Here is a 120,205-nt window from a genome sequence, read left to right as displayed (position 1 = left end):
GAGATGCTAAACACATCGTTTTAAATCATATCAATGTCCATTTTAAAATTAGTAGCAGGCCTGGGGGCAATTTTAATTGGGATTGCTGCTGCAGGCAAGCAGGTAGGGGAGGTTTTATCATACTGTCCTGCTGTGATCTGAAGATCCCATTCCACACCCTGCAGTTGCTATTACCCTTGAAAGGGAAGTTAATTGTGCCTAACAGTGATTTTCAGAGGTTACCTTCATGAGAACATTAGAAGAGCTGTGCTGGATCAGGCCAAAGTCCAATCCAGTCCGGCATCCTGTTCTCACAGTGGCCAACCAAATGGCACTCAGACAAGTAGAACATGAGAGCAACAGCGCACTCCCGACGTGATTCCCAGCAACTGCATTTCAGAGGCATACTGCCTCTGACAGAGGAGGTAGAACAAGGACATATTGCCTAGTAGCCAAAGTCTTCCACAAATTTGAGCTTGACATTGATACCAGAAAATGTCCTAGAGAAGATAATTCAACAGTCAGTCTGTGGGCACTTAGAAAAGGATGCTGTGATTACTAAGACCCAGCATGGGTTTCTCAAAAACAAGTCATGCCAGACGACTCTCATATCTTTTTTTTTTGACAGAGTTACAAGCATGGTGGATCAGGGGAATGCTGTGGACATAGTGTATCTTGATTTCAGTAAGGCTTTTGACAAAATCCCTCATGATATTCTTGCGAGGCAGCTTGTAAAATGTGGGTTGAACTGTTAAGTGGATTTGTAGCTGGTTGACTGGCCGAACCCAAAGACTGCTCATTAATGCTTCCTTGTCATCCTGGAAAAAAGTGACAAGTGGGGTGCTGTCCTGGGCCCGTCATTGTTCAATGTCTTTATAAATGTGTTTATTATCGCATCTAGTTTGCCCATGAAATACACGGATATTTAAGGCTTGGCAAAAGAATCATCAGAACTTTCCGCTGTTAAGGAGATCACAGATCCTCTGATGACAGCAGAAGGTGATGGTCCACAGCACCTGGGATAACTCAGAAAGGCCTGTGAAGAGATGAAGTTGGAGAGTTTAGGGTGGAGCAGGATTCTTGTATGACAGCTGTTGCAGAGAGAAAAGGAGCAAGGTTCATAGGATACTAGTGGGCAGAAGTTAGAGGCAAAAGGATTGGGGCGGCTCTATCAAAAGCTGGGGCAACCCAGACACCCAGGGAGCCTTTTCCCTCCTCCTCCTGAAAGTAGTTACAGGCATTTTGGGAATAGCAGTACGGAAGGGCAGCCAAGTTCCCTCCAGGAAATTTCACATGTTTTGGACTCAGCTCTTTCAAAGTAGAACTTACCTGAGGATGGAGTACAGTTGTTGGGAATAATACTGTATCCAAGGCAAGAAATACCACGGTGGCCAAAAGTATTCTTCATTCTGTTGGTGAGCCACAAATGTTCTCCAGCAATATAAATAATCTGAGGAAATCAATAGGTTGTCAGTCTAGAGGCTTGTCTGCCCTTCTGCTTGTCCTGTGTCTAGAAAGCATGGGTCCAAGTGGTTTTGCCTTTGTCCCACAATCCCCCCTGAAAAACACATTATATATTGCCAGGGATGTAGCATGCGAGGGGAGGGGCAAGAGGGGCCGTGGCCCTGGGCACACAATTTTGAGGGGGCACAAACCAGGCACCCCCATGCAGGGATGCCTGTCGGGCCTGCCTGCTGCTGGAGGTCCCTGGGCCTCACCACCATGTCCCTGGCCCCCTTACAGAATGGCTGCCTGGCTAGCACTCGCTCATTCCTCCCTTGGATGGTGAGTGGCCACAGGTACAGGTGTAGGGAAGCAGGCAAGGGGTGACCTCTGCATGGCCCGGCCCAGTGTTCCTCCCCATGGGCATCAGTGGATTCGCTTGCCAAGGGCCACGTCAGCTGGCTGGGTTCCCCCCTGCACAGGTGGGCAAGAGGCACAGCACAGCCCTGCTTGGTTCTGGTGGAGAGGACTGGGCTGGCATGGCGGGCTCCATTCACCCTCTGTGCCCCACCTGATGCCTGAAATCCCCGGGCACCAGCAAACGATGCTATGCTGCTGTTTTACTGCTGAATCAGTCAACCCATTGAAAACCTGATTCCCCATAATTTTCCTTCTTGCAAAATGTCAGGCATGGAGAATCCTCTCCTCCACTGATAGCATCAAAGGCAAGAAGAACAATTTATGGTTTTTATTCAGTCCTCTGGGTGCAAGACAAAGAATCCATGTATCCACGCAAAGGAGACATTGCCTGCTCTGAGTCCCTCCTCTTCCGTCCCCAACAACATCCTGAGTACCTATGGAAATTCCCAGGAGTCACACTCATCTGCATTCTCTGCTCTTGAATACAGAGTGATCAAAGAGCCCTTGGAGAAGGGGGTTCCCCCAGACTCTCCAGGGAGGTCTCTCCTGGCTACTCTCCCACTCCCTCCACCTCCTCCTCCACCACCTCGTAACTAGGCAACTCTTCATTCAGCTGTAATTCAGCCCTGTCTCCTTCTCCACTTGAAACTGCTGGACACAAGGGGGGTGAACCTTCCCACTACCCCTCCTCTTCCAAGAGGAGCTGAGCAGACACTTCCCAGCCTTCCTGTTCAGTCCAGTCCCCGACACAAAAGGTATGAACTTTGGGGGAAATGGGTTTACCGTACGAGACGTATTGTTTTCCAACCCCCTGCCTAGTCTTTTGTCCACCATCCATTTGCTAATTATAAATTAAGCTTGCAACCTACCAGGCAGCTGCATGATACATATCCGGACTCCAAAATGAGCCAGGTCCCTGAGGCCTTTCCGATTGAACTTGGAATTCTGACTGAATAATTGTGCGGCACGTATCTCCAGGGTCACATTTGGGTGTTCCTGCAAGAACTGCTTTATACGGTCACTACATTTACCACACGGACTCCATGATAGAAACCAAGTGACAGTGCATGGGGTGGTTGCCCGCCGGTCTATCTCCTCACAGGCATTCTCCAAAAAGTTGATTTCAGCATGGTGGGTGCTGTTGCTTGTACACCAGTTTCTCCAGCACTTGTGACTTTGTCCCCAGCGGATTTCATACAGGAGATGAGTACGCTTCGGTCGTCCCATAGGGGTGTAATTCCGCCAAAACACACCTGGTTCGAGTTGCCACCTTTAGGGCAAATGAGACAACAGACAGGCAACATTTCATCACTCATCAATATCCGGATCACATGAGGCCATGCATTTTCCGAACCAGTGTCTGGATGCAATAATGGACAATTAGCTGAAACTGGATCCTGGGAAGTCTGGTTCCTATGGCTGGGTGGTTCCCAGGCCTAGGAGTAGAGTAATGTGCCCAAACTGCCTGGATTTGAATCCCACCTAAATGGATTAGTATGCAGCCTGGGAGTGTTCCTTGATTCATTTCTGCCCTCGGAAGCCCAAGCAGCTATTAGTGACCAGAAGTGTCTTCCACCTTTGGCTGCTATTCCAGCTGCAACCATTCCTGGACCAGGCTTGCCTGGCCACTGTGACTCTTGCACTGGTAATCTCTCTGAATTGTCGTACTTAATCTACATAGGGCTTCCCATAGGGCTTATCCAGAAGCTGTCACTGGTGCAGGATGTTGTAGTGAGGTTACTCAGTGGAGTGATCTATTGCACAGATGATAATATAATAATAATGATAATAATAATAATTTTATTATTTATACCTGCTATGCAACTCCTGACTAAAGAACTCCAATACCAGTCAGACACGACTCAGACTCTTGGAATAATGGTGTTCCCCTGAGTGAATCTCCACCCCCTCCGTCTCTCCCACTTCCTCATGCATCACTTCTACGGGTGCTGCTACATGCCCTCTGCCTTTGAGCTCTTTGCTCTCCTACTTTGAAGGCTTGCCGGGTTCTGGGAGATGGAGGGTCTGGAATGCTTTCTAAAGACACTGTATCCGTCAGTTGTTGCCCTCCTGGTGCTTCCTCTTCCTCCTCTCCCCCCATTATTTCCCAGCTTCCCCCCTCATCTGCCTCTGAGCTGTGACCTCCCTCAAACCCCTGTTGTAATTCAGAACTGTCTTCTTCTTCTCTGGAGGGTGTCAGGCAGGGGAGGTCTCCACCATTCCTCCTCTGCCCAGTCCTCGACACTGACGCGACTCAGAAGCAGAAAAGGCAAAAATGCAACGAAAAGGCAAAAGCAAAAACTGACACAAAAAGGAACAGAACTACTGTACTATACAGAAGTGGACATTTGCAAAGAGAAATATCTGATACTTTTGGTTACCACATAATTTGTTTGAAGCTGGTTCTTAGTGCTTCTGCCTCCTCAGTGTAGATTATTATTATTATTATTATTATTTGTACCCCACCCATCTGACTGGGTTCCCCCAGCCACTCTGGGCAGCTTCCAGCATATACAGAAACATAATAAAACATTTAAAACTTTCCTATGTCTTCTAAAGGTTGTATAGTTATTTATCTCCTTGACATCTGGTGGGAGGGCGTACCACAGGGCAAGCGCCACTCTGCCCTCTGCCTGGTTCCCTGTAACTTCTCTTCTCGCAGTGAGACAACCACCAGAAGGACCTTGGAGCTGGACCTCAGTGTCTGGGCTGAACGAGTGAGCTGCTTTACATGTTTCGAGTGCAATATACAAAATTGCCTTTCTTACCTATGGTTGTTGCTTCTGACTAATGCACCTGTTGGAAGTAAATGACACAATTAAGCAACACGGCTTTTCAAACCTCCTAATGAATTGTCACTTTAAAAATAATGGTCACAAGGCAATGCACAGTTATGCACACATATTGAAATCAATGAAATTTAAGTGTGTACAACCCCATTATGACATGTTTTCTGTTTGGCTTCCCTTTTCCTGTATGATTTGTACTGAATGTTGGAAGCCAATGACCACACAGAGGGAATTTTGAAATGGCTGGAAATCAGAATGTAGGGCAATACAGCTGCGAAACTGAAGAACCACAAAACATTTCAAGGACTACAGAATGGTGCTGATGCTGTCATAGGTGACAACCAGCAAAATACTTCGTATTGCACTATGATCTGCTCATGGGTTATATATACATGTAGACATACAGCTAGACAAACAATATATATTGATGAAGATGCATATATATGGGCTTGTCAACACTTCTCCTTGTCTAGGAAGCATGGGTCCAAGTGGTTTGCTGTTTGCCCTGCGATTCAGCAGTAAAGACTGGGATTACCCAGGAGAAAGTGGCAGGACAAGTGGAAGTCTGATTGAGCCTTAAGCCAAACAGCTTTATCTGCAATAGCATACACATATATGCATACACGATGCAATTTCACAGGAGGATCTGACTGTAAGGCAACCTCTTCCAGAAGAAGAAGAAGAGGAGTTTGGATTTGATACCCTGCTTTATCACTACCCGAAGGAGTCTCAAAGCTGCTAACATTCTCCTTTCCCTTCCTCCCCCACAACAAACACTCTGTGAGGTGAGTGGGGCTGAGAGACTTCAGAGAAGTGTGACTAGCCCAAGGTCACCCAGCAGCTGCATGTGGAGGAGCGGAAAAGCGAACCCGATTCACCAGATTACGAGTCTACCGCTCTCAACCACTATATCTTCCTATTACAAATCTGACCGAACTACAGCCTCTAAGTCTCATGCGTGAAAATACCCTATGGACTGCCAGGATGTTATCATATAGCAGGCATGTTCAACCGGTAGATCCTTGTCGATCACGGGATCCTTAGTGATTGCTGGCCAAAAAACTCCCCCCCCCAAAAGCTCAACAACTCTGGCCACTCCCCTCTAAAAAAAGCTCAATGACAATGGGTAGATCACTGTCAGTTTTTTTAAAATATATATATTGGGAGTAGATCGCAGTCTCTTGGGAGTTGGACTTGCCTGTCATATGGAAAAGGTAAAGGCAAAGGACCCCTGGACGGTTAAGTCCAGTCAAAGGTGACTATGGGGTTGCGGCGCTCATCTCGCTTTTAGGCCAAGGGAGCCAGCGTTTGTCCACAGATAGCTTTCCAGGTCACATGGCCAGCATGACTAAACCACTTCTGGCACAACGGAACACCATAATGGAAACCAGAATGCACGGAAACGGCATTTACCTTCCTGCCACAGCAGTACAAATTTATCTGCTTGCACTGGCGTGCTTTCGAACTGCTAGGTTGGCAGGAGCTGGGACAGAGCAATGGGAGCTCACGCCGTCACGGGGAATCGAATCGCTGACCTTCCGATCAGCAAGCCTAAGAGGCTCAGTGGTTTAGACCACAGCGCTACCTGCATATAATATGTTCATCACATGCTGTATTTCAACTACTGAGGGACTGCAAAAATGATAATTGTGCAATGGGGGGCGGTGGTAGGTGAGAATTCATTGAGAATTCATGAGAAAAAAGCGTGCCCTCATTGAATCCACCCACAGAACTGGAATTAAACAGGACATTAAACTTTTCCAATACGCAGTGACTGCAGCTAGGATTTTGCTAGCACAAAGGTGGAAACAAGAAGAATTACTGACGAAAGAAGAATGGACAGTGAAATTGATGGAATATGCAGAATTGGATAAAATGACGGGAAGAATCCGGGAACAGCGGGACCAGAAATTCATCAAAGACTGGTTAAAGTTTACGAACTATTTGAAAGACAATTTGCAATTAAATACACTAATAGGACTTCAAGAAGTTTTATAGTTAATGTGTAGAAATATTATTGTAAGTATGGTAGTTAGTATGCATGAGATTTATGATAATGTAAGCAATGGTTGATCAAAGAAGTATATTACTAAGATATATTTTGAAAGCCATGTGGAAGGTCTGAGGGAAGTCATGGCTATGTTAGCCAAAACTGGAATATGTATGTGAATGTATGTTTGATCTTTTTGTTGTAGTATAGTATAAAATAATAAAAATCATTTTTTTTTTAAAAAAAGGAATTTTACCTCTCCCTGTCGGCAGCTGTTGATCCATCTTGCTGTGCTTTCAGCATTTGGACTTGTTGCTTCTTTTGTACGAAGCATTGCTTCTTTCACTTTCTATTCCCCAGAAAGGGCTCATGGTAACAAACGAAACTCCAGCATTTATTTATTTATTTATTTATTTGCTTATTTATTTATTTAATGTCACATCCTCCAGCAGAAAGTCCCAGGGCGAGTTACAAAAGCACCACAATTAAGGAGAAATACAAATTACATTCACACCACAAACAGTGGCAAACAACAGCAATTCCTAACAATTCTCACATTTTTGCAATGCATTTCCCCCCAATAAATATTGCATCTGTGTATACGATGTTTTCACAGATATCTGCATTTTTTTGCAGACATTTGTGAAATATTTGCATTTCCCAAATATACCCATTGTGGGGTTGGATTGCTGCACTTCAAAAACCAAATGTTTCAAAGGACAAGCTGTGTTTTGGTCACCCAAGGGAGAACTAGATAGATTCGCATTAAGATAGGAACTGAATTCTCCCTGCCATACAATAATCCCTTTCCAACTCCTCAACCCTTTTCCTTGCTGAACACTCTCCCCTCCACACCCCCCAAGGAGCACCCACTGATTCCATCCACTCGCAGCTGACTCTCCACTGTTAACCCTTTCAAAACCTTTTCACAGACCTGGGGCTGGGTCCACCACCCAGTGGTGGAGCTTCATGCTCCGGCACGTGGGGGGGGGGGGGCGGGAAGCAGGTGGGGGCGGGGCTGGCGCGCGTTCTGGGGGCATGGCGCTCTGAGATGGAACCCTTTTGGGATCCTGCTGCCCGGGGCACCACGCCCCCTACACCCTAACCTTCCTACGCCAGTGCCACCACTCCTTTCCCCCTAGGGTGGCCACCTGAAAAAGAGGAGCCAGCTCTTTAGAAAAGATCTTCTAAATTTGGGTATTTGGTCCTTTGTTCCTTTCCTCCTGCCTAACCAAGCGATCCTTCTGTTCTTTGACCAACTCACAAACAAGCTTCAGGTATAAAGGCCTTGGGGCGCTGCCACTCACATGTGTGCAAGCCCTGAAGAGATAATTTCCTCCTGCCCTGTGGAACACCCTCCCATCAGATGTCAAAGAAATAAACAACTACTGGTATCTGATGTTTAGAAGGCATCTGAAGGCAGCCCTGTTTAGGGAAGTTTTTAATATATGACGTTTTAATGTATTTTTAATCTTTTGTTGGAAGCCACCTGCAGGTTGAAGAACGAGTCATTGTATGCTGAACATATCTGTGTTTTCAGGGGATGATGCCCCTGCCCTGTCCCCAAGTAATGATTCCCTCTCAAAACAATCCTGTTCTCTCTGCGTGGAACTCCCTCCTTCTGCCACATGGCAAAACCTTGACAAGGGATTATAAAGCCAGGGGTGATTGCAGGGCTGAGTCATCCCTTTAGCTTCCCAGGTCTGACTGAGAGTAAGAGACCCATTGCCAAACCATACAAGCCCTGCTCTTGTTCCTGGGACTGGCCCTGGTCAGCACATTTGCCTTTCACAGGCCCTTGATTCATGATAGTAAACCGATCTATGATGAAAAGGTAAGAGATTTTCAAAAGTATGTGTGAAAATACCCTATGGACTGCCAGGATGTTATCATATAATGCTCATAGCCAGCAGAATCATAGAATGTAACTAAGCTGCATAAAGAGTGTAAAAACACACCATCAAAACCTCTGCAGGATTTGGAATTTGATTCCCCTGTAGCTTCTTACTGCAAACTGAATAAATCCTCTTATTCCCCCCCCCCCCGGTGTGGTTTATTGGGCTTGCCACCACAGCATTGGACCTTCTGTCTCGCAACATTTCTGGCAATGTGGGGTGGGTCTTTTGTTCACCCTTAGTATCCAGAAGTGGCTGGAGTGAAGAGCTTGCGGCCACCATCACTCAGTGCACACCATACTGAGTATTTGGAAGATCTGCCATGAGATGATGATAATAATAATAATAATAATAATAATAATAATAATAATAATAATAATATTCTTTATACCTGCCCATCTGGCTGGGTTTCTCCAGCCACTCAAGACGGCTCCCAACAGAACACTAAAAATAGAATAAAACTTCAAACATAAAAACTTCCCTAAACAGGGCTACCTTAAGATGTCTTCTAAAAGTCAGATAGTTGTTTATTTCCTTGACATTTGATGGGAGGGCGTTCCACAGGGTGGGAGCCACTACCGAGAAGGCCCTCTCAAACTTTTCACCCTCTGGGCCACTGATGAACTCAAGAGCAGGAGGGAACCTACTAGCTGGAGCCAAAGAGACCTGTGCAGACTGAGGGAAGATTATGAAGCTAAGTCCTGAAATGACAGAGCTTTTATGTGTCCCACGTTCTCACATTCAGGAGGTGGGGATGTAGCTAGCTCTGGGTGGGTTTGCACTCCCCTGGAAGGAAGTTAGGGGCTGTGTTGCTTAAAGGAAGGGTATATTCTCTGCTCTGCCCATCCAACCCATCCCCACTCACGTGCTATTGCCATTACTCCAAAGCTAGCCCTCCTCAGAGCAAACCCAGTCAAACTTATGGACATGACTAACTTAGGTCCATTAATTTCACTGGGTCTTCTCTTATTGAATTCTACCCTAATCCTTGACCCCAAGGCTGCAGGCACAATTGGCCAAGACTCCAAGGAGGTGCCATGCCCCAATTTGGTGTGCCCACCTCATGTTCTCTCACATAGTGGAACAGGTATTCACATGCACATACACACAGATCCATCAAGCAATGCCACTAAATGCTTCTGAATACCAATTGCTGGAAATCAAAGGAGGGGGAAGGGCTCTTGTGCTCAAATCCTGCTCCCTGGTTAACCACAGGCACCTGTTTGGCCACTGTGAGAGCAGGATAGATGGGAATCCCCTCACGCAAACTTTCCTCAAACTGTCAAACATCGCTGAAATTCTGATGTCAAATCTGGGTGTGGTGAGAAGTTGCTCTGAGGTAAAATTCCAGTTCTGTGGGTGGATTCAATGAGGGCACGCTTTTTTCATATCATGCCACCCACACCCAAATTGCACAATTATCACTTTTGCAGTCCCTCATTAGTTGACATACACTGCATGTGATGAACATACTATATTGTAAGCGATCCCCTTTTCTGAAGTGGCCGTCTTTGACTCCTTCCGATTTGGCAGAGAACCAGACACTTCTGTTGGCAACTCATTCCATTCCAAACTTTCCTCCAGAATGGCAAGGCGAAGCATTGTTGAGCTTGTCCTGCTACTGTCTGTTCCATAAACTGTTTATAAACTAGCACTTTCCTGTTTTTCAGATATCAGCATTCAAATGACAAGTGTTCCTCCAATTCCCACGACGGTGCCCAGGGTGGATCGTTCGTCCCACCCAACACCGATTTGGTGTGTGTGTCCCTCCTGCATTATTGCAATACCTTATCCAGTGTCCAGCACTTCCTGTCCTCTGCTTGTACCCATTGTTCGAGGGAAGCAAACCTGTGTTGAATCTTCCTGCAGTGACAGGGTCTAGTCTATTTCATTAGCAGAGCCAGGGCATCCAGAATCCAAAACAGGATTCTGAAGGAAAGGTAAAAAATATGAATGGAAAGATCCTCCAGCACCAAGCTAGTTCTGAAATGAGAAAGATGTGCCGTTCTGTCTGCCTTGAGGCAAGTCTCTGTCTCCTGTGATTTGTGGCAGTGCCTCTTCACTTGAGATTTCTGGATTTGATTTTCTAAATGTCATTCCCACTAAATACCTAGATGGATCTTATCACTAAAACAATCCTCAGATATTTCAGGCAGTTTGCATTTCTTAGTATTGATCTGATGTGTAGAGATCTCTCCTATTCTAATTAATTCAAGAGGCTTCCAGAAGCTTCTCTTTGTGAAAGAAACAAGCAGAAGGTTCGATCTTTGGGTTTTTCCTTCAGAGATGCTGAGTACAGCTGGCTTAAACTGGTTTTGTTATCTCTTTCTGTCAAGGAGCCTGGGTTTCACTTTCTCTTTCTATCTTTTTTCCTTCTGGTGTGGTGTTCTGTACGTAGTAGGCTTAGTGTTAAGGTTTAGACTTATTATAAGTTATTGTAAATTTAAGTCAAGTCTGCTGCAACTGGATTTCTTATGGACAGTGCCAGTCCTGAATGTATTGGATTTGTGAACATTATGCTCATTTGCCTTCAGTAGCAGTAAAGCTCTGCTGGATGAAATATTAATTGCCTCTGGTCTATTTTTTAGGAATCCTGCAAAGCTTTTACTCTGCTAACCATACAGTGGTACCTTGGGTTACAAACACTTCAGGTTACAAATACTTCGGGTTACAGACTCCGCTAACCCGGAAGTAGTACCTCGGGTTAAGAACTTTACCTCAGGATGAGAACAGAAATCGTGCACCAGCGACGCAGTGGCAGCGGGAGGCCCCATTAGCTAAAGTGGTACCTCAGGTTAAGAATGGTTTCAAGTTAAGAACGGACCTCCGAACGAATTAAGTTCGTAACCAAAGGTACCACTGTACGCAGGAAACTGCTCTGGATCAATATTGAGTAGAATTCCATGCTCTACCATTTAGTGCTTTTGTGATAAAAATAAGCAGTCCAGCCCCACCCCCACCCCCACCCAAAAAATGACACACAACGAGAACAGTCTTTTCTAACAATTTCTGTGTTCACATGGGGGCAGGGTTCAGCTACAGTGGTCGATTGTCTCAGTGGTTATCTTTCTTTGTGGTTTCTGTGGAAAGAAATACAAATTTATTTTTAAAGCATGCATACATACATCAGTCTACAGTACAATACCTCAGCTTTATACCATGCATTTTCATGGACTTGTGGTGCTTCCAGCTGGAAGCCTTTAACACTACCACTGAAAGCTATAAGAAAAATTGCAATTGACTTTCTACACTTCCAAGGCTTTAGAGCAGGGCTGGGGAACCTGTGTCCCTCGAGACATTTCTGGACTACAACTCCCATCATCCCTGACTATCGGCCATGCTGTCCGGGCTGGTGGAAGTTGGAGTCCAACAACATCTGGAGGGTCACAAGTTCACCACCTCTGCATAGGCTGCTGTGCTCTGTCCACTCTAGTAGACAGAACATGGTGTTACACAAGGGGGTGTCCCCCTAAACACTGGAATTAATAAATGCTAAGATTTGGAGTTCTTTTTTTTAAGATTTGGAGTTCTGAAGGAAATCAGCCCTTAGTGCTCACTGGAAGGACAGATCCTGAAGCCGAGGCTCCAATATTTTGGACACCTCATGAGAAGAGAAGACTACCTGGAAAAGAACTTGATGTTGGGAAAGATTGAGGGCACAAGGAGAAGGGGATGACAGAGGATGAGATGGTTGGAGTGTGTCCTCAAAGCTACCAACATGAGCCTGACCAAACTGCAGGAGGCAATGGAAGACAGGAGTGCCTGGCATGCTCTGGTCCATGGGGTCATGAAGAGTCAGACATGACTAAACGACTGAACAGCAACAACAACAAGATTTGGGGTTATTTGCGATCTGAGGGGAGAATATAAACTGCAAAGGAATTCCTGGGTAGCCAGTCGTTAAGAGAGCCATTGTGGGTCATTAACAAGACAATGGTACTTCCAGCCCTCAGGTGAGACACCAGGACTGGGGATTTGGAAGGCTGCCAGGTAACTGCTCTGGGGGAGGGCAAGGGGCTTCTGGGAAGAAGAAAGGGGGAGCAACATCTTGGCGAGAGAGATGGAAGGACTGCCCACAATGCTTTGGGCCATGCTGTAAGATCTGGACCTACTCAATGCAGACCGAGGGTGTAAATAGGTGTTTGTGTGGGGGATCTATTACTTAAAGCACAACAGCCACCACAGTGTCTTCTATTCTCAAAACGGACACAGACCCTATGTAGGCACCTGAGATCCTGTTATGCGCTCTTGTCACAGCTTGGCAGAGAGAGGGACAGGTGCCAGACTTTTATAACAATAGTTATATGAGCGAGGAAGGGGCCATTCTTCCTCACCCTGCTTTCCTTTCTAAAGCACTTGCACATACAAACCAGCAAGTCACAAGAGCTTCTCTGTCCCATACCTGCGCTGCAGGGGGCATTATATTCGACAGCTGCATGGTCATCTGAGAAAGAGAGAAGAATTGCCTGTGAGATGTTACGTTCTCCTTTATTTCTATGCCCCCTTGCAGCCCAAAATTCCAGTGCAATGAAATAAAATTTGCAGCGACGTTTAAGAGGGCAAAATATCAGTAACATATTGAAAGCAATAAAAAAACAACCCCCCAAAATTAGAACCCAAATAGGTCAAGCTCAAGGTCAAGGAACCCTGGACAGTTAAGTCCAGTCAAAGGCGACTATGGGGTTGCGGCGCTCATCTTGCTTTCAGGCCGGGGAGCAGGCATTTGTCCACAGCCAGGTTCCTGGGTCATGTGGCCAGCATGTCTAAACTGCTTCTGGTGCAACGGGACGGAAACCAGAGCGCACGGAAACGCTGTTTACCTTCCCGCCGCAGCGGTACCTATTTATCTACTCGCACTGGCATGCTTTCAAATTGCTGGGTTGGCAGGAGCTGGGACAGAGCAATGGGAGCTCATGCCATCACGGGGATTCAAACCGCTGACCTTCTGATCAGCAAGCCCAAGAGGCTCAGTGGTTTAGACCACAGCGCCACCTGCGTCCCTAGAACTCAAATATATCCTTCCTTGCAAGAAAACCCCAAAGTCAGTATCCCACAAAATGTCAAGAGAGGTCAGAAGTAAGACCCTAGCAGAAAGGGAGCCAAACTCCAGGCACCAGCTTGTAATACAGTATATGAAAGCTTGAGGCAAGGCAGGTAGAAGGAAGCTTTTTCATACTTGGTGGTTCTCCTCCTCCTCCTCTTTCCCTCACAGATGAAGCCCCCAGCACCCTCCCCCATGGCAGCCGCATTCTCAGGATACTAATGGAGTAAAGCAGGAATGTTGTCACAAAAGAGGACCAAAAACACTTGGAACTGAGGTGAGAATTCTGGAAATATGCGGGTTTTTAAATCTTATTTTCAAGATTAAAGATCTTACAGCAGATTCTTTGTACACTCACTACAGTGAGCTACCTTACAGGATTCTTGTAAGCAGTGCTTCCCCCCCCCCCAAACTTTTTTAGTGGTACTCTCATTTTGACTCAAGAAAATCACCATTTTATAGTTCAAATCGGGGGAAATAAATACAGGAAATGGACAAAAGTACAAAGATTCACAAAATGTTTAGGGGTATGTGTACCCCTGCATCCCCCCAGAAAAAAGCACTGCTTGTAAGGATACTGCAAGGATTATTGATAATGTATGTAAAGCATGCTAAATATCAAAAAGCTGATTATTTTTTTAAAAAATAATTATAATTTATAAATGGACATGCATGTCACCTCACAGTTTGGGCATCAGTGCATAATGAAAATATACTACTTTGAAATGTTAAGCACACATCTGAATCTACCCATGCAAAACATACACGTTCCTCAAATCTAGGGCTAAAATGAAGCTGTTACTTTAAAAAATCATTAAATCATTATTACTGTTAACATTTACAGGAGGCCACAGGGAATGAGAAAAGCAATAATAATAATAATAATAATAATAATAATAATAATAATAATAATAAAAATACTGGGGAAAGAGGCAGTAGATTTGTGAGGCTAGTCTTAGTGCAAGCCTGAGCAGATCTGGCTCCAGGACTGAAGGGGTTTCTCTTGGGCAACTCTGGTGCCCTCCACCTCTAGTGGCGGACCGTGGCAGGTTTTCCTGGCAGCAGCAGTGGCAGGAAACAGCACGCCAAGCAGTGCCAAGTGGTTACGGCCTACTAATTACATTTCTTGCAATGTCCTGGAATGACACAACATTGGCAGCATGGTGGGAAATTAAAATGGCAGCTTAGAACCCAGCCATCTTGGGCTACGTAGAGCCCAGGGTAAATGTCAGCTGCAGTGGACCCTGTCCAGCTGTGGAGAGCCCTGGCAGCTGCCCATGGATGCCAAGTACTGGGGAAGAACAACTTTTAAAAAACCACCACAGAATCAGAGCAGCTGAGAGACTGAAGTGTCCTGGCAAAGTTCTGTGGGCACAAAAAGGCAGGACTGTGGAGTCATAATGCAGTTGCATATTAACGGGGAGTAACCAGTCAGATGCTTACCTGGATGGTAATAGTCATATACTTTCACTATTGCTGGCTTAAGATCCAGCACGTCAATTTCCTGCTCCACAGAGAAAGCATAGGTTTGAACAGTGCTATCCAACTAAAAAGAAACAAGGTGGGGCAAAATATCAAATATCAGATCGAGCTCTTGCAACCACTCCTACAGACAACAACCCTATCATACATACATGCGTTTCCACATTCCTAGACTTCTGGAATGAAACAAAATAGGAAATTCTTTCCAGTAGCACCTTAGAGACCAACTGAGTTTGTTCTTGGTATGAGCTTTCGTGTGCATGCACACTTCTTCAGAATGAAGTCTCTTAAGCCACCCCCTCCCAAGTACTCCTGGTCCAAGTTTCATACCATAGTTCTCACCTGATCCAGGTAGATGCTGATCTTGTCGGGGTCAAATTCCACCTTCTTTACATTGGCTTTCCCTTCCAGCTGTCAGAATATAGAGCAACAGCAGGACACAGTTAAGGAACATCTCGATTGTGATTTTTGTTTATACCAGCCTTGCGCTGCAGCCACTGATGAGATCTGTGCAGTCATGCAAAAGGTGAGGTGTGGGCTGCTCGACCTACAGATTTGCATGTCTGTTTTAATACTAGGGATGGCCGAGTTGTGGCCTGTAGGTTGTTTCCACCCCTTGTTACTTTACTGCTTCCTTGGCTGGATCTTTTTGCTAGCCAGACCTGAGCCTCCAACCATTCCACCTGGCAGAAACCCTTATTTGTTCAAAGGAGGAGAATGCCCCAAGACCTTTGCCCCTGGGAGGGCTGCTTGCCATCAGAAATTGCACACTGTTTTTGGCCTAGACAGGACATAAGAGAGCAATTCCAAGCAAGTGCCTCTCCATCTTATCTTGCACTGGAAAGGACGCCTAATGGGTTGTATAAGCAACACTTCGGACATGTGTTGTTTCTTCCAGGTAAGGGGATGCAGAGGCTGCTGGGGAGTCCTCTCCTTTTTCTTTTGCCAGGGGAAAATTTCAGATTCTTCAGTGGGTGGATGCTTCCCTCAAGCCAGACATGGTGCCAATCTGAGAGGATTTGAGGTAAATGGCCATAATTGGTTTTTCACAACAAGCCTAAAGCAGCATCTCCCAACAGATCATTAAAGGTAAAGGTAAAAGACCCCTGACCATTAGGTCCAGTCGCGGACGACTCTGGGGTTGCGGCACTCATCTCGCTTTATTGGCTGAGGGAGCCGGCGTACAGCTTCCTGATGACTAAGCCGCTTCTGGTGAACTGCATGGAAACGCCGTTTACCTTCCCGCTGGAGTGGTACCTATTTATCTACTTGCACTTTGACATGCTTTCGAACTGCTAGGTTGGCAGGAGCAGGGACCGAACAATGGGAGCTCACCCCGTTGCGGGGATTCGAACCACCGACCTTCTGTTTGGCAAGCCCTAGGCTCTGTGGTTTAGACCACAGCACCACCCGCATCCCAGATCATTACAAGTGTACAATTTATATGGCCACTGACAAACTTTTAGGAATGCATCTTGCATACAGTGAGGAAGGGCAGAAGATAAAGGTTCAGAAGACTTTCTCACCTCCTTCACAGACTTCTTGAGAGGTATGAATCCTGATACCAAGTTCACTTCTATCAGGGCCATGTTGCTTGTCTTGCGTTGACCTGTGTAGCTATCAGAGGAAATGAGTCACGTTTCAGTAAAGAAAGAAACCCAGGGAGAGATGAGGCTCAACGGCTAGCATTTCTTAACAGCTTCCCAGAGGAGCTGGGTGCAATTCTTCATGCCACTAAAGCCTTACAGGCTGTTTCTCCCTCTGTTTATCTGAGCTGAGGAAGGAACAGAGGTAAAATTCCATACCTCACTTGTAGATGGATGTCGAAAAATTTCCTGGAAACCTGGTTGCATTCCTTTGGGGATGTCTCCACACTCAAAGCAAAAACATTGGGCTGCTCAGGTGAGTAGTTATATCGAAGGGTAGTCTAGGTGGAGAAAAAAGAATGCTGTATTCCCAGCTCCTGTTACCTTGTGGCAACAATATCAAGCAAGTACTGCACTACATTGTGGAGAAAAAACTTTTCATCCTTACAATCTTAAAAAAGCACAGTGGACAGAACTAGGGGTGGTATATTTGCATAGAGCTGTGGGGCTTGTATGCACACATGAAACATACATATCCTTGTCAGTTTGCATTTCTTAGTACAGAAAGTATTGATCTGTTGTGTAGAGATCTTTCCTACTCTAATTAATTCAAGAGGGTTCTGGAAGCTTCTCTGTATGTATGTATGAAAGAAACAAGCAGAAGGTTCATGATGTTTGGGCTATTCTTTCAGAGACACTGAGTACAGTAGGCTTAAACTGGTCCTGTTATCTCTTCTGTCAAGGTCATGCTGACTATAATAGTGAGGCCAGAAGGAGCCTGGGTTTCACTTTCGATCTCTCTTCCTTCTGGTGTGGTGTTCTGTATATAGTGTTAAGTTTTGGTCTTATTATAAGTTACTATTGGTTTAAACCCGTTAAAATAACGGGCTCTAGAACGTATGTGGCGCTGTTGCTGGGGAGGGGGAGGCGACGGTGACGCTCTCAGCCAGGTCTCTTCGGTGCGCGCGCCCAGCCTTCCTCCCACCGCTTCCCCTCAGCAACCCCAGGGGCTGACCAGGTCCAAGGGGGGCAGGGAGAGACGGGCCCGCCTGCCTCTGCCTGCATGCCTCAGTTGTGGTGTGTTTGCCCGAGCGAGCGAGCGATGGACGGACCAACGTGCCAGCTGTCTGGGGCGGCCTCTGTGGAGGCGACGGCGTGCTCCTCTTGCCGGGCTAGAGCCAGCCGGCTAGCGCTCGCCCCTCCTAGTTCAAGCCGACCCCGCCGCTGCTGGGGGCCTTCCCGTCCTCTCAGCGGCGGCGCCTCGCGTCCCTCGTCCGGGGGCTGGGAGGGGGCTGGGGGAGGAAGGGGGCGAGGGGGAGGGGAGCAGCTGCCGCCGCTCCTGAGGAGATTCTGAGGTGGTGGCGGGCGACGTGTGGCGGAAGAGGAGGGGTCCGGCCAGCCCGTGTTTCTCTCTCTCTCTCTCTCTCTCTCTCACGGAAACCTTCCCCTCAGCTTCTGCCACTTTTTCTCTTCTTTCCCTCTTCCTTTTTTTTAAAATAGGCGTTCCTATTTGGCCTCTGGAGCGTTGGCACTCTGCGGTGCGGGCTGTTCTGCGCCACTCCCGGGCCGCTAGTCCTCGGGGCCCCGAGTCAGACGGCGGCTGCAGCAGCTGTGGCAGCGTGGCCTCCCTTCTCGGCCTCCCCTCGTCCTCTGGAGCGCCGACGTTCTGATTCAACCGCCCCGCTTCAACTGCCGCTGCTGCTCCCGGCCCAATGTCTCTCCATCCAATCCCTGTGTCCATGGGGCACATGCACAGTAGCGCAAACCCAGAGACACACGGAATGGACGCAGAGACACTTGGGTTTTATATATATAGATTGTAAGTTTAAGTGAAGTCTGCTGCAGCTGGATTTCTTATGGACAGTGCCAATCCTGGATGTATTGGATTTGTGACCATTATGCTCATTCGCCTTCAGTGGCAGTAAAAGCTCTGCTGGATGAAATACAAGTGCCTCTGGTCTATTTTTTTTGTGGGGGGAACCCACAACGTGTTTAATTTTTTACTCTGCTAACTATACGTTGGAGTTCTGCTCTGGATCAATATTGAGTAGAATTTGAATGAAACACCTTTATTTTCATAGCTACTCATCCCCTGTGATTTCCATATGGTTACCTGCACATAGGCACAGCCGTCCCCCGACACCTCCACTTTGTATTGACCAGGAACCTCTGCGAGAGGGGCCTGTTGCAACAGCAGCCGGTTCTTCTTGTCCACATGGAATTCATGCTGGAAACCCCCACTTGATTTCACCAGCACCTTCACATCACCTGTTTCACGATAGGTCAAGGCTGCATACTTGGGTAAAGCCTGCAGGGCAACCACTGTGTCCTGGGGGAAAGCAAACAGTCATCTTGGGTGTGGCAGGTGCAAGATTCTTCTTTAAAACCATCAGATAAATTACCCATTACTGGGAATTTTGGCAACGTGTAGCAATCGTTCTCATGGATATGCAAGGATAGCTGTCTGCAATGAATGAACGTGCAGGAAGATTATAAACAGGCATGGTTATTGATTACCGGTATTTAAATATGTACTGCACATCCTCACATGCATACCTGCATGGAACAGTCCTGTGCTGAATTATGCAACATGCCTCACTTAAATATTACACCACCCTTTTCCAAAGTGTTCCAAATGCTATCTTTCTACATTATATTTTTATGGGTCTTCATTCCACGCCATTATTTTGTGGCCCAATTTGACATGAGGCATATAATAGTGTGATTTGCCGAAAGATTAACATTTAATCAGTTTCCTTATTCATTTATTGCATCCCATGACACTTTACTTTGTGTGGTCCATTTAGTATCATGATCAATAATTTCAACAAATAAATATTTTGAGCCAGCTTAGCCCAGCGGTTCCATCGACCAACGCATTGCTTGGATCCCCCAAACGCTTCCAGCGGTTTGAGACCCGCGGGCGCTGCCTGGCTTAAAAAAAAACAAAAACAAATAAATATTTTAAAACAAAAATTGTCACCAATACTGATTGCATTAAAAAGGTAAAGGTACCCCTGACCGTTAGGTCCAGTCGTGGACGACTCTGTGGTTGCACGCTCATCTTGCTTTACTGGCTGAGGGAGCCGGCATTTATCCGCAGACAGCTTCTGGGTCATGTGGCCAGCATGACTAAGCCACTTCTGGCGAAACCCGAGCAGCACACGGAAACGGCGTTTACCTTCCTTCCAGAGCAGTACCTATTTATCTACTTGCACTTTGACATGCTTTCAAACTGCTAGGTGGGCAGGAGCTGGGACTGAACAATGGGAGCTCACCCCGTCACGGGGATTTGAACCGCTGACCTACTGATCGGCAAGCCCTAGGCTCAGTGACCACAGCGCCATCTGCATTCTACTGATTGCATTAGCCGAGGCAAATTCAAGTCCTTCAATTTAGTGCGACAAGCCTCCACTGCCAAAATACAGTGGTACCCGGTGTTACGTACGCGATCCGTTCCGGGTCGCACTACGTAACACGGGCGTACGTAACGCGAACGCACACACACAAAAAGAAAAAACCCAGAAGTTCGCAGATTTTTCTGCTTCTGCGCATGCGTGAAGTGCGCAGAACACTTCTGCGCACCTGTGTGTTGCGTGCGCTCCATGGAGGACTTCCGGGTCCGCGGAGGTCGGTAACCTGAACGTACGCAACATGGAGCATACGCAACATGAGGTATGACTGTATATTTATGTCATTCACATGGAAACACCAAAATGTACTCAACAAAGAGGAGCTCTCCTTGTCTGAGATGCCTCCCCTTTCTACAGAGGAAAGAACTTGTCTGTTACCTGTGTGGAAGAAAAGCCTCCATATGGATTCTGTGCTTTGGTAAGGGAACGCACAATCTGGGAGGCATATTGGATGTCATCGGTGGACACCTCTGGTTTGGAGAGGTAACTCAAGAGAAAGTAGGCTGTTGTCTCTACATCTGAGAGGGATATGACCCCATCTACAAAGGAGGAGGAGGAAAGAATGAAGTAGAACATCATTAAGTAACAGAACATAAAAGTAAGCCAGCTGTACGGCTCCATTATAACCCAAATCCTTCTCCATTATTCCTGAGAATCCAAAGACCGTGATAATTATGGAGGGTTTATTTTCTTATTTCACAGAAAATTGAAAAAGACATGAATTGACATACAGGTATGTATATGTTTAGAGGGGAAAGGCAGCAAGTGAAGTGCTCATAATATAGGAACTCAAGAGTGGCTTGTGATAGCCATGCAGTTGAGTTGGAGCAATCAGCTGAAACCTCTTAACAAGCTGAGCTTCTCAGATAGACTGGAGTGAAAAGGCTTGATTACCTATTTCCTCCCAAGGTAAGGGAAAGTGGCCTCACTAAGCCTGGCAGGACAGCTTACTCTATGGTATTAACCCCTTCATGCATTAATTAGACTGAAGCATGTTGTTTATATGAGGCTGGTTATCCCATAGCACCTCCAGAGCAAAGGGCTAATATTCTGCATGGGGCATCGGAAAAGGAAGCCTGGAAACCAGGCTTGCAAAACAGCAACCTCCAGAACGAAGATTGTACTGAATGAAACAATTCCTCTTACCTGTTTTTTCAGCTTGTTCATCTAAGTCTGTTAGGAGCTGATGCCGTATCTCTGTGTCTCCAGCCAAAGTGAAGACATAAGCTAACAAAGCCTTGGAATAGCTGCTTTCTGCAGAACTTAAGTTCTTCTTAAGGCAGGCTAAGGCGTTCTCTACCATGGTATCCTTTAAAGCAATTAAAAAAAAAATATATGACTCAATTAGCTTGCAGCTTGGATATGATTTCATAATATGAGGGGGGCAGGCTTTATATTACCATATCTTATGTAAATGAATTGCATAAAATATAGGGAAATAAATTGCTTTTAGTCGCCCCAAGACATTATGATGATATGGCAGCACAAAAATCCACACAATGCTATATTATATTATATTATATTATATTATTATATTATATTATATTATATTATATTGCCACAGTTTATAGTTAAAAAATTGTTCAACAGGCTGATTGAGAGTTGGCAGGGTTGGAGAGGTAAGCCTCAGGATGCTGAGCAAGAAATTGCTTAAACCCAACAAGGTGACAAGTGGTGCACATTTTTCTTTCATAAACTTTGCTATTGACCTTTCCAACTGACCTGAAAATTTCCAGTCAGGCATGCTCCTGCAGCTTTAACATTCATACGAAGCAGAGAAATAAGCTGGGGTGATTGTAGAGCATGAGGACCAAATGACCTCTTGCTTAAGGTCACCCAACAAACCAGCTTCTAATTTTCAAGTTCTCAGCCTAGCCAACTCAAAATGTAATCAAATTCAGTTAATAAAATAAACATGGTTTAGCACAGGGGTCAGCAAACTTTTTCAGCAGGAGGCTGGTCCACTGTCCCTCAGACCTTGTCGGGGGCCGGACTATATTTTGAAAAATATATATGAATGAATTCCTATGCCCCACAAATAACCCAGTGATGCATTTTAAATAAAAGGACACACTCCACTCATGTAAAAACACACTGATTCCCGGACAGTCTGTGGGTCGGATTTAGAAGGTGATTGGACTGGATCCAGCCCCTGGGCCTTAGTTTGCCTACCCATGGTTTAGCAAAGGCTTCCTCAACCTTGACCAATTCCTTTGCCCGGGTAATGGCTTTGGCTGAGCAGCTAAGTACCATGAGGAGCATAACAAAAGAAGTTGCTCTGTGGCATAGAACGAATGAGTGGGCCCTTCCCTGCCCCTCACCTAACTGCTAAGTAGGATGATGAAAACCAGAGAGTTCTGTGCAAGCTGCTGGTAACGGATACACACAGACATGCTTGCTCTGTGCTGGTTCCAAAGCTGACACTAATGTAGAAGAAATAGATTTTGGGGTATTAATGCTCCTCCATTCTATGCCCAGGTTGTATATATAGGTAAATAGAACTGTATACCCTAAAGACACCACAGTCCCCGCTGACCTTCATTCCAAGGAATCTGACCTCTGGGCAAGTGCTTGAACCCCAGGAATCTCTTGCCGCTTGGAGTGGCATGTATAAATATATTTAAAACACATTAAAACACATTCTTTTCCTTGAAGAAATCTGGGCACTATCCCTCAGAGAGTCAGAATTCCCAGCAACCCTTAACAAACTACAGGGCCCAGAATTCTTTGAGGTGGGAAACGTCCTTTGAATGTGCCCATGTGTCTATTCCAGTAAACACGTCTATTCCTTGTTTATAAAGTTCATCCTTTGGATCCTTGTTTAATACCAGACTAATGAGGAAGCCCCAGAACTCTGTGGGAAAGCCTGAGGGACTTACTGTTTTGCCCAGTTCCAGCAGTGAGGCAGCAATGTAAGCTGTTAGTGAGAAGTCATCATCCACACCGCCCTAAGAATGGAAGAGAGAAGCCAAGCCAGAGGGCGATGAGAGCCATTTCCTCACAGTTTGGAAAACAATGATCAGGCCTCGAGTGTATGACTATTTTAAGCATCTCTTATAAGCACCAACATGATTCACTCCTGTCTGTGTGAAACTCCCACTTTAAATGTCAGGAAAGGTAACTGCAAGGTATCGCTCACGCCCCAAGGACATTTATACAAGGAGTGGCCAAAACATTCTTTAGTCAGGAGGAATGGGTCACTTGGTGTGTGTGGGCAATGCAGCACAGGAAGCAGAAGAGATAGCTTGTAAAACTACATTCATTAGAATTTGTTTTCTCTGTGTTAATCGAGATTTTCTGCCAAAGGCACCAGAACATATTGGGCCTCGGTTGTTCATCAGCTACTGCTGTTTCACAAGAAGGAAACAGCAAGCTGCCTTCTTTTGCACCAGAGATTTTGCCTGATGGAGAAACACAATTGCAGGGTGGGAGTGACCAGGGCCGTCTTAGGGAGATCGGCCGCCATGGTGCGGCAATCCCTCCGGCACCCCCGGTGTGCCGCCTCTCTGCTGCCTCCCTCCCGCGCTTGCCGCCCCTCGGGGGGGGGTGAGCGGGGGATGAGGGGTGTGGTGCTGGAGCGGCGCGAGGCTCTGCATGCCCTTCCAGTGCTTCCGGGACAGGAGGCGAGGGCGGCCGGCTCGCAGCCAAAGCCTGGGACCGGCATGGGCGGCAGCGGTTGCGCTGCTGGCGCGCGAGCGCCCAGCCGACAGCCAGCCCGTGGGAGCGGGGGCGGGTTGGGGAGGGGGGCGCCCGGTATGCCAGTGGGCTCGCGGGGGCGCCCTTGGGGGGGGCTGCGCCCTGGCGCGGCATGCCACTAGCCCCTATGGATGAGACGGCCCTGGGAGTGACCCTCAGCCTCCACTGCTGACCTTGCAAGGATGCTGAGAGAGGACAGGCAGCTCCCTTCTTGCACTTCTCAAGACAGGAGCATTGCTAACGACTGGTCCTTTGGACCCCTTTACTAAGAGAGCACCAGCATAGTCTAACCTGGGGATGGATTTATGGGCTTATATCAGCTTCCTGTTTCAGGTATACAGAGATTTTTACTCCAAGTTTCTGTGAATGGATGTCTACATTAACAGCACGAAAAGAGGCAGAGGTTACTGAGGTGAGCATGTTTTTTGGACAAGTGCCAATGCAGGTGTTCTGACAGACACTGTTTATTTTATTATACATGTCGTGCTGCTTGCTACCACCATGAATAAGCATGGGTGGTGCTGTGGTCTAAACCACTGAGCCTCTTGGGCTTGCCGATCAAAAGGTCAGCAGTTCGAATCCCCATGATGGATGAGTTCCCGTTGCTCTGCCCCAGCTCCTGCCAACCTAGCAGTTTGAAAGCACGCCAGTGCAAGTAGATAAATAGGTACCGCTGTGGCGGGAAGGTAAACAGCGTTTCTGTGCGCTCTGGTTTCCATCACGGTTTCCCGTTGTGCCAGAAGCGGTTTAGTCATGCTGGCCACATGACTCGGAAAGCTGTCTGTGGACAAACACCGGCTCCCTCGGCCTGAAAATGAGATGGGTGCCGCAACCCGATAGTCGCCTTTGACTGGACTTAACTGTCCTGGGGTCCTTTACCTTTTACCTTTTTACCATGAATATCTGTCATGGCTTTAGCAGCTTGTTCAAGAAGCTTCATACACAGGGCATCAGAGGAATTCCTGAGCTAGCTTGTGCAGACCAAGCCAGGGCCATTAAAAAACAGATCAGGACCACTGAGAGCCATTGGCAATGCAAGAGAACTGCCCCCCTCTTGCCCTGAGGTGTGAACAGAGACTGGGGGTTTGGAAGGTTGCTAGCAGGGATGTATTTATCATTGGGCGTAGTGGCGCGGTGAGACAGGGCGCCAAGCAGTGGAAGGCCCCGGGAGGAGAGTCTGGGGAGGGGAAAGCGGGGAGGTAAGCAAGGCAGAGCAGGGGCTTGGTGCCTGCAGGCCTCCAGCGCCTATCGGAGGTGTGAAGGCTCCGGATGCTTTCCCGCAGTCCGGAGCTCTTTCTGCTGGCTCTGCGACACAACACTTCCTCGGCTGCATGGTGTGTGCTTGCATCCCAAGCTCTGCGCATAATAAACGTGACTCTACTACCACTCCCCCCACCCACTCTACCTCAAAAGATCCCTGCGCTCGAGGCTACATGCTGCAACTGCTGCCCCAGTACCCCTCCCTCCTTCCCCACTGCCTTGCACAGAGCCTGCCTCCTCCCACTGCCCCCACCACCTCTACACTCCTTCACACAAACCGTGTTTCCTCCCCCTGCCCTATCCCCTCCCAGTCATGCTCTCTCCTCCCCCCACCTTCCTCCCCAAGCAAGGACAGTGAGACTGCGGCTGAGTGAGCGCGCTTCTCTGCTGCGGCAACACAGACGGCTCAGCTCGCTTCGCCTGTCCCTGCCCAGATGAGACCCCCGCCTGCCTCCCGTGCCGCCCACATCGCGCCCAGCTGCCCAGCCCCACACCATGATTCCACCGTGGGAGCCGGTGCCCGGCTGTGCGCGAGCAGCACTGGGCAGCAACACGAGGGCAGTAGCAGCCTTTCGTAAAAAAGGCAACAACAACTTGGGGGGGGGTCTCTCCCCCTTAAAAAAGGTTGACAATTCTGGGAAACAGGGGGGGGGGGGCGCCGCAGGAGGGATCTTTGCACCACGGTGCCGGATATGCTTAAGACGGCCCTGGTTGCTAGGGTAACTGGGTGTGAGGTGACAGTAAAAGAGTTTTTAGCAGGATGTTCTGGGAAGAAGAAGGAAGAAGAGTGGGATCCATATTGGGAAGGCTGGCTTGGGGAGATGTCTTGGACTCCATGGCTGCACTGCTGTGGGGGACAAGTCCCTCTTGAAGTGACCATACTGTAAGATCTGCTCTCCTTCCATGCAGACAAAAAGTGGAAGTAGGTGGATAAACCATATTTCTTAATGCTATGAGAGTCTTTGACATGTCTCAGTTCTCCAAAGGAACACAGGCCCTGGAACCCCCTGTAAGTTTGCTACTGCTCAGCAGAGAGAGGGGGGAGGCACCAAACTTTTGTAACAGCATTATGCTGTTATCATAATTCACAGTGCTCTTACCTTCAGGGCATTGTTGAAGAGCCTCCCCACACTTTCAAAGCAGCCGCTGGGAAGTTGGTGCTGCCCCAGCCAGCCTACAGCGTCCTGAATGTGCTTCTCATCAACATAGATATAGGCATTTGCTTGGCCCAAAGCCTTAACCACAAAAGCTGTCAGCCTGCAGGGCGGGGATGGGGGCGGAGCGGGAGAGAAAGTGGAGGAGGAGAATCAGCTCCAGTCTCAGTCCCACTCAAGGCAACAGCCACAGCTTTGCCCGACTGGCACCAGCTCACCTTACTCACCAGGTATTGCCTTGAGCATCACTCTTCCCAAAGGCACTGTAGGAGCCATCGTCATGTTTGTAGAGCAGCTCACGTTGGTACCCTACAAGAAACAGGGAAGAACCAGTACTATCAGTTTGGGAATGTGCAATTTAATGAGGCTGTAACAACACCAACAACAACAACAACAATTTTATTATTTCAATCCCACCCATCTTGCTGTGTTTTCCCAGCCACTCTGGGCAGCTCCCAACAGAATATTAAAAACACAATAAATCAAATATTAAAAACTTCCCTAAACAGGGCTGCCTACAAATGTCTCCTAAAAGTCAGATACAGTGGTACCTTGGTATTCGAATGGCTTGGCTCCGGAACGTCGCAAACCCAGAAGTGAGTGTTCCAGTTTGCGAACGTTTTTCGTAAGCTGAATATCCGACGCAGCTTCCAATTGAGTACAGGAAGCTCCTTCAGCCAATCGGAAGCCATGCCTTGGTTTTTGAACCATTTCGGGAGTCCAATTCCCAGAACAGATTAAGTTAGAGAACCAAGGTACCACTGTAGTTGTTTATTTCCCTGACATCTGATGGGGGGCATTCCACAGGGTGGGTGCCACTACCGAGAAGGCCCTCTGCCTGGTTCCCTGTAGCCTCACTTCTCACAGTGAGGGAACTGCCAGAAGGCACCGTAAACAGAGACAGGCACATAGCCCAGCACTCTAACCGCTACACCACAGTGGCTCTCATTTGTATCCTATCCTTGCAATTAACAGCTGGTGTACATGGGGCTTTTTCTAGAAAAATAGCACCGCTATTCCATCCATTTGCTATCTGCACAGTCCATGCCAGCCTTCTCCTCATTTTTGTGACAGAGAAATGCTCTACTTACCACTCTTCATGTATTCTATTGCTTTCTCTTTGATCTCAGGAGTCACTTGGTTCGTTTTCTCCAGGTATTGGAGGACAAAGATGTTGGGAACAAATTTTACCATGTTCTGCTCACCACAGCCATAGGGCATTTGAAGCAGCTTGTCTATATTTTCTAGTGCAGCACCCATAATGTCTCCTGGATGTTGACAAAACGATGGAAGAAAATGTTGTGAGCACTTTCCCCAAACTCCTGAAGAGAATCTAGGAAAAATCTCCTCTCTGCTAGCGACCTGCAACCTAAAATTCAGAGAACTATGTCCAATAAAATCTGCTCAGATAAGTCCAGCATCTGTACGGCCGGACTTGTCCAGAAGTCCCCATGCTTCCAAGGCCTTGTCAGGCATCAACATGGGTGTATACTTTAACTCTGGGCTATCCTTTAGGGGGCAAATTTCCTCACCAATGCAAGAGACGGTGGCTCGGCCAGAGCCCTCCACAACAGCTCCAGGCAGCTTTAGAGAAACGTCATCGTGAACTGGGTCCCCTGAAAGGAGATGAAGAACAGGAATTAATGCAGTTGAATACTCTAACCAAGTTGTCATAATCTGCAGCTGGATTTGCACACAGCGAAGATGGGACTAGGAGCTTGCTAGCTCAGTGAGTCTGTTTTTAGCCACTCTGTTCTCTCAGGTGTCTTTCCATCCCCTCTCCTTCCCATCCCTACTCCCCTTAGCAAGCAGAGAGACAGAGTGTGTGTCTTTGACCTCTTTTGCATCCCACTACTGCCCTAGGGAAGAGACATGTCTCCAGCCCAATGACAGCCAGAGCAACACTGCATCTTCTCTCCAACTTGCGTTCTCTGGGGGCCCATACAAGCCAAGCTCCCCTGAGTAAGGGATGCAACCTAAGCACACCTGAAGAGCAAAGGAAGACATTGTGGGTCTCTTCTTCAAGGACGCCTTCTGGCTGTGGGAGGAAAAGAGAGTCAGGATGGTGAGTGGGGCTGCACTCTCAGGGGAATACTCTCCTTCTACCTTCTCTGCCTTTCCCCTGCTCCATGTAAGAGTTCTCGCAATTGCCAGGCCTTCCAACTGAACACAGCCCTTGGCTACCATCACCTTAGACCTGCAAACAGGGAGGTTGTACAAAAATCCAAAGGCCCTCTCCTGCCCAGAACCCAACAAATACAAGTCCTCCCCCCCCCCAACAAAAAAACAACAACCCTGTTTAGGGAGAACAAGAGTTCTGAATCAGTTGCTAGCACTTGATAGCTGTGAGCCAAAACTGGACACAGGGGCTGAAGGCCACATAGACACTGACCTTGACCAGCAGGGCTTTGACCACTGTGTCTGACCGGCCTCGCGCAGGCGTGGTGGAGATCTTATTGCCACACAGCTCATGCGTCTCCTCTGCCTCGGCGGTGACCGAGAGATTGACGTGCCCTAGAGGAAGGCAAAATTGGCATAGACCCATGATGAGTGCCAGGAGCTCAGGGAGGGGAAGAGGTTTCTTGGGGGTCAGAGCCCCAGTCCAGCCCCACATCCGCCAATGCCCACTGTGCCTTCAGTCTGGAGACAGATGTAAGGGACAGAGGTCGGAGCATAGGGGGTTCATGGAGATGGACTCCCTACCTCTCCTTCATAGCCAAGTCCTCAAATCTGCCCTGATGCACAGCTGCCATTAGCAGAAATTGGGGAGGGACACCATCTTGGCCAGGGAGGAAATAAAGCCGTAGCACATGCAGCAGGGGGCATTGCCATTATTTTCCATATACCACTTAATGCCCGGTTGGCTTCCAAACAGAAGAATCCATTGGTTCTGCCAAGTGTCCTTGGATGACAAGGTCTTTGGGGAAGCAAGAGAGGTGCCCTTGGCAGCCTCAACACCGCAAGCCTCCTCCCACCCACTCAGGCGCCTCAACCTCACCCAGCTGAGTCGCCGTCACGTTCCAGAAGAAGGTGTGGGACTCCTCAGCGCAGAGGCAGGTGCTGAACTGGCAGGCTGGGCATGGCTTCACGTCCACCTCTTGCGACTCCAGCAGCTTCACTCTCACCTGGGAGATGCAGCAAAATGACCCTCGTGAAGCAGGCAGCGCAGCAATTCCAAGGCAGGGGGCAAGCATTCAGGGAAGAGGCATGGGCAGGGCAGGAGGTGGGCCTAGGCCAGGAGCGAGAGCCAGACACCCATGCCTAGGGGTGACCCACAGCGGGAAGTTGAGTAGGTGAGTGGGGTCTCCTTGTGCTGTTGGGGCACCATATTAGCATCTGTGAGGAATGCCACCCCAGGTCAGACTGGCGAGATTTATTCACTCAGCAAAGTTTATAGGAAGACCTCTAAGCCAGTTACAAAAACTATTGGGACTACGAGTGGGTGGCTTGGCTTCCTCACACAAACCCCTCATGGCAGTTGCTCTGTGAGCCCCTCATGAAGCTCTTCAGCTGGTGGCCTGAATTGCGGCTGTGGGGAAAAGGAAGGGGGCAGCAGATGGGCATTCCTAGGCCTTGGCAGCAGATTGGATTGGGTGGCTTTCTGGCATCTTCTGGCCTCTTGCAGCAATAAGGCTGTGTTACATATGGGGCTGTGCACACACCACACATTTAAAGCACACTCAGGGGTTGCTGTGGGAGGAAAACTGCAGGTTCCTAGGACTGGGGGGCGGGGAGGGAATGTGCTCTATGGTCCTCTTCTGCCATGAAAGGGATGGAGCTGCCTTGCGCTTCCTGTTGTCCACACTTCTGTGGCACATCCAAAGTGGAGCTTCTGCTTCTTCATCCACGGCAAGAAGTGCAAGCTGAGTGGTTGTGGGGAGGCAAAAGTACTGACCTGTCCCTTGGGAGAGACAGGTGAGTGCAGGTGTAGGAAGGGTAAGGCCCTGGTGAGGTCCAGCCCCCCCTGCCTCCATCTCTATCTTGTGGGGTTCCCCCACCACTTTCTTTCTGGATACACATATAAGGGAAGCCTGTTTGCTTGTTCTAAATGGACACTAACCTGGATACATTCCTTCATGTAATTGAAGACAGTGGATTTTAGCACCAAAGTCTCCCCACGGACCACAGAATACGGGAGGCTCAGATCCACAAAAAATGGCTGGAAGACCCGGAACTTGGCTTGACGGGCGAGTCCGAAGCCAATGTCGGCCACACAGAAGGCATCAGCGTTCCACTCGGTGATCGTGTCTGGAGCGGTGACCGAGTGAGTTGCTTTTCCCTCCTCGCTGAAGAACAGGAAGAGAGGTCACTCCTCAAGAAAATTGAGTTGTTTACTGCTAAGGCAAAACCAATACCGCCAGAATATAAGTTTGTTTGGTCAAAGGTGCACACCTCCAAGTATGAGTTCAACCAAGCCTCTAGTTCTGTGCTAGGTCTCAGTCAGAACATAGGAATTTGGAGATGGCAGAATAGGAGTTTATTCTCTCTGTCATTGGTGTTCATGAAAATGTTGTGGGCCTCAACAAAAGAGAAACCTCCTTCAGGATGTATTACAGAGAGGTCTGCGCTTCTGCTGTTGTGTACAAACTTGCAATCAGTGGGAAAAACAGAACAGTTGCCTATTTTTGTGGCATTTTTCACTAGAGCCCACTCCACACCCGCTCCCATAATGTAGAGCAGGGACGTCCAACTCACAGAATAAAAAACTGGCAGTGACCTACCCTTTTTGGGGGGGGGGGCGTCAGGTCAAAGTTGCTTAGAGGGGCAGCAGGTCTAAAATGTTGAGCTTTCTTTAGGGGGAAAAGGGAAAAAGTTGCTCACCAACAGATTGCTCAGGAAACAATCAGCCTTACAGCAAAAACACCGTCTTCCGTTCTAGCGATCATGTGCGAACGGAGGGCAGGATGAGGGGGTGGGGGCAGGTGCTCTCTCCCCCCCCCCCGCAAAGGAAATAGAGCCCTCAATCGACCGAAACCTCCCGGGGATTGACCAGTCAATTGCGGTTGACCAGTTGGACATCCCTGATGTAGAGCATGTATGTACTGGGCCATTCCATGAAAAATGAGCCTGATAAGAATGCTAGATGAGTGCTGGACTTTGGTGAGGAAGATTCCAAACGTGCAGTCTAACCATTTTTTTTAAAGCTAAAGACAAAAGAAGTTTATTTTATGGACCTTCTTTTCAAAAGTCCACCCACGTAGTCTTCACAGAAGTGTTCAAGTTAAAAGTTTTCTGATGATTGTCCCACCCGTGACAGCATTTTCCCCTCAATTTTGTATCGTTAAATTTCTTAAACTTAATTCCTGATTGCATAGTTGTAACCAATAAACATTGATTTAAATAGATATGCTGAGTTTATCATTGATTCACCTCCCAACTCACAGAGTTTTTCCATAAATCAAACTTATCTCAAGCTCCATGTCCTTTTCTTGTCCCACCCGTGACAACACTTTTAACATTTAATAAAATTGTCAAAAATATCCATAAAAATAATAAAAAAATTAGTAAAATGTTCAGCATCTTATTAAGAACATAGTTTAAATTTTGGTTGTTGATTTTTATGTATATTTACATTGTTACACATGTGTGAATACCAAAAAACATGGTCAAAGTGTCCCACCCGTGACAATGGAATGGCCCTACTGCATGATAATGAACATTCGGGGGGGGGGGTGCAGGTGCCTTTTTGGGGTGCCGTGCACACGGCACCATCCCAGCCCCACAAAATTACAAATGCACACCTCTGGTTCATAAGTGATATACAGTGGTACCTTGGGTTAAGAACTTAATTCGTTCTGGAGGTCCGTTCTTAACCTGAAACTGTTCTTAACCTGAGGTACCACTTTAGCTAATGGGGTCTCCTGCTGCTGCCGCGCCACCACCGCACGATTTCTGTTCTCATCCTGAAGCAAAGTTCTTAACCCGAGGTACTATTTCTGGGTTAGAGGAATCTGTAACCTGAAGCGTCTGTAACCCGAGGTATCACTGTAAGCATAAACTTCTGGCACTGGGCAGGCTTTGGTGAAACTTCAGAGAAACATTAGACAGATGCATTTTTGAAATTATTATATAAAACGCCAATGTACAGTACAAAATACCGCCTGAAGATAATGCAAGCTGAGTGGAGGAGGAAGAAGAAGAAGAAGAGCAAAAGTAAAACTGGAGGAAACGTCAACCCTCGGAAAACCCAAATAGATGTTTGTTGCGCTTCAACTTTAAAGAGCATGTTTTTAGTGGAAAAAGCTCCAGAGCAGGGGTCAGCAACCTTTTTCAGCCATGGGCCGGTCCACTGTCCCTCAGACCATGTGGTGGGCCAGACTATATTTAGGGGGGTGGGGTGGGGGAAATAATGAAAGAATTCCTATGCCCCACAAATAACCCAGAGATGCATTTTAAATAAAAGGACACATTCTACTCATGTAAAAACACGCTGATTCCCGGACCATCCACGGGCCGGATTTAGAAGGTGATTGGGCTGGATCCGGCCCCTGGGCCTTAGGTTGCCTACCCCTGCTCCAGAGCAACAAAACCAAATAAAAGCAAAGGCTTGTACAAGAAGCTTTAACTTGTGGGCCTTTTGCATGGGAAGCATGGAGCAAAAGGTTAGCCCTAAATGAGTGATGGCCAAGCAAGATACTTCCTGTTCCTACATGGCATTTGGTTCCCTCCCCAGCAGAGATTTACTTACTTGACAGGGACCAGAGCCCAAACCCAGGTCTCTGGAAAGTACGTCCTGGGTTTGGCTTCTTCCTCTGCTTTCTTGGGGACAGAATCAAAAGCCATAGGCACCGCTTCGCTCCTAGAACCAACATTGGGCGTAGCCGGTACACCAGCAGCTCCTTCGGGAGGAAACAGAAATATAGGTCTACTGACAAATATGGTTTACCAACAGCATACTTAGATAAGGGTGGGGTGATGACAAAAAGAGTAGTTAGAGAACCTAAACTTGTCGCCGGCAAATTTAAATGTGCAGCGATCACTGAGATGGTTCCAGGCAAGAGTTAGCAACAGGGGAACAGCCTCTGGCCTGGTTCTGATGCATAAAGGTACCCCTGACAGTTAGGTCCAGTCGCGGACAACTCTGGGGTTGTGGCGCTCATCTCGCTCTATAGGCCGAGGGAGCCAGCGTTTGTCCGCAGACAGTTTCAGGGTCATGTGGCCAGCATGACTAAGCCGCTTCTGGCGAACCAGAGCAGTGCACGGAAACGCCATTTACCTTCCTTCCAGAGCGGTACCTATTTATCTACTTGCACTTTGATGTGCTTTCGAACTGCTAGGTGGGCAAGAGCTGGGACTGAACAATGGGAGCTCACCCTGTCGTGGGGATTTGAACCACTGACCTTCTGATCGGCAAGCCCTAGGCTCTGTGGTTTAGACCACAGTGCCACCCGTGTTCCGATGCATAGTTTGCATTAAACTAAAGCACTATTTCAGGCTTCCTCAACCTTGGCCCTTCAGATGTTTTTGGCTTACAACACCCATGATCCCTAGCTAGCAGGACCAGTGGTCAGGGGATGTAGTCTCAAAACATCTGGAGGGCCGAGGTTGAGGAACCCTGCACTATTTGAATGAGTCAGCTTGAGAGCTCCACTCTTCGCTTTCCTCCTCTGGCGCTGCCACAAGAAGAAGAATGAAAGCGACTGTTTCCCGATAGACTTCCGGCGAGGTCGCCATTATCGGCGGTCGGGGGTTGTCTCAGCTGCGAGACGACACCGGCTTCCCCGGGGGCTAGGAGCGCCGCTACCGCACAGTGGGCTCCAGTAAGCCGCGGGAAGAGCGTCCCACGGTTTGGGCTCTCCAGCAGGCCCCATCGCGCTGACCCATTCTCAGGTTTCCCTTGTAAAAGGGACGCCCGAGTGAATGGGCAACGGCGCGGGGCTGTGGAGGTTGCCCCAGCCGGGAAAGCCAAGTGGCGGCTGCCGCCGATGTATGAGCGCCTCGTTCTTTCTTAATTGGAGTAATCAAAAGAAGAACCCCGTAAGCTGTAAGTACGGAGTTTAATTGGCTGTAAAAATTGAATTAATTGGCTTTGGGGAGAAACGTTAAAAAGGAAGTCCGTTTCCCTCCCTATCGACAAAGGAAAGTAACAGTGTATCTGGCTGTTGCTACGTTTGGCTGACACAATGTTTCTGTTGATGTTTTTTTTTTCCGATCTGTGAAGAAACCCCTGTTAGGGGAGGATTGAGACTTTCAAGGTATTTCCTCTCAAAGTTTGTGGAATATAAAGAGACAATTTTTTGCACTCTGATCAGGGGGAAATGGCGGCTGCAACTTGAGACTTGAAGATGGAAAAGTACTGAACTTTGTTATTTCCTGCCTACTTCTGCCTTTTCTGGTTTCGCTTTTAAAATGCTCTTAGACCCAGGAATGACTCATGGACAAAGGACAATCCTTCTGAAGTTAGAACTGTTGAATCAGAATGTCACCGAAAGATTTTCTGAGATTGGAAATGCTTTTAAGAACTTTGCTAAGGAACTTAAAGAAACAATTAGAGAGCAATGCACAGGGATTCTATCCGAGAATATGCAACTCCAAGAAGAAGAAAAACCCTGCCGACGTGAGAGGTCCAGGGTTGGACACAGTGACGTCATAACGGCTTTCTGGGGTGGGAGCCCAGAAATGCAGGAACAACAACTTTGGGAATTACTATCAAAATCTGATTTAAAGACTGAAATGGAGATGCCTGGTGGTGAAGTATCGCTTTCCTTGGAAAGTTCTGTAAGGACGCTTTGGGACAAGGTTTTGATTTTTAGACACAAAGAAAAAGATGATGTTCTGGACAATGGTTTTGAAAAGGGATGGGGGGAAGTCCGGTGGGCGACTGTGTGGGGAGGAGAGAAAATGGTAAGAAGAGGGGTAGGGTGAAAAATCATATATGTTCAATCAGGACGGCTTATCATGGTACCCCGACGTCAGAGAGTAAAAATTGATTTGGAATAGAGAAGAGATACTTGGACTGTTTTTATGAATGGTATTAGTTTAATATTTTATAAGGTATGAACTAGAAATAGTAGCGGCAGTTTTATTGGAATAAGAGATAGATAAGGATATAAGAAGTTAAGATTTGTATTAAGATGTTGAATTTTGATATTTGAATGTTAAATGATATAAGATGTTGAGATGAAGACTGAATTTAGGTGAAAAAATTGTTAAAATAGATAGAAAAGTTACTAAAGTAAATTAGAACTGAAAGCAGAGGAGAGAACGGGGGAAGTCCCCTTAACTAGATTCGAAATAAGATTATAACTAAATTGATGGAGTGTTGGTGTTCCTGTGTGTGAGGTATGTATTTGTTTTCTTTTATTTTGTTGATGTAGTCTGTAGGCCATGTTTTTTCTTTGAATTATTTGCTGTTTTTTTCTTTTTTGTTGTATCTGTTGTTTTTCTGTTGCATTTGTTGTCTTTTGATGTGGAAAACCAATAAATTCTTGTTAAAAAAAAGAAAAAAAGAAAGCGTCTGTTTCCCACTTCCTGGTTCAAACCAGCCAACTTTGTTGTTAATCCAAACCATGACCTGTGTGGTTGGTGGAAACAGGCCAGAATCGGAAGCTCTGATCTTTCTTGTTTCAATAAACCGTAGTCGAAACTAACACCAGTAAGCCTAGTCTGGATGCAGTCATTAAACCTGGTTAATTTAAAATAGGAAGTGGGTGCTGCATCTCCAAAGGAAAACAGAGGAGGAGTGCTGGGCCAGTCCAAATTTATTCCCCCAGAGGCAGACCCAAGCAATGCCCATTGGCCAGTTGGGTCCGCCCCTTGGGGAATTTCCGGATCCAGGAATCTACCAGCAGGCCTGCAGTCCTCCCTAGCCTGCATCTGGATCGCTGACATGGGGCTGCGACCAGACTGCAAAGCCACTTGACCATTTAAGATACGTGGACTTATCATATTGGCTTCCCTGGATTTGACTATCACCCACGCCCTCTGTTTGTGAACTCCATACCCTCCAACATTTCTCCGATGAAAATATGGACGTCCCATTCCGTAATGGTAATTTTACAATATATACCCACACATCTGACTGGGTTGCGCCAGCCGCTCTGGGCAGCTTCCAGCATATATAAAAACATAATAAAACATTTTTTTTTAAAAAAATGTCCCTATACAGGATTGCCTTCAGACAGCTCAGGGGTCAGATAACTGCATACCCTCCAACATTTCTCAAATGAAAATAGGGACATCCTAAGGAAAAGTGGGACATTCCAGGATCAAATCAGAAACCGGAACGGCTTCTCTAAATCAGGGGCGTCCCTGGAAAATAGGGACACTTGGAGGGTCTGGGAGCCTGGATTTCCCAGGACTTTAGAGCCCCAACCAAATTTGAAGCAGGACGAGTGGAAAGAGGTGGCGGATGCTGATGCAAAAGGATTCTTGCAATGCCAAGCTAAGACTGCAAGCGGCCATCCTCTGGCAAGAGCATTGTGGCAGTTTGTTGGAAGGCAGCCAGGACACACTTTGAACAGCAGAACCCAAAGGAGGCTCATGCTCAAGGCAGCAACAGGCTGCGGATTAGGTAACCAAAGATGGAGAATCAGCAGTAAGGAAATCAAAGATGGTCAAGCAGGAGAGAAATCCACCCCCATCCTGGAATTTGAAGGTAATATAATAGGGCAATCATTTCCCATGATAAATATTTGCAAATTCCTCCCATAATTATTTCTCTTCACAGATTTTGCATGCTTGCGCTTTTGCAGTGCTTCAAAAACCTATCCAGCTCTTTAAAAGCATTATCTGCCTCTAGCCAAGGGTTCAATAAAAGGAAATGTAAATACAAAGCATGAGTCTTGTTATATCCCACCCTGCCAAAGGGAGGCTCCAGCTGAGAAACTGTCAAATTATGATTGTGATTCTCACCGGGTAAGCCATAGAGAATAAATGGTACTATTGGAATTCTACAGGACACCGGCTTCTTCGCTTTGGTGTTGGTTATAACTTTCATATTTAATTTCTGTAAAAATCAAAGAGGAAAGTAAGGGATGGTATATGAGAGCAACATGAAATGAAAGAAAAATTCTATGAGGCAAGGTCATTTGAATTTCTGGCAGGGAAATCGTTGCAAAAGGCTCTGCATTCCAATAATGGTTTGACCCACAATTCCACAGAAATGATTTCAGACTCACACGCTGCATATTACATTGTGTTACAACATTAATCTCTGCTCAGGTGTCAATCAAGGGAAATAGAGGAGGAGATGAGGTTTATCTGAAAGTTCATTTGGCTCTCATCAAAATCAGCTAGGCAATATTTTTTTTGGGCCCTGATGGCAGGAGGTGCAACCACTTTTTCAGGTGCTTCATATCTTTGCCTCAAGGAAAACAATTTCTCTGAAGACTCTGAAACTGGCATTTTTAGGTCACTGCTTTATATTCCCACATTACAAGAATTCACATACAGACCACAAAACAGAAGCCCGCTCCTCTTTTAAGATTACAAAATGTAGCTCCAGATTTATAGGCACACACATTTCACAGAAACACGCTTGTGTGTTATGCTTCCCACCCCATGTGCATTGTAACATGTCCCCCCCCCTTGTTCTTTGTGGAGCACAATTTATTTATTTTTATTTGAATGGCCTATAGACCACTTTTCAGGCAAGCTGCCTCTCAAATTCATAAAATCCAACAGGAAAGGCAGTTGAAAAATTAAAACATCCAATTCTATCCTGGGAACATACAAACCAACAAAATAGCTCATCTACAGGTAGGTCTAAAAAAAAATCACCATCACCACAACAGCCACCTCTGTTAATCCAGATTAGTTTCCCAAATTTATGATAAAAAGGGTCATTAAGGCCCATAAAAAATAAGCAAGTGGGAATACTTGCCTGATCTCACTTAGAACCATATTCCATAATTGTGGGGCCACTTCTGAAAAGGCCCTGTTGTGTGTGTCCACCAGCCTAATTATTTGCACCGACTGGCAACTCAAGAAATCTCCAGATAGGATCTTAAGGTATGGGTAGATTGAAACAGGTTCAGGCAGTCCTTAAGAGAACCTGGTCCCCAACCATTAATGGGTTTTAAGGCTATAACCAGGACTTTGAACTCGTCCTGGAAATGCCTTAGTGGCGCAATATTGGTGTAACGTTTTCCAACCACTCAGCCTTAATTAGTAGTCAGGTAGTTGCATTCTACCATAGCTGAGGTTTCTAAACCATCTTCAAAATAAGAGTGCACTGCACTTGTCTAGCCTGGAAGTCACTAGTGCATGGACAACCATTGTAAATTTGGTGCTCTCCAAATAGGGTTAAAGCTAGCATAACAGATGAGGCTGGTAATAAGGCATTCCTGGCCAACACCGTCATATGAGCTTTCTCAAGTAGCACCAACAGCCCTTAGTCTTGTCAAGATTAAGTTCCAATTGCTTACCCTTTTCCAACCCTGTACAGTCTCCAAAAACTGATTCATAATTTCAACAGCCCTCCTGGGACAAGCAGGTAGAAAAGTGAGGTATAAACTGGGTTCCATCTGCATATTAATGACACTTCAGCCCAAACCTCCAAATGACTTTTCATGTAGATATTGATAAGTTTGGGGAATAGAACAGAACCCCAAGAAATCCCATTCGCCAAGGCATTGGAATGGAAATCCCCCAACGCCATTTTCTGAGACCAATTCTCCAAGAAGAACTGGAGCTGCTGTAAACTGGACAAGTGGTCCAGAAGGATACCATGGTTGATAGTACTGAAAGCTGCTGAAAGATCCAAGAGAACCAGAAAAAGTCTTTTTCAGATCCAAAACTGGGCCTGAAGTCAGACTGGAAATAAGTCTTCAAGAGGACTTCTGAGGTCCATATCCCTGCCCAGGTCTGGCAGATTTCACTAGCCAGGAAGGGAAAGGATCAACTGGTAGGCTTGATCCCTTCAAAGAAGCTATCTACATTCTCAGCATGCACAAGCTGAAAGCATGCCAAACATGCTTTCAAGCAACATGACTAGATGATGCATAGCCTCAACCATCTCCGTCTCTGTTACAATTATATGGCATCCAAAGCTGGCATGGCTTCAAGAGACATACCTGCAAAATGCAAACTTTAGAGAGTTCCAGAGCCTGACTCACTATGTTCTCTTTGCTCCTCATTTGTTGCTGCGCTGAGCTTATCTATAGATTGGCTTAGTCAGGGGCGTAGCTAGCTGCTGGGCTGCCGGGGGCGGCAAGCCCAGCGGCACCCATGGGGGCGGGGCGTCGCTCCATGCGCATGACGTCATGATGCATGCGCACGGAACAACGCCTCCGCGCGGGCCAGTTGGCCCGTCCGTGCAACACTGCTGCTCCCGGGGTGACGGAGGGAGCGGCGGCGCGTGGGAGTGGTGGGAGGGGCCGCCGCTTGTCACCCCACGTGCCGCCGTTCGTTCCGTTGCCCTGGGAGCAGCAGCACCACACACACTGTGCGCTGCTGCTCCCACGGCGACGGAGCGAGCAGCGGTGCGTGGGGGTGACAAGCGGCGGCCCCTCCCACCACTCCCCACGCAACACCGGTCACCCCGTCCGTGCAGCGCTGCTACTCCCGGGGTGACGGAGGGAGCGGCGGCGCGTGGGAGTGGCGGGAGGGGCCCCCGCTTGTCACCCCCACCCGCCGCTTGTCACCCTGTTACTGGGGGCGTACCGCCCCTACCGCCCCTCCCCAGCGACACCCCTGGGCTTAGTGTGTCATCTGAATCTGGGCTCGTAGTTTAACAGTCCCAGAAAAACCATGAGCTGTAAATCACAGGACAAACCTTGGAACCTCCTCCTTATTTAATGATCCTGGGAACCACCAGAACGTATGCCACTGACAATCCCAAACAAAGCAGGTTTCAGAGAAGGCCGGATTAGGAACAAATGGTACTCACTTTGAACAGGCTGTAGGCATCAGCCTGGGTTTCGAACCAGGGGGCCGCAATGGACCGTTTTGTCCTTGGACCCTCAGAAGGTAGACAAGGATATGGCTCAAAGTCTTCCAGGTCAGAGTAAAACCCTCTGGAGCCAATCAGTTGATAATCAAGTTTCTGATACACCTGAAAGCAGAGATTTCTGGATTGAGTTTGAGGTGACCGGTTAACAAGTCCCACAGTTGATATGAACATTTTTTATCTCAAAATGCATAACCTTGAATTTCATTCCATCTTACTCCAGGTCACACCCATTTAATTTCATCCTTGGGATTAAGATGTGGTATCTGCTTTGCTTATATTCATTTTGGTACAGAGGAGCTTATCTCCACAAAATTGTATTTGAGTTAACAAGCGTTCTTCCTGTACAATAGTGTAGCCTGCCTCTTTTTTCAGGTCAATGTTAGAGGAGGAATAATACTGGAATTAATAATAGTAGAATTATTATTATTATTATTATTATTATTATTATTATTATTATTATTATTATTATTATTATATTTCTGTTTTACAATTTATTCCATTCATCAAAACTTATCAGGCCTTATCAGAGGCAATAATAGTGGAATTAATTGAGCCTAAGTGGGAAGGATGAGCTCTCTTACTTCCTCTGGGGTCAGCGTTGCATTTTCCTTCAGCGCGACACTTTTGTCCACAGCACGGAGAGAGCACAGTGCGCCAGGGGCAGCTTCGATCTGCAGGTTGACCTTTGAACCTGGAAGTTCCTCTGCCTCAGAGAAGCCCAGAGTCACCTGTAGATGGAGATGGATTTTCAGATGGAAAACCTGAACTGAAAACCAATAATTAAGAACACCAAAGGAAGAAAAGACGCAGAGGGAAGACTACTATTTTTCTCTACTCATTCACTCAGTTTTTATGTAGAATCTAGATCAGCCTGGTGTCCTCTTTCCAGATGTTTTTGACTACAGCTCACAGCAGCCCTAGGCATTTGGAGGGCAGCAGGTTGCACTGACAGATCTAGATGATGTTTACTGTGAATACTGCATTCCCTTTGCATTTATGTTTTCCCACTATTGTCACGTCATCTAGGTTTTTTGTTACTTTTACTTTTTAAATTTTTCACCACAATTACAGTGCTACTTAGTCAGGTGTGAAACACACTATTATTTCAGAGGGGTGAACTGTAATGTTGCTGGTGATTATGTGTTACCCTGCTTCTTCAACTCCAGTGAAACCCAGCCTAACCACGGTCAACAGCATTACAGTCGTATCTTGGAAGTCAAATGGAAGCTCCTTCAGCCAATTGGAAGTCGCGGAAGCCCCATTGGGTGTTCAGCTTCCAAAAATAAGTTTGCAAACCGGAACAGTCACTTCCAGGTTTGCGACGTTCGGGAGGCAAAACGTTCGAGAACTAAGCTGTTCGAAAACCAAGGTACGGCTGTACTTAATTTAGGGAGAGAGAGAGAGAGAGAGAGAGAGAGAGATAGGTTAATATTTGCAGCAATCCAGAGACTGTAAGTTTTACCATATCTGGGAACAGAAGTGCGGAACAATCCTTGTTTCATTTTGTCAGTGCTTAAAATATATAAAGAGGGACACATGTGGCGCTGTGGGTTAAACCACAGAGCCTAGGGCTTGCTGATCAGAAGGTCGGCGGTTTGAATCCCCGCGACGGGGTGACCTCCTGTTGCTCAGTCCCAGCTCCTGCCAACCTAGCAGTTTGAAAGCACGCCAGAGTGCAAGTAGATAAATAGGTACCACTCTGGCGGGAAGGTAAACGGCGTTTCCGTGCGCTGCTCTGGTTCACCAGAAGCGGCTTAGTCATGCTGGCCACATGACCTGGAAGCTGTACACCGGCTCCCTCGGCCATTAATGCGAGATGAGCGCCGCAACCCCAGAGTCAGACATGACTGGACCTAATGGTCAGGGGCCCCTTTACCTTTTTAAAATATATAAAACAACGCTCCAGTTTACTGCAGGATTGTTCCACATACACTGCTTTATTTTTAAACGCTGCATCCCATAGAGCTCTGTGTATTTCCTACTTGGAATCCACCTTGCAAACACCACCCCAGTGTATTCCTTTCCTCCTTTCTTAGAGCGGCAAAGCAGTAGCTGGATGCTCAGAGAATGATCTAACAATAGAGGCAGAGCAACAGAAGTAGCCAATTGCTGGCCAGAATGGAGCTGGTCAAGGATAGGAGTGGACTGGAGAGAAGGTTTCAGTGATTGCAGCTCCTGGGACCCTCCTGCCCTTTCCCTCATCTTATGCTGGACAATGCTCAGGTCATGCTGAGCTGGACTAGCACTACAATATAGCCACGCCCCCCAGCCCCCCATGCTATACCACACTATTTTAATGCTTGCCAATATGTGTGTGTGATTTACATCACCCTAGTGAGAAAGCAAAATGGGTGCAAATATGGATAGTGATGGCTCTATCATAGAAGTTTCAGCCCATCTGCCTCGAGCCACACATATGCACAATATGTGGTCCCTTCTTGCCCTGTGCGCCACTTTGCTGTCCCGGGAACTAGATGTACTAACCTTGTGTTTGAAGCACTTCTCTATTCTGAAATCATCCACGTCAGCCACCACCTCGCCATCCAGAAACACAGCGTACAGCAGTAGCTTGGCTCCGGGTGCCAGGTCAGAGCTCATAGACAAGGTGAGGGAGAAGGTGCCTTTCAGAGCTGGGTCAGGGGAAAGGGAGAATGGCGGGAAAGGAGAGAGAAGGAGAGCAATCATGTCTTACAGCATGTGAAAAAACATCCCTGTGGATCTCACTTCTGCCAGATGGTTGTAAAGCTAAGAAAATCAAGGAGACCCACCCCAAACGCAGCCAGCCCACCTGCACATTGCAGGAGTATTCCAACCCTCATGTCTTCAACCTAATAACTGGTTTATTGCCAAGAAGAAATTCCATTCTGCACCACATGGTGAGTTCTAAAATAAACCAGTTTTCATCTGTCCGCCTAGCAGTCCACTTTGGTAATTCACCTTACCTGAAGACACTGACCGTGGATCTGATACCAACTGCTTAAAAACAAACCCTTTAGAATGAGATCTTTGCCAAGTGAAAAACCTCAGGTATCGCTCCTAAGGTTTAATTCTGTTCAGTGTCAGGAAGTTATGTCTAGCACTCTAATGCTCTCCAAGCTGGGGCTGCACCCCTGCTTGTGTCGCTTCACTCACCAACTCTGCACCAAACCCCAACCCTCTCACCAAACCTACTGCCTCTTACACCTTGCCAAACACACTTCCAAAACTACCAACCCCTCCTCCATACCTTGCAAAATCCATTCACCTCCTCTCCTTAGAGCTCACAAAACCACCACTTCCTATTACCTTTAGAGCTGTTCCTCTGCAGCGCCCCTGGAATGCCCACTTCTGTCTCCCTCCTCTATTTCTCTTCTCATACTCCAAAGCTGCTAAGATCGCTCAACAGCTCTCAGAAGGCTGTGATCACACTGCAGTTTGCAATGCCACCTACTGGAAGCCAAGCAAACTGCTGCATGATGACGACCTTACCTTTTTATGATATGTAAACACACACACACACACACACACACGGAGGGACAATTAAAATAGGGAAATTACTTGGGATATTTCATGTCAGTTCAGATCTTCTGCTGTAAAATTGTAATGGGCCAAAGAAGAAAGCAGAACATTAGGACTCAGTTCAGACACAAACTCTTAGGCACCGTGTTTTAATGACTGATGTTTTAATGTATTTTTAACCTTCTGTTGGAAGCTGCCCAGAGTGGCTGGGGAAACCCAGCCAGATGGGCAGGGTGTGTGTGTGTGTGTGTGTGTGTGTGTGTGTGTGTGTGTATCTGTGCTATTGTTTTACTAGATCTCATGCTGCTGGCAATGTTTGTTTCTGATATGATGCCTTAATTTGAAATTTTATAGTATTTTTAGCACAGCGTTGTTATTTTATTCTGTTCTTATCGTAGGTTGCCTTGCAGAACTGAAATGGCCTATTTGAAAGGTGGATTTGAAATTGAACAAATAATAACTGAAAGAAACACCAGACCAGGCAGATCATGTCCACCAGGCATGTTCATCTTGCTAAAGCATGGTGCTTCCCATGAGACTTATTTGATGGAACAGCATAGTTCTCCCACTTACTCTCATCCTGGCCAATTGGCACCCGCTTCTGTCCACTGAAGGCAATCTTCCCTTTGGACACAACCTGCAGGGAGACAATATGTTAGGCCAGGGACAAAAGCAAGAGCCTGCCCTCACCTCTTTGGCACTAGAGATACAGAAAAAGGGAGAGGGGAGTGAGACAGGGAAAGACTAGAGTCATGGATTTTGCTGTAGGAAGACCCTAGGCTAGCAGTGAGATTTTGAGATATCTTGAGTTTCGATGGAGAGAAAGACGTGGTCACAGTACAGATACCATGGCAGTTGCTGATATAGGTGTCTGAAAACACATTTGTCTTATTCACACAATGCATTTTTAGAGAGAACACCCGAGGGCCAAATTACTTGTAGCCCAGGAAATATGGGATCAGGATCTCCCAATTTTTAAAGAAGAGGAGGAGGAGGAGAGGGAGGAGGAGAGCACTGGATCAGAGAGGTAGGGAGTACTAATAACTATATGTTTTCACCAGTATGGCAAATGCAGCTGTGGAAGAAGAAAAATGCTAATTAGGAAAACAGTGCACTAAATTGGGGAAACCTCTGTCCTTAGTCCTGACACACACCCTTTCCACACCATGAATGGCGTTCATTCTATTTTATTGCTTTCAGCGCATACACAGTGTTATTTCTGAAGCTCCCCTGCAGAGCTTAGATGGAAGTGAGGTGGTCCAGGAAGAAGTAAGAGAGTTGTAGCAAGACCCAGAGGACAGAAGATGAATGCTGACAGGAATCAACTGGGGCTGGAGGAGAGAGCAGAGCTGACCTGGGATGGTCACACGAGGTTTTTCCTCGGCAGCACCTCTGTGTCTGGCCAGCTCCCTGTTTCTTGTTTTTGTGCCGTACAAGGTTTAAAAAAGTAACTACAACAAATACTCTTAGTCAGAGGTCGGCAAGGTTTACAGCACCTGGGCCGGTTCACTCCCGCAGACAGATTGTGTCTGTGAAGACGCGATTTCTGGCATCTGCGCAGACGCGATTTCCAGCATCTGTGGAGGTGTGATTTCCAGCGCCGCGGAAGCGAGTCCCTGCTCCACGCTATGATGGTTTAGCGCAGCACGTGGGGACTTGCTGAGCGGGTGGCTTGGTTCAGGGGTGGCTCGTGGGCCATTTAAATGATCCCTGTGGGCCGCTTGTGGCCCATGGGCCGCAGGTTTCCGACCCCTGCTCTTAGATCTCTCTTTTACCATTTAATTTTACCTCAGGTTAGTGGCATCAAACCTTGCCCACTTCCCCTAAATCTTACCTGTCCGCCCCTCCCCAACACACACACACGGCACTTGACACGTTCATATTTGGATGTTCTAGAGAATATATGCAGGTTTGAACCGCACACATGATATTGAACCTGCTGCAAACCAAGGGCCACTCCAGCCCAGCAGTATTTTATTGGGGGTATATTCCACAGTGTGTTCTTGACACAGTCATGGTGTGTTAAGGGTGGTGGATTTATTCTGCTTTAGTTTGTTCTGCAACGCTTCCACATCATTGCTGTCTGGAGGAGCTACAGCACAACGAAAAAACAAACATAAACCCAAACACTGGTGGTATATAAAGTTACGTGGTTTCAGCAGGAAGTTACAGCATATGCACTGATTGGAAGTGAAGTGGTGTGACTACCCCAAAACATTCGCAAGTGCAAACAGTATTGGAAATGGGATTGCTTGTAGCTGCCCAATAGCATCATGAGCACAAATTGTCATGAATGTGCAATAAAGAGGATTACTTATTTCTGCCCCTCCGCAAGTTTTCTACTTCTTTCAGGTCAGTATTAGTCAGTGGCAAAGTGCCCCATCAACCAACATAAGTCTGAGAAAAATCTCTGCTTGAGGAAAAGCTCTTTTTTTGGCAGTTTTCGTAGGGTGTGAAACACAGAGCAGTCAAGTACAACATCCCTAGAGTGGAGATAAAAAGGGGGTGTCTGGACCAGCCAGTCGGAACTTCCTGTTTCCTCCTAGGCTGGGACAGACTTCCTCTACATGTGCCCAGAGGTGGGCATGACCTCACCTATGCAGGTAACAAAATACCTCAGCAGAGACCGCCATGTCTCTCTCTGACTACATTCGTCAAAGAAGCAACATCTGCTTAGCCTAAGGAGCCAAGAGAGGACAAAGAAGCTGTCTCTTTATGGGATAGACTCCAGGTATATTACTTTTGTAACTTAAGTCTGCCTTCTGGGATCCATCTGTGAACAGAATGAGTGAGTGAGTAAACTCTTTTTATACTTTTATAGAAGACTGTGCCGTGTCTATCTTTTAATGAGGGACTAAAGGGGAAATTACCAAGGAAACTTATTTTAGAGGCTTTAGCAAGCCTGAGCAAATGCATCCGCTGTGCAAGTTTAAAAAGGGGGATGTTACTCTGCTAAATTGTAGAACTTGTTAACACAAGTTAGAAAGGATTTAATCAAACAATATATCCTCTCCTGTATCCCTCAACATTCCCCCAGTTTTCCTGTTAGTCTTCTGTTTTCTCTCTCTCTGCTGAGATTCTTTTCCACCTTCTTTAATATTGTCTCTCCTTTAAGCTTGCATTTTTCTTCTTGCTTTGTTTTCTTTCCCTTTCCCCCATGTACAGGGTTTGCTTCTCTTTCTCATATTGCTCTAGGCGTTTCCACCAATTGCTAGACACTCACCAAGTAATAGAAATCTACGTGGTCAGCTTCCGGGCCCAGTTCTTTCCGATCAAGGATGTAATCCACCAGGACTTCCTGATCCTTTCCACAGGGCAGCTCTTCCTCCACATGCCGGATCTCGAGGAAACTGTTGCTTTCCGAGTAGAAGGGCATCAGCCATACGAAAGCTTCATTCTGTATTGTCTCCAGGAGGTCAGAAGTCATGTCCTCAGTCGGGTTAAAAATAGCGTACCTGCCCTAGAAAGCAAAAAGGGTCAGGAGGCGTCAGAAACAAACAATAGGCCAAAGGTTTTTTGGTTGGTGACTGAAAGAACCAGATGCACGTCAGAGGTTAAAATACAAAAGAAACTGGAAAGTTAATTGCACTGATGAGTTGTCAACAATGACATACGTTAATGATAAAAGGAAGGTGTATTAAGGCTCATTTGCAAAAGTTCCAGAAGGCACTTGCATAGGATAAATAAGCAAAATGGAAAAGGAAATACACACACACACACACAGAGAGAGAGAGACACACACACACACACAAAAATAAGGTAACAGAGCTCGGATACAAACCAACCATGATAACACCCCAATCCATGCTAAACATCTTAAGAAAACCCTAAAGTTACAAATTTAGAAGGGGTGCAGCTGTGAAAGGGTGTGGCTCTGTGCTTCTGAATTTGCCGCTACAATGCTACTCCTTTGCCAATATGCTCATGACTCACCCGTAGAGAAACCTTGGCATCATTCCATTCTGTTGTGTCCAAGGAGAAAGCAACTTCGCCATTCTCATCTGTGCGGTAAGAACGGGCTATCGTCACGCCCTTGACATCGACAAAGAGATTGACTATCCCATTCTTGAGGGGTGCTTCGTTGATGGTGCATTTCATCTGCAAGAACAAACTGGGAGTTAATGCCATGTTAGTCTCCTCTGAGGGCAATTAGGTGGGCTATAAGATGTAACTGGATTTACTGAAACAACTTTCCTGTTTCCTAGATTGCACGAAATATAAAAATAATTTTATAAAAGAGGCTCTTTGAATTAAATATATGATTAAGTCTGCAGTCCTGTATGCTGTTGCCGGGAAGTCAGTTGGGTGACCTCCGAGCAGACATAGTTTTGCACACTTGGAGGGTCTATGACCTAGGTATGCAAGCATGCCAAAGGCACAAATCTCTTCACAGAAACAAAAGAGTGGTCTTGGTTCAGAACACTTGCTACAATTACAGATCTGACAAATGCACCTAAAATACATGGCTTTTGGTCATGTAAGCTTGAATATAGAAATTAGCATGTAAACCTCGCTGGATGCCCTCCCAGATGAAATATTTGTTTATTATCTCTTTGCCCCCTCTTCAAACCTTGAGCATCACCTTTAAAAACATCCTCTCCCCATCCTTCCAATCAGATATTGAGCTATTTCATGCCACTGAACTGTCTCATCAGCTGTCTGGCTGAGAGAGAGATTGGGCAAAGCTGGAGTTAGGACCTCACCTTTCCTGTGTATGGAAATCCACGCTTATAGACTGGATTGAGATTTAGGAACTGCACGTTTGCTACTCTGGTGAGAACAGAGAAGGCACCGGTTCCTGTGACTGTCGCTCCTGAAAAGAGAGGTGACATCCGGACTCAGGGCAGCTGTGGGAAGCGTGTCACACACACACACACACACACACACACACACACACACACACACACACACCAGAGAGGAGTAGCAGCATTGTATATAAAGGATGTGTACACTTGTGAAGAAATCCATGACCTGGCGTATGAAAAGCAGATTGACAGTATATGGGTAAAAATTGTAGGAGAGAGAAACAACAGTGACCTTACTGTCACTTACAGGTAGGTAGCCGTGTTGGTCTGCCATAGTCAAAACAAAATAAAATAAAATAAAAAATTCCTTCCAGTAGCACCTTAGAGACCAGCTAAGTTTGTTCTTGGTATGAGCTTTCGTGTGCATGTATCTGAAGAAGTGTGCATGCACACGAAAGCTCATACCAAGAACAAACTTAGCTGGTCTCTAAGGTGCTACTGGAAGGAATTTTTTATTTTATTTTGTTCTTACTGTCACTGTTCTTGCAGGAGGAGACTGAGAGGAGATATGATGGCCATCTTCAAATACCTTAAGGGCTGTCACATGGAGGAGGGAGCATGCTTGTTTTCTCCTGCTCTGGAGGGTAGGACTCGAACCAATGGCTTCAAGTTGCAAGAAAGGAGATTCCAACTAAACATTCGGGAAAACTTTCTGACAGCACGAGCTGTTCAGCTGTGGAACAGACTCCCATGAGAGGTGGTGAACTCTCCTTCCTTGGAGGTTTTTAAACAGAGGTTGGATGGCCATCTGTCATGGATGCTTTAGCTGAGATTCCTGCATTGCAGGGGGTTGGACTAGATGACCGTTGGTGCCCCTTCCAACTCTAAGATTCTATGATGATGATTATTTTACTATTTGTATCCCACCCATCTGACTAGGTTGCCCTAGCCACTCTGGGCAGCTTCCAACATATATAAAAACACAATTAAACATTAAAAAACTTCCCTATACAGGGCTGCCTTCAGATGGCTCAAGGGTCGGATAGCTCCATACCCTCCAACACTTCTCCAATGAATATAGGGATGTCCTAAGGAAAAGCAGGACATTCTGGGATCAAATCAGAAACTGGGACGACGTCTGTAAATCTGGGGCTGTTTGTGGAAAAAGGGGACACTTGGAGGGTCTGAGGCCCTGAAAATGTATCACACAGAAGCAATGCCCACCTCCCCCAAATCTACTGTTTAAAATCTGTAAAAATGTCGTGAAAGTAGAAAGGGAGAGAGAGAGAGAAGATCACACAAGAGTATGAGGTCTAAAGGAAGGTTACTAAACACCAAAACCTCTATTTCCCCATTTCTGTACCTGTTCCTTCTTCTTCAAATTCTGCAAAAAGCGGAACAAAATCCGTATAGCCTCTCTCAGACAGCTTTAAATCGGTTGCATTAATTGTGAAAGAAGCATAACCATTCTTGTCTGTCTGAGGAAACAGAGATAAAAAAAATTATATTTGGAGGCAAAGGCGGCTGGTTAAGGACTCTCATTTTAAAGCCGAGGGCAGCAGAGTGGCATTTGAGGGCAGGAGTATAGCCACTCGTCTCAGCCCTTCAGTTAGCTTACCTGGCCTGTGTAGTTAATTTGAATTGCATCTAATGGTTTCACTGGACGCTCGTAAAAAAGGTAATATGATATGCCTCGAGTTACACGTAGATCTACTTTCCCACGAACAGGCTTCCCATATGTGTACCTGCAGCAGAAGGTGGGGGAACAGTTTCATGAAGTAAACCCCCTAAAATAAACAGTCAGCTTCAATTTGTCAGGGTGTGTGTGTGGTGGAAATGGAGTTGGCAGCACCCAAAAATCCAAAGAGAGACATTCTTGATTGAACAGTTTATAGTAGGAAAATCACTTTAGGGTATGTTGTTCACATTTTTGCCTTTGAGCACAGCAAAGTTGCTGTTCTCCAGCACTTTCCTCCCAGTCGTCACATAAACACTCCTCAAACAGTGTGAGATTCATTTCTGCTTGCGTAACACACTATGGACATTGACAGGGCAGAGATGTCTTTATCCCATGGGTACGCAAACTAAGGTCCGCGGGCCAGATCAGGCCCAAATCCCTTCTGGATCCGGCCCACAGACGGTCCGGGAATCGCCACATGGATCGCCAGTGTGCGCGTTCTTTCCCTCTTCCTCCCTCTCCCTCACACGGCGCCAGCACCTCCTCCTTCCCTCCCTCCTCCTGGCTTCTCCCCGCCCTGCCTAGAGGAGGAAGGGGGCTGGACTTTGTTGGTGCCAGCAGCAGCAGTGCTTGAGCGGCCGCCATTTTAAGCAGCCCCACTCTGGAGCCCTTTCGTGCACCGCTCACCGTCCCTCCATGGCCGCCACCAGCCCCTGCCACACGCAAGACACAGGTAAGCAGCCACCGGGGTTTGTGGTGCTCTTGCATCATTCCCCCCAAAAAAAATATAGTCCGGCCCCCCACAAGGTCTGAGGGACAGTGGACCGGCCCCCTGCTGAAAAAGTTTGCTGACCCCTGCTTTATCCCTATGCAAAGGTGTTCACGTCTTAGCTAGAGATAAGCTAGGAAAGGCTTCAGGGCTTCCAAGCAGATTTGAGAAACAACACACCAGCCGTTTTATCTTACAGCAAAGCTCATGCATTTTGGATAAGGTAAATGAAAGTGTGGACGCAGGCTTAGGGAGAGATTTCCCCTGTGAATTCACACTGAAGGAAAGAACACCCGAACCATAGGTGCCAATTCCCTGGGGCCTTGGGTGCCAGAGCACCCACAAAATTCCCCATGAAGGGCCAGGCACCCACAAATTTTGGTGCCAGGGCCATGCATGCTGCATGGGACCCACAGCCCTGGACACCCATGGGTGTGGGGCCAAGTTGGAACTCCTGGCCCAATCCCAGACTGTCTGAGAAAAGATGGGGGGGGCATGCCAGAACAATCATTTTATACCACCCATAGGTTTTCTGAAGGGAATGAAAATTTCACTAGTCATTATAGCTTTTCATCTCCACAGTTGCCACAGAATCATTCCCAATAATGTTTAACATGCAGATGCAAAGATTTCTTGATGGTCTGTTGTGGAGAAAAGGAAGAAATGTCGAAAGTATGTGTATGAGGGAGCAGGAAGGGGAAAAAGTGGTGCTTGACTTTTTCTGCAAAGTGACAGAAAAGGAAAAGAAGCTTTCTGGACAGACAGACAAACAAAAAACTAGACCATAATTGATAGGTCACTGGAAGAGAAAGAGAGAAAAAGGTGAAAGGAAAGAAGCCGGACTGGAACAAACAGATTTGCTTTACCAAATACCTCAGGTGCTTGGCATATCCTTTTTCCCCTCTGTAATTTAGTCCTCCAGAAACAGAGCAGGGGAAAAGAACACTGTGCTGATGCCCGCCTATTCTGTACTCATTATTGGGGATGAAATATTCTCCTCCAGCAACAGTTGGCATGGTCTTTGAGGACACCACAGGATTTTGCTCACCTGGCAAGCACTTTGACTTGAACTTCTTTATCCGACCTGGTGACAATTTGCGGAAGTTCAAACAGCACTTCATATTTAGACAGCACTGTAATGGAGAGAAGAAGAAGAAGAAGAAGAAGAACCAGAAGAGATCCTCTATATGGATCTTGCACATCATATCTTGCTTGCCCCTAAACTGAACTTAAAATGCACGCACCTATAGACGTAGATGGGTGGAAGGAAAAGGAGCCATTGTTTTGCCTTCCTTCGGAGTAATTTTTAGCATTGTATTATCATAGCCTGATGGCGATGCAATAAGGTTTTGACCTAACTTTGATCTTCTTATTTTTCCTCTGTCACATGTGGGATGGTTGCAAAGTGACAGGTGTCAAATTAGTACAGTGGTACCTCGGGTTACAAACACCTTGGGTTACAAACACTTCGGGTTACAGACTCCGCTAACCCAGAAGTAGTACCTCGGTTTAAAAACTTTACCTCAGGATGAGGACAGAAATCGTGCGCTGGCGACGCAGCGGCAGCGGGAGGCCCCATTAGCTAAAGTGGTACCTCAGGTTAAAAACGGTTTCAGGTTAAGAACAGACCTCTGGAATGAATTAAGTTTGTACCACTGTATGCATTTCTTCACCAACTGTGTTCACTGGGACATAGTATCAGATGCATTTGTGAGCCATTGCAGTGCTTAGAGTGTTTGATAAGGACCAAGGAAACAAGAGTTGAACCCACCCCCAAACTCCACCATGAGTGGGTGACTTTGGACCAATTGTAGCATCTCAGCCTAACCTGTCTCACAGGACTGTTGTAAGGATAAACTCTTAAGAGGACCATATATGCCACCTTGAGCTCATTGGAGGAAAGGTAGGATGTGTATATATATATATATATATAATCAGCACCTCACATTTCTACCTCCTCCCAGATCTTTTCTCAAGAACGTCACTGCTGCATTTTGTTCCAGGAAAGTCAGCAACATATTAAAGATCTACTAACTTTGCCATTCACAACGTCTAGACAGAATTAGCATGGGGAATGAGCATGTGCACAAGACAACGCAAGCAGGAGTCCCCCTGACCCCCCCTCCACAGTTGTATAGTAAGCCCTCAACTTATGGCGGGGGTTATGTTCCAGTGATCAGCCCCAAACCAAAATCGCATCTAGTCAAAATACATTGGGTTCAATGGTGGGTGGGATCGCCAAAGTCTCTCTCTCTCCCCCCCCCCACCCCCGTTTTATTTTTTTTGCCAAGCACATAAATCTGAATGTGCAAAAGCTAAATGTGTGTAAGTTGCAGGCTTACTGTACAGGCATGAGTCAGAAAACTGCAGATGATGTAATGACCAATGTGTAGAGATCCCTGCTGTTGTGTTTGCCTTCTGCATTTTGGACAGCAGAAAACGGCAGTATTGAAAGGGACTTCAGGGCAGGCAAATCTCTCTTCCTTTCGGAGGTACCAAGTTCACGCACATCAGAAGGAAGCCGTGAGGCCTGATGTGGCCCTCCACCAGCATGGGGAGGCCTGGCGGGGCCCGCTACCACAGCAGGGAGGCGCCATGTGTATCCATCCAGAAGATATTTTTATTCCAAGGAGATGCTGATGTGGATGACGTTATGGGCACCCTGCCAGCCAGCTGTTGACCTTTCTTTCAAGTAGCTTCTAATTCCTGCCACACATCTCGGAGAGCAGTCAACAAGACCCATCCAAGCCCTGCTACTGCCTTTCACCCTGCTTGGTCTCCCATTCCTGTTGCCTCCAAGCATTTACGAATGGCATTAAGATTCGGCCCTCCAAACTCATCTATCTCGGCTTCCCAAGACACTGGCAAGGTTAACTGGTTCAAGACTTGAGCCACTGGCTCCCAAGCATCTGTGCTAGGCCAACCACAGATGTGGCTCTGACTACCCTTTCCTCGCTTAGAATGATTTCTTCTCCCCCAAAAGGGCATTACTTCTGAATCCTGCCAACATGGGGCCTTCCGCCACAGCAGGGAGGGATGATGGGGCCCTCTGCTGCTGTGGGGAGGCCCAACGGGGCTCAGCCACACAAGATTGGAAGGGCTCTGGCCCATCCCCACATACTTTGTGGTAGGGCTGAGCTGTCCTCAGCCCCATAGACTTGGAACCTAACAATAACAATAACAATTTATTATTTATATGCCACCCATCTGACTGGGTTGCCCCAGCCACTCTGGGCGTCTCCCAACAAAGTATTAAAAGCACAATGAAACATCAACCATTAAAAACTTCCCTGAACATATGCTTCCTTTTATTCTTAGAGCGATTCTCGCAAGCCATGTGGTCTTCCTCAGAAACTTACCATATTCCTCCACAGTGAATGTTTTCCTATTTCTGTAGTCCTCTCCCATTTTGAAGGTGTAGCTTCCCAGAACCGCTTCAGAGGCCAGAGGGAAAGACAGATCCACAATGCCATGGTGAGGCTTCACGTCCACCCATTGGCCTATTCGGTTCTCATTAGGATCCTGGGATAAGACCAAAAGGACCATGAGGTTCGTCCGCTTGGCTGCAGCAATAGCAATGTTCACATAACCAGATGAACCACATCCTGAAGGAGGCTGGGCTATCCCAAGAAATGCTCTTGCCTGAGCTCCCCTCCCCGCAAACCATGAGCAGACACTGACTAGACTGGCAGTACAGTCATACCTTAGTTCTCGAACAGAATCCGTTCCGGAAGTCCGTTCGACTTCCGGAAATGTTCGAAAACCAAAGTGCGGCTTCCGATTGGCTGCAGGAGCTTCCTGCACTCAATTGGAAGCTGCAGGAGCTGCGTCGGACTTTTGGGTTCTAAAGAACGTTCGCAAACCGGAACAGTCACTTCTGGGTTTGCGGCATTCGGGAGCCAAAACGCTCGAGTCGCAAGGCGTTCGACAACCAAGCTACGACTGTAGAGTCACAAAGACGACTCTACAGTTCTCTATGGCAGTAGTCTTCAACTTTTTTCCAACCTGAGACCCACCTTAGTCCCAAGCTGCATTTGGGGTAGGGATAAAGGAATCCCCTCAGTTTCTAATTTCCCCCAATCTTAACTTCAGTTCTAGACATTTTCACATTAGATGATGGGGATTATTTTAAAGCCCTCGTGGAAATTTATCAGCATCTTGGTGCAAGTTTCTCCACACACGCACACTTTGGCAAAGCAATTTCTCTTAACGGAATGGATTTGTCTCCATCTGCACCCTTTGGCATAGCCCAGGGATGGCAGAGAGAGGCAGCTGCCCCCCAATCAATAAAAATAAATTAAAATGCATAGCTGAGTTTCTTCCCTCCCCTAACAAAAAGCATACCTCCCTTAACAAAAGCTTGCCCCCCCCAACAAAATCCTGGCTACACCCATGTCTGCACCACATAATTGTTGTACAAAATTTGGGGGTGGCCTTTACAGCCCAACTCCCCAAGGGGCTCAGAGTCCCTTAAGTCCTGAGGAGAAGGCATGGAGGCAATAACCAGTAGAAGGAAAGCAAGACAGATATTTATTTTTTCTGTTGCAATGGAGTCCCGCCCACCCCTGTATAACACATTCAATGCAGTATCGTGCCACTATGGCTTCCCCCAAGGAATCCTGGGAACCGTCATTTGTTAAGGGTGCTGAGAGTCCTTGTGAGATTCCCTCATTCCCCTCGCAGAGCTACCATTCCCAGAGTCGTTTAACAGGCAATCCCTCTTCCCAGGAGACAGTCTCTTCCATCCTAGTCTTGCAGCCAAAAGAGACAGATCTCTTTCTCTTTCCTTCTGCCTTGGTCACTCCCCTTCCTTCTGCTGCCAGAGCCAAGTGTGTATAACTGAATTCACACAAATAATATGCATGTAGTTCGAAAGCACGTCAAGTGCAAGTAGATAAATAGGCACCGCTCCGGCAGGAAGGTAAATGGCGTTTCCGTGTGTTGCTCAGGTTCGCCAGAAGCGGCTTTGTCATGCTGGCCACATGACCCGGAAGCTGTACGCCAGCTCCCTCGGCCAGTAATGCGAGATGAGCACCACAACCTCAGAGTCGTCCGCAACTGGACCTAGCGGTCAGGGGTCCCTTTACCTTTTTTATGATGCAGGTGCACTGTACTGTATTTGCATTTCAAATGAAGCTTCCACTGTTACCAATGGAGTCTTCCCTTGAAAACAAAAAAGCAGCTTTGGGGAGGTGTTTTCTTTTATTGGAACTCGGCAGGGTGACAATTTTAAATCCCTGCCTCCATCCTCACAGTCCTGAGGCTGCATTTATATAGCAAAAATGTGCATTTTGATTGCATTCAGGCAATTAACATCACATTTAGTTTACAATAGTTTGGGGGACGATTCAGAAAGACAACTGGCATCTTCTTGTGGCGTTTCTCATATTGCTTTAGCAGTTGCTGGCAGGTGTTTGGGTGAATGCAGGCAACCACTGACCAAATAGTTATTAACATTTACCACAGTGGGGGCATATAACCTTTTGTTAAGTCTTACAACAGGTTGAGGGTAATTCTACTACTGTATTGCATCCCATGAATAGGAGAATGCAGAAATGCAGGTCTATGGCTCAGTTCTCATATTTGGCAGGGAAATATAGACAACTGGCTTATCATGTGGATAGCTATACATGGTGATGTCAGGGACTGGACTGAGGAGGAATGGTGGGGATCGCCCCACCCCACTTTCCTGAACCTTCCCAAGAAGAGAAGGACAGTATAGATTTGCAACAGTGGTCTGTGGAAGGACATAGTTCAGAGGCTGCAGAGGGGAGAAGCTGGGAAATATTGGGAGAGGAACAGCAGGAAGAAGCAGCAGCACCAGGGGAGAGACAGCTGACAGTCTCAGTGTCTTTGGAAAGCATTCCTGACCCCCCTTCTCCCAGGACCAGGTGTGCATTGAGAGTAGTAGAACAAACTCAGAGGCAGAAAGTACAGATCAGCTGGAGCAGGGATGACATAGGATAAGGGAGACTGAGGGGATGGGACTTTACTTGGAGCAACACCATTATCTAAGAGAGACCGTATTCCTGAGTCTCTCTCTGTGAATATTGAATAAACTACTTGGTAAGAACTCTTCTTGTTGATCTGCTTCTTGACTGCCACCGTGGGAGGAATAGGATTCCCTGTAGCCTAACAGGTGATAAGTACTTTATAAATGAAAATATTCATAGAAATGGGCAGCTTAGACCGACATTTCACACCCACTGCTCTTTGATGGCATGCCTACTGAAGTTCAAGCCTAAAGCAAATCTATTTTAACAAGAGCAACTCACAGAAGGGACCATTGGGGTTGTTTTCCCTGTCAAAAAATATCCAGCAGCCTCTCCAAGCCAAAACTATAGTTCCCAGGTTTACAATTGCAACCACATTACTTTAAATGTGCAGTGTAGACATGCCCTGATGTTCAAGTGGTCTCAAAGGACAGGATGGGCACAAAAGGAAAACATCACAACCAATCCTAGTTACTTACTTTCAGCTCTAGCAAAGGGATCTGCAAATGACAAGAGAGAGGGACAACGTCAGAGTCAATGAGGAACAGAGCAGCCTCCAGGTCCCCCAGCATTCTGTAAAACCAGTCAAGGAAATGACAGTTCTATCCTGCCTGCACCCTCGAACTGACATTAGTAGCAGCATGATAAGAGAGCAATTGCAGCCCATCTGTGGGCTATAGGAAATGAGGCTGGATCAGCTGTATGCCTTGCTTGCCAATCTTTTGCCATTGAATCAGAATTCTAGAATTGTAGAGTTGGAAGGGACCCCAAGGGTCATCCAGGGTCACCTGCAATGGAGGAATCTCAGCTAAAGCATCCATGACAGATGGCCATCCAAACTCAGCTTAAAAACCTCTAAGGAAGGAGAGTCCACCACCACCCGAGAGAGACCGTACCTGCCCCTACAGACCTACATATGTGGGAACATCTGTTCAAGCACCAGCCCCCATCATGCTGATATTGATCATGTGATCACTAGAGGTTATGTAAAGAGAGGGTTCTGGTGGGACACAAATCCCACTATCCGAACACAGGAAATCGTTTTTTAGGCAAGCGTTCACGTAACAATTTGACGATTTCCATTGATTCCTATGGATAAATTTCTAATGTGTGAAATATTTACACCCAAAAATGAAAGGGGAAAATAGGAAAACCCTTGGAAACCTTGCAAAAGATAAAGAAGGAAGGGGGGGAAAACCTTTCCCCTTCCTTCCACCATGGTTTATGGTGAAACGGCTGTCGTGAACCAGCAAAACACAAAAAAGTAAGGCTTGTTCAAGACTGCTTATTTGTTTACAGCACTACATGCAGGTCTGGCTGTTCAGATATCTGAATCTGCAGTTTGTATAGTGAAGTTTGGGTACCAGTTCCTCATGTTTCATCACCACTGCAATGCTCCTCAGTGCATTTTAATACAGAGCTAATGTCCCGCAGAGACTCTGGGCCCAATTCACAAGCGAATGGAGCATGAGAAACTCCTGAAGATGTTCCCCCACTTGAGAAATAACAAAGTATTTGTCTCTGGGTCCAGTAAGGAGACCTTCCTGGGCTTATGACATTTTGAGGAATTGATAGTCTGTGATTATATTAAGAGATCAATACTTACAGCTTTATCGCTGGCCTTAAATTGATCATCAAGCTGCACAATTCGAAGTTTTACTGAAGGGGGAAAACAAACATACAAACACAGAGAGATTATTTGTTTTTGGTTTTTGCTGTTGCTCCCACATACTTCCCTTCATGTTCTTGCATTTTTAAAACCAAGGACTGGATCCCCCCCCCCCCTCCCGGCTGAATCAACAAGGCAAATTGATGATGTCAACTTATTATTGTATGCAAATCTGTAGAGCACCTGGGCTCTTGTAAGGCACTTGGGTTTGGTTTAACAGCTTGGCTCTTGGAACGCTGAGTTTGCTTATTTGATTCCGATTTGCCGGGAACACCGCCCCATCCCCAAAGATGAGGCACAAGCTGCAGTCATCTTCCTGGGCCACTCCGATACCCACCTCTCTCTCCAGGCTTGTAAAAGGGCTTGTCCAGCTCCATGAGGTTAATCGCGGAAGAGCTCTTGACCTGCACCATGTTGGAACCCTTAAAGCTCATGCTGTCACCCTGCAGGACTAGGATGTGAACATGGGCCACTTCTCCTTCCTTCACAGTGCCAAAGAGAAAAGCAAAACAGGTTCTAGCAGGAGGACCAAGAACAGAAAAGTATTTTGCAGTAGAGAGGGTACGTCTCAAAAACTGCCCCTTGCTCTTCTACCTACTTCGCTCTCCCCTAGGGATGAGGGAGTCAACACCACACATACACACTTCCATTTATTACTCCCCCTCCCAATAGATATACATCCCCTTCTCTCTCTCTCTCTGCATACCCATCTTGGTTTTCTCTTTCATCCATGTTCTCTCAGTTCAACCTCCACCCGCTTCTCTACCCCCTTCTCTTCTCTTCTTCTTAAGCCATTCCCCCCTTCCTCTCTAATTTAAATTCTCCCAGTGCCAAGGGTGCATTAAAGAAAGGGAATGATTGTGAAATGCAAGACTTACAAATGGAAGGTATTTCTGCTTTTTCTGGGAAACAAAGGCTGGTACCTGAAGAGGGCGAGATGGAGGTGTAGGAATGTTAAGGAGAGGAGGAAAGGATACACTGAATAAATATTATCCTTCCTTCACTCACGCGGCTAGTGAGTGATGTCGCAGAGCAGATCCCCCTCAGTATAGCAGGAAGCTAATTTCCAGATTCGTTTGAATCTCTTTAGTTAAGTAATCCAAAGATAATGTGAAAGAGAGCTCCCCTTGTTGCAGGGGTGTGGCCATGCAGATATCACTGGGCTACACCTTCCACCATCCCTGATCATTATCCATACTAATTGGGGCAGACGGGAGCTGGAAGCCATTGAGTTGCTTGCAATATATGAAACTTGCCTGGAAGCTGGTGCATTCATGGGTCCCTGGTTTCTCCACATCCTTCTCGAGCAGGGTGTGGTTCTGCAGCGTCATCTCCAATGTTATTTTCAGGTGGACTGTCTCCTGGAGGTGGCTCAGGAGCACACAGAACTCTTCAGTCTCCGGATGGTGAATGACTGCCGGGAAGGTCAATAGATAGTGGCTGCAAGAGAAGAAGAAAGGACAATTGAAGAATTCACTCTTGGCCTTTAGAGAAGCAGCTAAAAGGGCACTCACCTGTTGCTTTCTGGGGCAGGGATGGTCAGCTGGCAGCCTGCAAGTCACATTCACATACCCGTCAGATTTTAATTGGCTTACCCCTCTCTTTGCTATACAAAGAATACGCTCATCTGTTTGGGAAATGAGAAGCTACTGTTGGGGGACCCCAAGGGCCCCAAAATGTGATAACGTGGACTCCTGAGTGTGACTGTTAAAAGGGAACTTATAGTAGCCTATCTGTAAGGACGTTCAGTGGTTGCTCATGAATAAAGCGCCAAACGCAGAACTTCTAAAACTAAGTTCTTTATTGTGCACAGCTATATACAGTGGAGCTAAAGATCAAACGTCCATCTCATCCCTCTGCAGAGTCCTGGAATGACCCCTTCCTGTTCTTTGTCCAGCAAAAGAGGCACGGGATTCTGAACCCCCGCCTCCCCCTTCCGCGTCCTTCCGGCCTGCGCCCTCGGAGCGTGGGAACCTGACCCCGTTCCCCACTTTCCCCTTGGCGCTGAGGCTCTGCGATCCTGTCAGAGCCCCTGCACCGCCTTCCTGCCTCCGACTCCCCCTCCCCACTGGAGGAATGGGAGCTTCCAGCGGAGGAGGGGGAGGACGAGCTGGTGAAATGCACCGGAGGTTCCCTATACTGCAAACGTTCCCAGGATCCCGCCAATTGCGGGGAGGGGGGTTTCCTGACACTATCGCTTTGAGAAGCTGCTGAGAATGCCTTTCACTTTGCAAGCGCCCACCACCCCAATAGGGCAGAGAACAACTAAAATCCTTGTATGAGCTTTCGTGTGCATGCACACTTCTTCAGATACCTTCATGCGGCTCAATGTGGTGCCTTCCATAGTTCCAGTTACAGGTGGGTAGCCGTGTTGGTCTGCCATAGTCAAGACAAAATCGAAAATTCTTTCTAGTAGCACCTTAGAGACCAACTGAGTTTGTTCCTGGTATGAGCTTTCGTGTGCATGCACACTTCTTCAGATACCAATCTGAAGAAGATCAAACGTCCATCTGAAGAAGTGTGCATGCACACGAAAGCTCATACCAGGAACAAACTCAGTTGGTCTCTAAGGTGCTACTAGAAAGAATTTTCGATTTTGTCTTGACTATGGCAGACCAACACGGCTACCCACCTGTAACTGGAACTAAAATCCTTATCACACTAGCATGCAAATACATGGTACAGAGCACAAAGCACAATAAGCGCTTGCAACAGATCATCCAAGGACTTGCAGATACTACGAGCTGTTGCTGGCCAAAATACATTTAGATACATTTCACCTTGGCGCCCTTGTGCTCAGCCTTAGCATCCTGACATATAGCTTTATTCATTTCTAGATACAGTCAACATTTGCAGTGTCTGCATGTCCTTGGATGATCTGATGCAAGCGCTTATTGTACTTTGTGCTCTGCACCATGTGTGATAAGGATTTTAGATGTTCTTTGCCCCATTGGGGCGCTTGCAAAGTGAAAGGCATTCTCAGCAGCTTCTCAAAGCGATAGGCTTTGAATAGACTGGCTGTTGAATAGTACTTCAACTCTGGCTGCCTTCATCACACCTGGGGCTAATTTAGGAGGTACAAGGACAACCACATGGTACACACAGCTCCAGCATCTCACTACTGCTCTCTGCCCCCAAACATCTACCGCTGAATGGGAGGAAGCTTCCCTTTACCTAACAATAACATTTTCCTGGCTCCCAGCTCAACTCTTTCCAGCTCAGTGTAGACCTTGCTCTACACCACTGGTCCCCAATTAGCTAAGTACTGCAGACCCCCTGTTTTTCAAGAGCCAAGCACTGGACCCCCTACTTTAGAAAATTTTGATTATCATAGGTGGGCTATATTGCTTGCTTGCTTAGAGATGTGAAGGCCTGGAAAAAAACCGGAAAAATTCAGGAAAAACCTGGGTTTTTTCCGTTTTTCCCCTGAAGCCTTTTTTGTTTGTTTTTTTTCCGAAAAATTGGAAAAAAGAAAAAAATGATTATGGAATGTTTTTTTTTAACACGATGAATAAAGTATTTTAAGATAAGGGGTTCAAATATTTTTTAAATCATTTCTAAAAAATATGTATGGTATCAGATTATTCTAATTTCTGTGAGGACAAGCAAGTCCTAGGTTACAAACTGAACTCTTCAATGCAAGAACAATATACATTTCTTCCTTTAGGAGGTGCTGTTGTCACCAGAAAAGAAAAAGGTTTGGAGACACAGTAAATCAAGAAATAAGCTGACATGTGAAAGAGTAGAGAAGCTTGTTTCAATCCGAGCAAACCTTCAGTTTTTAGACGTCCATAATAACTGTGATAATGACAGACACAACAGAGTAGATGCAGAAGCAGTGACTGAAACTGATACTGATCATTACAGCTCAGGAAATGATTCTGATTAAATTTCATGCCCATTCACTGAAACTTAGTTCCACTTCCTTCTTCAGTTCTTTTTATGAGAATGTTTTTTTTTAAATACTGTGGAGAGGAAATATGAAAAATGGTTACTTCTGGATTTTTAAAAATTGTTTTGTGGAGTTTTTCATTTGTTCCACATAAACAAGTAAACAGTTCAGGAGATTGTTGCTCCATTTGTTACAAATAAATATTATTTTAAAAGTAAATTCTGTTTGTAATAATTGTTTGGATACACTATATTTTTAATATGCTAGTTGTGATAATCTTATGCCCATTAAAATTGTCCATAGTTATATTGACTTTCAATCTGGAAAAGAAAAAAGAAGCGATAATGTAGCATTTTTTTCAATTTTCCAAAAATTTCTGTTTTTTCCGAAAAAACTGGTTTTTTTTCCGAGCTTCAAAATTTCCGGAAATTTTACATCTCTATGCTTGCTTGCTTCTTTGAATGAGGTAATGAGAAATGTTTCTATACTCCGAGTAGGCTCAGGGGGACTGCTATTCTCACTTATACCATTAACTACTCATGTTTCTATACTCGGACTGCAGATCTAGAACATACGGTATATAGATCTATTTATACTGAGGCTGCAGATCTATAAAATCTAGACATTTATCTATGGATTTGTCATCCCATCAGGAGGAATGGATGGTGCACAGCAGCAGCCATGTCAGTTTTCCTGTCATGGGTGTTGGGAGGTGGGGTGGCATGGGAGAGGGGGCCTTGCTGCCTCTGCATGTGGTAGCGGGCAAAGGCTCTGTCATGTCTGTGAGGATGAGGCACCCGTAAGCGGCACCTCCGAGGTCTGGCACCAGCCCTGCTCCGAAAAGTAATGGAAAAAGCCCAGGGAAACAATTTGATGGTGACATTCCCCAGAAGAAAAATGAAAACAAAGAGTAGCAATTTCATAATAACCACCCAGGACCACAATAATTCTGTTTTCATATGTGCTGGAAACTGCCTAGGAGTGGCCGGGGAAACCCAGCCACAAGGGCAGGGTAATAATAATAATAATAATAGTAATAATATGCCCTACTGTGGTAAATCAAAGGCCCCTCCAGACCAGCATCCTGTTCTCACAGGAGCCAGCTAGGTCCCTGCAAGAAGCAACTGAGCACCACAGCGTTCTCTCCAATTGTGATCCCCAGCATTTAGAGGAATACTCACATCCCACTTTAAAATCTGCCCAGGAAATAGAAATGAAAAATAAATATCTTACGGGTCTGAAATGACTGGAGCTGTGAGTGAGAGCAGAGCCAGGGCCCAGAGGAACATAGCTGCTCCCATAGTTGGAGCTGTGATGGGCAGCAGAGACCAGATCTCTGTTGGTGGTCAGAACAGCCAGCGCTGGTGTAGAGACCTAAATACTCGCCCAGAGATTCCTCTGTTCACCTACGAGGCGCATGAACTTAATCTCATCTGGGTCAATATTGGCTCTCCTCCTCCTCAGAGTAAACACCATATGTCCCTGAGGCTCCTCCCTTCAACTCCATGCAGGGAGATGGCTGCGACTGTTCAGATGAAAGAGAGACCACTCACTCCTTGTCAGCCTTGGAGACAAACTGAGAAGGGATTAGAAATGGTGTGAACCAGAAGCTAAGGAGGGCCAACCAAATGGCAACACATATATACCCGTTTCCACAGGCCTACAGTGTTTCTGTGATTTCAATGCACGGAGAGGGAAAAGATAATAATAATAATAATAATAATAATAATAATAATAATAATAATAATAATAATAATAATTTATTTATACCCCGCCCATCTGGCTGGGTTTCCCCAGCCACTCTGGGCGGCTTCCAACAGAACATTAAAATGCAATAATCTATTAAACATTAAAAGCTTCCCTAAACAGGGTTCCCTTCAGAGGTCTTCTAAAAGTCTGGTAGTTGTTTTTCTCTTTGACATCTGGTGGGAGAGTGTTCCACAGGGTGGGTGCCACGACCGAGAAGGCCCTCTGCCTGGTTCCCTGTAACTTGACTTCTCGTAGTGAGGGAACCGCCAGAAGGCCCTCGGCACTGGACCTGAGTGTCCAGGCAGAATGATGGGGGTGGAGACGCTCCTTCAGGTATACTGGACCGAGGCCGTTTAGGGCTTTAAAGGTCAGCACCAACACTTTGAATTGTGCTCGGAAACGTACTGGGAGCCAATGTAGGTCTTTCAAGACCGGTGTTATGTGGTCTCAGTGGCCGCTCCCAGTCACCAGTCTAGCTGCCGCATTCTGGATTAGTTGCAGTTTCTGGGTCACCTTCAAAGGTAGCCCCACATAGAGCGCATTGCAGTAATCCAGGCAAGAGATAACTAGAGCATGCACCACTCTGGCGAGACAATCCACGGGTAGGTAGGGTCGCAGCCTGCGTACCAGATGGAGCTGGTAGACAGCCGCCCTGGACACAGAATTAACCTGCGCCTCCATGGACAGCTGTGAGTCCAGAATGACTCCCAGGCTGCGCACCTGGTCCTTCAGGGGCACAGTTACCCCATTCAGAACCAGGGAGTCCTCCACACCTGCCCACCTCCTGTCCTCCAAAAACAGTACTTCTGTCTTGTCAGGATTCAACCGCAATTCAGAAACCAAGAATCATCCTATTGAGATATATGATGTGTTCAATGGCTAGATAGTGCTTGGATAACTGGGAAATCCTTGGAGGCCTGGGAATCAAAAGGGTAGGGCACTATGTTCATAGAACCATAGAATTGTAGAGTTGCAAGTGACCCCAAGGGCCATTAATATATTATTATTATTATTATTATTATTATTATTATTATTATTAATACCCCACCCATCTGGCTGGGCTTCCCCAGCCACTCTGGGCGGCTTCCAACAAAATATTAAAATACAATAATCCATCAAACATTAAAAGCTCCCCTAGTCCAACCCCCTGCAATGCAGGAATTTCAGCTAAAGCGTCTATGACAGATGGCCAAATGTCCTTCAGACTCCAAAAAAGCTACCCATGTTTCCTTTCGAGGGCTTTTTTTCTTTTTCTTTTTTTAAAAAAAGAACTGAAAGATACACTGGCTTGCAAGAGTGCTACCCGAAACTGATATAACTTACTTGGCTAAGCAGACAGCAACACCTGCACAAGCTCTGCTATCTCCTTTTATTTAGAACTCTTGCAAAATGTGTGCTCAAGATACGGTCTGTGTAGTTTGGATGCAAAACCCCCACTATTTCTCCATCCCCTCTGGGGGTAGAAACAAATAAAGAATGAGCTCAGGCTATGCGGTTTGCATACTGCAAGAACTGGACGTGCTGAATAATAGTTTCAGGCCCCATCAGCTGGCTTGTTTGTACTCTGCCTCCTGTCCGGAAGGAGGCTGCCAGATTGATTGATTGACTGATTGATTATGACACTGCATGTATTGTACGTTTGCCTTGAATGGTACCAAATAGATTCAAAGTGAACTTTATACATGCTAAGAAGGACAGGTAAACATGGAGGGAGAGCGATCTGTGGGTCAGTGACCAGTAAGACTACCTACATTGAGATTGGCACCAGCTATTGAACAGTCAGGGTTCAATAGCTGGCAAGGCTACTAGAACTTAAGTGATGAGGCAATTGTAATCTAGAAGGTTTCATATAAACCATAACTCTGTGGAGGGAATTGTCAACCAAAGATATTTGATCGAAGAAAGCACCACAGAAGCAATTCAAGTTTCTGTTTATTTTCTGAACTAGAGTTCCACTGCATGGTTCATGTTGTAAAACAGTTCCCAGCTTCTTATATTTGGCTCATCTGAATTCCTTTTCTTTTCCATAGGAATTTCTCCATCTAAACCAAGAAGAAAAAGAAATGTAAGTTCTCTTCAATATGGAATCCAGAGGGGGAGATGCAGGAATGGATCCTTTTAGACTTTGGGCACATAGAAGTCACATTTCTTCTCCTGGAATAGGGAGGGGAACATAATAAATCCTGATAGGTTTTCCCTCCTGCCTACTAGTCTGAAGGAAAAGGACTTATATATCTGTGAAATCTGCATCCACTATATGAAATGCAAATTAGCCTAGGATAAATAAAGCAGTACATCACGGAGCATTTTAGATATAGGGCTTATCCCTACCTCCATTTGCCCCACCGATTACTCTTGGGGAAACCTGATCTTTAGAGCCAAGTCAGAACAAACAGCAATGGGGTTTTCTGTGGATTGCTGTTTGTTCCAATTTAGCAATAAAGAGTGGGCTTTCCAGGGGAAATGGTGGGGGAAAGAAGAAGAAGAAGAGTTTGGATTTGATATCCTGCTTTATCACTACCCAAAGGAGTCTCAAAGAGGCTAACATTCTCCTTTCCCTTCCTCCCCCACAACAAACACTCTGTGAGGTGAGTGGGGCTGAGAGACTTCAAAGAAGTGTGACTAGCCCAAGGTCACACAGCAGCTGCATGTGGAGGAGTGGAGACACGAACCCGATTCACCAGATTACGAGTCTACTGCTCTTAACAAAAGGCAAAACCGCTATATGCACAGAGGCCTAAAACATAGATGTCTGACTTCAGACCCATGCATGACTCACCTCAGTAGCAGGGGTCTTCATATTCCACTGTGGACTGTTCATCTGAAATAAATTAAGGCAGGTCATTAAACTCAGCACTGGCCACAATCATGATATCCTCACTTCCTGATGCCTCTCTTCATCATCTGTAGAGTTGGAAGAGATCCTGGGGGTCATCTAGTCCAACCCTCTCCAATTTATAAAGGCAATATAGAGCAACTAGTTGGAGAGACCCATGATAATTCTTGGTGCGACAGCATCCTTAGCATTTGCCATTTTACAGCCCATTCACTTAGATCCTTTTGGAGCTCTTCACAATCCATTTTTGTTTTAATGACCCTCAACAATTTAGTACCACCAGTAAACTTGGCCATCTCACTGCTCACTTCTAACTCTAGATCGTTCATGAACAAGTTAAGAACCACAGGTCCCAATACCGAACCTGGGGGGGGGGGACTCCATTTCCCACATTCCTCCAGCAGGAGAACTGTCTATTTTTTCCTACACTCTGCTTCCTGCTACTTTAGCCACTTCCTGACACATATTTTTGTTTGAAGATCAGCAGTATCACATCTGAGTTCTTTAAGAACTCTTGGATGGAGACCACACAGACCAAAGAATTTGCCGGTTGCTATTCCACCTATTAGGCCTAGAACTTTGTTGGCTTCCCATCAACCATATGATTCCAAACTGGAACTTAGACTTCACAACGTGGGGTCTCCCTAAGCTGAAGGCACCTATGATGGCCCACAGATTTTTGCTGACTGACTGAGACTGTAAATACAGGGTGATTACAGAACACCTGAAGGCCACAGTACACAGATGGTGGGCTGTATTTGGCTTGACAGGTCACAACCTGCACAGACTTAGTGAGAAACACAATGAATTAAAAATGCTAATATTTTTCAACATGAGGAAGAACCTACCTGGCTGATAATAGTCATAGACTTTGACAGCTGCTGGCTTCAGGTCCTTCACTAGAATGTCTTGGCTCATGGCCAAGGTATATGTCTGCATCTCCTTTCCTAGCTGAGAGAAAGACTTTGGATGTAAAGAGAAGTTGAGGACAAGGTGCAGCTGAGGGCAATACTAAATGGTTAGGCCATCCTGTGATCACCTCCATTGGAAGTGAAACTGCAGAAACAAATATGCTGGCTGCTTAGATAGGATGGTTTCTGCATGAGAACAGAGTGACAGAAAATCCATGGCTCTAGTTTCAGAGGACATCTGTTTGAATTGTTGTTGTTGTTGTTGTTGTTGTTGTTGTTGTTGTTATATCTTTATTTATAACCTGCCTTTTTCCTCGACGGAGACTCAAGGTGGCTTACAGATAAAAACAAGATTTACTAAAAACATCATAAAAAACAATTAAACATTAATAGAATAAAAACGATTATATGTAAAATCTGTTTAAAACATACGAAGAACTACAATAAAAACAGCATGGCACCAGCCCTTTCATTAAAAGCAGTCAGTTCCCCAAAGCCAGTTGCAACAAAAAAACTCTTCACCTGCCAGAAAAAGGACCACAAAGAGGGAGCCAGTCTAGCTTCACCAGGGAGCGAATTCCAGAGTCTAGGGGCAACCACCAAGAAGGCCCTCTGCTGCGTCCCCACTAACATACCTTCCAAGTGTTCCGTTTTAAGTGTGACATCTCGGATTGACAGAAGCCGCTCCGGCTTCTGATCCCAATCTGGGGCATCTAGTTTCGGCTCCTGTGGTTTGTCCGCACCATAGAGCGGGACCAAAAGCCACACTTTTTTTTGTTCCGAGCAGTGCCGTGACTCAACTGGCTGACACCAGAGAGTGGGAACAAAAAACAGATGGAAAAGTTACCTTGACCCACATTTCACTGCTCTTCTTCCTCCTTCCATTGTGACACTTCAATGAATTACTAATTAGATCAATAATTTAATTTAAATTGACAATTTAAACAACTCTCCTTATTAACAGGTCTGGATTGTTCTCATAAGAATGCTGCAAGCAGAAGAGGAAATTCGAGAAAGTGCTGTTTACTGCTGGACCTGTTGAAATGGCCTTTTCTGTTACCATTGGTCTTCTTTTTTGCCCGGCAAGGCAACTTGTGAAGGGGGCCACCTCAACACAGCAGTGCCATTGGCCCAGTTGTCGAATGATGTTTGTGCTTGCCTGTTACAAAGCTGTGTTTCTTTCCCCCGTACTGACCTGGTCCAGGTAGATTGTGAGATGCTCCTCTCCAATCTCCACTCTTTTCACAAGGGGCTGTTGTTTAAGCTGAGGATACAGAATGAAAGAATTAAGGCTTCCTTTCCAACATGCCACCAGTTTTGTCACCAAAGGGAGGTTTTGTAGGTCTTTCGTTGCTTGCATTGTTTGAGAAATAACTGACAAATCTTTGAAAGAAGGGGATCAGGAACAAATTCGTATATTTTGATGTCCCTCTGCAAGCAATCTGTTCAGACCATTGGTAAGAGGGCTCTCTCTCTCTCTCTCTAAGTAGAGGAACATGTGAGTATGTGTGTGTGTGAGAGAGGGAGAGGATGGCGGGTAGCAGAAAGAAAGTGAGAGAAGAGGAGTTTTTCTGAGAGAGAAAATGGAAAGCCCCACCCATTTTTTGACCCTGTACCAGGCCCAGCCTATTGTTGGCTTCAGTCCTATCTGCAATAAGTTGTCCCTGTTGTCCACCCCTCCTCCTGTTCAATGCATTATTTGGAACCTGCTATGTTCATTGAGAGGGACTTTTGTCCTTCTAAACTGATTTCTGTCAGGTAGGGGAGGAAAGGGATGGAAGGATCTCTCAGTTTTGGTTCTCTCCATTTCTCATTAAATTCAGTTCTCGCAATTTGCAGATTTTTAAAAAATAATAATTTTTAAATCCTCACGAAAATTCACCAGCATTTTGGTACGAATTTCTCCTGATAAACACATTTTACATGCAGTTTTGACTCAGGTACACATTTTGGCAAGCAGCTGTCTCTGATACAATGCATTTTTGTATTTAATTTTCAGTAACATCTTCATTTTTGGGCACACTTTCCTGTACAATGTGCAGTTTGTAAACATTGGTTGGATGGAGAACTGCATCACAAAATTCAGATGTGCAAATTTTGAAGAACAGCTGATAAAGGAGTTTCTAAGAAGCATAGGGTTTCCAGCTGCAACTGTGTCAATAGAAGACATAACTCATGTACTCCTTGAGTGACCTTTTTATAATGGCCTTAGAAACAATTACATCCACCCATTGTTAAGATCGCAGAAGGGAAGGATGTCTCTTGCAAAGACCTGTTTTTGGTTGTCTTGATTTAGAGAGGAATATATATTTTAGAATATCCAAATTTCTTGCCAAGGCTTTACAAATGCATGTAATAAAATTTAAAGGGAAAATGGGAAATCATTTATCCTGTAAAGGTCAGGGAGTAGAAATGTAAACCACTATTATTAGCAGCATTCTTGTTATTATTATTTTTATATCTGTAATGGCTGCTCGCTAAACACAATAAATCAAACTGAACTGAAGAATAGCTGCCTTCTGGTCCACATATATTTTGGGGAAAGTGGATATTTAATAGGTTTTGATTTTGAATGCGTACTGAATCAAATTTCTCTTCCATCCCCAGACAAGAGGTACTTAAGGCAGGCAAAATAGACTTACATTGTTTTTAGTTCCCTGGACAGGATGGAATCCAGACAACATCTTCACCTCTATCATGGCCATGTTGGAGGTGACACGGCTGCCCACATAACTGCCAAAAAGAAGAGGAAGAGTTGAACACAAGCCATTTCAAGTCCCAGCCACCAACTTCCCCATGGCATTGTTGACTCCTAGGGCACATCCAGGCTGTCACTATTTTCAAGTGGGATTCAGTCCCTTGAACATGAGGGAGAACGCCGTGGATGTGTGCGCAGCATCCACTCTTGGGTTTTCTTCTTTTAATAGACTTGCAGCAGAGTTTCGTTTTTTAATTGAGTATCTTTATTATTTGCAAAAATCTACACTGGTTGAATACAAATAAAATAACATAATCCTTTCCTCTTCCAGCCATCGAGACCTAATGCTGGCTCATGCTCATTTACACACTGACACTTTTACACTGACCCTTACTGATCACATGCCCTTAATAAAGGCACCTGTTGCTGGGTAGATTTTTTCGGTTGCCTAGCAACCTGTTCAAGACCAATTCTTTGAGTCTTTTTAGAATATTCCAACCAACGCTTCCCTTTGCGCAGTATCATCTAACCTTCCTGCAAGCAAATTAGAATGGGTGCTCATTAAATAGCCTAATCTATCTGCAAACAAATCAGGCTGAATGCTCAATAAGCAGGTCCTTCTAAAAGTGCCCTTAAGAAGAGAAGAAGAAGAAGAGTTTGGATTTGATATCCCACTTTATCACTACCTGAAGGAGTCTCAAAGCGGCTAACATTCTCCTTTCCCTTCCTCCCCCACAACAAACACTCTGTGAGGTGAGTGGGGCTGAGAGACTTCAGAGAAGTGTGACTAGCCCAAGGTCACCCAGCAGCTGCATGTGGAGGAGCGGAGACACGAACCCGGTTCCCCAGATTACGAGTCTACCACTCTTAACCACTACACCACACTGGCTTAACTCAAGAGTCTCTCTCTCTCTCTCTCTCTCTCTCTCTCTAGCAATCTGCAGAAAAACCAATTGACATTTCTTACAATTCAGCGGTATTATTATTATTTTAAAAATTGTACCGCTCTTCACCCATAGATCTCAAGGTGCTTCACAACATAACATTGCAATACAGTGGTACCTCGGGTTAAGAACTTAATTTGTTCCGGAGGTCCGTTCTTAACCTGAAACTGTTCTTAACCTGAGGTACCACTTTAGATAATGGGGCCTCCCGCTGCCACTGTGTCACCGGCGCACAATTTCTGTTCTCATCCTGAAGCAAAGTTATTAACCCGAGGTACTATTTCTGGGTTAGTGGAGTCCGTAACTTTAAGCGTCTGTAACCTGAGGTACCAATGTATATATAAAAAAGCAAAATGCATAATGCTGGTGCCTCTCAAGACATCCCATACCTCAACGAGGTAACAAATCCCCACCCCCAGCACCTCTCAGGTCAAACAGGGGGCTGCTCTGCCAACCGCCATGGATTGAGACCCTGACTGGCTTTCCCCCTGCCCTCCGCAAGCTCTTCACAGTGGGTCACGGAGGATAATGCATCCAGCCCCTCTTCCTCTGCAGAGTGGCAATGAGAGGTCCAAAGGTGTTGGTGGGCAGCCAGCCTCCTCCTCTGGGCTCTCCTGTCCCCTTACCCCACCACCCATTCTCCCGGGACACACACACCCTACCCAAGGGATTCTGGGGGATCAGAAAGGGGATTCCTGCCTACCATCGATCTTCAAAAGGTGAAGATAAGAATGAAAGATAATGAAAATAACCAAACAAACCAATAATCCCCCTCCCACAACACATTTAAAAGGCCACAGAACGTTAATCAGCCCAAGGCCTGGTTTGCTTACAACCCAACCAAGATTTCTAGGTAAACAGTGCTCAATTTGAAGTGGAAACTATCATTGACAGCTGAACAAGTCTGCATTCAGGGATAGGCATACATGAATTTTGGCAAGCTCGCTACCTCTCACCTTACAGTGATGTGAAGGGTCAGGAAGCGAGGGACTGCCTCTTGTTCACATCCTTTCCCTACTGCTTTCACATCCAGGGTGAAGGTGTCTTCATTCTTCAAGGGAGGGATATTGTATCGCAAGACTGTCTGATATGGAACAGGAACCAAAAGCACAACAGTTGTAGAGTTGCATAACAATAACATGCAGTCTGGCTGGAGCTCTCAAAACAAAAGCTCATGCCTTTTAGGAACATTTTAGAGTCCTTGCATCTACCAGCCACTCATTTCCACCCCTCAGTCCATTAGGATAAATGCTTTTCCGTTACCGTGAAATCCTTTATGATCTCAGGCAAGGGTCCTTCTCAGTTCTCTTAAATAACAAACCAGCATCTTTGCAAAGCTTTCTAAACAATGTGCGCCCATGTTTGAAAAGTTAATTCTGTTTTTACCTACCGTTACCTTCCTCTGTTTTTACTATGTTTGTAGTTTTGCATATACTGCATTAGGCACAGACAGAAATAAGAAATACTGCACTATGCACAACATCACATGAGAATACGTCAGGCAATCATTATTGTGTAATTTCCTCAAATCTTCAGATATGGTACCACTGAACCAGCCTACCCTCACAGCTGCCTTGCCTCCCTTGAGGAACCATCACTCACCTGGACATACCCACAGCCTTTGCCAGAGGCTTGCATAGCGTATTCCCCAGGTATGTCTGGGAGGGTAGCCTGCTGCAGGACCAACCGATTGGTGTTGTCCACGTGGAATGACTGCTGGAAGGTCTTGTCAGATTTCACCGTTATCAATAGGTCTTCAGATCTAGTGTATGTGACTGCTCCATATTTGGCAAGGGCTTGGAGTGCAACCACTGTGTCCTGTGAAAGGAGAACAGTTGCAGTGTTGTTGTAGTAGTAGTAGTAGTAGTAGTAGTAGTAGTAATATATTTATACCCTGCCCATCTGGCTGGGTTTCCCCAGCCACTCTGGGCAGCTCCCAACAGAATATTAAAAACACGATAAAACATCATGCATTAAAAACTTCCCTAAACAGGGTTGCCTTCAGATGTCTTCTAAAAGTCAGGTAGTTGTTTATTTCCTTGACATCTGATGGGAGGGCATTCCACAGGGCAGGCGCCACTACCGAGAAGGCCCTCTGCCTGGTTCCCTGTAACCTCAATTCTCGCAGGGAGGGAACTGCCAGAAGGCCCGCAGCGCTAGACCTCAGTGTCCGGGTTGAACTATTGGGGTGGAGATGCTCCTTCAGGTATACTGGGCCGAGGCTGTTTAGGGCTTTAAAGGTCAGCATCAACACTTTGAATTGTGCTCAGAAACGTAGTGGGAGTCAATGTAGGTCTTTCAGGACCGGTGTTATGTGGTCTTGGCAGCCACTCCCAGTCACCAGTCTATCTGCCGCATTCTGGATTAATTGTAGTTTCCGGGTCTCCTTCAAAGCTAGCTGCATGTAGAGCACATTGCAGTAGTTCAAGTGGGAGATAACCAGAGCATGCTCCATTTTGACGAGACAGTCTGTGGGCAGGTAGGGTCTCTGTAGACCACAGAGAGCCCAGCACATTGCCTTGCAAGAGCAAGGCCCCCGGTCTGCCAACCCAGCTTTATCACCCTGCAGTAGGGCCAGCCTCTCAGGAACACTGGCGTTTTCTTAAAATGTATTCCGCTGAGGGATCATTTCTGCAGTGTATCTCGAAACACATCAGAGAACTTGCCGGGGAAAGGGCTCAGGGGAAAAGAGTTCTGCATCTACTCCTAATGTCACTGCTTTAATCCGCTGCTCCATTGTCAACTGCCCTGGGATCTTCAGACAAAGTACGGTATACAAATTTAATAAATAACAACAGTAATAATTATCTTTCAGTCTAACCTACCTACCTAGCAGGGTTGTTGGAAATAGGATGAACTGCCACCTCCTTGGAGGAAAGATGGACTTAAACTGTCATAAGTAAATCCTGAGTCTTTTGGAAGAGGGAATTTCAGCAGGTGCGGCTTGTTGTTAAGATGGGAAAAATGTTTTCATTTCTGCCCAACTTTCCTCTGTTACATCAGGTCACCTACACTGCCTGGATAGCTCAGTTGGTTAGAACATGGTGCTGATCACGCCAAGGTTGCAGGTTCGATCCCCGCATGGGACAGCTTCATATTCCTGCATTGCAGGGGGTTGGACTAGATGATCCTCAGGGTCCCTTCCAACTCTACAATTTCATGGTTTTATGATCCACTGTGACTCCCCATTTCAATCCAAACGGGGTGGGTGGGAAGCAGCAATGTAACTTTAAAAAACCCAGCTGATCTGGGTCTAGAATTTAGTTTATGGGCTAACAGATTCTGAGACAGCCAGATGTGGTGGGGAAAGTGATCTTTCAGAATATCCAGGCTCCAGCCGTGAGAGAGGAAACATTACCTGAGTTGAGGCAAAGCCTCCGTAGGCATTCTGCTGCTTTGCCAGCCAGGCCACAATGTCTGTGGCCTTCTTGATATCCTCTCTGCTCACGTTTTGGGGCGAAAGCCTAGCCATAAGCACATATGCTGTCAGCTCCACACTCACAGACTCAGGCTGGGACCAATGATTATCGGTGGATGCTGGGGCAGTCCTTGGGCTCCAATATATCTGCCCTCCTACCAAAGAAAAATGAAACTTGTAAGCTTGGAAGAGCCAGTCTGAGGTTGGTGAAATGGGCTTTGAGTTAAGGGCAAGCTCATGGCCTGTAGTTACTCCTGTGAACATGCATTGACACTGGGAAGCTGCGCTCAGGAATGGAATTTGAACCCACTCCTCATGCTAGGATTGAGCCAGAGAAAACTGTTATTATTTTATTTCATTGAAATTTATTTTGCTGAATCTTATTGAATGTGTTAGTCGCTTTATTTTGCCCAGGGCAATCCAAAAGCAGCTTAAACCCAACCAACCAGCCAAACCAGCCAACCCACATAGATACATTAAAATCAAGAGGAAAAAGAAATATATTTAAAACACCCCACCCACTTCTAAAAGGCCACAGATAGTTTAAGGCCAAAGGCCTGGTGGTAAAGGAAAGCTTTTGCTTGGCACCGAAAGATATGTAGTAAAGGCGTCAGGTAAGCCTTTCAGTGGAGAGCATCCGCCAAGTGGAGAGCCAACAAAGAAGAAGAAGAAGAAGAAGAAGAAGAAGAAGAAGAAGAAGAAGAGGAGGAGGAGGAGGAGAAGGAGGAGGAGGAGGAGGAGGAGAAGGAGTTTGGATTCGATATCCCGCTTTATCATTACCCGAAGGAGTCTCAAAGCAGCTAACATTCTCCTTTCCCTTCCTCCCCCACAACAAACACTCTGTGAGAAAAGGCCTGTTCTCGTCTCTGGGCATCACATGAAGGAGGCACACAAAGAAGGGCTAAAGATGATGATCACAGGCTCTGGGTCAGTTCACATGGGGAGGTAGTCCTTGAGGTATTGTGGTCTTGAGCCAGCATTGGTGTTATATGCTCAAACCGTCATGCTACGGGCAGCAGCGGAGGAAGCCGCTCGGGTGCCTGGCTCAGGCACACCGCAGGCCCCACGGTGAGTGCCGCCTGGCATTTTGTCACGCCCCTCAGTGGTGACACATGTGGCAGCCCACGCCCACCTCACCCCCTTCCTCCACCCCTGGCTACGGGGACCTCAGCTTCTGGGCTGAATGATGGGGGTGGAGACACTCCTTCAGGTATACTGGGCCGAAGTTGTTTAGGACTTTAAAGGTCAGCACTTTGAATTGTGCTTGGAATTAATAGACTTATTTAATGCGCAGTAAACAAAGTATCCAGCCAGTGAACAGAACACACTTTACTTAATACGTACTTAATATCAAGACGGTGATACACAATATATGATTCACCCTGGGCTTTTTTTTCAGCCAGAACTCACCAGAACCTAGTTCTGGCACCTCTCAGGTGGGTGCCATTATAAGAGAACAAGGGAGGCATTCATGGTGAGTTCCGGCACCTCTTTTTCTAGAAAAATAGGCCTGGACTCACTCCTACATGCACACAATCCGAAATAGTGCATCGTACGAATTGTGTATTATTGGATTTCAATCTGAAGACAAACTATTAAAACATCATGGCTGACATCACATTCTCCTCCGTACCTGACTTGATGGCTTGCTGGTCTAGCTTGGTAAGCAACATTTGTCTCATGGCTACATCTCCAGCTAATGTGAAGACATATGCCAACAATCCCTGCACATAAATATCTGTCGTGTCTGAGACGGTTGTTCTGAGATAGTCCAAGCCATTTTTCACCACTGGATCCTGGAAGATAAAGAAACAAGTAGCTGTTTCAACAAAACAAGTGGAACATAAAGTTGCAGGGCAAAGAGATGTGGTGTTAAGAAAACCTGTCCTTGTAGCAGTGATTGAATATGATTGTGGGCCACTGGAAAGGTAAAACACACCAGGCATGTTCACACCATCTATTTCCTTAGGGCAAATTAGAATCTGCTGCATTGCAACAAACCCCAAGGGCAGTCACTAGTTAGAACTCCACTTCCTGATCTTGTCCATACTTCCACTTCTCCCGGAACAAATGTCAATGGGCAGAATTAGTAATTGATGCTTGTCCAGCAGTAAACAGCATGTTTCCCTAGGAGGACAAACAAAACACCACTTGGAACCATGCTTTCTAAGCGTGGAACAAGAGGAAGTGTGGACAAGCCCTCAGTTGTGGTTGCAGACAGCAAAGTGAGTTCTTCATTTAAAGGGAAGGCTTATCAACACTTTCCTTTTCTTTGTGCTTTCCAGTCATGGTCCATGCTTTACAACTCCTTGTCTGAACACTCCCCCCCACCTGCTTCAGAGCTTTCCTTGTGAAAATCCGCTCTTTACTGCTGAATCGGAGCAAATGGCAATCTGCTGAAAACCCAAATTGCTGTTTGTTATGCTTCAGCTTTAAAGAGCGGACCTGTGCCCTGGAAAGGTAAGCGTGGACAAACGTGGGGTGGCACTTTCCTGGGGTGATGTCTGATCATTGCCTTAGCTTTTTATGAGAAAGAGCGCGTCCAAATGTCAAGTCTGGAAACTCAATATTCCCGTTTTCTTATGTGTATCCAGTCAGAGGAGACTTCAGGGAAGTGACTGTATCCAATGATCTTGAAAGCAGTGTTTTGTTTACTCCATGGTATCCAAGGAAGCTAAACATTCAGCTCTTAGCCACTGCAAACAAACTAACATCCAGCTGGTAAGGATTAAAACACAGCAAGGTCGCTCTCCTGCCCCCTCCCGGACACACTGTATTTCAAGTTGCATTTGCACTTGCTGTACACACACCAGGGAGGGGCTGGGGGTGTCTTTTCCTAATGCACACTACCCAGGCTCGTCAACTCCAAAATAAATGGGGGGGGGGGACTGACGTCATGCACAACATCACAATGCCATGTTGGGGCAAAACACATGTCATGATGTCATCTGTTGCACCCAGACGTTGGACATGAGACTATTGTGTGAGACATCTGGGTGTCGTGCAGCAGCTCAGCTTCCATGGCTGGCGGATCCTCCTCTTCTTCCTCCTCATGCCGTGGCCATGGGCTGGGGGCTGATTCCCCTCCACAGCAGCAGCAGCAGGAGGAGAGATAGCTGCTGTGTTCCTGGCTTGCACAAGCATGCAAAGCCCAGGCATAATTGTGACAGTGTCATGTCCAGGCGACGCACTCAGACAAACATTGAGGGGCCCCAGCCCTGCTAACAAATATGGGGGGGGGAGCTCAGCTCCTAGGAGTCGGTGCCCCTGATACTGCCTCATTTGTTTCCCTGCCCCTACAACCCATGGAACTCCTATTTAAGGATGCCATCATCTGTGCATGCACAATGGCCATCTCAAATGCGCGTGTCTCAGCTAAGCCACAACTTGTGTTTTCAAATTGGATGGGAGCTGGTTTGAGGGGGAAATCATCAAACAGGAATATTTCTCAGGAATCTACAGGACACATATGGATTGTAGCTAATGCCATGTGTTGTTGTTGTTGTTGTTCAGTCGTTCAGTCGTGTCCGACTCTTCGTGACCCCATGGACCAGAGCACGCCGGGCACGCCTATCCTTCACTGCCTCCCGCAGTTTGGCCAAACTCATGTTAGTAGGTTCGAGAACACTGTGCACTTGGCTTCAATCACCAGTGGTGGGAGTACATGGGAGACTGAGCAAACGGTCATGTACGCATAGTGCGAGACTGAACAACACTCACCTCAAGTGGCTTTTTGGCCTCCAAGAGCGCACCAATAATATAAGCAGTAAGAGAGATCACATTATTTACACCTCCCTGTGAAGCACATGGCAAGAGAGAGAAAGACAGAACGAAACCATGAGATGATTTTTGCATGAAGGGCAAAAATGAAACAGCAATTAATATGGATGCTAGGGTCTTTCAGGAGTCAGTAGGGATAGCAGTGTTTATACTGCTCAACCTCGTCTGGTACAATATGCTGTCCCAAAGGACTGGGGAGAGAGAGGCCTATGGCAAGGAAGAGTGACAACTCCTTAATCCTTCTTTAAATATCACAAACGTACTTTGAGTCACCTAACTCTAAGCAACCAGCACACGTACACATTGACCTTAAAACTTTAAGACTCTATTAGGAAAGATTAACTTTTACTATACAATCTTGCATATATGTTTGTAAACTTCCAGACAACTTTATACTGTTGATATGATAATTAACCTAGAGTCTCTCATTATTCCAGCTGAAGAAAAATCTCCAAAACAGGGCCTTGTCCTGGCGCATTAATTTCACCTGGCATATGAACTTTAAGAAATAAATCTATCCATAAGAGACTTGAAAAACTTGAATCATTTAAATCATCGTTGTGGCCTGAGTTCTTGTTTCTCTACAATTTTCTGCAGGGTCTTTCAGGAGTCAGTAGGGAGAGCAGTGTTTATACTGCTCAACCTAGTCTGGTACAATATGCTGTCCCAAAGGACTGGGGGGAGAGATTGGCCTATGGCAAGGAGGAGTGACAACCATGCCACAAGGTTAAAATGTTTGCTACAGTGGAAGGGCGCCTTGGTGAGTACAGTCCTGCCCCTCACAGAGACTCTTGGGGTAACAGGGTCCTTGCTGGGGGGAGGACAAATTGTTGTACCATGCAGTTATTGACTCACACTTGCATGCATTAAAGAGTTAACCTGAGCCCAGAGCTCAAGTTGCAAGTGGGTGTGGCTTAGAAGGCGCTCAGTTGGCTTTGCTCCCAACCCCTCTTCTCAATCCTTTTTTCTTCCTGCTTCTTAGAACAAGCAAGAAGCAATGTGCCCTTGCTCCCTGCATGTGATATGAATCTCTCTAAAAGGAGATTTCATAGCCTGCATCTTGCTACCTCAGAGATTACATGATTCTTGGAACCTTTTCCATCTTCATTTTACTGCCAATGGATGGAGACTTATTTGCTGTAACATTTGGAAACTCTGTGAGTAAACTATTCACTTATCTGCAAAGCTAAGTGTCTGTGATTTATTCTAGCCTAAGTTTTTTGTGGGGAACATTAGTTTAAAGGTGGCTGAGGGCAGATACAAATCTAACCAAGTGTCAATGTGCTTGGAGCAATCGTCATTACAGTAATACCTCTGTGAACGTCCACCTTGTCTAGCGTCCATTCCGGCAAACACCCATGGCAAACCCGGAAGTACTGGAACGGGTTACTTCCGGGTTTGCTGCTCGCACATGCACAGAAGTGCTAAATCATGCTTTGCACATGCGCAGAAGCACAAACCGCTCCGTGCGCGTGCGCAGATGCGACACTTTGCCCTGCATCCTTTTCGGCTAGCAGCCGGGGCTCTGGAATGGATCCCAGGCACAAAATGAGGTGTGACTGTATACTTAACTCTGCTAAAGGAGAGGAATCTCTCTTCTAAACACCTCTCTCTAACGGAGATTGCTCCCTATCTAGCCATTTCTGTGGATCCGGTTTCTTATTTTCCCTTGTACAAGTTAATAGAGGTATTACTCCATTAACTTGCATTAACTGCCTGCAGGAGTGCACATACATGGGCTGGTTTTTTAAAATAGATTACCGTATTTTTTCGCTCCATAGGGCGCACCGGACCATAGGGCACACCTCGTTTTTAGAGGAGGAAACAAGAATTTTTTTTTCCTGGTTTTCCTCCTCTAAAAGCCCTGTTTTTTTGAGGATCAGCTAAAAGTTTTGCAGCTTTTTTGCAAAGGGGGAAAAGCAAAGCTCCTTTCGCAAAGGGGGAAAAGCAAAGAGGAAAAGCTCTGTTTTTATGGGGTTCAACTCACATTTCTGCAGCTTCTAAAGGAAAGGGAGCCTTTTCTACAGTTTTCAGACAGATAATCTAATCAGCCAGTCACATGTAGCTGGGAAAACAAACAACCTCCCTCTGCAGCACATTCAACAAAGGAGGGCGGGGCTGAAAGGGAGCCGGGGACTCTTATCTCTCTCCCGATCTCTTGCTGATCAGCTGCTGAGCAGGGTTCTTTCAACACCCCCTTTTCTCTTTGTAAAATAAAAAAGCATGATCCTCTTTTGGCCCCTGGGCAATTCAGCTCCAGGGACCACCATTAGCTCCATAAGACGCACAGATATTTCCCCTTACTTTTTAGGAGGGAAAAAGTGCGTCTTATGGAGCGGAAAATACGGTATGTGAAACACATGACACTTTTTATTGCATTTTGCAGCAGCATGTACCACAAAACAAGGGTGATCTGGCATGTATTCTACAGTGTGTGCTGTGAGCAGCAACTGTGATTGCAAAAAAATATTGTATATTGACGTCTTTCATTAAGGACTGCACCCCTCTGATCTCTTACCTTCATTGTTCTGTGGAAGAGTTTCCCCACGTTGGCAAAGGAGCCATCAGGCTGCTGGTTACTTGCCAACCACCGCAAAGCAGCCTGGATATCCTCATCATCTATGAAGGTATATTCCTCAGCTTTGCTGAAAACCTTGATCACAAAAGCCGTCAGCCTCGAGAAGAGATGGAGAAAGCAAATAATGGCTGGGTTGTTTTCAAAGGCTACTGGTTCAGGGTTGTTTATCCCCATTCACAAAGGCGACCACTTTCAGTTGCCTCAAGTTTTCCAGCCCTCTTACACAAGTTTAATTTACAATTTCCATCATATCTGACCACTGGACATGCTGGTTAGGGCTGATGGGAGTTGTAGTCCAATAATGTCTGTGGAGGGTATCAGGATGGGGGAGGCTGCTTTAACATAACTGAGATTCCTGCATTGCATGGGGTTGGACTGGATGGCCCTCGGGGTCCCTTCCAGCTCTACAATTCTATGACTCACCAGGTATTGCCTTGCCCATCACTCTCTCCAAATGCACTATAAGATCCATCCCTGTGTTTGTACTGAAGTTGTTTCTGGTACCCTTGGGGGGGGGGGAGAGAGAAAACAAAAACTGAGGATCGGAGAGTGAAGACTTTGGACGTCTGCACAACATACAACGCACACCCAGCCCCAAAATTGTTATATAGGCCCCATGCTGCAAAACTCTGAGCTTGCACCATGAGCTTCCTGTGCAGTGTAACTCTTTCCATGGTTCATTTTACATATCACAAATCTCTGCTTCTTTTACAAAAAAACTATACCATTCAGTATTCCATTATTGCATCTATCAAAGCTTACAGTGTTTACACAGGTCAATTTATCTTAATGCTGCCAGCGTTTCCAGCTGTATACAATTATTTCCCATATATTCCATAAACGTTTTCCAGTCTTCTTTAAACTTTAAACAAAGTTTTTCTTGTTCTCTTATTCTATAGGTTAAATCTGCAAACTGCATATTCTGTCAAGTTGCCACTCTTCTTTGTCCCACTCGCTCGTTTTCCATCTTGGGCAGGGGCATACCCAGGATCAAAACTAGGGGGGGCAAGCCATGGTCAAACCCCCCCCCCCCCTGGTTTCAGGAGCTGATTACAGCGAGGGAGAGCCGCTTTAGGCTACTGTCCTCCCCTCCCTGGCTCTCATGCTCAGCCCTCAGGGTCCTACCGCCTCCAGAGGGGCACTGGAGGCGTGAAGGCACCAAGCTCCTGCTCTGCCTCACTTACCTCCCCGCTCTCCCCTCCCCGGACTCTCCCCGGACTCCCCCCGGACTCTGCTTCTAGTGGGGGGCAGCTGCCCCCCCTGTCCCCCCTGGGTACGCCCATGATCTTGGGGCTAATGAAACATGGGCTGCAGTAGTGGCATACATAAATAACCTTTTTTTTGACACCTGGGAATTTCAGTCTGAATTATTCCCCAACAGAAAGGACTCTAGAGAAGCAAATGTCAGACCTGACTGCAGGTAGCCCAGTGCTTTTGTCTTCAGCTCCTCATCCACCTGTCCTGTGTTTTCCAAGTACTGCAGCACGTAGATGATGGGGGCAAACAACACCATGTTTTGCTCCCCGCAGCCACTGGGCATCTGCACCAGTTTGTCCAGGTTCTGCAGTGCCGTCCCCATGATATCACCTGGCCAGATGTGAATACAAAGTTAGCCTCTTTCCGACTGGTTGAACATTGCTCCGCCCCCCCCAGTCACATGACACAAAAGACCAAGCCTATCCCATAATTTGTTCCAAGTTGCACCCTCATCATCACCAATGGCATGCACTCAACTCAGGGACTTTTGCTTCCATTGCCACACTATTCATTCACCAACCCTGTATTCCTGTATAAAAAGAAGGGCACAGGCATTTTCTCTGAAGCATTCACAAACGGAAAGAATCCCCTTGCAAAAGGAAGTGGAAATGCTCATGATGTTCGGGAGCAGGATAGGTGGAACTCTGATCCCGTCGCCCAGGCAACTAGACCAAAGTTTCATGAAACCAGTAGCGAAGGGCCATAGCTCAGTGGCAGAGTATTTGCTCTGCAGGCAGAGGGCTCCAGGTTCGATCCCTGGCATCTCCAGGTAGTATTGGGAGAGAACCTGCCTGAAACCCCTGAGAGCAGTGTACACAATGCTAAGCTAGATGGGCCGTTGGTCTAATTCGGTGTTCCTATGTGACTATTCGGCACATTGTGGCAAAAGAGGGAGCATCAGCCCAGTAGCCGTCAGCAGTAAGGATAGATTCCCTCCTCTCACATTCAGAGCAAAGGCAAAACAATTGTATACCCTCCAACATTTCTCCAATGAAAACTGGGACGTCCTAAGGAAAAGGGGGACATTATGGGATCAAATCAGAAACCGGGATGGCTTCTGTAAATCTGGGATTGTCCCTGGAAAATAGGGTCTGCAATTGATTGTGTTTATCTGCAGTGATGGCCCTCACATAACCAGCTCTGTTTGACAGCATTGCAATGTAAGATTTTCATGTTTACAGTGCAATCCCTCATCAGCTGGGATCACGTAGCTGGGGGGAAACTCCATCAAACCGACTTTCTTTGAACTTTTAAACATTTCAAGCTGCTTTGAGCAGCTCTGTGGTCACGCAGAGGTCATTCCCTTTCAAAATGCTTCCAGGAAGTGACTGAATGGCATAACGCTATGACTACCAGGGCTGGAAAATGTACAAAAATGGATTCCTAGAGAGCTTTGCAAAGCACATTAGGTGCAGTTCAGATAAACGCTCTCTAGTTAAATAGGCTTTTTTCTTTCCCTGTATGAAAGGAAGATGGCTGCCATATGTGCCCTGGGGGCAGCCATCTTTTTGCCCTACAAGTCTGCAGGAAGGGATGATGATGATGATAATAATAATAATAATAATAATAATAATAATAATAATAATAATATGCTCCACCACATTCCTGGGAGTGATGTGGTGCTTGGACACCCGCAGGCTCTGCGCTGCCCCAAACAGTCCACCCACTGCTTCCCCCTCAGCTGTAGGGTGGCTGAGTGGGAGGAGGCAGGCATTCTGCCCCAACTCACCCCACCCCGAGGGCAGCTGGTTCTGCCCCACTGGCTCCACCCCTGCCACCAATGTTGAGTCTTCGTTCTTCAACAGCCGATTTCCTAACTGAATGAAACCTGTGAACAAGAGTGTTTCTTGGGCTTACCATAAAACTACACGCAACACTTGGCTGTTGAAGAAAGAAGTTCTGATGCCAGAGCCAGGGCTGACAGTGTGAGGCCCTGATCCAGTATCTACTCAATTATGCCTTGCACATGAGGAATGCAAGCACAGGGGCTACAGACTGATTGCACATCTTCTCATTTTCTCCTTATGTCTACCACATTTGTTCATGTATATATATACCTGCTGAAAACTTAGCACGCAGGTAAGTTGGAGAACCAGCTCAATTTCTTACCAAGAACAGACACCTGGGCCCTGGCAGAATCTGGCACGACATCCTCAGGAAGCTCCAAGGAGAATGAATCTGAAGCAGAACCTCCTGACAATGAGATGAATATGTGGTTAATTTGAAGGTCACAGAAGTGCACACAGAAAGCTCTGCAAGTGAAGCCAAATTTGATTGCAATGGAGTTCCTCACCACCACCAGTCCTCATGTCTGCTCTTCCATTGGCCTTTCCTCTCATTCTGGTTAGCAGGGGTAAAGGTAAAGGTAAAGGTACCCCTGACCGTTAGGTCCAGTCGTGGACGACTCGGCTTGCGGTGCTCATTTTGCTCCATAGGCCGAGGGAGCTGGCGTGTCCGCAGACAGCTTCCGGGTCATGTGGCCAGCATGACTAAACCGTTTCTGGCGAACCAGAGCTGTGCACGGAAATGCCATTTACCTTCCTGCCGGAGTGGTACCTATTTATCTACTTGCACTTTGACGTGCTTTCGAACTGCTAGGTGGGCAGGAGCTAGGTTAGCAGGGGTAGGCAGGAACAATTCAGAGGTGGGGTTAAGGCTGCAGCAGGGCAAAACTTATCCCCGGCCCCAGGCCATTGTCCTAATCCAGCTCAGTCCTTGCCCCTGCACCAGCGATTTGGTGTTTTGTTTTGTTCCCTAATCAGGGAAAACCCACTATTTAGTGATAGATCAGAAAAAGTCGTGTGTCCCCCCCCCCGCACGCAACACACACACACACACACAGAGAGAGAGAGAGAGAGAGAGAGAGAGAGAGAGAGAGAGAGAGAGAGAGAAGTGTGGATAAGCCCTAAGTGGTGGTGAATGCAGCCTGCCTTTCATTCCCGAAACCTCTTTTTGACCCCAGGTTAAAAGGTGTTAGGTGCTACTGACCTTTAGGGCACATCAGAGAGCTATGAGCTTTCTCAGCCAGGACGCCCTCAGGCTGCCAGGGGTGGGGAGAGAGAAAACCAGTTTTCAAACCATCAAAATATTCACATAGCCTTCAGATTTAAACACCTGGTATGTTTCATGGGGGGGGGGATCTTTAAAAGTCCATCCCTTCACCCCTGTCATTCAGAAGCAGTACAGTAATATGTGCTCCTCTGAAGGTGTTAGTCCCAGACACCTTGTGGAAGAAGGTCAGCCAGTGGAAAGCAGCAATAAAAAGATTGCATTATTTTTGCTAGCAGTTGAGAAGCAAATGGACGGAAGCTTCTCTGATGCTTCTGCAGCCAGGTTCTGCTTGTCAGCTAACCCCTCGGGGACAATATATATATTCACTTCTGAGAGCATACAGTCCTTCTCCAGGGAACCCCAGGAAAAGGCTCTTTCCTGAAATTAGGGGCCATTCCAAAAATAATAATTGCTTTCCCCCTTTTACATCTCTTGCTGAACATTCAGAACATGTCCTCCTTCTGATAAGAGCAGGTGAGGCACAGGTAGCCCTGAATACTAGTCTAGGTCAGTTCTCACTTCTCATACTTCAAGCAGCCTCATGTCAGGGGAATCACAGAATCGTGGAATTGGAAGGGACCCTGGGGAACATCTAGTCCAACCGCATATGCAGCTCTCCCATATGGGGATTGAACCTGCAACCTTGCCGTTATCAGCACCATGCTCTAACCAGGTGAGCTATCCATATAGTCACAGGGAGGGGGATTTGCAGAGGTAGCAAGAAATGCTGTATTATAGACTCACCCGGACAAGGAGAGACTTGATCAAGGTGTCACTTCGGCCCTTTTCAGGCACGGCAGTCTGCTCACCACCACAGAGTTTCTCGCTTTTGAGTGCCATTGTGGTGACAGTGAAGTTCATCACACCTGACGGCAAATGACAGAAAATGTGTTCATCCCTGCAAAAACACACTGTTTCAGAAATCAGAAATGGAACAATTTCTATAAGCTCCCTTCCTCCCCGCTTGATCTCCTTGATAATTCCTAATGAGCCCAGCTCATAATTGCTGATAGGTGATAGACTGCTTCAAGAGGCTTCCCTCTGTGGAGTAATTTTATTGATATAAAATAAAAAGTGCAGGGCAAAAGGTAAGTGTGGATAAGGCGTCAGATGGCTTTCTCAGAGGCATCTGGTTGGCTACTGTGGAAAGAGAACACAGGACCTTGATAGGTCTTTGGTCTGATCCAGAGGGCTTTGTATTACAGTCTGTGATATATTATTTCATTCATTCATTCCCTGCCCATCTGGCTGGGTTTCCCCAGCCACTCTGTGTGGCTTCCAACAAAATATTAAAAATACATTAAAACATCAGTCATTAAAAACTTCCCTAAACAGGGATGCCTTCAGGTGTCTTCTAAAAATCAGATAGTTGTTTATTTCCTTGACATCTGATGGGAGGGCATTCCACAGGGCGGGCACCACTGCCGAGAAGGCCCTCTGCCTGGTTCCCTGTAACCTCACTTCTCACAGTGAGGGAACCGCCAGAAGGCCCTCAGAGCTGGACCTCAGTGTCCGGGCTGGATGATGGGGGGTGGAGACGTTATTTCAGATATACAGGGCTGAGGCTGTTTAGGGCTTTAATTGTGAGCACCAACGCTTTGAATTGTGCTCCGAAACATACTGGGAGACAATGTAGGTTTTTCAGGAATGGTGTTATGTGGTCTCAGCGGCCGCTCCCAGTCACCAGTCTAGCTGCCACATTCTGGATTAATTGTAGTTTCTGGTTCAATACCAGATCACTTGCTACCAGAAAGGTTTTGCTTCCCAATGGAAGCAGGCTTATTGTGGAAGCAGGGGTTGTTGTCGTTTTTATTTTGATTATGTATTTTGTGGTTTTAAATTCTGATTTTGTTCTGTGAACCGCCCTGAAACCTTGTGGGTATAGAGCAGTAAATAAATTCAATAAATAATAAATAAATAATAACACTATTCACATTGTAGCCCAAGGGGACAGGGGTAATTTCAGATTTCAGTAGGCAGAGAGGCAAATAGCTCCATTTCTGCTTCACTTCAAAATAATATGGCAAAAAGAAAAGCGGGGCATTTTAAAAAATCTATACGTTGTAACTTTTTTAAAAATTGTAATTATATCAGTGTTACCAACACACATGAAATAGACACACATTTCTGAAAAAAATGGGATTTTTTCCCTGTGAAGTGCCTGCCTATTGCATAAGCCCAATGGTTATAACATTAGTCATAGAGGGCCAATCCATCTAGAGTCAGTCATGATTCAGTCCTATTGAAGCCAATGAAACTACAAGCTAAAATTCCTTTGGTTTCAAGGAGACAAGAGTCATGATGACCAACTTTATCTGGATAAGGGTCTGAGAGAGGGGGCGGGGAGAGTGTAAGAGACTCTCCCTCAACCTGTTCTTGGTTATACCATGCCAGGGAAACCCTCTATCAAAATAAGACTAACAGAAGCAGACACCTAGGTGGAATCTACACACATATAAAAAACGCTGTGAAAATGCTTTTTAAAAAAAAGTTTTGAAAAATACATTGAATGTGGCATAGCTCACTGTTGCCATCTAGTGTCACATTTGTACATTGCAGTTTATAACACATTTAAAATGTTTTACTTGCAGCTGTATAACTAAGTCCCAGCTACTCTACACAATAGGAATCTGGGACTTAGCTACATTTTACATGTGTTGTAACACTGTGACACCAGATGGTGCAATGGAGTTCCTTTTTCCGACAACAGGATTTCCCTGGGTGAAGTTTACAACGTGTTTTAACTGAATCGCTTCTTTGATGTGTCTAGATCCAGCCTTGGTTGGGCTTGGTCGTTACAACCCAGTTGCAAAGTGGTTGTCACCTCACACTGGTTGTCGAGGGATTTGTCCCCTTTCCCCATTCAGCACTTTCGTTGTGTTGCTGGGTGAGAGGCACAGAACATCAACAAATATCACTGTTAGAATCAAAGAGGACATCCCCAACCACAAGAAAGTATTAACACCCAGAAGCCCAGGTGCTATTGAAGTTGAGTTGATTCTTCATTACTCTTTTCCGGCATCAGATTTTGCAAAGGAGTTCCAAGATAAGGGATGCAGGAATTCTGAGTTCTGGAATGTAGCCTAGTGGAGGCATAATGGTTGCCATACAGAAAGAAGAAGAGTTTGGCTTTGATATCCCGCTTTATCACTACCCGAAGGAGTCTCAAAGCGGCTAACATTCTCCTTTCCCTTCCTCCCCCACAAAAAACACTCTGTGAGATGAGTGGGGCTGAGAGACTTCAGAGAAGTGTGACTAGCCCAAGGTCACCCAGCAGCTGCATGTGGAGGAGCGGAGACGCGAACCCGGTTCCCCAGATTACGAGTCTGCCGCTCTTAACCACTACACCACACTGGCTCTCTGAAAGGAGATGGGGGATATTGGTTAAGGTGGAACACCGGTATGACCATCTTTTCTCTGTCCATCTCTCCTTAGGCCACCTCACCCAGTTTAGAGGCCTTCACATTCCAGGAGTAAGTCTTCGCTTCACCAGCACATAAGCAACTTATGTATTCACACTCCTTGCATGGCTGCACCTGATAATCTTCAGACTTGGACAGGATAACCTGGACCTATGCAACAGCGGGGAAAAGAAAAGAGGGAAGGAAGTTTTACTCCGGATTCTGCTCACGGCCAGATTATAATGGTGCCATTGGAGCAAGTTTACCAGGGCGCATGCCCTAAGGTCTCCGCAAAATAAATGCATGAGCAGAATGACTTCAGCTTGTGCAATGGGACTTAACACCCTCTTCCCTCCCCCCATCTTAAACCCACTTTATATTTTCAGAATCATGTGAGATACTGTAGGTTAGGGTTGAGAGTTCTGGTAGCTGGCTGAAGGAAGTGAAAAAAAAACCAATGATAAGTTAAGTGAGTTTAAAATGTAGAATTCCAAATACTCAGAGTATTTTTTGAAGTCCACAACACCTTATGCCATAATATATTTGTTAAGACACACACACACACACACACACACACACACACACTACACTGTATCTGTTAGCATTTTTATAATTTGTTCATTAGCCTTTTGGTTTAGATGAAAACGATACAGGTATCTAGTTTTGCTTTGTTAATAAAAATTGATAAATCCAAAAAAAAGCTATCAAAATTGAAAAATTATATTTCTGGGCTACTGCAAACTCTTGCCCATCCCTTGCCCTTCCTCCTTTTTCACTGAGGCACCTGGTCAACCCTCTGACTTAAAAGAGGTGATACACCTGCTCTACTTAACAAGGAGTTGAATTCTAGAGCATGGGGAATTAGTGAAGATCTTCCTTACCCACATGCAGTGTTTCAAATAGTTGAAGACGGTGGCAATCATTGGAAATGACTCCCCACGAATCACGGAATAGGGCAGGGTGACGTCCACGAAGAAAGGCTTAAATACCGTCAGCCTCGTCGGCGGGGAAATGCCCAGGCCACTGCTTTGGGAGGCGCAGAACATGCTGACTTTCCATTCAGTGATGGTGTCCGGAACTGTGAGCGCCACTGACCTCTCACCTGAAGGACTGCAAAGAATGTGGGAAGGTGGCAGTTTGCCTTGCAAAAGGGAGGTATCTTCCCCCCCTCCCCACCCACAGAGGCCGTGCATTTCAAAAGTGCATGCCTGTGTTTGGTTAATATGTATTTATCTGTTTGTTTGTTTGTTTGGTTGGTTGGTTGGTTGATTGCTTTTTACTGTTGATATGTTTGGGGAATACAGTGGTACCTCAGTTTACGAACTTAATCCGTTCCGCAAGTCTGTTCTTAAACCGAAACCGTTCTTAAACCGAGGTGCGCTTTCCCTAATGAGGCCTCCCGCCGCCGATGCCCTTCCACCATTTGGATTCCATTCTTAGACTGAGGTAAAGTTCGCAAACCGGGACACTACTTCCGGTTTTGCAGAGTTTGTAAACGGAATCGTTCGTAAACAGGACTGTTCTTAAACCGAGCTATCACTGTAGTGTAAGACTTGTCAACTTATTTGCATCGTTGTTTGCATAACTGAAACAAAAACAAGATTGTCCATAGGAAAAACTGAAACTGATTCTTTCATGCTGAGGCCTCCTATTTCACCACTCTGGGGGTCTGAAGAAAAGCAGCTGGGCACATGGACAAAGACCATGTAATTTGGCCCTTAGATGAACACGACCAGAGATCGCATAAGACCTTTTGATGCTCGAGGCAAATACTGGCACCTGTCATTCAGGAAGTTCAAATATAATGATAGATTGAATCAATGACAATGCACTTCCTTTTTGGGGTATCCCAAAACCTGCCACCTTGTAATGAACCACCTCCCCTTTACCTGGTAGGGCTGGCCTTGACAGATTATGGGTAACCTCACAGGTGGGAGGTGGACACTGATAGCAAGCTAAGTTGTTCCTGGATAAACGGAAAATGAATACTGGAGAGTCTTCCCTATGTGTGTCCACCCCAGGTATACCTATTTGGAAGTACCAGCTGTATTGACTTTTTGTTTCCAGGCAAATATGTTTTTCTTTGCACTGAATGTTAAGTTGCCCATTTATTAGGTTCCGTCTTACTGAAGGGCAGTGTAAAATCATTGCCAAACTTGATGTGTTTGCATGAATGGCTTTTGTAGCAAGGTCAGGAACCTGGCGTGGGAGGACAGGGTGGGTGGGAGTGGATGATTTAACCCTTTGCCCCCCTCCCCCTATAGCTATTTGAACGAAGTGTTCCCATTCGTAACAACTGAATGCAAATAGCAGGGGCAGAGAGGCTGCAGCAGAACCCCAATCTGGATCAAGTCCCTTGCGAAAGTTCCCTTGAGCTGCATTTGGTAATAGGAGACGGGAAGGGAAAAACCTCCCCATGCTTTGCAGTCCCAATAAAAACCGAGTCCCTCCATGCTTTCTATTAAATAAACAAGCAAACCCAAAACCTCAAATGTGGTTGGCAGCTGCACCTTTAGCATCATGTAAGGCCTTAGTATTTTCTGGAGTTAGGACAAGCTGCAAGAAGGATGAGTGTCGCCTTCATATTTTCTTCTTCCTTCCTGATATGTACCATGAGCAGTGCTTTTTTCTGGGGAGATGCAGGGGTACGCATACCCCTAAACATTTTGTGCATCTTTGTACTTTTGTCCATTTACTGTATTTATTTCCCCCAATTTGAACAAGAAAATTGTGATTTTCTTGAGTCAAAATGAGAGTACTGTACCCCTAAACATTTTTTTAAGGAAAAAAAAAAGCACTGACTATGAGCATGTACCATGGAATAGAAATACGAGCAGAAATCCCAGTATTGCAGGAGATGTTTGGCTGACATGGGTGGCACTGTGGGTTAAACCACAGAGCCTAGGGCTTGCTGGTCAGAAGGTCAGCGGTTCGAATCCCCGCAACAGGGTGAGCTCCCATTGCTCAGTCCCTGCTCCTGCCAACCTAGCAGTTCAAAAGCACGCAATGCAAGTAGATAAATAGGTGCCGCTCCGGTGGGAAGGTAAACGGCGTTTCCGTGTGCTGCTCTGGTTTGCTAGAAGTGGCCTAGTCATGCTGGCCACATGACCCGGAAGCTGTACACCGACTCCCTCGGCCAGTAATGCGAGATGAGTGCTGCAACCCCAGAGTCATCCATGACTGGACCTAATGGTCAGGGATCCCTTTACCTTTACCTAGTGTTGCCATATTTATTTCACTTAAAACTGGGAGAAATGTAATTTAAATGCAAGATCTGGGAGAAGCCCATCTCAGGAACATGGGCATAGCCAGGATTTTTGCTGGGGGGTGGGTCAGTTCTTTTGTGGGGGGGGGGCAGAACCTCAGTTTGCTATGTATTTTTATTGATTTTTATTGATTTTTTTGGGGGGTAGAGCTGCCCCTCCCTGCCCCCCTTGGCTACGCCTATACAGTACTCAGGAATTAATCAAAACTTACTCAATATTGTAGAGCTTCCAGATCCAGGTCTCAGGGAAGTTCTGACGGACTTGAGCATCGACGTCTGCGTCAGACGACCAAGGACGGGATTCAGATGCGAGGGCCGGTCTACTTCCTGGCTGCATGCCTGCTCCAAGCAACCCTGTTCCAACAAAACAGAAATGCTTAGACCTCTGCCTTGAAAGAATGGGGCAAAATAGAAGTGTGGCTAAGCCTTCTGCCAAACCACCTTCAACATGGTAAGCACAGATACATATACCAATAATCTGGAATTGGAAACCTCCTTACTTGAAGCAACCATGCCATAGGGAGAGTAGTGGTGCCTGCATGTTGCTGGCTTCTTTATTTTGTTGTTTGACAAGACTTTCAGTCCCATAACCTGTCAGTGGCGAGAGAGACCGAGGGAAGGAATTGCATTAGTTGCGCAGCTCAATGGTGGCAGATTTTTTATACCTTCTTCCATCTATCCACAAAGCACACGTCTTCCTTTCCCCTCCTCCTCCCATTCTCTAGGGTTAGAGACACACACGATTGCTTAAAGGCAGGCATCCCCAAACTGCGGCCCTCCAGATGTTTTGGCCTACAACTCCCATGATCCCTAGCTAACAGGACCAGTGGTCAGGGATGATGGGAATTGTAGTCCAAAACATATGGACGGCCGAAGTTTGGGGATGCCTGCTTAAAGGGATATGAAATGAAAAATGGGTTGTTTCCAAAAGGGAGTTTGCTGAGCAACCTCAACAGCTGGCGTGTGCCATTTTCACACAGGTTCATCATCAAAATGCCGGCCTGGTTTTGTTTAAATTTAATCTGGATGTGGGAATCCCTGAATGCTGTTCAGTGCCTCTTCTTCACTAACTCCCCTATTCCAGTTGAAAACTGCATACGTAATAAAGGGCACTTACTTGGAGGAAACTGAAGAAGTCCACCCCACCATCCTCAAACCAGGGTCTCCAGCTGTAGCGTTTGTTCCTCGCCAGTGGCATAGGGTCGCTGATTGGTCCTGGTCCATCACAGCGATCGTACTCGGTGACTTGATAAGGATACCCTCCTAGGAAATAGAACCTGTCATACACCTGCAAAGGAACACATGGCGTGTCAAGTAAAAGGATATGAATGAAGTTGCTGAGGGTAGATATGAAAAGATCTATATCAGACGATTCTAAACCACCAAAGAATAAATCACAAGTTCTCATATATTTTCCAGAACTTACAACTGAATAACCAAATTCAATTTCCAAAGTTACACCACGTGGATCTGGAGATGAGAAAGGAGAAGGAGTAGGTCTCCAAACTCCTAGCAGCGGTAATGATGAAGGGATCGAAGGACAACGGGATGGGGAAATGCCAAACTCTGAATGTGATGAGGATACTGATGCAGTTTCAAAACTGGATATCAGGAGTTGTCAGTGACTTGGCAGAGGAGGAGGAGTGGTGGAGACCACCTCCCCATCTTGACCCTTCCAGGGAGGAGGAAGAGGAAGACAGTATAGACTTACAATAGTGGTTTGCAGGAGGTCACAGCTCAGAGGCAGATGAGGGGGAAAGTTGGGAAATAATGGGAGTGGAGGAGGAGGCAGAACCGGAGCAGCAGCTGGCTGACACATTGTCATTAGAAAGCATTCCAAACCCTCCATCTCCCAGAACAGGGTGAGCCTTAAAAGTAGGAGAGCAAAGAGCTCAAAGACAAAGGGCATGTAGCAGCACCCATGGAGGAGATGATGAGAATGACGAATGAAGAAGTGGGAGAGACAGGGTGGGGTGGGGGTGGAGATTCACTCGGGACAATGCCACTATCCAAGAGGCTAAGCTCTATGGCCTCTCTCTGTAAAGATTGAAATAAAAAAGGGCGGTAAGAAACTTTCCCTTGTCTTTATACTTTCCTGGCCAGCCAGCTGGAAGCCGCTGACAGCATCCTGACAGGCGCTAGTAACGGCATTCCACTAGTAAGATTGCCCTACACTGGAAGGACAGTGCAGCCTTGTGAATCCTCTGATGGCGAGGAAATTCAGCAAATGCTCATTTATGGAGAGAGGGTGCCCCACTGATGCACTACATCAAAATAATACACGGACACTTATTTTCCAGCCATCTACAGGGGAAAAAGCAAGTGGGTGCAAGTGGGTTTTTTTAAAAAAAATTAAACAAGAGAATGCACTAGCAAGTGATATGCTACTGCCCAGAAAAGAACTTTGGGTAGAAAGACCGCCATGGCTAGGAAAATGCTCCTGGAAAACTTGAGAAAATTTCTCAAGAACGCCTTTCTCTGTGCTCCTCTCATCTGAACCTGATGCACAAATGCCCAGGAATTGGGGTGGAAAATTCAGCAGCTGTTTTCTTAAGGAGTTTATTTTCTCATCCCGTGAATACACACACACACACACACACACACACACACACACACACACACACACACACATATATATATATATAGGGGTACAGTGCATAAGTGCCCAACGCTACCCATCATATCTCAGTTTCATTCATTCTCTCTCTGCCTTACGGTTGTGTTGGTGAGGTCTCTGTCATTCCTGAGGAGCAAGACACTTTGGTCCACAGCCCGAATGGCACACAGTGACTCAGGTGTTGCCTTCAGTTCAAGGTCGATGCTTGTTCCAGGAAGCTCCTGCTGCTGAGATAACCCCAGGCTGACCTGCAGAAGTGAATGCTGAGAATCAGAAGTGCCAAAACAAAGCAGGGGCCATAAAACTATAGACAAGTATTTACCCAGCAGACAATCATGATACTGTATTTTAGAATGAGCAACCCAGAAAACATCTGTCTGACTCAGTTGTGGCACTGGTGCATGAAACTTTCTCTGACCTTTAAACGTTGTGTTAAATATATGCATTTAATCTGTATATTATTTTAATTCTATGAGAGTTTGATTTCTTTTTCACAATTATCCTTTATATCTTTTTAGCTCTGTGTGTTTTATCTGTGTTTGTGTAGGCCACCTTGAGTTCCAGTCTGGAAAAAAGGCATGATATAAATGAAGAAGAAATGGTGATGAGATAACATTTACTAACGGATTAAGACTGGATAGACTATTTTTACTTACTCACATGAGAAAATGCGCCTCAGGGAGGTCCCTGAAGTCAGGAGATCTCCCTGCCCCCAATAAGCTCCCTTTAATAACACTTAATTTTCCACAGTGCTACTTTAGGTTTGCCATATTCCCAAAAGCAAAAATCTGGACAAAGTTTTTGAGCCTTTGAGGGGGAACACCTCTCCCTGCCCCCATTATGTTTTTAGGCTTTTTAATTTTTTAAGCTTTTTAATTTTTAATCACCCTACTTGTCATTCGTCCAAGTTATCCCAGACATTTTGCCAATTTGGCAAAAATCTGCCTGGACGTCATTTCCAGAACCTGATTCCCAGATGTGTCTGGGAAAATGCAGACGTATGACAGCCCCAGTTACTTCCTTCCTTCCTCCCCCACTCCCGTGTGTATTAGTCCCAAATCATATTTCTTCCATTCATGATTGTAGCTCCTAACACCATTCCTTGCTCTTTCACTGTATGAGACATAGGGAATTACAACTGACTTTCCACACTGCTGGGGGTACCGCACTTTGTGAGTCTGGACATCTTGCTATGTTCTGTCCACACTAGTGGATGTGACACACATGCGTGGGTGGGAGAGGGGAGGAAATGAATCATCTGACCTGAGCACCACTTTTTAAAAACCTTACCCTGCCCTGCCTTAAAAAAAAAAATTAAAATCAAGTTTCCATGTGCTTCAAGGCAGCGGTGTACTTGCAAAGGGGTACCTCAGATCTCTCCTCCCCCATTTTCTGGGTACGTGATTGGCGCATGAGAGCCCACATATTCCGGTTATTCCCCCCCAGTCATGTCTGATGACATTCAGTTCTGCTGCTTGCCATCCACACCAGTAAGTGGGTGTTGGTGGAATGTACCTGGGCTGTGGCTTTTGTCCCTTCCCACAAAGGAAAGCAGGAAATTGTAATGTCATAGGACACTCAGATCAGCTCTGCTATCAAAGAAAGGATTTAAAAACAGAGCTACCCTTTGTTTTTCATTTAAAAAATAACCCGGAGGTCTTGCACAAGAGTGCAAAAGTGATAAAGAGGCCTTGTGCAAGACCTCAATATCAAAGGGGCGTCGGGGGGGGGGGGAGCCAGATGTACAGCCTCTCAGATAATTTCTCACGTTTACAGTGTGCAGATCTTGAGAGAAAATCTCCTCTGAATCAGGAACACAGAAAGCTGCCTTACAGTAAGTCACACCATTTGGTCTATCTGGTTCAGCACTGACTGACAGTGGGCCTCCTGAGTTTTAAGGTAGTAGTCTCTCCTGACCTTAACCGGAGATGCTGGGAATTGAACCTGGGAATATTTAGTCCTTTGAGGCAACCAGTGAGAATAGTCTCCCCCCCCTTTTGTAGTGGAGGCCACTGGAAGCAAAATTGGCTTGTTTGTGCTCAGGTGAGGAGCAACTGGAAGTAGGGGTGTGGTTTTACAGGCTAACCGCCAAAATGTCACCACACGTGTGACAAATTCTCCACACAAAATAAACACTAGCAAGCTTCTACATCAGTAGTGACTAACAGATGCATAACAGGCTGTGGTGGAATCTAGACACATATTTAAAAAATGTCGTGAAAATGCCTTTTTAAAAAAACATTTTGGAAAAAATATACTAAATTCGCCATAGCTCACCATCGCCATCTAGTGTCACATTTGTATAATGCACTATTCAACACACTTAAAATGTTTTATTTGCAGCTGTATAGCCAATTCCTATGTTTACTTATTGGGTTTTCCTAGGACTGGTTCAAGCCATTTTACTGCCTGAGGAAGCAAATTGTGTCCCAAGTCAAGAAGATACATAGTACCTCCCACAAACACCTCTTCCCCTTCCCTGGCAGTAAAAAGACAGTACAGTAATAATATATTAAATAACTAACAGCTTGCTGCCCTTTGCGTCAAGAGCCTCAAGTCTGCTTCTGCCTGTCCACACATCAGAGATATTGTACTGGACTTGAGGAAAAGGGGGCGGGGATATTTTCTATGGTCTAAAATACACAAGCAGTATAGGGGAAACTCTCAAGGTCAACAATCCGGTGATGACATCGTGCGGTTGTCCCATAAAAAGTGAGTGATGATTCCAGAGTAAACACTTCATCTGCAAAACATCTGCTAGACTAGACGGAATGATTTCTGCTGTCTCTTTGATTCTGAACGCACTCCGGCATGTCACTCTAACACTCTCCTTCTTGCTGGTACTCTGTTAGTCACTAGGAACCATGGCCTTGCAGCTCACCTGGTTTTTGAAGCACATGGATACTTCAAAGCTGACTTTGTCTGCAATGGCGCCTCCATCGTGGAAGAGAGAATAAACGACCAAGGATGGTTGTGGTGCAAAGTCGGAGGTGAAGGTCAATGAAATGGAGAAGGACCCTTGCAGACCTGAAAGGGGGAGGCAGGTTTCTGAGTGGAGGAGTCAGTCATCAGGATGACTCCTTAATCCACACCAAACCCCAGACTTTCCCTCCATCACTCTTTATTCTCTCCCTCCGCCTTCACAAGGCATCTTCTTTAACTTGCCCCCCCACTCTAGTCTAATATAAAATATAAGTGTCTCCCCACTTACATTCCCAGGTATTTTCCATATAATAGTCTAGTGGGAACACCATCTAAAAAGCCAAACTCTGCCAAAAACTCACAGAAATCCACCAAACTCCACCATAAACGCTCCCTTCAAACCTCCCCCCCCTCTCTTTAAAATTTGATTTAGTTTAATAAAATAAAATAAATTTATTTAACATAAAAAGAGAATCTGAAGTCTCCTGAACTTCCCTCCTCCCCTTTGTAGATCCTTATATGAACCTTTTCCTCCTGCATCTTGTCTATTAATCCAAATCTTTTAAATCTCCATTATACCTGAAATTCAACATTTAACTACAAGTGTTATTGCAATCCTACTAATAATTTTAATTGTTTGCAATGGTTTTTAAGGTAAATTATATATTTTCCCCATTCCTTATTAAAATTTTGGTCTTCCAAACCTCCTTTCTCAAACTCCAACTCTCCACAGGCTTCAAAGTTTGGTGCAAAGACAAGTGGAATTGCAGTTGCAAAGGTTCCTGGAATTGCTAGCAATTTTCCCCACTCTTTTTACACAATTTTTGAAGTTTTCTCATTATTTTCAGGCTATCCCTCCTCGCTCCTTTTTACAGTTTAAATCAATTTATTTAACTATTTCCTGTATACCCAGTTGTGTGCGAGTCAAACATGCAGAAGTGGGGAGGGATTTGACAGATAGACTTACCTCCACCATTGCCACCCACATTCTTTTGTCCATGCATAAGGATTTTCCCCTTTCCTGTCACCTGGGGAAGGAAGAGGCATATACAGAATGAAAACTCAGGCGGCAGATGTTTTGATGCCATAGACATTGGGGCACTAGTGTGGAAGCAATGGAGGAAAGGTTCTAAATGGCCTCAGCCCTGTATACCTGAAGGAGTGTCTCCACCCCCATCCTTCAGCCCAGATAGTGGGGTCCAGCTCCAAGGGTTTTCTGGTGGTTCCCACACTGTGAGAAGAGAAGCTACAGGGAACCAGGAAGAGGGCCTTCTCGGTAGTGGCAACCACCCTGTCAAACGCCCTCCCGTCAAATGTTAAGGAGATGAGTCATTATATAACATTTAGGAAACATCTGAAGGCAGCCCTGTATAGGGAAGCTTTTTAAGGTTTTTGTTGTTGTTCAGTTGTTCAGTCGTGTCCGACTCTACGTGACCCCATGGACCAGAGCACGCCAGGCATGCCTATTTTTCACTGCCTCCTGCAGTTTGGCCAAACTCATGCCAGTCGCTTCGAGAACACTGTCCAACCATCTCATCCCCTGTCGTCCCCTTCTCCTTGTGCCCTCCATCTTTCCCAACACCAGGGTCTTTTCTAGGGAGTCTTCCCTTCTCATGAGGTGGCCAAAGTACTGGAGCCTCAACTTCAGGATTTAAGGTTTAATGTTCTACTATGTTTTTATATATTCTGGAAGCCGCCTAGAGTGGCTGGGGCAAACCAGTCAGATGGGCGGGGTATAAATAATGCATTACTACTACTACTACTACTACTACTACTACTACTACTACTACAGTCCTGGAAAACATTCCAAGACCTGAACCAGGAAGGGTGAAAACTGAAGTCTTGTCCTCTCTCTTTGGCCACCTAGTTTTGGGTTGTTGTTGTTTTTTTGCCTTGCCAACTGTGGCACCTTCTGTCCTCAGCCAGGATGCTCACATAATAAGAGAAGGAGATTCCTTTCCCTTTGCCTTCTTCTCCAAGATCACTGTCCTTAATGCTGTAATCTACTTGAATCTCCTGCGCCTGATTGCAAGGCAGCACTCCTGGCACCCGCCGGACTTTCACAGAGCTCTTTGCCGTGGTGTAGTAAGGCTGCAGATAGAGGAAAGCGTTCTGGTAGTACTGATTGATTTTCCCTGGTTCGTACACTGGATCCTCCAGATGGAGTCTTCCCTGGGAAAGAGATACAGTTGCAGCCTTTAGTTAAACAACCAGTTAAAGTGACTGATCAAAAAAGCTTTTGACTACCGACCAAAAGACTCCCTAAAGAATCAGGAGACATTTGGAATCTTTAATTTTCATCTTAAAAATCTTAACGTCTTAAAAGAGGCATTATATACTTCACTCTCATAATGAGGGAATGCTGCACATAACATTGATGGCACAAATAGAAATCATGTTGTGTGTTTAAAAAAAAATTCTAGGTTCCCCTCCCCTATTATTACCAGGAGACAGCACACGGGGAGGAGAGATTTAAGCGCTTGCCTCCCCATCCTCGATCTCTGAATCCCTCCCCCCACCCACCCACCACCCATTGGTGTCAACGGAAGATCCCCAAACGATAATTGTGCTTTGGGCGGGGGTGGTGAATGGGGAGGGAAGGTTTAAACCTCCCCTCTCCATATGCTGTGATTGTGATAACAATCTGGGGTAAGGGGGGGTGTTGCTGGTCTTTAATTTACCAAAAAAACACACACACCCAAACCTTTATTGCTAATCATTTGGCACATGAAGTTAAGGCCTAAGATTAGGAGAGTGTAGCTATGTCACAGCAAGCAGCACCTAAAGCCAAATTCAGTATGCATTTTTTTCTTCAAAATTATTTTTCTATTCATATGTAAATGCATACAGGGGGGTTATTTAATTGATTGATTGATTGATTGATTCAGGCGACAGCTGTAATTAGATGCTTGTGTCCGCTGCAATTTTTCTGCAGAAAGAGGTGCTGGAATTCACCATGAACGCCTCCCTCATTCTCTTTGAATGGGGAGCCCACCTGAGAGGTGCAGGAACGGAGTTCCGACTCAATATAAGTTTGATGCAACACTACCATCTGCTGGGAAGTGGGGGGAGAAGCCACGATCACACTTCAGGCCTAGAGCATCTCTGTCCCAAAATGGCTTTGTAATGTATTGACAATGCAAGACCCATGTTGCACAGAGAGTGCTCCTTCACGGTATGTCTCCCATCTGCTTCCTCTTCCATAAAGCACCACAAGAGCGGCTTACAGGCGATTTAAGTCTCATGTATAAAGACGATCAGCTCCTGTTCCTAGCTCCTCCTCCTTTCCCACCCACTTCTTAGCGATTCCCTTCCTGCATCTGATCCCCTGCTAAGATATCCAGAGTGGACTCTGCTCCACCTGCCATGCTTGTCTCATGTTTGGCTGCTGGGGACTTGTGCCTTGTTCTGCTTACTTACTGCTAGAAAAACTGGTTAGAGTTTTGTGGTTTATAGAGTGTTAATGAAATTTTGATATCATTGCTTATTCTGTATTTTAAACCATACACATTCTGATTTGGGGGGGGGGGTCTATAGCAGAAAAGTGACATAGGAATAATTTTTTGCCACCCTAAACTGCATTGCATTAATTATCTTCCACGTGTGCTTTGTCCTCTCCTGATTAACAGACAGTTGGAAGCAGAAGCTAGAAAAAATGCCATTTGTCCATCAAATAGTCTAGGAGCTGGAGCAAATTCCAAGCATTGCTTTTCCATTTGAGATTTCTCATGGAAACAAGGATGTCTGGAGAGAATGTTTTTGAAGTCTTGTTCTGAAGCCATGCCTTTGCTTTTTGCTACGTGGTGTACAGAGAATGCAGAGCGTTTTCCTCACCTCCAGAGAGACTCTTCCTCCTTTCCACGCTTCTGTGTCTAAAGAAAACTCAGCTATGCCATTGCTGTCAGTAGTAAGCAGCATGTTGGTCTGGTTGTTATTTAAATTAATTACTAAGAACACATTGTGGTTCTTCAGGATGGAGCCGTCTCTTTGCAGTGCTTTGAGCTGTGGAGGAGAAAGAGGAAGAGAGTTGAGATTTACTTACATCACTGAAATTATCCACGGTTGCTTCTCAGCTGCCTCACGACATCAGTCATAGTCTTCAAGAAACATTTAGAAAACAAGTCCTCTGTTAGAGGGTTTAGGTGATAGATCAGATGCAAAAGAAAGAGGACTTTCAGAGCAAAGAGAATCTTCCCAAAATGGGGGAGAAGTTGGGATTTCTCTCCAATATATAAAATTGTAATGATGTTGTCACACTGCAGTTTGCTCAGCCACAGACAGGTGGTTTTGCAAAGTCTAGTGTGGTGAGCTGCTGAGCTGCTAGGAGGGCGGATGACACAGGTGTGGCAAGAGAGGAAGAGGGTTTTAGAGAATGGAGATACACACCCAGGTGAGATGAAGAGGAGGGAACTGGAGGATGGAGACGCAGGCAGGGAAGTGGCCCAGGACAGCAGTCCAAGCAAGCTGAAGAAGTATGGCAAGGTCTGAGGCAGGTGAGATGTAAAGGGAGAGGTATGAGGGGTTGGCAAGGGATAAAGGGATGGGTGATTTCACCAGGTATAAAGGGAGGGCAAGGAGGTTTGGCAGGAGAGTGTTTGTTTGAAACCATGTGGTCAGTTGAGCTCATTTGTAATACAGCACCAAAAAGTACTAGGAAGTTCTTGAAAATTATAGGAATTACCTTTCCCCTGAAGGGATAGCCTTGATGGTAGTAATCATCTGTCTCCACAAAGTTCATAGATCCAGCTTGATCAGACATATAGAATTGACGAGCAACATTTGCTTGTACTCCTGTAAAAAACCAACACAGAAAACCCTGCCTAGCAGTGTCGGATATTTTTGCAAAGTATAACACAGCATGCACACATTGTCCTGGGGAATGAGCTCCAATATTAACCAGAATACTCTGCAATCCTAACTGATACAGACCAGAACTAGTCAATGATGGTTGATTATTCAACCATAGGTAGTAGAGACCTTAGAATACTGGCACTCAGTAGATGCCAATGTATGGTTATTTTTCTGTCTTTTTTAAAAAGGTTGGTTCCAAGCATTCTGTTGTGCAACCAAGAAACAGAAACTAAGACATGGCTTTGCAGATGACAGGGAGAGAGAACACTACTTGTCAATAGCCCTATTCAGGCATAAGTTCTCTGTGTTGAATCAACACGAGGGTGGGGGAAAGGAGAGAGCAGGGACAAGCTTGATAACTCCGCCCCCTGTTGCCATTTCTTGCTCCATGGTTTGGAGGGCAACCATTTGCCCAGCGAGGAGCCTGTTCCACACAGGGAGGATCATCACTGTGTAACATAGCAGAACCTTTTCAACACATAAGACAAATGCCCAAGTTGGGCCAGCAACTCATTGTTGGCATTCATTTGTCTCAATCGTCAGGGGTGAAGTAAACAGTGGCACTAGCAGCACCAAAGTGACATCTCTGGGGCACAAGCCTGGGCAGTGTGTATGGAGGTCCTGGGCTGCCCAGACAAGACTGCCCTCTTAGCCTTGCTGCTGTGGTGCAAAGGAAATCAGAGCAATACGTTTGGCACCAGCTTGGTTGCAGGAGTTGTCAGAAGGTACCATCTGACCGCCTTAGGGACTCCACTCTAGATTTGTGTGGGGTTTACTCCTTAGCCCTTTCTTCTCCTGAAGGTTGAGTAGTGTACATGGCCCTGTGGCCTCTCCTCCACAGATAATCTTGCTTTCCTTTAATCGTGTTCTCTCTCTCTCTGTTGGGTGAGGGTGTTCCCCAAATCACAAGCGGATTTGAAAGGAGACATTTCCTTTGCCCAGTCTCTCACCTGCACTCCAACACACACACCCTTCGCCCCTCATATCCCTGCAAATACCAGAGTTTACCTGTTCCAGCTTCTTCCAAGGAGGCCTCCACATCTATGCTGTGGCTGTATTCGTAGCTCGAAGGTCTGAACTGTGACAATTCCACGGCAGCAGAGAAGCAGCCGGTCCTGTCAGTCTGAAATAAACAGTCAGTGAAGGTAGCTAAGATGCCAATCATTGGCTTCGGGAAAGAACACAAATTCATGGAGCCTTCCTCCTACTCCTCAGAAGGTTGTTACAGATTTGGGGTACTAGAGTCTATCAGTGAAGAGTAGAAATTAATGAACGTCAGAATCTAGCTAATAATTGGAGTAATGAAGAGAAAATTTCAGGCAAGTGGAAAAATACAGGCTAAGCTTCCTTTCCACCTGGGATGGCACATTTATGGTTTTTGGAAATATCAGGTTATACCTGAGCCCACTCATTTACACTGTCCTCCAGCCCTAGAGCTTTTTCTCTCCCAATCATACCACCAAACCCTCTTGACCACCATTACCTGCCCTTTGAAATCCTGGCAGATGTCTGTAGGCGCTGGAGCTGTTGTATCTGGTGACCTCCAGAAATAACGGTAAGCTTTCTGGCACAAGGATATTTGCATTAAACCCTGGACAGGCTTGCCGTATGTGTACCTAGAAAGGGGGAGGCAGGGAGTAGAGATAAAAACTCTTGTCAGTCTCCAGCCATTACTCTTTATTTTCCTTTTTCTATGTGCTGTACACAAGCCTAGAGCGCACAGAAACGCCGTTTACCTTGCCGCCGGAGCGGTACCTATTTATCTACTTGCACTTTAACGTGCTTTCGAACTGCTAGGTTGGCAGGAGCTGGGACCAAGCAACGGGAACTCACCCCATCGTGGGGATTCGAACCGCCGACCTTCTGATCAGCAAGCCCTAGGCTCTGTGGGTTTAGATATTGTAGATAAATGTAAATAAAACCATATATCCTAAAAACACCACAGTCTCAGCTGAGCTTCATTCCAAGGAAACTGGACCCTGGAAAGCACTGGAACCCCCTGGAGTTGCTCCTTGTTCAGAGACTGGGGAGCATGTGCAACTATCAGATTTGCACAAAACCAGGGAACTGCAAAAGTGTGTGCTGAGAATTTACCATTGCCTGACTGTGTGCTTTTGTGCACTTCCTGGGAATTTAAAAAACAAAACAAGGTGCATGTGCAGCTTGCATGCCCTATTGGTATTTAGACGGCATAATAAAATCAACAAACCAGAAGAGAGAGACAAACACAAAAGTGAACGCCTACGGGTATGAACAGGAAAGACGAAAATTGCTTCTCATATATAAGTTCAAATACTTGCAGGTGTGGACTACTCACTCCAGTCTATTTCCAACAGAGAAAAAGTAGATAAGCAGCTAAATAATGCTCAAATGAGGTCATGCCCCTTGTTTAGCTCTGCTCTGCCCTCCCAAATAAAGTGATGGGTGCTCTGATATATATACCTGCCACAGACTTTTAGAGGAAAGTTGCTGTCTGCTGAATAGATGATAGTAGGCTGCACAACCACCACTTCAAATTTGCGAATCACTGGAGAAGAAGCAAGAGAAGAGACCGTTACATGGCACACCATGAATCAGCTTGAAGAGAAGGTGTGTTGGCATTTGGCATGTTTTAAAGTGGGTTGATTCAAACTGTTGCCTTTCCTTTTTACGAAGGAGAAAGAGAAGGAGAAGAAGAAGGAGAAGGAAAAGGAGGAGAGGAGTTTGGATTTGATATCCCGCTTCTCACTATCCTAAGGAGTCTCAAAGCGGCTAACAATCTCCTTTCTCTTCCTCCCCCACAACAAACACTCTGTGAGGTGAGTGGGGCTGAGAGACTTCAGAGAAGTGTGACTAGCCCAAGGTCACTCAGTAGCTGCATGTGGAGGAGTGGAGACGCAAACCCGGTTCACCGGATTACGAGTCTACTGCTCTTAACCACTACACCACACTGGCTCTACTAAGCACTATGAGCTTAGATGTAGAGGCAGTTAACAGGTTTACATGCATTCTTTTCCAGACTGACATTTTCTAATAAGCAGACTCTGGATTACTTCACCTGGGCGGTTTTTATGATGCTGTTATGGAGGCTGTGTTGCGGAGGTAGAAAGGACTCCGCAAAACAGAACTTCTTCATCCTGCATGATGCACCATCTGGCATCAACAGAGTCTGAACTAGAACCATGGCTTAACATGTACCAGGTGTGCCCAATGGAACATTACCACCTTTAAAGAGGCTTTGTTCACCACGTATCAGGCAGGTAGGCTCCCAAATCAGTGGGTAGCGTTTTCAGGCAGATGTTGCCCCCAATATCTGCTGATAGAAACTGAATTCTAACTACCGGTAGTGATGAATGAAAGAGACAATGCTTCTCCAAAACTCATTTCATACCATATTCAAGCACTTCAAAGCTTAAGGAAGCCTTCCCATGATCCACGTTGATTGTGTAGGCCCCCAGCATTGGTTCAGCAGCCAACTGGTAGGACAGTTGCACAACCCCATTGTCTGGTTGCACCTTATTCCATTGTGCAATTCGGTTGCCTGCAGGATCCTGCAACCACAATTTTAAAAAAACAACACATGAATTATTGCAGCACATACCCGAGTACCTCCTAAAGGAGGGCTTGGAAGCATCTTTGAAAGGGTGGAAGTTCTGCAACCTCCTCAACCTTCTCCCCTGCCCTCCACCACACATTGTGTGTGTGTGTTTCAAATTACAGTACATCTGAAGAAGATCCCTGGGAAATGTGAGGGTGCTCACCTGCAACTCCACCAGCTGATGCTAAAAAAGAAAACAAGAGGCAATCCCTTTAGTCTCCAGCAGGAGTAATGCATCTAACTACAATTCCCATCCTACAACTCATCAAGTTAGGGGAGGGGTTGGAAAATCTGTGGCCCTACAGATGTTGGTGCAGTGCAATTCCTACCATTCCTGACCATTGTTTGTGCTGGCCGGAGCTGACAGGAATTGGAGTCCTGGAACACTGGGAGAGCTGCAGCTTACCCACTCCTGTAGACGCAAAGGATGAGCAGGTACCTTTAATTACAGATAAGGGATTTATTTTTTTTATTTTTATTTTTGCAAACACAGGTTGCTAGGCAGGCAGAAAGGAGGAAAGGCATATTCTTGCTCCCCCACTTCTAATATCTGGAGTAAAATGGCACCCCAGTCTCTACACTCTGTGATTTTATGCCCTCTGGGTCAATGAATCCTACCCATTCAGAAACTTCCTGAACATCCCATGCTGTTGCCATAGCTACAATGTCACGCCAAGCAACTGAAGATTCCCTGTTTAGCTTCCCTAAAGCTGCCAGGTGTTTGGAAAACTGAGCACAGAGGATCTGTTGAACTTTGTTGGAGCTTTATTGGATTCTACATCTGGTGCGTGGGAAATAAAATAAAATAAAATAAAAGCCATTTGGGAGGTTGGTTCAACCTTCCTCTCATTCCTATCACTTATGAGCACATTGTCAGCTCGTGTTTCTAGCGACTACCAAAAAAATCCCCTTACAATCTTGCTGTTTTTGGAACTGGGACAGAAAGAAAGTATGCAAGAAAGAGCTGAGCTCTCTTTCACTTAAATAAAAACTCTGAAAAATCCCCCAAATCTGATGGATTGAGAACTCCTCAATGCACCGTCGATCATTACATGCAAGCAGGGCCATTTTAAAGGGATCGGCTGCCGTGGCGCGACGATCCCCCGGCGCCCCCGGCGTGCTGCCTCTCTGCCCGCCTCCCTCCCACGCTGGCCGCCCCTCGGGAGGGGGGGTGGGCAAGCGGGGGGTGAGGGGCGTGGCACCGGAGCGGTGAGGGGCTTTGCGTTCCAGCTGGGGCTCCGGAGGGCGGGCGGCTTGCAGCTCGCCCGCCGGCACGCGAGCGCCCGCCCGCCCGTGGGGGCGGGGGCGGGTTGGGGAGGGGGCCAGCACCGGTATGCCAGCAGGCTCGCGGGGGCGTCCCTGGGGGGCCCAGCACCCTGGCGTGCCACGCCACCCAGCCCCTATGACGGGACGGCCCTGCATGCAAGCACAAGCTGCTCTCAGAGCAGACTTTCTTTAACAAAAGCGGCTGTCAAGAGTTTTGTTATGCACAGATTTGTTGCACTCATCACTAAATACTTTTGTACTCAGGTGAGGAGAAATATAAATGGTGGAGGAGAAGTGCCCTGCCCAGGTCATTCCCATCTTGCCTTGCTTATTCCTCCCCACACGCCCCCTCCTCACCCTGTTCACATTTCTCACCTCAGTAGGCAATGGCATGAATCCTTCATCCAGGGTGATGATTCGAAATTGCACTGCAACAGAACAAATGCACAAAATGATCCTCTCAAAGTGCAGATCTTACTAGAGGGCCTCGTTCCCCACAACAGTGGGAGCCCAAGGTATCTCTCCCAGCCTGCCATCCGCCGGTCACGATTGTTCTCATCTTTTTTCAGCTGCCCCAAGCCTCCTGTTAAGGCCCCAAACTCTTCCAAGGACATCATGCCCAGTTAATCCGACAATCTGCCCAATCGCTTGTCTCTCAGGACAAGGGCAAGCACAGTTCTCTTGCATTGCCAGTGGCCCTCAATGGTACTATGTTGGCCATTCTTGGCCTTCTTGGTAGTCACGTCCGCCCTGTGGAATGCCCTCCCTTCAGATGTCAAGGAAATAAACAACTACCTGACTTTTAGAAGACATCTGAAGGCAGCCCTGTTTAGGGAAGTTTTTAATGTTTGATGTCTTACTGTGTTTTAATGCAGGCATAGGCAAACTCGGCCCTCCAGATGTTTGGGGACTACCACTCCCATGATCCCTAGCTAACAGGACCAGTGGTCAGGGTTGATGGGAATTGTAGTCCCAAAACATCTGGAGGGCCGAGTTTGCCTGTTTTAATGTATTGAAGGGGCTGGGGTAACCCAGGAATTCCTCTGCAGCTTGTATTTTCCCTTCATATTCTCAAATAATCAAAGTCCTACCAGTTACAGGTAGCTAGCCGTGTTGGTCTGCCATAGTCAAAACAAAATAAAAATAAAAATCCTTCCAGTACCACCTTAGAGACCAACTAAGTTTGTTCTTGGCATGAGCTTTCGAGTGCATGCACACTTCTTCAGATACCATTTATTGATTGTCCTACCATTTAATGATTTCTACAATTCCCTAATAGAGTCTTTTGCCTCATATCTGTAACATGCTCCAATGGAGATATATATAAACACATATATTAGGATTATGCACAGCTCTGCAGTAACCAGTGGTGTCATGGCACCAAAATTAAGGAGGGCTGGTATACCCTCTTTTACTATCACATTACTATCAAAAGTGCCTGCCACTAGCCCGGTTTACATATTAAGAGCCAGTCCGCCAGGTCTAGGGACTCTTTTCTCCTTACCCAGTTGTCCTGGAGAATAGATGGGCTTGTCCATCTGCAGAAAAGTGCCACTTTCCGCTTTCTGAATAAGAACCTGCTTCTGCTCATCTATCTTCCCCTGGGCATCAGAAAGTCGGATGGCAGCAACTTCCTCCGTGCCATCTGCAGGGGGTGGTACCTGGTTTACACAAGTCACTTAGTGTTAACAGGATTCCCCAATCCAGGAAGGGTTAAATGCATGTATTTGAAAGGGAAGGGTGAATGAAAGAGCAGGAAAATGGAGAGAATGGGGCGGTGGAGGAGGGCAGTGGCGCACACAGGTCAAACCCTCCTCCCCACAGATGTTTCCTATTGTCCTGGACTTCTAACAAAGGACAGCATGACGGAGAGACCGTATCAGGAAGAGAATAGGCAGGATCCAGTAATCTGAACAGTGGACCTCCATGTGGGAGCATGATTTAACTATTGCGTGTTCCATCCCTGAATGGAACTCAAAGCAGCATCTATGGGGTTGTTGCAGTTTAGCCTTGTCAAGTAGGCTGAGAGGGAGGGAGATTGACCCACAACCACCCAATGTATTTCATGGATGAGCAGAGCTGTGAACCGGACACTTCTACAGCCAAAACCAACACCCTTATCACCAAACCACGACGACTTCCCCAATGGCCAGAGCTTTGGCTGTCACAAAAGGCATTTCCGTGTGTGATTTTTAAAGTACAATTGCTGTGTCAACCTGTTTTGTGTGGTAGACAAAGCACTCCATGTTTTAAAGGGCTACCGTGCCTAATATTAAAAACTTGTTTCATTCATTCTCAGTGTGTGCTGATGTACATCTTCTGCATCAACTTCCACATTCCTGCTGAAAACTTTTCTATTCCACCAGGCTTATGCAAGCAATTAAGAATATTGACGCGGGTGGCGCTGTGGTCTAAACCACAGAGCCTAGGGCTTGCCGATCGGAAGGTTGGCGGTTCGAATCCCCGCGACGGGGTGAGCTCCCGTTGCTCGGTCCCTGCTCCTGCCCACCTAGCAGTTCGAAAGCACGTCAAAATGCAAGTAGATAAATAGGTACCGCTCCGGTGGGAAGGTCAATGGCGTTTCCGTGCACTGCTCTGGTTCACCAGAAGCGGCTTAGTCATGCTGGCCACATGACCCGGAAGCTGTCTGCAGACAAACACTGGCTCCCTCGGCCTATAGAGCGAGATGAGAGCCGCAACCCCAAAGTCGTCCGCGACTGGACCTAACGGTCAGGGGTACCTTTACTTTTACCTTTAAGAATACATTCTTCAACAACGGCTAATTGATGTCTGCTTTTAACCTTTCAATGGTTTTATGTTTTCATTCCTGTAAACCACTTTGATATATATTTTTATGACACAGAGGAATAAAGATATTTTAATAAATAAATAAATAAATAAATAAATAAATAAATAAATAGGATTTATATACCACCCAGTAATAAAAGTTGTCTGGCTGAACTGCTGGTTCTGCCTCTTTTGTTGCTTTGTGTTCAGCCTTGTGTCACTGGATGTGGAAAAGAAAGAGTGAACCCTTTTGAAGGGACACTCTTTGAGCAGCAAGGACTCATTCCCTCTGTGGCAGGAACACCCCACAATAAAATAAAATAAAATAAAATAAAATAAAGCCCTACCCCTAGCATCTCTTCAGGCAAGCGCAGACTGGAGTGATAGGAGACTACAGTCTATAGAATGGGGTACAATTCAAATAATTACAGAAGGAAGCATGTAAGTGGCAGAAGGCTGCCACCTCTTCCTTTCCTCAGGTTAGTGTTTCCACTACGCTCAGTCAAACTGAAAACTTTTTTTTCTGCCCTCTTAGAAGTTGGACTACAAAAATTCTAAAAACGCTCCTGAGCAGGTGGAATGTTCTGGTGCATTCCATGACATCACACCAGCTCAGCTAATCAGTGTCAGAGGTGAAGCCGCATGGTATAGATTAGGGGTGGCCAACTTCCAAGAGACTGCGATCTACTCAGAGTTAAAAACTGGCAGTGGTCTACCCCCTTGGGGGGGGGGGCTTCAGGTCAAAGTTTCTGAGCTTTTTTTAGGCAGGAAAGACCTGTTTTTGGTTGTTCAGGTCATTTTACGGGTACAGGGCAAAGACATTGAGTTGTTTTTTTAGGGGAGCCAAAGTTTTATAGCTTCTTTGGGGGGAGCCAGTGATCTACCACAGACGTCCAGTAATCTACTGGTAGATCACGATCTATCTGTTGGACATGCCTGGTATAGATCAAAGGACACCATTCTGCACAAGCACAGTTGATGCTTCTGATTCATACTCTGTACTTTATTATTATTTTTCATGCATTCAGACCAGATTTACTACTGATATACATCACTCACTGTGAAAGTCAAGCACTTCAGCTGTTTCTCTTGCCATCTGAATCCATCCAGCAGAACGTGGGTCTTGTTCTTAGTCTGCAAGGTGATGCTGAGCACTACAGGTGTTTCCACATCACCCAGGTCCATGCACAACTTATCACTGGATGGGTAGTTCAGACGGGCTGGAAGGACCAGCATGTATTTCCTGAATGCAGAAGATGAGAGGGAGAGAGACAAGAACAAGAACATAGCTTTCTTTAGGGAGACAGATTATTTGCAGGCAATTGGTCTAGTTATTTGCACTCCAAAGGGCATTCCTGCCTGAAATCCAACACTCTGCCTTGGTGTAAAGCACCTTCCTATGTTCCTATGATGATTTTGCACATGCTGGTTATTGTTTATTGTATTTTAATTTTTAATTTTATTTTAATGTAACTCAATCAATAATCAACCTTTATTGGCATGCAGAGAGTGGGTCAAAACATAACATTGGCCTCTGTTCACAGATAAAACTATACAGGCATAGTAAGGTTAAAAAGTAGTGGGTCCAAATGTTTGATCCCCATGCTGAAAGAGAGGTTAAATTGTTCTGACTCTTACAGGGTTTATTGAATTTCTGTGGGCATGATAGTATGGAGAAAGTAGCAGAATATCTGAGCAACGCCGTGAAACTACAGTATCACAAGACTTGAGTGGTACTCAATGTAATTTATGAGTCATCTTGGAAGGATTTATATTCTGAAAGGCAGGATAATTAATAATTGTAACTGTTATCACAACAACAAACAGAACAGCAACAGCACCTGTACTTTCCTAGTTGCAAGACTCTCCAGATAAACAGATTTTGTGCAGCAAAGTTGGGGAATGACAAGTGCCTGTCCAAGGCTTCAGAGGAGAGCTGCTATGAGAGTAGCCAATGCTCATCTTGGACCAACAGTCTGATGCTATAAAGCAGCTCCATGTATTAAAATGAACTGGAGAATGAACAAAGCTGTCCCTTTATTAGAATTCTGCTTAGGAAACTGCATTTACTGCTTTTGTCTCAGGGGTCCATCTGATTGGGCTCAGCCACACTCCTCCTTGTGCTGTGCCTAGAAAGCACAGGTCCAAGTGGTTTCCCCCTTATGCAACTTGTTTCCAAGGGAAAACCAGCTCTTTAGTGATCAATTGGAACAAATGGCAATCCAGGAAAATGTGGATTGCTGTTTGCTCTGATTGAGCGCTAAAGAGCAGTTTTCCCCACGGGACAAGAGGCAGTGTGGAAAAGCCCAATGAGTCTCCAGCATTGTGCCTACTTGCTACATCACTGTTCTCCAGCCTTGGGAGTATTCTTCAATGTTGGGTCTCCGCATGTTGTTGAACTGCAACTCCTTTCATCCCTGCCCACTGGCTAAGCTGACTGGGGATGATGGGAGTTGTAGTCCAAAAACATCTAGGGACCCAAGGTTGAAAAACATGATGCAGCTACATGATTGGACAACACATAACGGACAACCCACCTCTTTTGATAATCTCCGTTACAACTTTTGACTTCCCTCAGAAAGTCTTCTAATGTTTAACTCAAATGGGAACCTCCAAATTTGCCTCCAAATGCTTCAACAGCTGAAAATTGGTAGCAAATCTACTTTTCTTTGTCATAAAATTCCACTTTGAGCTTCCTCTGAGAAGACTTTAAGTTGCTCCAGGAAAGGCAGCAACTGTTACCTAGGATTCCCTCTTGGTTAACCTCACTCCTTCGCTCTCATTTGCAGGCAGGTGCCTCCTTCAGCCCTTCTGCTTTTCCTTTCTTAACCACTGGTGCAAATTTCCATCTGTTCTTTTCCCTAGTGATACATTCACCCTAACAGCCCCCTCCCCCCCACCCAATACACGGCTCTCACAACTCTGACTTCATAAGGACCAGCTTCTCCCTCCCAGACATGTCCTCTATAATTCTGTTTCCCTGAGATCACAGGTCCTCCAACCACATAACAACTTACGGGATGGAGTCATCTGCACCAGCTAACTCGAGGAAGGGAGCAAGGCCGCTGAGGATGAGGAAGAGCCACATATTTGTGGACACCTGCCTGCAGGGGGCACCCCAAATATCCAAGCAGGAACTTGGAGAAGGAGGGAGGACTCGACGTCTCCCTTAACTTGCTTCTCAGCTTATCTGATCCTCATTTTATATCCTCATTCCGCCTGGCGTGTGACTCTCAAGTGGCCTCTCTGCCCAGCGTTTAAGAAACATGATCCGGAGGCTCACACAGAGAACAGGGAAGGAAAGTCAAATACAGCAGGTGTGAAACAAGCTGGCTTTGGGACAGAAGCAGGTGTGTCCTGAGAAGCTGGCCAGGCCACTTACTAACATGCCCTTTTCTCTTTTCTCTTTCAGAGCATGGAAATACCTATGCACTGCAATGGTCTAAATGTTTGTGCAGTATACATGGAAGAACAAAACCCCTAGATCATGGGTAGGCAAACTAAGGCCCGCAGGCCAGATGCAGCCCAATCACCTTCTCAAACCAGCCCACGGATGGTCAGGGAATCAGCATGTTTTTACATGAGTAGAATGTGTCCTTTTATTTAAAATGCATCTCTGGGTTATTTGTGGGGCATAGGAATTCGTTCATCCCCCCCCCCAAAAAAAATAGTCTGGCCCCCCACAAGGTCTGAGGGACAATGGACTGGCCCCCAGCTGAAAAAGATTGCTGACCCCTGCCTAGATGTTCAATGGTGGGCTTGCTCTTACAGGTCCAACATGGACCCCCTTTTCACCCTAAGCTCTCAAAGATCCACCTGACACCATGCCTTGCTTCAGGACAGTTATGCCCTTCTCCCTGCCTTTCTTGCTTTGCTTTTCGTGTGAGGGCTATGACAAATGTCACTCACTCTCTTTCCTTAGGCGTTTGATAGAGGTGCTTCTTCTACTCTTTGAATCGACATGTGTATGATTTGCTACCTGCTTATATTGTTGCTTTGTTGTCCAAAGCAGCTTCCATATACAGTCGTACCTTGGAAGTCGAACGGAATCCGCTCCGGAAGTCCGTTTGACTTCCAAAACATTCGGAAACCAAAGCACAGCTTCTGATTGGCTGCAGGAAGCTCCTGCAGCCAATCGGAAGCCGCGGAAGCAGCGCCGGACGTTCGGGTACCAAAGAACGTTCACAAACCGGAATACTCACTTCCGGGTTTGCAGTGTTCGGGAGCCAAAATGTCCGAGTACCAAGGCATTCGGGATCCAAGGTACGACTGTATTCTGTCACACTCATTTCATGTAATAAGCCAATCTTTCTTTATACCTCTTGTGAGTGAACTTCTTGTGGGCATAAGGTTAAGGGCAAGCACATATTCAAAACAAACGCATTTTAAAACTCTTAGCAAAAGGTTCCAAAACTAGTTGTGGATGCAGGAATGCACGTGAGTGCTGGACACATGTGTGGGTTCAGACTCACACTTGTTACCACCCTATTTCTACTGGGTCAAACACATGCTGGAAATGTAAGGAAAAATAGGGCACCTTCTACCACATGTGGTGGACCTGTAAAGTAGTAAAATAATTTTGGGAGATGATGTATAATGAACTGAAAATAACTTTTTCTTAAAAAACAAACAAACCTGAAGCTTTTCTTCTAGGAATTGTAGGTGCTGAAATACTAAGGGCCCAGAATAGACTTTTTATGTATGCGACCACTGCTGCCCGGATATTATGAGCCCAGAGATGGAAAGAAGACACAGTCCCTACCAGAGAAGAATGTCAGATTAAACTGATGGACTCTGCAGAAATGGCAAAAATGACCTGAAGAATTAGGAATCAGGAAGATCAAAATTTTAATAAGGAATGGGAAAAATATATACCGGTAATTTATCTTAAGAAATCATTGTAAACAATTAAAATTATTAGCAGGACTGGAATGACATTTGTAGTTGGATGTTGGACTATGGTTGTAAGGGAAACTTAAGAGAATTGGATCAAAAGAGAAGACGTAGGAGAAAAAAGTTAACATAAGAACCCACAAAGGGGAGGAGGAGAGTCCATGGGAATTTGTGGAAGTCTCTTTTTGTTTTGGTTGCTTGATGATGGTTTGTAAATTCGAAAATTCAAAAATTAAATAAATTTATATATAAAAAACCACACACCTTATTTCTACTGAATAAAATGCCTTGTACTGTGGCTAAGAGGAAAGGGCACTAGGTCTTTTCATGTGTCTGCCAAGTGTCCCACTTTACAGAGGGTGGTCCTCTATTTGAAGGTGTTCTCTATTTGTTCAGTCCAAGTCTGGTCAATAGACTAAGCAGGCACAGGAATCTCCTGCTGCCTTCCCCACTATGGTGAGACGTATATCTATTCAAATTTCTATTCTAAATTGGTGCCTATATATTATGATATGTAGATCGCAGTCCTTTAGTTTGGCAAAGCATAACTCTTTCCCTCTAGCCTTCCTGTTTGGGTCTGGGCTGGTTTCTCTCCTAAATAGATGTAGTGAGCAGTGCATGTTATGCATGAGGGAATTCAATGAATGAATGACCTTTCTGGTTTCACTAATGGCACCACAGAAAACAGAAGCCAGTGTTTTCCCTCTCCCTCAAAGAGAAAATGATAGGTTACATTAATAGGTGGGATGTGAAAGAATTTGCATAGGGTTCTTGACCCACAGCATTTTCACTTATCACCACTGAGGACTTGTTTCTGCAGGCTATTATTTCAGGGTGTTAGCTACTGGGGTTTCTGAGCCATTGTTTGTTTACTTTTAGATAAGGATCAGGTGTTTGTGTGGTCTGTGCTTTGACATTTAGGTCCAATCATTTCTGCTGCGTTAAAATTAGCCGAAGTCACCCAGCGGCTGAAGGTTTCCAATTCATATTTCAGTATGCAACTTAAGCTGCTTGCATGTTCAATAGGTCAGGCACAATTCCTTCTTTGTAGATGCTTTTGGTTGCTTCAATGGGCATCATTTGCAGAAATGCCAACCCGATAACGTCTTATGCAATCTGCTGAAACCTTTATATTCTGTTAACAAAAACTTTAGCATTTCATGGTTGTTTTTGAATGAAAACCCTTCACAGACAATACTCAAGTGCCAATTAATTCTCTGAGGCCGATTACATGTTCCTGTCAAAGTCAGGAGAGGGGAGCCAATGGGTCTCAAACCCTTGGTGACTTAGGGACTTTCCCTGCATGTGAAGACAGGCTTCGGCAGGTTGAGTGAATGAGACCAATAGGAAATAAACAGCTACTGTATATGACTTTTAGGAGACACCTGAAGGCAACCCTGTAACGGGAAGTTTTTAATGCTTGATGTTTTATTATGTTTGATATTTGCTGTGAGCTGCCCAGAGTGGCTGGGGAAACCCAACCAGATAGGCAGGGTGTAAATAAAAGAATAGTAATAGTACAGTCACTGGAAGGACAGATCCTGAAGCTGAGGCTCCAATACTTTGGCCACCTGATGAGAAGAGAAGACTCCCTGGAAAAAACCCCTGATGTTGGGAAAGATGGAGGGCACAAGGAGAAGGGGACGACAGAGGACGAGATGGTTGGACAGTGTTCTCGAAGCTACTAACATGAGTTTGGCCAAACTGTGAGAGGCAGTGGAAGACAAGAGTGCCTGGCGTGCTCTGATCCATGGGGTCATGAAGAGTCGGACACAACTAAACGACTAAACAACAACAAATAGTACAGTCATACCTCATGTTACGGATGCTTCAGGTTACGTGTTTTCGGGTTGCGGACCGTGGGAAACCCGGAAGTACCAGAACGGGTTGCTTCCGGGTTTCACTGCTTGCACATGCACAGAAACGCTAAATCGCATTTCGTGTCTGCACAGAAGCACCAAATCACGCCAGAGCCTGTGCAGACGCAGCGCTTCAGGATGCGAACGCTGCAGGTTGCGGACGTGCCTCCATCACGGATTACGTCCGCAACCTGAGGTTCCACTGTAATAGTTATAGTTATAGTTATAGTTATAGTTATCGTTATCGTTATCGTTATCGTTATCGTTATCGTTATCGTTATAGTTATATAGTTATAGTAATACAGTGGTTTCTGCACGTGCTGTAGAGGGAAGTGAGGGGCAAATAGGGTTTGTCAACCTGGGAAGGTAGCCCCTCTAGGAGAAGGAAAACTCTGGTCCTAAACCTCCATTGCCTTACAGGATATCTTTGGGAGAAGAAAAGGCTACGGAGTAAACCCTAATAATAATAATAATAATTTTATTATTTATACCCTGCCCATCTCGCTGGGTTGCCCCAGCCACTCTGGGAGGCTTTCAACACATATAAATACATAATATAACATCAAACATTAAAAACTTCTTTATACGGGGCTGCCTTCAGACGTCTTCTAAAAGTTGTGTAATTATTTTTCTCAGCTGAGTCAGCTCACACATTCTGCTGCCCACCTTCAAGTGTACAGTGATCAAGGATCAAGAAAGCAAGTGAGGCATGTAACACAAGTCAACCTGTTTTATAGGATTCATAGACAAATAGGTAAACTGACTCCACTGGAAAGCCTTGTGCTTGGGTTTACACAAAAGTCAGATCTCTGTTAATCATAATCATAATTTTTTTAAAAAATTATACCCTGCCCATCTGGCTGGGTTTCCACACCAATGTTGGGAGGTTTCCAACATACATAAAAACACAACAAAACATCAAACATTAAAAAACAAAATATCCTATACAATCAACAAACAAACCAATAAATCAATAGAAACCAACAACAACAACAACAATGTTGCATTAGATCTGTGGTGGTGCATTCGTCCATGAATATCTTCATTTGATTCTTCGTTCATCAAACGATCAACCTATTAACCAACCCTTAAAAGCAGAGGGGGAAATAAACAGCTTTGGCATGGTAAGTACATTTGTAAATTCCTTCTTGTTGTAGGTTAATTGCTGGTTTTTTCGGTGCTGATTATCAGAGCTCCTTGCAGAACCTAAGTTCAGTGGCATTGTAGAACGAGCGGCGAAATGAAATATACAGACTGTTCAAAGATGAAGCGGAGCACATAGAACTGTGAAATAGGCCCTCTTAGGCCCTTTCTACTGTATTTGCTTGGCTGTCAAGGCGCTGACAGGATGATCAGGTCCTTCACAGGTCAGAGAGGGAGACGCGAGGCTAACAGAAAAAATACAAGGAGGCTCATAAAGGCAACCATCCCAATGAAGAAGTTGCTCAAACTGGAGTACAGCCCCTCCTTTGCTCCTTAGCCCTCCGAGCCAGGGCTCCTCCTCTGTAATAGTCTTCTAAGAGCCTCTCTGTGTACCTGTCTGGGCTGTTGCTCAGCAGCACATAATATCAAGAGCCAGTGTGGTGTAGTGGTTAAGAGCGGTAGACTCGTAATCTGGTGAACCGGGTTCATGTCTCCACTCCTCCACATGCAGCTGCTGGGTGACCTTGGGCTAGTCACACTTCTCTGAAGTCTCTCAGCCCCACTCACCTCACAGAGTGTTTGTTGTGGGGGAGGAAGGGAAAGGAGAATGTTAGCCGCTTTGAGACTCCTTCGGGTAGTGAAAAGCGGGATATCAAATCCAAACTCCTCCTCTTCTTCTTCTTCGTGTTCTGGGAGTCAGTGGGGCCAGAGAGGCTGTCCTGTTGGAGCTGTGGGAGAGATGCAGGGTCTGGTTCCCCTCTGTCATCTCTGTCAGAGTCTGAATCCAAACTGGAAACCTCGTCACCCTTCCCTCGGCTGGGCCACCTGCCTACTTCTGCCTCCCTGTGGTCCCTCATTCTTCCTGCTTCTAGTACCTCCCATCTTGTCCCCTTCTCTGAGGTGTGGCCAATTTCCCACCACCAGGATCCAGGATTTAAATTGTATTCTTCTGTGCCTTCCCTGGGGGGCTCTTGGGTAGGCAGCTCCCACCACTCTTCCTCATCCAGCCAGCCCCTGACATTGGCTTATGCAAGTCCCATTCCTCTTCCCCTGCAATGTCCTTGGGGTGATAATTAACCTTGAAGGGTTCCATCAAAGCTGAAGTTCTGGCATCCTGGACAGGTTACACCAGTTTTAGAAAAAGGTTGCTAGGACATCATCATAGCTAAACTGGTTTTTTCTGTCTCTTTAGATTTACAAAGTGATGCAAGCAATAACTTATGGAGCTTCAGAAAACTTTCTGAGAAGTGCCCAAGGGAGAAGGTCTCCTTGCTGCCTTTTAAGAGAGTCTGCAAACCAATGCAGAGGTTGCCTGCAAATTTGTCTGCAAATTAGAGCCTAGGGCTTGCCGATTGGAAGGTCGGCGGTTCAAATCCCCATGACGGGGTGAGCTCCTGTTACTTGGTCCCTGCTCCTGCCAACCTAGCAGTTCAAAAGCACGTCAAAGTGCAAGTAGATAAATAGGTACTGCTCTGGCAGGAAGGTAAACGCCATTTCCGTGCACTGCTCTGGTTTGCCAGAAGCGGCTTAGTCATGCTGGCCACATGACCCAGAAGTTGTCTGCAGACAAACGCCGGCTCCGTTGGCTTATAGAGCAAGATGAGCACCGCAACCCCAGAGTTGTCCATGACTGGACTTAATAGTCAGGGGTCCCTTTACCTTTACCTAGGTCTACCAAAAGCTGAGATACATCCTTCTAGTTCTCAAGAAAGCTTACATATGGAGGGTCCCTCAGTTGGGACAAGGTGATATTAGCTACCCAAACTGATAACAACTGGCAGTCCTTTGTTGTATAAGTTAAAATGATGGTTTATAATGAGAGACTTGTGTACTTTAAGCTAAAGAAAAAGAGGGGTGGACTTGCCCACTGCAACCCACATTCTAGGTCACAAAAAGCTGCATAATTACTTTTGCTTCTTCTAGTGTTGAGGAAGAGCAAAGAGCTGTGTAAGGTAGCAAAGCCACTGAAAATCTCAAACTGTAAAATCTTCTGGCTTCTGAGCTTTTACAAGGCTACGATCACATAACTGCAAGCTTGCCTTCACAACCATAGCGCTAGAAGCTTGTTTTTTTAGAAAGAGAAAGCTGGCACAGATCTTAACCAGATATTCTCTGC

The 120,205-nt window shown here is 46.0% G+C and overlaps 2 protein-coding genes across 2 annotated transcripts; both read right to left on the bottom strand.

The window, feature by feature from the left end:
• Positions 1 to 11,496: 11,496 nt before the first annotated feature.
• Positions 11,497 to 63,660, bottom strand: LOC117060578 (alpha-2-macroglobulin-like protein 1). Its single transcript, XM_033172950.1, has 37 exons — positions 63,520 to 63,660; positions 59,651 to 59,834; positions 59,273 to 59,317; positions 58,732 to 58,876; positions 58,332 to 58,384; positions 57,205 to 57,225; positions 54,092 to 54,254; positions 51,781 to 51,865; positions 49,904 to 50,030; positions 49,649 to 49,763; positions 48,244 to 48,353; positions 47,474 to 47,638; positions 46,764 to 47,000; positions 44,114 to 44,177; positions 42,527 to 42,672; positions 40,624 to 40,770; positions 39,980 to 40,144; positions 37,003 to 37,096; positions 32,837 to 32,987; positions 30,209 to 30,434; positions 29,147 to 29,273; positions 28,541 to 28,662; positions 28,135 to 28,186; positions 27,681 to 27,764; positions 27,240 to 27,416; positions 26,376 to 26,457; positions 26,095 to 26,251; positions 22,918 to 22,986; positions 21,185 to 21,347; positions 20,417 to 20,577; positions 18,739 to 18,954; positions 16,845 to 16,966; positions 16,566 to 16,656; positions 15,382 to 15,450; positions 15,001 to 15,103; positions 12,919 to 12,960; positions 11,497 to 11,596 (listed from the first exon to the last, which is right to left on the bottom strand). The coding sequence occupies exons 1-37, from the start codon at positions 63,585 to 63,587 to the stop codon at positions 11,571 to 11,573; spliced, it is 4,374 nt and encodes a 1,457-aa protein (XP_033028841.1). The 5' UTR covers positions 63,588 to 63,660; the 3' UTR covers positions 11,497 to 11,570.
• Positions 63,661 to 66,025: 2,365 nt separating this feature from the next.
• Positions 66,026 to 113,391, bottom strand: A2ML1 (alpha-2-macroglobulin like 1). The gene is made up of 35 exons (XM_033172949.1): positions 113,212 to 113,391; positions 111,254 to 111,437; positions 108,912 to 109,068; positions 106,305 to 106,325; positions 105,935 to 106,094; positions 105,007 to 105,091; positions 104,048 to 104,180; positions 103,573 to 103,687; positions 102,395 to 102,504; positions 101,548 to 101,715; positions 99,649 to 99,885; positions 98,681 to 98,741; positions 97,673 to 97,818; positions 94,890 to 95,039; positions 93,292 to 93,462; positions 92,675 to 92,765; positions 92,387 to 92,528; positions 89,791 to 90,019; positions 88,954 to 89,080; positions 86,253 to 86,374; positions 85,446 to 85,497; positions 84,567 to 84,650; positions 82,611 to 82,787; positions 81,624 to 81,705; positions 81,141 to 81,297; positions 78,563 to 78,637; positions 76,476 to 76,638; positions 74,783 to 74,997; positions 73,027 to 73,242; positions 72,381 to 72,508; positions 70,425 to 70,515; positions 68,978 to 69,046; positions 67,720 to 67,822; positions 66,815 to 66,856; positions 66,026 to 66,077 (listed from the first exon to the last, which is right to left on the bottom strand). Exons 3-34 carry the CDS (start codon positions 108,996 to 108,998, stop codon positions 66,816 to 66,818), a joined length of 4,008 nt encoding a protein of 1,335 aa, XP_033028840.1. The 5' UTR covers positions 108,999 to 109,068; positions 111,254 to 111,437; positions 113,212 to 113,391; the 3' UTR covers positions 66,026 to 66,077; position 66,815.
• Between the last annotated feature and the right edge of the window lie 6,814 nt (positions 113,392 to 120,205).

Source organism: Lacerta agilis, chromosome 16, assembly GCF_009819535.1.
Source record: "Lacerta agilis isolate rLacAgi1 chromosome 16, rLacAgi1.pri, whole genome shotgun sequence".
NCBI classification, from domain to species: domain Eukaryota; kingdom Metazoa; phylum Chordata; class Lepidosauria; order Squamata; family Lacertidae; genus Lacerta; species Lacerta agilis.
The sequence above is the reverse complement of the archived record's forward strand: the minus strand, read 5'-3'. Positions and strand labels throughout refer to the sequence as shown.

Bases quoted from the DNA above. Each gene is read 5' to 3' on its own strand.
- A2ML1 (XM_033172949.1), bottom strand. From the start codon at position 108,998: ATGAGCAGAAGCAGGTTCTTATTCAGAAAGCGGAAAGTGGCACTTTTC. The intron at 81,298-81,623 runs GTGAGTCATAGA...TCTCTTCTCGAG, and splicing joins GATGGGCAAGGCAATACCTG to GCTGACGGCTTTTGTGATCA. The intron at 66,857-67,719 runs GTAGGTTCTTCC...AATTTATTTCAG, and splicing joins CTATGACTATTATCAGCCAG to ATGAACAGTCCACAGTGGAA.
- LOC117060578 (XM_033172950.1), bottom strand. From the start codon at position 63,587: ATGGGAGCAGCTATGTTCCTCTGGGCCCTGGCTCTGCTCTCACTCACA. The intron at 47,639-48,243 runs GTGAGGTCCTAA...TTGTTCTTGCAG, and splicing joins GATTTCCATACACAGGAAAG to ATGAAATGCACCATCAACGA. The intron at 32,988-37,002 runs GTGAGAATCACA...TTCCTCCCGAAG, and splicing joins TATTCTCTATGGCTTACCCG to GAGCTGCTGGTGTACCGGCT.